The sequence below is a fragment of the Carcharodon carcharias genome, chromosome 31 (assembly GCF_017639515.1).
Source record: "Carcharodon carcharias isolate sCarCar2 chromosome 31, sCarCar2.pri, whole genome shotgun sequence".
Classification (NCBI taxonomy): Eukaryota; Metazoa; Chordata; class Chondrichthyes; order Lamniformes; family Lamnidae; genus Carcharodon; species Carcharodon carcharias.
In genome coordinates, this window is record NC_054497.1 from 15,669,099 (window position 1) to 15,787,824 (window position 118,726).

General features: G+C 43.1%; 1 protein-coding gene across 4 annotated transcripts; it reads right to left on the reverse strand.

Annotated features, from left to right (window-relative positions):
• Positions 1-24,534: 24,534 nt before the first annotated feature.
• Positions 24,535-111,374, reverse strand: cnot3a (CCR4-NOT transcription complex, subunit 3a). 4 transcript variants are annotated; one of them, XM_041177676.1, is made up of 21 exons: positions 111,287-111,343; positions 78,112-78,229; positions 70,156-70,223; positions 68,743-68,810; positions 66,577-66,651; positions 63,747-63,836; positions 62,392-62,520; positions 61,252-61,278; positions 61,056-61,124; positions 58,454-58,673; positions 56,980-57,122; positions 56,120-56,173; positions 55,032-55,204; positions 52,880-53,022; positions 51,553-51,661; positions 50,691-50,847; positions 38,945-39,047; positions 37,498-37,696; positions 36,191-36,323; positions 28,741-28,866; positions 24,535-24,969 (listed from the first exon to the last, which is right to left on the reverse strand). In XM_041177676.1, exons 3-21 carry the CDS (start codon positions 70,178-70,180, stop codon positions 24,850-24,852), a joined length of 2,163 nt encoding a protein of 720 aa, XP_041033610.1. In that variant the 5' UTR covers positions 70,181-70,223; positions 78,112-78,229; positions 111,287-111,343; the 3' UTR covers positions 24,535-24,849. The 4 variants fall into 4 exon arrangements, with proteins under 4 accessions (XP_041033610.1, XP_041033612.1, XP_041033611.1 ...); XM_041177678.1 differs by lacking the exon at positions 78,112-78,229 and having other exon boundaries at positions 55,032-55,132; positions 111,287-111,374; XM_041177677.1 differs by lacking the exon at positions 78,112-78,229 and having other exon boundaries at positions 24,535-24,948; positions 111,287-111,374.
• Positions 111,375-118,726: the final 7,352 nt, after the last annotated feature.

The window sequence follows — 118,726 nt, forward strand, 5'->3', positions numbered from 1 at the left end:
GAGAATCTGCACCTTTAAGAACTGTCTCCCAATGAGAATCAATACCTTCAGTAACTGTCTTCCACCTGGAGTCAGCACCTTCAGGAACTGTCTCTCAGTGAGAGTCAGCATCTTCAGGAACTGTCCCCCAGTGAGTGTTAGCACCTTTAGGAACTGTCCACAACTGGAAGTCAGCACCTTCAGTATCTGTCCCCCACTGAGACTCAGCATCTTCAGGAACTGTCCCCCAGTGAGAGTCAGCACATTCAGGCACTGTCCCCCAGTGAGAGTCTGCACCTTCAAGAACTGTTTCCCAGTCAGAATCAACACCTTCAATAACTGTCTTCCACTGAGAGTCGGCACCTTCAGGAACTGTCCCCCAGTAAGAATCGGCACCTTCAGGAACTGTCCCCCAGTGAGAGTCAGCACCTTTAGGAACTGTCCCCCACTGGGAGTCAGCACCTTCAGGAACTGTCCCCCAGTGAGAGTCAGCACCTTCAGGAACTGTCCCCCAGTGAGAGTCAGCACCTTCAGGAACTGTCCCCCAGTGAGAGTCAGCACCTTCAGGAACTGTCTTCCAGTGAGAGTCAGCCCCTTCAGGGTCTCTCCTCCAGTGTGAATCAGCACCTTCAGGAACTGTGCCCCTCTGAGAGTCAGCACCTTCAGGAACTGTCCCCCTCTGAGAGTCAGCATCTTCAGGAACTGTCTTCCAGTGAGAGTCAGCACCTTCAGGAACTGTCTTCCAGTGAGAGTCAGCACCTTCAGGAACTCTCTCCCAGTGAGCGTCAGCTCCTTCAGGAACTGTCTTCCAGTGAGAGTCAGCACCTTCAAGAACTATCCCTCAGTGATAGTCGTCACTTTCAGGAACTGTCTCCCAATGTGAGTCAGTACTTACCCATAATTTTTATTATGCCACCATGATTGTTGTTTAATTCTTGAAGCCTGCGGGACAATCATGTTTTATCTGGATTCTAGTGCATACTTCAATCATATCAGTAATGAAGCAGTTTAATCTGCGATTGATCTGACAGTGGACGCTATTGTATTTTTCCTGTGTCGCAGGTCTTGAGGAAGGTTTTTGGAAAAGACTTTGTTTTTCACAGTTTGCTGTCAATTGAATGTTAAACAGAGGGAGGAACCGAACAAACAGCACATAGATTAGGAATTATATTGTGTAGAAACCACATGCGGAGTCTTTTGTAACACTTGTATTTCTGTGTTAATCACTTTGCCTGATTACACAACAGTCAAAATAGTTCACCTATTTCCTTGGTATTAACACATCTTTAATTGTACCTGTAAATACTAATTTCCAGGGTAACAAATACTGATGCTAATATATACTGTGCTTTGTCCTGATTAATCTGATCATTAGCTGTTCAGCTCCTGGGGAAGATGCTTGTTTATTTCCAGAGAGGAATAGAAGATTAACCTGGAGCCTAGTCAGTAATTAACAATTAACCAGCCCCCCAGCCCCCCAGACTCCACCATCTCAAAAGGACATTTAACTTAAGAGAATTTACTTTGGGCTGAAGCCAGTCAAAATTCCAGATTGAGTCATGAGCTATAATTTTCTGTGTAATTAAAGAGTTATTGTGTGAGGCTGACACAAGACAGAACAGTATGACATAGGCTGCAGATGGCTGGTAAGAGTAGCTACAAGCAGGACAGGAATGAGTTGTGAGCAAAGGGGTGAAATCGCATTTATGGAAAGAAATCCTGTAGAGTTACAGAAATCTGGAGAATGACTCCAAGCTGAACAGTAATAGGAGGAGAAAGGAACATTTAGAACAAATTTAAGGATATCCCTCTTCACACTGGATTGGGTTCCTGGGTCAGGTATCCCTGACTTCAGCCCTGAGTGGAGTGTAGGAACTTTTTGGATGGAGTATAGGGATGGGAGGAGGCCATTCAGCCCTTTGAGCATGTTCTGTCATTCAATTCCACCATAGCTGATGTGAATCTTAATGTATCCACCTTTAATATTGCTTACCAAACAAAAGTCTCCCAATAATAAAAACAGAAAATGCTGGAAAAACTCAGCAGGTCTGACAGCATCTGTGGAGAGAAAGACAGAGTTAACGTTTCGAGTTCAATGTGACTTCTGAAGAAGAGTCATACAGACTTGAAACGTTAATTTTTTCTCTCTCCACAGATGCTGCCAGACCTGCTGAGCTTTTCCAGCATTTTCTGGTTTTATTTCAGATTTCCAGCATCTGCAGTATTTTTCTTTCATCACAAAAATCTCAGTTTAGAAAATTGAAATTGACTCAGCCTCAACAGCTTTTTGGGGACAGAATTTCATATTTTCCACTACACGTGAAGGTGATCATGACAATTGCCCCCTTGCTCCCTCCCTCCCTCACCTGTGTCTATCCTGTGCTCAGTAATCTTAGTCTCACTGATCACTAATACTTTTACTAGGACTAACCAATGGTTTCACCATTACTAATTAGTGCAGCGTTTTCTCTAATATTGTGAAAAACATGTGATGGAAAAGTTACATAAACTTTCAACCAATGTCTGACTCACCCAGAGCAGGGTTCCAATTTGATTATAGTGTGTGTTGAGTTAACTGGTTTTTGGCTATAAGTTCACTGGAATTTGAGGGAAAGGCAGAAAGAGCAAGAATCCCAGGAAATGATAAATAGTCAGTACAAGGCACACTTGGAGTAGTTGGACATAAACTCGATGTCACCGGTTAGTGATATCACTCCCTGAATCTGAAGGTTGTGATTTCGTCCTTGTGTTCAAATCCCTCTATGCCCTCACCACTCCCTATCTCTGTGACTTCCTCCAGCCTCACAACCCTCTGAGATCTCTGCACTCCACTAATTTTGGCTCCTTCTCATCCTTGCGTTTCACCATTCTGCCACCGGTGGCCAATCCTTTTGGTGCCTGGGTCATAAGATTTATTCTCCTCCTTTAAGACACTTCTCGAAAACCTACCACTTTGACCAAACTTTTGTTCACCTGCACTAATCTCTCGCCGTGAAGCTCAACATTAAATTCTGTCTCACAACACTCCTGTGAAGCTCCCCAGGTTGTTTCACTTGGCTTACATAAATAAAAGTTATTGTAACTCTGACCCTAATAAATAGAAATTATTGGTGGTGATGTTGGGTTTCTGCATGCCCTCGGCATCCAGCTATCTAAACCTTGCAGATTAAATGTTCTAAGGTAAGTTGAGATCCAATTACAAACAATATTTGGTAGGTTGTAATCTGTAGAGATATCTCCACTCCGGTTCTGATTTAAATGTGCTGCTGGGGTTAGTGTAGCTCAGTTTCTGAGTAAAGTTTTAATATCACTCGTTTAATATATTAATTAACTTTTAGGAAATTGTGGTGATTTAGCATTTAATATGCTCCCATCCACTTGGATCAACTATTGGGGAACAAAGGGAAATCTGAAAGAGGTCACTATTGAAAGTTCCGGTGTTCGATTTGGAGCTGGTTTAAACTGGAAGGTCCAGTTTTGTTTATTTCCTGCAAGCCCTGCCACGTGTTAAATCAAGAGTGTGTGTGTGTGTGTAATGTTTAGGAACTGGAGTATTATATTCAATTTCTGATACTTCAGAAAACAGTGGAACAAAATGAAGAAACCAGGATCAGATTGTGGTTGGGAGGGGGGTGGGGGGGGGGGGGGGGGTGGTGCAAAAAAAAAAACTGAATGAACTATTCATGAAACGACATAAGTAAACAAACAGGATTTAGCAGTGGGAATGAAAGATCTAGATCTACTGAGTTACATCCACATATGCTGACATAGATTTATATTTCCATATATTTACATTGCCATCTTTCCCAAAATTTCATATTATATTCCTCATTCAGTTTACGCGACAGTTTTGCAAATTTATACATCCTCATTCTGTTTACAATTTTATACATCTACATGATTTTTCCAAAACTGCAAACCAATAAATAATATCAAAGAACGTAACTTAATCTAGCCCACTCTGTCAATGATTATTGATTGCGTGAATTCCACATAAAATCATCCAGTAACTGTTGCATTTGGTTAAATGTGCATTTCTTCCAGTACATATCCATATACATATGAAAATTGGAGAAGAATGAGAATGTACAATCAGTATCATAATATTCTCCTTTTCGTGTACAATAAACTTGTAATTATAAATACAGAATTTTTATTCATACTAATGCAAAATATTCATTTTCAAATGTTAATGGTGGTGGGGGGTGTGGTTGCAACATGAGATAGAAAGTTTGAAAGGTATCTAATATTCCTGCAACTCTTTCGAGTACAAACATGTTTCCATCTGTTCCTATTCAGATGAAGTTACATTGTTTCATAGTTTGCCATTGTGAGATTTGAACTCTTGATCTTGGGGTTACAAACCCACTACCATAAACACTTGGCTATTTAGGCCAAGCCTAATACTGCTGCACCGGCCCTGAGTGCACTGGTTTAATAATTGGCCTGATCTGGTTACAGCTGCATTACAATGGAGGTTCATTTGATTACGAATTGGCTTTAAATGAGGATGAGGCGTTAGTGCTAATATTAAGTTTAGGATTTGTTCCTTTCATGTAGGAAATTTACTGAAAGGGAAGTAAATATTTAATCATCAAACAACTAAACGATCAGCGTTTAAGTCTGTGTTGTGGAACTGCAGCATTTTAATGGGCAAATGTATTCAGCCTGCCCAGAGTACACTCCAGCCAGGACAGGACCTTTTAACCCATCAGAGTATCAGTTCCCCTCTTTTTTGAAATGGGAAAAATTGCAATGAAATTCCAATTGGATGTTTTAATTTCTTGTTTCTTTGTTTTGTTAAGACAGGGAAGGCCTTTTGCATCTTGGTTGGGGGGGTGGGGGGGGGGGTGCGGGGAGGAGTGTTTTCACTTGAAGGTGCCCTGGGTCCTCTCGGAGTGACCCTACACCTGACAAACCTGGATAATCTGCACTATTTGTCTTTTCAATCGCCTCTCCCAGCTACAAGTGTCCTCTGTTTGAACACAAACACCAGGACAGTGTAAACAAACAGAACAATGAGGGAGAACAGGGTCATGGAAAGAAACCTGATGTCACTCCCTGACTCTCACATGTACCCTCAGTAATCATCAAAACGCCAATACTTCCCAATTTGTACACTGCTCATCTTCTCTTCTTGGGAAAAGGATCCAACAGCATTGGGCCCAAGGTTATTAAATGATTGTAAATCAGACGCTGGCCACTTCAGGAGGCTGAGGACTTACTGGTGCACATGGATGGGGTTGAGAATGCAGGATTCCTGTGACTTCAGACAACAACTTGTGTTTATAGCATCTTAAGGTAGTAAAACGTCCCAAGGGATTTCACAGGAGAAAAATTGTCACTGAGGCACATGACAGGATATTAGAGCAGGTAGCAGATGTAGGTTTTAGGTTTTAACAAGCATTTCACAGGACGATAAAGAGGCAGAGAGGTTTAGGGAGGGAATATCAGATCTTAGGGTCTCAGCAGCTGAAGGTATATCCACCAATGGTGGAGCCATTAACTGGTGATGTGGAAAACTGTTGTGAATCATTCTCTGTGATCAAAACGGAGGCGCAACATCAACAGAAGCTAACGGAAAAGTGCAGTTTTCTTCAGCAGGTCTTCACCTAGGTTTTTTATTTTGTGTTTTATTATTTTTCACCATTTCTTCTTCAGTCACCCACACTCCCCATTAAAAAGAAACACAGCGATCCCACAGTGAGGCTTCCACGCTAGGCAGAGAGTGTGCCTGGGGTGACATTATAGAGACAGCCAGAAAACAGAGTGGATGTAAATGATGTTCACCACCCCCGCGTCTGCCTCTCAGGTGATTGTATCCCATGGCAATATTCTGAAGAAACGCCAGGGAGTGTCAGTGTCTGGCCTCAGTGTCCTGGGGCCAATATTTATCCCTCACTAAAAAACAGATTATCTCATCATTATTACATTGCTGTTTGTGGGATCTTGCCATGCACAAATTGGATGCTGTGTTTCCTAAATCACAACAGTGACTACACTTCAAAAAGTATTTCATTTGCTGTAAAGCACTTTTGGGTGTCCTGAGATAGTGAAAGGCGCTATAAAATGCAAGTTTTTCTTTCCCTGATCTCTGCACCAAATCCTGAATGTTTCTCCTCCCCCCCACCCCACACCAGCCCCTTACACACAGATTCACGCACAGACATAGCACCCCTTTGGGTGACAGACTTTCAGATTCAACCTTCATGCAGGACCATGTCTGACCTTCCTCTAGTGCCCCGAAAATCCAGAGTTTAGAGTTGCTGGTACAGACCCGCATCCTATCATTGGCAGCAGCACAAGCTTTCTACTTAGTAATATCCCCTCCACATTCTCAAACACTTTCAGAATTTGGCAACCTTTATCATTGAAGCAGTGGTTTCCTGGGAAACAAGCAGGTGTTTTTAGTCATTCTGCTATTCAGAATACAGCAACAAAATTCCAAAGGAATCTGAGGACAGGATCAACCCAATCCTTCGCTACTAGTTTCAACAAGTCATAGCTACTTGCCAAAACAGCCCAGTGATTTATTAATTCAATAACTAGTCCATTCCCATCTCCCACTTCCTCGGTTTTCCTTTCTCTGTTTCAGCTGATCAGATCCCGCTGTAGCCGGACTGAAATCCTTGCAAATATTTGTCTCTTCCCATGCGCGTCTATGACTTACTCATTGAGTCAGAGGCTTATCAGTTCAAGCCCCACTCCAGATACTTAACCACACTGGGAGATTTTGTGCTCCTGAGGGAGTCTTGCACTGTCACAGGTGGACGGTGAAAGATCCCAAGGCACTATTTTGAAGAAGAGCAGGGGAGTTGTCCCCCGTGCCCTGACACTATTTACCCCTTGATCAATATCACTAGAATATCTGATCATTAATACTTTGCTGTTTGTGGGAGCTTGCTGTGTGCAAATTGACTGCTGGGTTCCTTGCATTACAACAGTTCAACACTTCAAAAAATACCCAATTGGCTGTAACAGGCTTTGAGAGGCCCCGAGGCTGTGATAGGCACTATAGAGAAAGAAAGTACTTTCATTCCAACAGCAGCATCTTGAGTAACCTCTTGGCCCTCACTGGTGCTGGAAGTCAGAGGTTTCATAAGATGATTGGTGGAGCCTGTATTTTCCCAGTGACCCTAGTCCTTGCTAAACTCCTGGCCCCACAGCACTGATCAGGGTCACTCTCCTCACCTCCAAGTCCCACTTGCAATTTGTGAGACTTACCCCTACAGGTTGATCCAGCCCTTATCATGTGGCTCCATTTTACTGCCCATCCCCCCAATCAGAGGATGTTTGGTGAATGATGACTACAGAAAGTGGTCAGGGCCACGTAGCTTCTCTATGTGGATTATCGCAGGTTGGATTGGAACAGAAAGTGAGGAGAGGAAGAAAGTGCAACATGGGTGTTTTTATTGCAGGGTGAACCCTACTGCTTGGCTGGGTGTTGCTCAGATAGTTCCATACCCTGTTTTTGCACATTCTGCTATCTCAGCTGAGATCAAAACTTTTTGATATAAAGTTGTGAAGGACACTTTGACATTCAGGTAGTTTTTTGAAGCCTGAACTAAGCTTAAAGACATACTGTTAACTGTTCTATTGTTCTCCTCCCAACAAAGGAAAACTGGTGCAGAATATAATGATAATTAACATTGCGGACTACCATATAATTTGTGTTTTCAAAAACAACAAGGGGCATTTGGCAAAGCGACCTGCAAGAGGAATTTAACCAGAGTTCCTGCCCCTGGAGATCACAGTTGTGTGGACAATCGAGAGAACAGGACCAGCCCCCTATTGTTCAAACACACCATCCAGGCCTGACAACGACAGAGGGAGAGGCAGCAGAGGGTGTTTAACAAATATCAGCAGCTTCAAAATCAGAGCAGAAACAACCAGAAACTGAAAAAATAGGATTAATTATTGACTAAACAGAAACTATTTGATTGCTAAATACGTTCTGCCACAGGCTGGAGTCTTAAGTTCAGTAGGTATCATTAACCAAAGACGCAAATCTTCACACTCATAGCTGAGAAAAGGCTTGGCTTAAGGTGAAATAAAGTTTTGGTCCAGTGAATCATTCCAGCGGTGTCACGACTAATTATCAGTTGCCAAACATTCTGTTGCTAAGGATTTTCTTCCTTCATTTGCAAGATGTGGGTGTTGCTGGCAAGGTTATTTATTGCCCATCCCCCGCAGCCCTAAAGTAGTTATAGATCTTCTTGAATCACTGGTAGCAGTTTGATCCCACTTATTAGGCCACTTCAAAGGGCAGGTGGCTGTTGGTGTGCAACTGGAGTCAAAGTCAGGCCAGACTGGGTAAGGACAGCAGATTTCCTTCCTTAAAAGGGACATTAGTGAACTGGATGGGTTTTTACGACAATCTGACAGCTTCACTTTTACTGATCCTAAATCTTCATGTCCAGAGTTTCTAAAAGGACTTTAGACTTTTAAACAGTGGAATTTGAACTCATGTTCTCTGGAATTTTACTAATTAATAGTGAACAAAAAAATAATAGGTGGGAAGGCAAGTGGTGAGGATGCGACAGAGTCTACAGAGGGATATAGACAGGTTAAGTGAGTGGGCAAAAACGTGGCAGATGGAATGTAATGTGGGAAAATGTGAGATTATGCACTTTTGGCAGGAAGAATAGAGGAGCTGAATGTTATTTACATGGGGAAAGAAGAAAGCTGCAGCATAGAGGGATTTGGGGGTCCTTGTACATGAATCCCAAAAAGCTAACATACAATTCAGTAGGTAACAGGGAAGGCAAATGGAATGTTGGCCTTTATTTCAAAGGGAATGGAATATAAAAATAGGGAAGTCTTGCTAAAACTATACAAGGCACTTGTTAGACCACACCTAGAATACTGGGAACAGTTTTGGTCCCCTTATCTAAGGAAAGATATACTGGCACTGGAGGCAGTCCAGAGAAGGTTCACTAGGTTGATCCCAGGTATGGAGGGGTTTTCTTATGAGGAGAGGTTGAGTAGGTTGAGCCTGCACTCATTGGAGTTTAGAAGAATATTGAAGCATATAAGATTCTTAGGGGGCTTGACAGGGTAGATGCTGAGAGATTGTTCCCCCTTGTGGAAGAGTCGAGGGCCAGAGGGCATAATCTCAGAGTGAGGGGGTGGCCACTCTACACAAAGATGAGGAGGAATTTCTTCTCTCAGAGGGTAGTCAATCTATGGAATTTTTTACCGCAGAGGGCTGTAGAGGCTGGGTTGTTAAGTATATTCAAGGCTGAGATAGACCGATTTTTAATCAGTAAGGGGATCAAGGGTTATGGGGAAAAGGCAGGAAAGTGGAGTTGAGGATTATCAGATCAGCCATGATCTCATTGAATGGCAGAGCAGACTCGATGGGCTGAACGGCCTAATCTGCTGCTACGTCTTACGGTCTAAATTAACCACAAAACTAGCATACTTCAAATAATTGTACTCGATATCAACAAAACCCAACCTTGTCAGACAATGAAAATTGTTGTTTCTGCCATACCACAGTCTGTCTTATTCTAACAATACATCTGGGTAACTCTGGGTTACAGCAGAGTGTCATCAACAAAATACAATTTTAAACAGGCCAACAGTTTCTTTTAAAAGGAGGCACAACTAGACTCAGAATTGTAGAGCACAGGAGGCTGTTCAGCCCATCATGTCTGTAATGATTGTTTGAAAACACTATCAAATTCTTTCCCCATAGCCCTGCAAAAAAAAGTGTTTCCTTTACAAGTATTTACTCAATTCCCTTTAAAATGACACTATTGAATCTGCTTCCATCACCTTCCAGGCAGCACATTCCAGAGCAGAACAACTCGCTGTATAAAAAACAAACCTTGCATCTCCCCTTCTGGTTCATAGCCAATACTTTAAATCTGTGTCCTCTGGTTACCAGCCTTCTTGCCATTTGAAACCGTTTCTCTTATCTTTGCTATCAAAAGCCCTGACTGAATAAAAGAACAGAACCATAAAATCATCAAAACAAAATGGAAATTTGTCAAATTAAATTATAATATCGTTTCTGGTGTCCACAACAAAAACAACAACAATGTGCATTTATATAGCACCTTAATGTAGTAAGAGAGGCTGGGCACAGATAGGAGGCAGGTAGAGTGATCCAGCCCACCCACCCTCAGTCTGTCAGTGAGTTACTGGGCTTCCAGCAGGTTTGGCAACTCACCAGGATTGTCCTGCATCTCCTGAAACTAAATATTAATTTCTAAGACACTGCTGGGAGCAATGTGGTAGAAGAATCATGGTGAGGCACCTAACTGTTTTCTTCACTTTCCTTTAAGATTGTCATCTATTATAAAATATGACATACATATTACACAGGATTACATAGGATTTACAGCACAGAAACAGGCCATTTGGCCCAACCAGTCCATGCTGGTATTTATGCTCTTCCCGAGCTTTTGAGATGAGTCTTCACTCATCTAAATCATTGTAACCCCCTAATTCCCTTCTCACTCAAATGTTTTCTAGCTTCCCCCTTAAATACATCTGCACTATTTGCTTCAACCACTCCCTGTGGTAGCAAATTCCACTTTCTCGTCCACTCTAGGGGCAAAAAAGTTTCTTCTGAATTCCTGATCGGAATTCCCGGTAACCATCTTATACTGATGGACTTTAGTTATGCTCATTCCCTCGGGAAGAAACATTCTATTTGTATCCACTCTTTCAAAACTTTTCATAATTTAAAATAACTCTTTTAGGTCTTGGCCTTCTATTTTCAAGTGTAAAGGGAGCCAGTCTATCAATCTTTCCTGATATGTATACCCAACCATTTCTGGTATCATCTTTAAATTTTCTCTGCACCCTCTGCAGTGTCTCCACATCTTTTTTATACCATGCTCATGCAGTGCTCCAAGTTTGATCTAACCAAGGAATTAGAGGTTGGTAAAAGGCTGTTAACCGGACGGTCAAGAACGATCCAATCGACAAGTGAAAAGTCGGCTGCACTTTCTGATTGGCTGTGAGATGGCGTGGGACCATGACGATAGGGGACCCAATGGCAGGGACTTAGGGGCAGGGCATTAGGATCTGGAGGTCATGGTTTTGGAAACATGAGTTCCCAATCCGGAACCAGGAGCTGTTTGCCACAGGGAGCAGTGCAGCTGCTGCCACAGCTCACCAAGGTCTGGTTGTTTTGGAAAGATTGTTATTTCCCTTGGCAGCTATTTCACTATCAACAGCTGCTGATTTAGTCACAATAGAGATAGCATATACCCCCGGCACAGTTTAACAATATCTCTCAATGTATTTCGAACAAGTACACAACATCGCAGCAATCATTTTGAAAATATCGTTCGCCTCTTTTGGGAGGATAGTAGTCTCTTCACTCTGTTCCAATCAGTCTGTCCTACACAGGATGTCCATCAGACACAAAACCAGGTAATATTACCCAGAAAGAACTTTTCCCCTTGGTGTAGACAGGAAGGAATTTTTCCCCTTGGTGGAGGGATCAATAACCAGGGGGCGTAAATTTAAGGTAAGGGGCAGGAGGTTTAGAGGGGATGCGAGGAAGAATTTTTTTCACCCAGAGGGTGGTGGGATTCTGGAACTCACTGCCTGAAAGGGTGGTAGAGGCAGAAATCCTCATAGCATTTAAGTAGTATTTGGATGTGCACTTGCGATGTCATGACGTACAAGGCCTAGTGCTGGAAAATGGGATTAGAATAGTTAGGTACTTGTTTGGCCAGCGCAGACTTGATGGGCCGAAGGGCCTTTTTCTGTGCTGTAGACCTCTATGACTATGACTTTATGACCTTCCCTAATCACAGGTAATTGATCTTAGTTAACCAACAACTACATCCCCTTCTCTGCTCCATCGGGTAAAGGTCAGGCCAGATAGTGAAGGGATAGATCAACCATGACCTAATTGAATAGCAGAGCTGTCTCAGATAGCTGAATAGCCTCCTCCTGTTCCTCTGTTCGCCAGTGTCCGTCTTCAGACACCAGCAATTAGAATCATAGAGTCATGGAATGGTTACAGCACAGGAGGCCATTCAGCCCATCAGGTCTGTCCCAGCTCTCTGCAAGAGGAGCTAAATTAGTCCCACTCCCTGCCCTTTCTCTGCAGCCCAGCAATGTTTTCCTCTTCAGCTGCTTATCCAATTTCCTCTCCTATCTACCTTTCTTAACAGCACTATGTGTGTACCTACACCACACAGACGGCAGCAGTTTAAGGTGGTGGCTCACCACCACCTTCCTGAGGGCAATTAGGGATGGGCAACAAATGCTGGCCTATAGAGCAATGCCCACATTCCATGAAAGAATTAGAAAAAAAATCTTATGTACAAGTGTGCACAACATGCGTCATTTACACAGTGTATTCTGCACGCTCACTGAACATCATGTCTCCATTAATAAATAATTGTGTCTCCATTAACAGATAACAGACAAAGACGAGTGAAGTTAATGTGACCCTGGATCAAGTGGTTCCTATATTTGTGCCCATCTTCCCCAAAATATCACCCTTCAATCTCTCACATCCTATGTGACTGTGACAGTAGTAAACTATCCTTGTCTTGGCCAACATTTATCCCTCAATCAACATCACTAAAACAGATTTGTTTTTTTACTATTGGGGAAGCAGTTACAGTTCAATGTCAAGATTAACAATCCATTCAACGGCTTCAGCTAATGTATTGCGAAAGGCTGTGATGCCACTAGGAATGGATCGCTCAGAGCAGAAGTTCAGTTGGTGGGTGATGGTCTGTTTTGGATGGCCACAGTCACAATGTGGATCAGGGGCTTCACCTTGCCTGGCCTGTCCTCAAGCAGTTGAGGGTTGTCCATAATTTCTGTGGAAGGCTGAAACCAGTGACTTGACTGCTTGAGTCAATTACCAGGTTGCGGTCGATGTTTGCAGTCAACCAGGAGGTGTGCCATTGAGAGGTGGGGCTGTTGTCAGTTTGTAGGTTCCAGTAGGAGCTGCGAGATTTCAGACAAGTGCATGGAGTGTGTTGTAGGTCCCATGTCAACAGGAATGCAAGTCTTTTCTTTGCTTGACCTGTCTGCCGCCTTTGACATGGTTGACCACACCATTTGCCTCCAGCTCAGCTGAGGGGGGCTGCCCTCATCTGATCCCACTCTTATCTGTCTGCAGCATTCAACAGCTCCTCTTCCCAATCTCACACCATTACTTCTGGTGTCCCCTTGGCCCTTCCTATTTTTAATTTGTATTCTGCTCCATAACATTGCTCATCTGTCTTACCTCAGCCAATGGTTGCTGAAAGCCTCCTCCATACCTTTGTCGAGACTCTGCAACTCTAGCCCAACCTCCCAACCCTTTACTCTCCATAAATTTGAGCTCATCAAAAGCTCTGCTGTCCATATTCTAACTCAGACCAGTCTTGTTCACCCATCTGTTTTTGCAGCTCCACATTAGTTCTCAGTTAAATTTAAAATGATCATGCTCAATTTCAAATCCCTCCATAGCTTAGTCTCTCTATATCTATATAACCTCCTTCAGCCCCTACAATGTTCCAGGGTCTGTATGTTTCTCCAATCCTAGCCTCTTTATGGAAATAAAAATTCAGGAGGCCAGAGCATCACCCAAAGTCAGAATCTATCCCAGGGAGTGATCAATGCGTGGAATAAACATCCAGATAAAGCTGTGGAGGTTAAAACCTAGGAAGCATTTAAACAATTTAGCCCACTTGATCAGCGCCTTATCCCTCATCTTAAACATTCACTCCCTCCACCACCGATGGACATTGTCAGCGGTCTGTACCATCTACAAGATGCACTGCAGGGATTCACCAAGGCTCTTTCGACAGCACCTTCCAAACCCACGACTTCCACTGCCTAGAAGGATAAGGGCAGCAGGTAGATGGGAACTCCACCCTCTGGAAGTTCCCTTCCAAGTCACTCACCATCCTGACTTGGAAATATATCACCGTTCCTTCACTGTCGCTGGGTCAAAATCCTGGAACTCCCTCCCTAACAGCACTGCAGGTGTACCTACACCACAAGGACTGCAGCAGTCCAAGAAGGCAGCTCTTCACCATCTTCTTAAGGGTAATAAATTCTAAATTCTGGCTTTGCCAGCAATGCCCCACACCCTGTGAATAAATTTTTTTTAAATGGGTTATGTTAGGCTCATGGATCAAATGGCCCTGCTCACCCACAATTATCCTCTACTCCTGAGCTGGATAAAACTCAGTCTGGAGGCTGAACTCCAGAGAAAACAGAAGATTCCATTGTTACTATGTGGGTAGCGAGCACCACCTACTGGACCAGAATTTAGAATTAGTTTGATCGAGCTCCATACCAATTACTGAGAATCTTTAACAACAGTACTTGGAATAGATTTAAGTATTGGCATAATTCTGCTGTTGGTGCAAATTGGTGTCTGAATATTTTTCACCCAATTCCTCAAAAGTGATGCTAATAACCTCCTGCCCAAATATACAGGGATACATCTAATCTTCTTTCAGCTTTTCCCATTTTACTTGGGGTCTCCACAACGCTGGTTGATCGCCCTTTTCCATGTCCTGTCAGTCACCCATTCTGCATCTAATCCTGCCATGTTTAAATCCTTTCACCACCGCATCTTTCCATCTTCAGTCTTCCTCTTCTCCTTCTTCCTGGCAGTCCCATCTCCATTACTCGCCTAACCATATTTCCTCCCCCTCTCTCTGCAACAGACCATCATGCCAGTTCAATCTCTTCCTGGCTGCTTTCTGCAATCCTCCAACAATCTTCATTGACCCCCTGATGTACTGGTTCCTGATCTTGTCCTTTCCCATCACTCCACACATCCATCTCAGCATTCACATCTCATTAGTATCCAGTCGTTGTTCCCCTCTGCTTGATGTTGTCCCAGTTTCTCCATTAAGACAACTGTCTTGCAGATCCTTTTCCATTACACAACACAACGGTAAATCTAATACCTCCGCCTACTCCACAGCAGTAAATCTAATATCCCCCTACCCAATCGACAAGTGTAAATCTAATGCAATCATAGGGTCATTACAACAAGGAGGAGTATTCGGCCCAGAGTCCATGCTAACTGCACGTACAGCAATCCAGGCAGTCCCATTTCCCTGCAGTCCTGCAAGTTTATTTCCTTCAAGTGCCCATCCAATTTCCTTTTGAAACCATTGATTGTCTCTGCTTTGACAACCCTCATGTGCAGCAAGTTCAGATCATTACCATTTGCTGAATAAAAATGTTCTTCCTCACAACTCCCCTAAATCTCCTGCCCAAAGTCTTAAACCTGTGTCCTTGTCCTGTACAATTAGCTAATGGGAAAAGCTTTCCTTTGTCCAGCTTACTTAAATCTGTCATAATTTTCTTTACTTCTATCAAATCTCCCCCAACCTCCTTTGTTCCATGAAGAACAATCCCAGCTTCTCTGACCTAACCTGGTAGCTAAAATCCCCCACCCCTGGAACCATTCTGGTATATCTACTCTGCACCTTCTCAAGGACCCTCACATCCTGCCTAAAGTATGGCAAACAGAACTCAATATAATATTCTAGTTCCGGCCTCGTATGCTTTGCTAACTAATGTCTGTCACCGAAAACCCCAACCCAATCCACAAGGGCAAATCAGATACCTCCACCTAACCAATTGGGGCAAATCTGTTATTACTAAAGATCTGCTGCAGTTCCACTTTTTCAACACCAGAGTGCCCCAATGAGCAACGTGAATACGGCAAGAAACAATGAACCGTTTAATTTAAAAACAAAAAAACTGCGGATGCTGGAAATCCAAAACAAAAACAGAATTACCTGGAAAAACTCAGCAGGTCTGGCAGCATCGGCGGAGAAGAAAAGAGTTGACGTTTCGAGTCCTCATGACCCTTCGACAGAACTTGAGTTCGAGTCCAGGAAAGAGCTGAAATATAAGCTGGTTTAAGGTGTGTGTGTGGGGGGCGGAGAGATAGAGAGGTGGAGGGGGGGGGTGTGTGGTTGTAGGGACAAACAAGCAGTGATAGAAGCAGATCATCAAAAGATGTCAACGACAATAGTACAATAGAACACATAGGTGTTAAAGTTAAAGTTGGTGATATTATCTAAACGAATGTGCTAATTAAGAATGGATGGTAGGGCACTCAAGGTATAGCTCTAGTGGGGTTTTTTTTTATAATGGAAATAGGTGGGAAAAGGAAAATCTTTATAATTTATTGGAAAAAAAAAGGAAGGGGGAAACAGAAAGGGGGTGGGGATGGGGGAGGGAGCTCACGACCTAAAGTTGTTGAATTCAATATTCAGTCCGGAAGGCTGTAAAGTCCCTAGTCGGAAGATGAGGTGTTGTTCCTCCAGTTTGCGTTGGGCTTCACTGGAACAATGCAGCAAGCCAAGGACAGACATGTGGGCAAGAGAGCAGGGTGGAGTGTTAAAATGGCAAGCGACAGGGAGGTTTGGGTCATTCTTGCGGACAGACCGCAGGTGTTCTGCAAAGCGGTCGCCCAGTTTACGTTTGGTCTCTCCAATGTAGAGGAGACCACATTGGGAGCAACGAATGCAGTAGACTAAGTTGGGGGAAATGCAAGTGAAATGTTGCTTCACTTGAAAGGAGTGTTTGGGTCCTTGGACGGTGAGGAGAGAGGAAGTGAAGGGGCAGGTGTTGCATCTTTTGCGTGGGCATGGGGTTGTGCCATAGGAGGGGGTTGAGGAGTAGGGGGTGATGGAGGAGTGGACCAGGGTGTCCCGGAGGGAGCGATCCCTACGGAATGCCGATAAGGGGGGTGAAGGGAAGATGTGTTTGGTGGTGGCATCATGCTAGAGTTGGCGGAAATGGCGGAGGATGATCCTTTGAATGTGGAGGCTGGTGGGGTGATAAGTGAGGACAAGGGGGACCCTATCATGTTTCTGGGAGGGAGGAGAAGGCGTGAGGGCAGATGCGCAGGAGATGGGCCGGACACGGTTGAGGGCCCTGTCAACGACCGTGGGTGGAAAACCTCGGTTAAGGAAGAAGGAGGACATGTCAGAGGAACTGTTTTTGAATGTAGCATCATCGGAACAGATGCGATGGAGGCGAAGGAACTGAGAGAATGGGATGGAGTCCTTACAGGAAGCGGGGTGTGAGGAGCTGTAGTCGAGATAGCTGTGGGAGTCGGTGGGTTTGTAATGGATATTGGTGGACAGTCTATCACCAGAGATTGAGACAGAGAGGTCAAGGAAGGGAAGGGAAGTGTCAGAGATGGACCACGTGAAAATGATGGAGGGGTGGAGATTGGAAGCAAAATTAATAAATTTTTCCAAGTCCTGACGAGAGCATGAAGCGGCACCGAAGTAATCATCGATGTACCGGAAAAAGAGTTGTGGAAGGGGGCCGGAGTAGGACTGCAACAAGGAATGTTCCACATACCCCATAAAGAGACAGGCATAGCTGGGCCCATCTCCCGCGCATCCGCCCTCACGACTTCTCCTCCCTCCCAGAAACATGATAGGGTCCCCCTTGTCCTCACTTATCACCCCACCAGCCTCCGCATTCAAAGGATCATCCTCCGCCATTTCTGCCAACTCCAGCATGATGCCACCACCAAACACATCTTCCCTTCACCCCCCTTATCGGCATTCCGTAGGGATCGCTCCCTCCGGGACACCCTGGTCCACTCCTCCATCACCCCCTACTCCTCAACCCCCTCCTATGGCACAACCCCATGCCCACGCAAAAGATGCAACACCTGCCCCTTCACTTCCTCTCTCCTCACCGTCCAAGGACCCAAACACTCCTTTCAAGTGAAGCAGCATTTCACTTGCATTTCCCCCAACTTAGTCTACTGCATTCGTTGCTCCCAATGTGGTCTCCTCTACATTGGAGAGACCAAACGTAAACTGGGTGACCGCTTTGCAGAACACCTGCGGTCTGTCCGCAAGAATGACCCAAACCTCCCTGTCGCTTGCCATTTTAACACTCCACCCTGCTCTCTTGCCCACATGTCTGTCCTTGGCTTGCTGCATTGTTCCAGTGAAGCCCAACGCAAATTGGAGGAACGACACCTCATCTTCCGACTAGGGACTTTACAGCCTTCCGGACTGAATATTGAATTCAACAACTTTAGGTCGTGAGCTCCCTCCCCCATCCCCACCCCCTTTCTGTTTCCCCCTTCCTTTTTTTTTTCCAATAAATTATAAAGATTTTCCTTTTCCCACCTATTTCCATTATAAAAAAAAACCCCACTAGAGCTATACCTTGAGTGCCCTACCATCCATTCTTAATTAGCACATTCGCTTAGAACACCTATGTGTTCTATTGTACTATTGTCATTGACATCTTTTGATGATCTGCTTCTATCACTGCTTGTTTGTCCCTACAACCACACACCCCCCACCCCCCCCCCCCCCTCCACCTCTCCGCCCCCCCCACACACACCTTAAACCAGCTTATATTTCAGCTCTTTCCTGGACTCGAACTCAAGTTCTGTCGAAGGGTCATGAGGACTCGAAACGTCGAACCTTTTAATTTACTGCATGACCAGGGTCTTGGAACATTTCCTGTAGGCTCAGTACATCAGGCTGTGGCTTGGCTTAAATAGCCAAGTGGTTATGGTTAAAAGATAAGAACAAAAAAACTGCGGATGCTGGAAATCCAAAACAAAAACATAATTACCTGGAAAAACTCAGCAGGTCTGGCAGCATCGGCGGAGAAGAAGAGTTGACGTTTCGAGTCCTCATGACCCTTCTGTCGAAGGGTCATGAGGACTCGAAACGTCAACTCTTTTCTTCTCCGCGAAGGGTCATGAGGACTCAAAACGTCAACTCTTTTCTTCTCTGCCGATGCTGCCAGACCTGCTGAGTTTTTCCAGGTAATTCTGTTTTTGTTCAAGTGGTTATGGTACTGGGTTTGTAACCCCAAGATCAAGAGTTCAAATCTCACAATGGCAAACTATGAAACAATGTAACTTCATCTGAAACAGATGGAAACGGGTTTGTACTTGAAAGAGTTACATCAGGTTGTGGACGAGTCCACCGCAGTCCCAATCAGCACCATTGTTTTCACAAAAAATTGTAAACTCAAATTGAGCCTAAACAAATTTTTTTTATAAATTATAAAAGAACAGTACAGTACTAAATCTAAAAGCAAAATACTGCGGATGCTGAAAATCTGAAACAAAAACAAAAATAGCTGGAAAAACTCAGCAGGTCTGACAGCATCTGCGGAAAGGAACACAGTTAACGTTTTGAGTCTGTATGACTTCATCAGAACTAAGGAAATAGAGAAATGAGGTGAAATATAAGCTAGTTGAGGGGGGCGGGGGGGGGGGCGGGTGGTGGTGGTGGGACAGGTAGAGCTGGATAGAGGGCCATTGATAGGTGGAAGCAAAGAAGAGATTGCCAAAGATGTCAGACAAAAGGACAAAGAGGTGTTGATGGTGGTATTATCATCTAAGGAATGTGCTAATGTTGACATTAAGGGTAGAAAGCAGGACAAACAAGTGGCAAATGGCCCTAGGGGGTGAGGGGAAGGGATCGAAATGTGCTAAAAGGTGGAGATAAAACAATAGGTCGAAATAGATTTAAAAATAGGTGAGAAAAAATGTTTAAAAAATTATAAATTATTGGAAAATCGGAGATCGGAAAAGGGGTGGGATGGAGGAGAGAGTTCACGATCTGAAATTGTTGAACTCAATATTAAGTCCGGAAGGCTGTAAAGTGCCTAGTCGGAAGATGAGGTGCTGTTCCTCCAGTTTGCGTTGAGCTTCACTGGAACAATGCAGCAGGCCAAGGACGGACATGTGGGCATGAGAACAGGGTGGTGTGTTGAAATGGCAAGTGACAGGGAGGTCCGGGTCACGCTTGCGGACAGACCGAAGGTGTTCTGTACTAAATCTGTTGTGTTCTCAGTTGTAATCTGATTTGTGTTATCAATATACAAATATATGTAGTCACCATTCAGCCCCTCGAGCCTGCTCCACCAATCAATATCATGGCTGATCTGATTTTAACCTCATATTCCTGCCTATCCCCAATAACCTTTCACCCTCTTGCTTATCAAGAATCTATCTAACTCTGCCTTAAAAATATTTAAGGACTGCCTCAACCACCTTATGAGGAATAGAATACCAAAGTCTCAACCCTCAAAAAAAAAATCCTCATCTCTGTCCTAAATGGGTGACCCCTTATAACAGGGAGAATTTCCATTTTGTTACAGGCGGGAGCCCAAGAACTAAAACTAAACCATTTTCTCTAAATCTTAGATGAGAGGCCTAAACAAACTTTGAGTGGACAGTTCAAGTGATGTCCTGTTATGCTTCATATGCTCAGCTTCCACTGACAATTATTTTTTTGTCCATTTAAGTGTGAGACTCCAAATAATTTACCTTTGTCTTTACAAATTGCCATACTTTTAATAATGATTGAAGAGCTCTGTATACCTGGCTAATGACTCTGCACTTCTTCCCTCCTATCCTTCGACATTCATCCTTTTCAATTCTGCATCCCATTCCCTTTTAAATGTTACACAATCGGTTTGTGGTAATGCACTCTGTTCTAATAACTCAAACATTTCTTCAAACCCCACCCCATGATAAATTCCCGTCAACCAGTAGAGCAGCCTTTCATTATTTATCCCCTCAAAATCTTGCAGAATTTTGAAACTTTCAATAGATTCCACTCCTCCCTTAACCTTTTCCAATTAAACAAAACTATTTAAGCCTTTTTCCAATTTATAACTTTGTTTTATTTATTCATTCACAGGATGTGGGCTTCACTGCCTGGGCCAGCATTTATTGCCCATCTCTAGTTGAGGAGGTGGCCTTGCCCTCATATGTGCCTTTGTTACCCCCAGAGTTGATTACTCCAATGCTCTCCTAGCAGCTCCTACCTTCCAGCCTCCATAAACTTTAGTTCACACTAAACTTTGCTGTCGTCCTAACTCTCACCAAGTTCTGTTCACCCATCACTCCTATGTTGGCTGGCATTAGCTTCTAGTTTATTCAATTTAAAATTCTTCACCCTCGTTTTCAAATCTCTCCATGACCTTGCCCCTCCTTATCTCTGTAATCTCCTCCACTCCTACAAACCTCCAAGATCTCTGTGCTCCTTCGATGTTGGTCTCTTGCACCTTTGATTTCCATCACTCTACCATTGGCAGCTGTGCCTTCAGCTGCTTGGGCCTGAAATTTCCTCCCTCAACCTTTTCCCCCCGTTTTAAGACTATTTTTAAAACCTTTCTCTTTTACTAAACCTTTGGTCACCTATCCTTATATCTAATGTGGCTCAGTATCAAATTTTGTTTGCTTACACTCCTGTTGTGTCTTGGAACATCTTACTAAGGTACCATATTAATACAAGCTGCACATTTTGTTTCTGGTGCAGTAATACTGTAATATGTTGAAATGGTTACATTAAAAAAGTAATAGATGTCTGGTGTTTCTATTTCAAACATTTGAAAGGATTTAAAATAGTTAATTAGTTTTTCAACTTCCAGATAAGGTAACAAGAAATAGGGGAAAACAAAAAAAAGTTATTTGAAATCTGTTTCAGACTCTCACCAAGCTTGTGGATCTCTCGGATGTTTTGTTCGATTGGAGTCCCTCGTTCAACATTTTCTGCCTTGCTCCAAAATGAAGATTATGAAAATCTGTACCAGTTTTAGTCAACAGTACGATCACACACATAACACTGTTCTACTCACCCACAGCATTACCTAAAATATATCAAAAATTAAGATGCATTAATTCACACAGGAGGAACACCTTTAATGTAGGCAGCCCCTGCATATCAGCCTGAATGCACTGGTCAGAACTGAATCCCCCACTTCTTGATCTGGTCACGAACTGGTGTTCACAAAGTGGCTCCTGACAGCACCGAATTTGATGCTCAGTACTAACTAGATTTGATTAAACTAGTGTCTCTTACAGACACCAGGTCCAGGAATTGAGAATCCAGAGCGTTATTAACCAGAACAACCTCTGGTAAAGTAATAGATGAAATATGGCAGAGTTAAATAAGCATTCGTGGGGCTATCCTGACACTTAACTCATCATCTCCATAACAGACTATGCCTGCTTGCAACCCCACTGTACAAACACACACCCAGACCCACATACATCCACTTATTAACTGTGCACCCAGGCAGAAAGCACATTGGACATCCCCTACCTCTTGAATTGTCCACTTAATCAGAGTCAGTGCACAGATTACACTGGGAGTGGTGCGGTGAAAAAATACTGACCATCATCAATCCCAATTGAATCAGAACAAAACCTCCGTCACCGTCCGTGCTGGACCTCAACCAGGGGGTTACTTCCAAGATTGAGTTGTTGTGAGTCCTGACAGTGATACAACAAATCATTGCAGCAGCAGTTCTTGTTCAGAAGCACTTTGGATGAAAGATTGCACACACCAATAAACAGCAATCCTTCCTCTTAGGACAGCAGACATTCAAAAACAAAAGCAGTAAAATTCTGGAAATATTCACCTACTCCAATCACACCGGACTTATTTCTGATCCAATACCAGGTGAAATGGGAAATAAGTAGCATCATAAAAGCAAAACATGCTGGAGACACTCAGCGAATCTGGCAGCATCTATGGAAAGAGAAACAGTTAACATTTCAAGTTGATAAAATTTCATCAACCTGAGTATTTTCAATATTTCCTGTTTTATTTCGGATTTCCAGTATTTACGATACTTTGTTTTTGTATTAGAGTAAAAAATTGTTACCTTGCTACCCTCCTGACAATTCAACAATATTTGGCAAACAGAAAAACCATTGTTACAGATTGCGAGCAATTAAACCAACCCTGGGAAGTAAGGAGGGGAAAAAGAACAGATTTAATCACACAGGTCAGCTACCACCATAGAAATGGATCAATATCTATCAAGGGGACTAAGGGCAATAGATATTAACAGTATGTAATTTTTGAAGGAAGCAGCATCTTTAAAGTTAATAGTGGCTGAGTCCACAATAGGCTGTAATTCTGGGTCCATGGATGGAGGTTTGATTAACATCTCTAATCCTGATCGTTTTATCCAGATACTATTTAGATCACGATGGTAAGAGTCAGAAGAGTCTGGTAAATAATTGTTGCTAGGGTTGGAGGTATGCTGCAAGTGACGTACTCCAGGAGTCTGCGCTTTTCTGTTGTGTACACAGATCATTTAAGGTCAGGAAGCACAATCACAAAATTTGCTAACCCCACAAAAGGTGGAGGGTTTGCTAAGGAGGCCTGCACAAGTCAGCTGTATGGGCAGGCAGGTGGCAGATACAATTTAGTGTACTTAAGTTATATATTAATAAGTAATGGACTATACCAGGACAGCATAACTAGACCAACAGCATATTTTGGTTTAATAAGTAGGAAAGCACACGAGTAAAAATATATAATTTATACAAAACATAAGATTGATTGTTAAGCAAGTTGTGCGCAGCTTTGGAAAGAATATTAAAGCCATAGCGCAAACAGATTCACCGGGATGATACAATGGCCTGGGAAAGACAGACAAGACTCGAGATACAATTTACACTGGAGCAGAGAAGTCTGAGATTTAATAAAGGTTTTAAAATTAAGGGCATTGATAAAAAAACCATTTACTTAGGCGAATGGAGTACAGTACTGGACCAATCTTTACCATTTTCAGGTGTAAAGTTTTATAAAAACACCAATAAAACTCAGATGGCAAGGCCAAACTTGTGCTGGGGATCTAAATGAAGTGGGAGTGGGCAGTCATGTTTGCATCACCCTCTGGCTAATTTCCAGGTGACTAGTTTCTACATGAGAACTAAAAAAAGTGGGGAGGTCATACAGTTTTGAGAGCCCTCTCCAACTTTCAATTAGATCACAGCTTATGATCTACCTCAGCTCCACTTTTTCACATTATCCTCAAAACTCTCAATTCCCTTAACGAGCAAAAACGTAAGGATCTCTGCCTTGAATATACTCAACAGCAACTCTCCAAGGACAATACAGACCCAGAAGCCCCTTACAGATAGTTACCTGCTCCAATCCTTGAGTATGGGAATATTTATATAGCTGCTTTCTGCAGCAGGCAGGTTGGTGAGGATCAACACAAGTATGTTTTTTCCTCTTGTTGGTTCCCTCACCACCTACCACAGACCCAGTCTAGCAGCTATGTCCTTTAGGACTCGGCCAGCTCGGTCAGTAGTGGTGCTACCGAGCCAGTCTTGGTGATGGACATTGAAGCCCCCCATCCAGAGTATATTCTACACCCTTGCCAACTACAGTGCTTCCTTCAAGTGATGTTAAACATGGCGGAGCACTGATTTTAATGCAAGTTTTACTGCAGCACAAGGGTGAGAGAAAGCCCAACGGGACTGATACTGATACAGGAAGCTTAGAAATGAGGTGGTGGCAAGGTTGTAAACAGGGAGGGCTTTATTCCAGTACTGCAGCCATGGGGAAGCAGACAGGAATGTGGTGCCTGAGAGGAGAATAAAGAACAATGTACTTGCGAGACATTAGATAGACAGAAGCCCTACAGCTGGTCTTATACATCATATGTTTGTATACTGGTTTAAATGGCCCACAGTGAATGCAATGTTCATCTTGGAGTCTAACAAGTGGACAACTTGGAACAGTTCATAAAAAACAGGAAGGTCCAACCCTGGCACTGAATAAACATCCACAAATATACATGAAAAATGTTTTATTTGTTTCATACAAGCACTAACTGCTTTTTAAACGCAGAACTGTACAGATTCCTGACAAAGTATTTTCCAATACAATATCTTATGCACAGGTTAGAACAAAATACATGATGTACAACATTTCTGATTTCTTTCTCCTTTCTTTTCATCCTCAAAATTGTACAAGGTCTCTAAACGAAAGCTCTCTTCCAAGAACAATTGTGTGTGTTCAGACTGTGAGCCCAACACTGGGTTACTGAAGATCAATCAGCAGCATGGGGAAGAGAACTCCACCCTGACACAGGATGTACATGTCCTGGTTACTGCAGGTCCCTGTCCTCCAGGTATCTGTACTCAAATGTGAAGCCTTCTTTCTTTCTCTGGCCCCATTTCTCGTAGTCAAAGTAAATGTATGTTCCCTGTTGGGTCAGAAAAAAAGCCTAGTAAGATGTAAACATCTGTGCAGGGACATAAGTTTACAGAGATAACACTTTCTGAGAGATACACACAAGGGTCTGAAACTTTATTTGTTCAGTTTGTTGCTCACCCACCCTGATTAGCTATTTCAATATTTAATTGATTTCTAATTCATGGCCTCTGATGAGCCAAAGAGGTTACCTCACTCCCACCCTTGTTGCTCAGACCCGGGTATCAGGAAATGGAATTCAAGTGCCATCTGATGCCCATTTCATTGAAGTCATTGGAAACAAATCCAACACGCACTAACATACCATTGTAGTTCAACCATTAAAACCACAGAAGCCCTCCCCCCACTATATACTCTCACAATCCACAGCATCTCTCCTGTTACTGACTGCCATTTAGTAAGTGGTTTCATACGCTCTTTGCATCATTTACCCATAATGCTAAGAACTGGCAACATCTAACCTCTCATTATACTGTGTAAATGTAAACTCCAGCCCCAAGTACAAAAATGTGCCTTTGTGCAGTGGGAAGAGGAGAGCTGCAGGGAACCTGAGGACTGAGACAGAGAGCTCAACATAAAAAATTACACTCACACTTTACAGTAATGAGGAAATCAATGTGATTGATGTTCAGATAGAAATAATGATAGGGAAACAAGTTTGAGAAAAAGCACAAGAAGCCATCTCAGCCACACCACATACCCATTGTAACCTTGAGGTTACTGCAGTTCTCAGCCCTGAAAGCACAAAAATTGCCTTTTGTTGATTACACTGGGCTGACTATGCAAAGAACTTAACCTCAAACTCTTAAGCAAATTCTCAACATTTGAACCACCAGACCTCAGACTGAAGTCTCCAGGTCTCAGAGGAGCTGATGCCGTTAAGGGAAATAGCACAGGATGTGTGCAAATGAGTGGAATCACACAAACACACAGTACAGGAGGTGCTCATTCAGCCCAGTGTGCTTGCGGCAACCTTTGAAAGAGCCAATGAATTAAACCTGCTGACCCGCTCCTGTAGCACTGTAAATGTTTCAACTTCCAGTATTTATCCAATTCCCCCTTTCCAAAGTCGCCATTGGATCTGCTTTCAACAACTTGTTATTGCCATATATTCCAGATCATGACAACCCACTGTTCAGAAAGAAATTTCCCTTACCTCCCCACCCAGTTCTTCTGGCGGAAATCGGTGCCCTGTGGTCACTGATCATTGACAGTGGAAATATATTCTCCCGATTTGATGCACCAAAATTGCTCAATTTTAAACATGTGTATTCCATCTCTGCTTAACCTTGTTTACTGTAAGATGAACAACCCCCGCTTCTCTAATCTTCCCATATAAGGAGATGGGGGAAGGCAGTGGCGTAGTGATATTATCACTGGACAGGTAATCCAGAGACCCAAGGTAATGCTCTGGGATCCTCCACCCCCGGGTTCAAATCCCACCATGTCAGATGATGGAATTTGAATTCAATAAAAATCTGGAATTAAACCATGAAACTATTGTAAAATCCCATCTGGTTCACTAATGTCCTTTAGGGAAGGAAATCAGCCGTCCTCACCTGATCTGGCCTATATGAGTCTTAAATGTCCTCTGAAGTGGCCTAGCAAGCCACTCAGTTGTATCAAGCTGCTAGAAAGTAATCAAATCAAACGGACCACGTGGCATCGACCTAGGCACCAGAAACAACAGCAGCAAACTGTCCCAGGCGACACCATCCCCAAGTATGTCATGCCCCACAGGCAGAACGGACAGCAGAGGTGGCAGCACAGTGGTACATAGTTGCCCTGGGAGTCCTCAACATTGATTCCAGCCCCCATGAAGTCTCATGGCATCAGATCAAACGTGGGTAAGAAAACCTCCTGATTACCACGTACCGCTGCGTCCCTCCCCCCTGCCCCGGTCAGTTGATGAATCAGTACTCCACAAGTATCCCTACGCTCAGTGCAAAAGATAAAATATTATCCATCTTTGTCTCCTCCGGAGGGCCCCAGCACCACAGATGTCAGTCTTCAGCCGATTCAATTCACACTCTCATATCAAGAAACAGCCAAAGGCATTGGATACTGCAAAGGCTATGGACTCTGACAATATTCCAGCAATAGTACTGAAGATTTGTGCTCCAGAACTTGCTGCGCCCCTAGACAAACTGTTCAGGTACAGCGACAATGCTGGCATTTAATCAGCAATGTGGAAATTTTCCCAGGTATGTCCTGTATACAAAAAGCAGGACAAATCCAATCCAGCCAATTACCACTCCTTCAATCTGCTCTTGATCATCAGTAAAGTGATGGAAGGTGTCACATCAACAGTGCTATCAATCGGCACCTGCTTAGCAATAACTGGTTCACTGATACACATTTTGTCTCCTGCCAGGATCACTTAGCTCCTGGCTTCATTACAGCTTTGCTTCAAACATGGACAAAAGAGCTGATCTCCAGAGGTGAGGCAGGAGTGACTGCCCTTGACATCAAGGCCACACTTGTCTGAGTGTGGCATCAAGGAACCCTAGCCAAACTGGAGTCAATGGAAATTAGGAGAAAGCGATCCGCTGGTTGGAATCATACCTAGCACGAATGAAGATGGTTGTGGTTGTTGGAGGTCAGTCATCCTCAGTTCCAGGACATCACTGCAGGAGTTCCTCAGGGTAGTGTCCTCGGCCTAACCATCTTCAGTTGCTTCATCAATGACCTTCCTTCCATCATAAGGTCAGAAGTGGGGATGTTTGCTGATGATTGCACAATGTTCAGTACCATTCACAACTCCTCAGATACTGAAGCAGTCCATGTCCAAATGCAGCAAGACCTGGACAATATCCAGGCTTGGGCTGACAAGTGGCAAGTAACATTCAGGCCACACAAGTACCAGGCAATGACCATCTCCAACAAGAGAGAATCCAACCATTGCCCCTTAATGTTCAATGGCATTACCATCACTGAATCCCCCACTATCAACATCCTGGGGATTACCATTAACCAGCAACTGACCTGGACTAGCCATATAAATACTGGCTACAAGAGCAAGTCAGAGGCTGGGAATCCTGGGGTGAGTAACTCACCTCCTGACTCCCCAAAGCCTGTTCACCATCTACAAGACACAAGTCAGTTGTGTGATGGAATACTCTCCACTTGCTTGGATGAGCGCAGCTCCCACAACACTCAAGAAGCTCGATACCATCCAGGACAAAGCAACCCATTTGATTGTTTGTGGAAGGGGTGCCACTGACACACAGGGGCAGCAGTGTGTACCATCTACAAGATGCACTGCAGAAACTCACCAAGCCTCCTGAGGCAGCACCTTCCAAACCCACAACCACTACCATCTAGAAGGACAAGGCCAGCAGATACGTGGGAACACCACCACCTGGAAGTTCCCCTCATCTCACCACCCTGATTTATATATCGCCGTTCCTTCACCATCGCTGGGTCGAAATCCTGGAACTCCTTTCCTAACAGCACTGTGGATGTACCTACAGCACATGGACTGCAGTGGGTCAAGGCGGCAGCTCACCACCACCTTCTCACGGAATGGGCAATAAATGCTGGCCCAGCCAGTGACGTTCACATCTCATAAAAGAATTTAAAAAGAGATGAGTAAAGGATGAAACATACTGGATCATTAAAAGCACAATTTTCTGCAGAGAAACCAGCCAGCTTTCTTCACAAAGATTTGTTAGAGGCCAAATAATTTGAAACACTTTCAGGCTTTACCCTGGGACTCCCACACGCCACCGCCAGAAGGATAAGTGGCTTGTTCCATCGACAAGAACCCTGAGAAGATCCATACCTGTTCATATTCATCAGTGATGGTTTTTGGCTCTTCATGTCTCTGGAACCACATCATGTACTTGGTGTGGAATCTCCAGGATTGCTTCTTCAAAGCTTTAGCAGCTAAATACTGGGACTTGGTCCCCTAGTAAAAGAAAACATAAAAAGGTGGCTGAAAACAGAGTTCACAGAAGGAGGCCATTTAGCCTATCATGCCTGTGCCAGCTGTTTTGAAAGAGCAATCCATTAGTCCCACTCTCCACACACTCACCACAGCCTGCAAATTTCTGCTTTATCCAACTCACTTTTGAAAGTTACTATCTTACAGCAGCACATTCCAGGACTCTCAACTCACTGCAAAAAAGATAATTCTCATCTGCCCTCTGGTTCTTTTGCCAATCACCCTGAATCCATGTTCTCTGGTTACTGACCCACCCGCCTAGCACTGAAAACAAAATCTCAAAATACATCATTTTGAAAAGCTCTATTAAATCTCCCCTTAACATCTCCCATTTAAAATCTCCCTGACACAAAAATAGGCAAGAAGTCAAGTGGTGAGGATGACACAGAGTCTACAGAGGGGTATAGACAGGCTACGTGAATGGGCAAAAACTTGGCAAATGGAATATAATGTGACAAAATGTGAGGTTATGCACTTTGGCAGGAAGAATAGAGGAGCTGAATGTTATTTAAATGGAGAAAGACTGGAAAAAATTCTGCAGCACAGAGGGGGTCCTCATGCATGAATCACAAAAAATTCAAGTTCAGCAGGTAATAGGGAAGGCAAAGGAAATGGAGTATAAAAATAGGGAAGTCTTGCTAAAACCATACAAGGTACTAGTTAGGCTACACCTAAAATACTGTGAACAGTTTTGGTCCCCTTATCCAAGGAAAGATATACTGGCATTAGAGGTAGTCCAGAGAAGGGTCACTAGGTTGATCCCAGTAATGGAGGGATTTTATGAGGAGAGTTGAGTGGTTGGGCTTGTACTCATTGGAGTTTAGAAGAATGAAAGGTGACCTTATTGAAACATAAAAGAATCTTAGGGGGCTTGACAGGGTAGATGCTGAGAGGTTGTTTCCCCTTGTGGGAGAGTCTAGGATCAGAGGGCAAAATCTTAGAGTAAGGGGGTGCCCATTTAAGGCAGATGAGGAGGAATTTCTTCCCTCAGAGGGTAGTCAATCTGTGGAATTCTTTACTGCAGAGGGCTGTAGAGGCTGGGCCATTAAGTATATTCAAGGCTGAGACAGACAGATTTTTAATCAGTAAGGAATCAAGGGTTATGGGGAAAAGGCAGGAAAGTGGAGTTGGGGATCATCAGATCAGCCATGATCTCACTGATGGTGGAGCAGACTATGGGCTGAATGGCCTACTTCTGCTCTTAAGTCTTATGGTCTTTAACCTTCTCTGCTTTGAAGAGGACATTGCCAGCCGGTTCTACCTTCTGAAACATTTGGAAACAATTTTTCCATCTCCTGCCTCCCCTCCTGAAGGTACTGAGTCCCTTTAGGGTACAATTCCATTAGTGATGGGCCCTCCCATACCTGACCCAACTATCATTAGGCTATTTAAGCATCATTTTAGCCCCCCAATTGTCTTCATCTGACTTCGACAGACCATTCCCAGTTGGATTATTTATCTGCAGCTGAAGCCCAGTTAATCCCCCAACACTTACAGTACCAATTGTAAGAACATATAAATTAGGAATAGGGCACTTGGTCCTTCAAGTCTGCTCCTACAATGAGATCATTGCCGATCTGATCGTCACCTCAACTTCGCATTCCCACCTACTCCTGATAAACCTTTCACCCCCTTGTTTATCAAGAATCGACCTACCTGTCTTGCGGAAATGCCCTCCATGCTCCTTAGCACAGCGCAAAGTGGTTTCGTGTATGGGCTGCTGTTGCACACCCTTCATTTCCTTGCCCCACCTGGACACGCCCTGGCTTGCCTTGTTGCCATCTGATGCGGAGGTCTCCAGCAGGGGAGGCTCTCTACATGGGAGCCCTCCCCCTTTCCATTGGGGACCTGGGGTGGCAGGTGTTGCATGCAGCAGTTCCATACAACCATAGGCTGTGTCGGATCACGGACTCCCAAGATGCCTGTGTCTTTTGAGGCCTTGAGGAGTCCGTGGACCACGCTTATATCGGCTGTTCTATGCTACGCCCACTTTTTAGTTACTTGAAAAGCCTTCTACTGTTGTTATGTTTGCACTTCAGCCCCATGCTCCTGATCTACGGGCACCTGGTGCAGAGGGGGGCAGGGAGGGAGTAGGACCTCCCTGTGAACCTGCTCTTGGCCAAGTTGGCCATTAACAGGTCCAGGCAGCGGGCGATCAAGGGGGTCGTCCAGCCCGACTGTCTGCTCCTTTTCCGCGGCTACGTTCATGGCTGGGTGTCCCTGGAGAGGTGTCCGCTGACAAGGCTGAGGCCTTCCGTGTTCAATGGGCACCGCAGACACTGGAGTGCTTTATTGACCCCTTTACAAACATGAAGCCAAAATGTGGTTAAAGTTCCCTTGAAATTTTGTCTTTTGTTTTTGCAGTTTCCTTTTAAGGGGTTGCCTTTTAATATGTCCTCTGATTTGTTAATTTATTTGGTTTGACTCAAAAGAGTTACCTCTGCTTCTGCTACCTTTTGAGGAACAGTGTTCCAAATACCCTCAACCCGCAAAAAAATTCTTATCTGTCCTAAATGGGTGACCCGTTAATTTTAAAACAGTGGTCCCTAGTACCAGACTCTCCCACAAGAGGAAACATCCTCTCCACATTGGGCCTGTTAAGATCCCTCAGGACCTTGTGTTTCAATCAAGTTGTCTTTTACTCTTCTAAACTCCAGCCTATCCAATCTTTCCGCATATGGCATCAGCATCTGTCTTAACAGCTAAACTAGGGATTGTACCTGGATCATTCATGCTCTGTAAGGCTCAGTCTTTCCAAAAACCATCAGGGAAGACCTTCACTTTTCATTAAACCTTTGATAAACCAGCAAAGCAAAGCAAACCAAGAATACAGCAGCTCCCATTTCAACAATTAAGGCATTAAAAACATGAAAAACGGATCACTTCCTTCCTTTATTACGGAGCTTCCAAATATATTTATTTAAAAAGTGAGTTAGTGCAACAACTTGAGCGGTACAGTCCAAGTGCAATCCCTTTAGACTTGGCTGATCCTTGGCTGCTACACTTGGCCACAGCCACTGGAATGGTGAGCTGTGGGAAAATCCACCTCCTTACTATCCACCGAAACAAGAAGGTATACAAATGCTGAGTCAGTAGGCCGAACCCAGCTGTGCTGCCTCCATGCTTGAATGGTTTGCCAATGCTCACTGCACAAGAGACGCAGGGTGAAAGGGCATGTGGGTGATGTACGGGACAGACACAGACTGTGGACCTATTCCCAGCAAAGTGCCTTCAGGGTGAAGGTGGGAGAAAGTTTAAACAAAAGTTCAAGCTTTAAAAATGTCTCGGAATGCAAGCTGAATTGTTTGATGAGTTTTTGGTGCAAAGACCTTGTACCATAGAGCACATTCTGCTTTTCATACCTGCTGGATAAGCAATCAGCTGTGCAGGTCAAATTTTAAATTAAGATCATAAAATATTTTAAAACCTGCTTCCAGGTGTGGCTGAGATTTTTTTTTGGGTCATTCAAGTGATGTGGGCTTCGTTGGCTGAGCCAGCATTTATTGCCCATCCCTAACTACCCTTGAGAAGATGGTGCTGAGCTGCCTTCTTGAACTACTACAGTCCATGTGGTGTAGGTACACCCATAATGCTGTTAGGGAGAGATTTCCAGGATTTTGACCCAGCGACAGTGAAGGAATGGTGATATATTTCCAAGTCAGGATCGTGAGTGACTTGGAGGGGAAATTGCAGGTGGTGTTCCCATCTGCTGCCCTTGTCCTTCTAATGGGAGTGGTTGTGGGTTTGGAAGGTGCTGTCTAAGGAGACTTGGTGAATTCCTGCAGTGCATCTTATAGATGGTACACACTGCTGCTACTGTGCGTTGGTGGTGGAGGGAGTGAATATTTGTGGATAGGGTGTCAATCAAGTGGCCGCTTTGTCCTGGATAGTGTCAAGCTTCTTGAGTGTTGTGGGAGCTGCAACCATCCAGGCAAGAGGAGAGTATTCCATCAACTCCTGACTTGTGCCTTGCAACTCTTTCGAGTACAAACACGTTTCCATCTGTTTCCAGATGAAGTTACATTGTTTCATAGTTTGCCATTGTGAGATTTGAACTCTTGATCTTGGGGTTACAAACCCAGTACCATAACCACTTGGCTATTTAGGCCAAGCACTTGTGCCTTGTAGATGGACAGGCTTTGGGGAGTCAGGAGGGGAGTTACTCATTGCAGGATTCCTGGCTTCTGACCTGCTCTTGTAACCACAGTATTTATATGGCAAGACCAGTCCAGTTTCTAGTCAATGGTAACCCCCAGGATGTTGATAGTGAGGGATTCAGTGATGGTAATGCCAATGAACGTCAAGGGGTGATGGAGATAGTCATTGCCTGGCACTTGTGTGGCACAAACGTTACTTGCCACTTGTCAGCTCAAACCTGGATATTGTCCAGGTCTTGCTGCATTTCGACATGGACTGCTTCAGTATGAGACGACCGAATAGTGAACGTTGTACAATCATCAGCGAACATCCCCACTTCTGATTTTATGATGGAAGGTCATTGATGAAGTAGCTGAAGATGGTTGGGCCGAGGACACTACCCTGAGGAACTCCTGCAGTGCTGCCTTGGAGCAAAGATGACTGACCTCCAACAACCATCTTCCTTTGTGCTAGGTATGACTCCAACCAGTGAGGTATTCTCCTCCCGCCTCGATTCCCATTGACTCCAGTTTTGCTAGGGCTCCTTGACGCCATACTCTGTCAAATGCTGCCTTGATGTCAAGGGAAGTCACTCTCACCTCATCACTGGAGTTTAGCTATTTTGTCCATGTTTAAACCAAGGCTGCACTGAAATTAGGAGCTGAGTAGCCATGGTGGAACCCAGGCCGAGCGCCAGTGAGGGTATTCTGCAGCAATTGCTGCTTGATATCACAGGTGATGACCCCTTCTATTACATTACTGATGATGGAGAGCAGACTGATGGGGCAGTAATTGGCTGGGTTGGACTTGCCCTGCTGTGTGTGTACAGGACATACCAGGCAATTTTCCACACAGCCGGGTAGACACCAGTGTTGTAGCTGTATGGAACAGCTTGGCTAGGGGTATGGCAAATTCTGCAGCACAAGTCTTCAGTACTATTGCTGGAATGTCAGGACCCATAGCATTTGCAGTACACAGTGCCTTCAGTCATTTCTTGTTATCAAGTGGACTGAATCGAATTGGCTGAAGACTGGAATCTGTGATGCTGGGGACCTTGGGAGGAGGCCGAGATGGATCATCCACTTGGCACTTCTGGCTGAAGATAGTAGCAAATGCTTCAGCCTTATCTTTTACACTGATGTGCTGGGTTCCCCCATCATTGAGGATGGGGATATTGTGGAGCCTCCTCCTCCAGTAAATTAATTGTCCATCACCATCCATGACTGAATGTGGCAGGACTTAGATCTGATCTGTTGGTTGTGGGATCACTTAGTTCTATCACTTGCTGTTATGATATCTGGCATGAAAGTAGTCTTTATAGCTTCACCAGGTTGACACCTCATTTTTAGATATGCCTGGTGCTGCTCCTAGCATGCTCTCCTGCACGCTTCTTTAAACTAAGGTTGATCCCCTGGCTTAATGGTAATGGTAGAGTGGCAGACATGCTGGGCCACGAGGTTACAGATTGTGTTCTGCTGCTGATGGCCCACAGCGCCTCATGGATGACCAGTCTTGAGTTGCTAGATCTGTTCAAAATCTCTCTCATTTAGCACGGTGATAGTGCCACAAAACACGAGGGACTGTACCCTCAATGTGAAGACGGGACTTCGTCTCCAGGACTGTGCAATGATCACTCCTACCGACACTGTCATGGACAGATGCATCTGCTGCAGGCAGGTTGTTTTGGATGTGGTCAAGTAATGTTTTTCCCTCTTGCTGGTTCCCTCACCATCTACTACAGACCCAGTTTAGCAGCTATGTCCTTTAGGACTTGGCCAGCTTTGTCAGTAGTGGTGCTACCGAGCACTCTTGGTGATGAATGTTGAAGTCCCTCGCCCAGAGTGCATTCTGCGCCCTTGCCACCCTCAGTGCTTCCTCCAAGTGGTGTTCAATATGGAGGAGCACTGATTCATCAGCTGAGGGAGGGTGGTACATGGTAATCAGCAGGTGCCATAAGACTTCATGGAGCTCAGAGTTAAATGCTGGGGACTCCCAGGGCAACTCACTGTATCCCAATGCCACCACCTCTGGATGGTGATATCTGGGGATTATTTGTAAGATATGATTCCGTGAGGTAAGGACAAGGACAATAGGTTTCCTTCCCTAAAGGACATTAGTGAACCTGATGGGTTTTCACAACAATTGACAATGGTTTCATGGTAATCATTTAGACTTTTAATTCCAGGTTTTTATTGAATTCAGACTCCACCATCTGCCATGGCATGTTTCGAACCTGGGTCCCCAGAGGATTACATGGGTCTCTGGATTACTAGTCCATTGACAATACCACTACTCCATCACCTCCCCCTACTTTGTGCAAAATAGCTTCATGTTTACCTACAGAACTAACTGCACTAATTCATTGCACTGGAGGCACTGAATTGTGTTTGAGACGAGTTGTGTTCGAGACATGGGATATGGGGATATATAACACCGAGTCTTCAGTGCAGGCACACCAGATGTTTGCAGCTGAATGACATTAACCGTTAGCACCTTTTGCTAATTTACAGCTCACAGTTTGAATTAGAGAGCCACAAAGAACAGACAAGTCATTGAGATGAGGAATTCCTCCTGGCAGTTTGTGGATGCCTGGAATGCAACAATTGGGGGCAGAGCAGCGAGATGCACATTCCAGAGTTCTCAGTCTTAAGAGATTGGGCCTTACCTTTATTCCCTTTTCCTGAACCTTATTTCTCATCACAAAGGAGAGGACTTGCTGTGAGGTTAATGGGTTATAGGGTTCCTTTGAGCCCCACAAATGCCCAAGCTCCATCTGTAAGGCTGGGCGGTGAGTGCTGGCAGGTTGGTCAACTACAAGGGGCATCACACATCCTGAATTGACCAAACAAATGGGCTCCAATCAGGCTGATTTAATGCCCTAGGCCAGGGCAGAGGTCAAAGGGCTACTGTTAAATCCATGGCAATAGTTTTCCACCCCTTTTGGAGGTGGATAGCACAAGGACAGATGGGTAAGCTGTGGACATGTGAAATCACCAATAAATGGAATCTAGTCAGTCAGAAGTTCCCTCGAGTCAAGTCAATGGGCGTAATTTCTGTTTAACCCAAGCATAAACTCAGTGCATAATTCCAATGGAAAACCTGAGCAATGCTGTTTGACCACTTGTTACAACATAGTCAGACAAATACCCACCTCTAGGTAGTAAAAGATGAAGAAGAGAGTTTCAGTGGACAATCGCTGGTAGAACTCCAGAGTATCTGAATGGACTGGGGGAATCTGATGGTGATAAGGCGGTGTGGGACATGGATTACGAGGGAGGTAGTGTCTGTGGGGGGAAACAGAAAAATTAAAAACACTTTTATTGTGGAAATTTTGGAACTGATTTATTACACTTCCATAGCGAAAGCATTTACAGCAAGTACTTCTTAAAATATTGCATTGGGCAGAAAAATCAATGCATTTCCGATAATACCATAAACTTAATCGGCTATTTACAAGTGACATTGTCAGAATCCTGGGATTGTGGCCACGGTGAAACACGAGCCAAAGTCTATTAATGTTTCACAATGTTAAATAGGGCCTCTCTGGACCCAGCTCTGGCTGTGGCTATATACAAAGACCAACAACAACTGCAGCAAAGGTACTGACTGGAACCTGAGTGTTCAGTACAGGCAAAAGCAAACCAATCCACTGACACTAGAATTCTCCACCTCCCCTCAGTCTCACAATCACACTCATTAAGTTATATGCACATCTAAACAGGCCAGGAAACAAAATAATTTACCGTGGAAACCCGAGAGAAACAACAGGAGGTCTAATGAATTCCAAATCAATATCGCCAACCACAAGAGCAGCTGAAATTCCACAACACGCTTAACTATACTGTAAAACAAACGCTGCCTCCCCCATGTCATCTCCAATAAGCCATATACAGACAAAACTATAGCAGCATAGCCTCACCCCAGCTAACCAAGGGCTCTGAAAATTGGAATCTCATACCTGAGACATGAACTGTGCCAATGGCCTCCATTTATCTAAATTACCAGGGCCACACTTGACTTGGTCAGATCAGCACTCAGCAGGCAAGACTGTTCACTGGGATATTCAGCCACCTTTACCTGTGCATTGTTCCTGCTCATGTATTAACTAATAATCATTTGCTGAACAGAAAGATGATTTTTTTTTTTAAAAAGCAAAGCTACATCATGAAAGTTTGGATTTACAGATCTTTAAAACAGCCATTGGAAATGGAGATATCCAAATTGTAATTTCTCAGTTTATCTACTCAGATTTTACTGTAACACCAAGAATAACTGCAGCAACATCCCTGAAAAATATTACACAGAAATGGATGAAGTTATCATGGTCTACAGTACAAAGTGCAGGAGATTCACCATTCGAAAAAATATTGCTTCAGTTAACTCAAACCCATCATAAGAACTGACGGCTGGCTGACTAACGCATCTTATTGCTTATTCCCAGCGTAAGCTGCTACTGACCGTATCCTCTCAGAGTCTGACGGGTGGGGCATATGAAGCCAGGCCGATTCCACCATGTGCAGCTGGTATTCTTGGTCCTTAGAAAGATGTACCGGGCTCAGTGGGCAAACACCCAGCATAGGCTGAAGGTGAACTTCTGTCGTTTGTGGAACGTTAGACGTCATTGAGTTGCTCTGTGACGATGGGGTGCTGAAGAGATCTGGGGGAAAAAACCCCACCACTTTTAACACAGATTTTGAATAGAACGGACTTTAACCAAAGCCTACATAGTATCTTCACCCTTCCCCTAGGATGACTAACAATGGATGCACCATTGGCCAGGAGTCAGTCTGGTCATGAGTTTAATCAGATATACACTCAAACAGCTCACACAACTGATAATTGAAAGACAGAAGCCATATCATACTCACATCAACCAACTGGTATCTTTACCAACATACATTCACAACCATAACAACATAGAAAACGTATCAAATCTATTCAGTGATGTCCAAGCAGTTAGTACAGAGAATATCTTTTTCTTACACTACACAAGCTGCTCTCCATCTTAGAGGCTCCCAGTTTCTAACTGGACTGCTTTTGAAATGGCTGCATGGAAGGTGCAAATGTGCCTTGGATCTCAGCCTGCCACCCTGTGAAGGGTCAACCACATTGTTCAAACTATTGTCAATTTTGGGGTAACGGGCATTATCTACAAACGTTTTAATGTTTGCCAAAATGTATTTTTGCGGATGTTCCAATTAGAAACAGATTGTAGCAGACGTACGAAGAAGAGCAGGTGATCCCTCAAAACCAGTCACTCCACTGTTTTCTTGCCCAAAACAGTTCCATCCTCTTAATCTCAGTTTCCTGCAATCCTATAGGCTCAAAACGATGCAGGCTGCCTGGGTACACAGTTCAGCTGACAGTTAAAAATAAATATTCATTCTTTAAAATCTAGAGATGCAAGAGATAGAGAAACAGAACGAGTTGAACTTGCAATATCAGAAGGATGGTGGAATCGATGAGTTTCATGCAAGGGTAACCAAACACTGGACTGGGTATGGCAGGGCTGCCCAGGAATTTCTCAGCTGTTTCTTCCCCTCATTTAGACCATGCTAGGTTATATTGGATCCTCTGGTACCTTTGCTTTGATGTGCATTACAGGCAGATGTTACCCCAAACAGCTCCTGTCTAACATACGGACAGTATCTTTGCCTTTGACGAGTGGATGCTTTACACAGGCACTATATGTTCTTTCCCCCCCCGCCACCCCCTGGCCACAGCCAACTAACTCCACTCCCCCCACCCCTACCCCTGGCCATCTAACACTATAGGAACTAAATTCTTGATTGTTTAGATTGAGATGAAAGATGAAAACCTTTGACAACCAGATTATGGTGTGAGACAAGAATGACTGGAGATTTTGCTGCCCCCTTCAGAGAACTGATAATAGGCAGCTACTCACCTCTCTCATTCAAATGCAAAGACTGAACCTGTTCTTCCAATCCTGCACTCACAGCTGCTCGTTCCGCCATGCTTTTTAAGGAGCTGAGTGTCTCTGGAGCCTGCTGTATGTACAGAAATAAATAATGTTGAAACAAATGAAATGCATAAATTTAAAAAGGTCTCAAACATTTCAAAGTGCCTCACATACAATGAATTATGTGACTTTGAAGTGATTTTCTGCATACAGCAACATCCCACCTACAGTAATTAAAATAAATCAATCTGATCTTTGTGACATTAGCCGAGGAAGGAATTATGCGCTTCAAACAGCGTCATGGGATCTTTAACACCTAAATGACTATTTAAAAGACACCATCTCCGACAATGCAGAATCCTCTCAGTACTGCATTGGGAATGTCAGCCTAGAGTTGGCACTCAAGTTCCTCAGTGGATCCTTAACTTACAACTTTCTCACTCATGAAAATATTACCAACTCAGTCAAGCTAAGTGCTGGTGCTAAAAGTCTTTAAATGCATGCCTAACAAAGTAACATTGTCACAGCCAAATATGTTACTGAAATTTGGTAGCCCCAGCTCATGTAGCACTTTGCAAAGTAGCACCCAGGAACACTCACAGGAAAGGAGGGCAGAGAATGAAGTGAGCAAGTTCAGAACGAGAACGAAGAAAACTGAATGGGACGGGGGTTGCAGGGTGGAAAGAGAGGGCGAAGCTAAAATATATATATTCAAATAAAACAGATGTACAAATTTTCTCTCAAAAAAAACATGAAGCAAACCATTTGGAAGAGTAAACCTTTGGTGCAACAAGCTTGCTGCTGGTTATTGGGAGAACACCCACTCTGAATTAGTTGCGAGTTGGTCATGAGCTGGAGTTTACCTTCAAATTGCAACCCTCGTAGAGGCACAGATTGTGACCTAACACACCATAACATTCTAATCAACAGTCCTTACCCTTTCAAACAAAAACCGCTGCCAGGTTTTTTTATTTACAACCCTCTCAAAAACAGCAAAGGGAACCTGTAAAACTACCTTGTTTAAAAGCTCGGCTGTGTTAACAAGAATGGTAACTCCACCCAGCTTGAGAAGGCCCTCAGCTAGAGGGTTATACACCAAGACACATGATGCTGCAGCCCTGATCGATGCTTCGAACAGATTTGTGGTCAGCAAAGAAAACCAACTTTGGGAGCTCAGAAACAAAAACTCAAAACTTTTCTCTTCTAGTGAGGTTGATGGAAGAAGAAAGAATCCAACATGCAAAGATGGAAATGATGCTCATTGTATGGGTTGGTATGAAAAGAAACTTTAAACCAGGAGTTTCTGATGTTGAATTTGAGCGATGTTCTTTGATGCTGCACCACTAAGTAAAGCAACCATAACAATTGCCTGGCTGTTTCAGGGACCATTGTTTACAGAAAAATGGGTAAATTGATGCAGAAACCCTGCGCTTATTATTATATAGCCAGAAATTTAATTCATCTAAAGATTTATTTACACTCATTAGCCAGTATACCATTAAATAATTACTGAACAGTGATTTTTTTTTAAGCGATATCACTTATAAAACATTTGATTTTTTTGGCATTTCAGTACAATCATACGGACACTGAAAATTACAGGTATTCTAGTGCTACTTATCAGAATTATGATATGACGAAATTCTTCCTGATGACTGTTCTCAAATACGTAGACAAGTACTTGTGTACACAGATCAAATTCCTCTCTTGATACATCTGCCAATGTTGTGAATCGATCCAAGATTCTCAGCATTCAAATAGTCAGTGCCAGGCTGGCCAGCCAGCTTCCGAGGGATACTTGTTAGGCTTATTTCCAGCGCTTTTAAAGGTTTTATTAATGACATGCAGTAAACAGATCAGGGCATCCTGTGTATCAGTTACAGTCACGGCCAATTTTTTAAAAAATTCATTCATGGAACGTGGGTATCATTGGCATGGTGAGTATTTATTGCTTATCCCTAACTGCCCTTGAGAAGGTGGTGGCGAGACACCTTCTTGAACCACTACAGTCCACATGGTATTCATGACAACGGTTCCAGGATGAGGAACTTCAGTTACATAGAAAGATTGTAGAAGTTGGAACTGTTCTCCTTGGACAAGAGAAGGCTGAGATTTAATAGAGGTGTGTAAAATCAACCCATCACATTTCTACCTCTCTTCAGTTCCGAAGAAGTCATATTGAACTTGAAACGTTAACTCTGTTTCTCTCTCCACGGATGCTGCCAGACCTGAGTTTTTCCAGCATTTTCTGTTTTTATTCAAAATCGTGAGGGATCTGGACGGAGTAGATAGAGATAAATGGTTCCTATTGGTAGAAGGATCAAGAACAAGAGGGCACAGATTGAAGGTACTGGCAGAAGAAGCAATGACGACATGAGAAAATTTTTTTCACACAGCAAGTGGTTAATGCACTTCCTGAATGTAGGGTGGTATCAGGGCCAACTGAGGCTTTCAAAAGGGAACTGGACCATTATCTGAAAAGGGAAAAAAATTGCAGGGCTACAGAAAAAAAAGGGAGTGGCACTGGGTGAATTGCTCCTTCAGAGGGCCAGCACAGACACAATGGCCAAATAGCCTTCTCCTCCACTGTAACCATTCTACAATTATAGGTACATGCACAGTGTTGTTAGGAAGGGAGCTACATGATTTTAACCCAGTAACAATGAAGCAGATATATAGTTCCAAGTCAGGATGGTGTGTGGCTTGGAAGAAAACTTGCAGGTGGTGACATTCCCATGTCCTTCTAGATGGTAGAGGTCATGGGTTTGGAAACAGCTGTGGAAGGAAACTTGGAGTTGCCGCAGTGCATCTTGTAGATGGTACACTATTTCTACTGTGCACCAATGGTGGAGGAAGTGAATGTTTAAGGGGGTGGATGTGGTGCTGGTCAAGCAGGCTAATGTGTCTTGGGTGGTGTTAAGCTTCATAGAATCAGAAATTTAATGGCACAGGTGGTCATTTGGCCTATGATTTCTGCACCGACTCTCCAAATGAACATTATGTCTGTGCCTTTGCCCTGTCTTTTCCCCGTACCCCTGCACAGCTTCGAGTGTTGCTGGAGCTGCACTCAACACGAGCAACTAGAGAGTATTCCACCATACTCCTGACTTGTAGATGGAGGACAGGCTTTGGGATGTGAGGGGCTGAGTTACTCACCGCAGGAATTCCCAGCCTCAGACCTGTTCTTGTAGCCACAGTATTTATACGGCTGGTCCAGTTCAGTTACTGGCCAATAGTAACTCCCAGGATGTTGATAGTGGGAGATTCAGTGATGGTAATGCCATTGAACGTCAAGGGTAAAAGGTTAGACATACTGTTGTTGGAGGTGGGTCATTGCCTGGCACTTGTGCATCACAAATGTTACCTGCCACCCATCAGCCGAAGCCCAAATGTTGTCCAGGTCATTCTGCTTGTGGGTACAGCCTGCCTCCATATCGGAGGGGTTGAGAAAGGTGCAATCAGCAGCAGACATCCCACTTCAGACCTGGAGGGAGGGAAGATCATTGGTGAAGCAGCTGAAGATGCTGGTCCTGAGGAACTCCTGCAGCAATATCCTGGGGTTACTGGTCTCCAACAAACACAACCATCTTCCTTTGTGCTGGGTACGATTCCAGCCAGCGGAGAGTTCTCCCCAACTCAATTGATTTCCATTTTGCTTGGGCTCCTCGATGCCATACTCTTGTCAAATGCTGCCTTGATGTCAAGGGCAGTCACTCTCAATTTAGCTCTGGAATTCAGCATTTTTGTCCATGTTTGGATCAAAGCTGTAAATGAGGTCGGGAGCCAAGGAGCTCCAAGGGAATCCAAGTAAAAGCGGCAGATTTCATTCATATAGAGCTGCAAATCAAGCCAAGAAGTGTGAATTGCCAGAGTCTCTCGGATTTGGAAACCATACAAGTGCTCAGCAGTGAAAGTCAGCTGCGTATGTTAATTTCTCTTGCCTCATCACAACATCTCAAATTATACATATTCTAAATTTACAATTTTTCAAATCACAATGTAGATGAAAAATTAAATTGGTCATAATTGATTCAAATATTTTATTCATGAAAGAAATAATTAAACAATGATTTTAAATACTAATTTATGGGAATTTCTAAATTGAGTAAACGTAGTTGACGTTCAAGTATATTTACGAGGTGGGTTGGTGGGCTGGGGGCAGGGAGGTTTACTATTTTCAATCTCCACCTTTATACTACGTCATACTTAAGTATCTTGTGAAAATTTTAAAAGTTGAAAGTAGTGTGCTATAGTGAGCCTCACTGGAAAAGGTGGCAAGGTTAGCAGCAATGCTAGGGAACCAAGGGTCTAGTGAGGAGGCGAAATTAAGGAAATTAGTATTAGTAAACCAATAGTGGAGAAATTAATGGGATTGAAAGCCAGGGTCCAATAATCTACATCCCAGGGTACTAACTGGAGGTGGCCATGGAAATAGTGGAGACATCGGTCGTCAGCTTCCAAACTTCTGTAGATTCTGGAACAATCCCGGCAGATTGGAGAGTGGCAAATGTAACCCCACTATTTAAAAAGAGGGAGAAAACAGCAAATTACAACAGATTGGTTAGCCTAACATCAGTAGCAGGGAAAATGCTAAAAGTCTATTACAAAGGATGAGATAACAGGACACACAGATTAGATAAAGTCAACATGGATTTACGAAAGGGAAGTCATGTTTTACAAATCTACTGGACGTTTTTGAGGACGTAACTAGCAGAATAGATAAGGGAGAATTAGTGGCTGTGGTGTATTTGGATTTTCAGGAAACTCTTGATAAAGTCCCACATAAGAGGTTAGTGTGTAAAATTGAAGCACATGGGATTGGGGTAATATATTGACAAGGACTGAGAACTGGTTAGCAGACAGGAAACAGTAGAAATAAACTGGATTTCAGAATGGCAAGCGATGACTTGTGGGGTACTGCAGGGATCAGTGCTTGGGCCCCAGCCATTCACAATATGTATCAATGATTTGGATGAGGGAACCAAATGTAATGTTTCCAAGTTTGTTGATGACATGAAATTTGGTGGTAATGAGAGTGGTGAGGAGGGTGTTAAGAGGCTTCAAGGCGATTTAGACAGGTTGAGTGAGTGGGCAAATACATAGCAGATGCAGTATAACATGGATAAGTGTGAAGTTAGAAAAAACAGAATGGCAGCGTATTATTTAAATGGTAATAGATTGGGAAATGACGTATAAAAGGACCTGGGTGCCCTTGTACACCAAACACAAAGCAAAAATGCAGGTGCAGCAAACAGTTAAGGCAGCAATTGGTATGTTGGCCTTCATTGCAAGGGGAATTGAGTAGAGGAGCAAGGATGTCTTACTGCAGCTGTACAGGGCCTTGGTGAGACCACACCTGGAGTATTGTGTGCAGTTTTTGGTCTCCTCACCTCAGAGAGTATACACTTGCTATAGAGGAAGTGCAGCAAAGGTTCACCAGACTGATTCCTGGGATGGCAGGATTGTCGTATAAGGAGAAATTAGGTTGACTAGGCCTGTATTCACTGGAGTTTAGAAGAATGGGTGGGGGGGGATCTCATTGAAATGTGTAAACCTCTCACAGGGACGAACAAACTGGATACAGGGAGGATGTTTCTTCTGCCTGGGGAGGTCTAGAACAAGGGGTCACAGTCTCAAGATATGGGGTAGGACATTTATGACTGAGATCAGGGGGAACTTCTTCACTCAGAGGGTGGTGAACCTATGGAATTCCCTACCACAGAGGCTGTGGAGGCCAAGCCACTGAATTTAAGAAGGAACTAGATAGATTTCTGGACTCTAAAGGCGACAAGGGGAATGGGGAGAGCATGGGAGTACGGCGTTGAGATAGAGGATCGGCCATGGTCATACTGAATGGTGGAGCAGGCTAGAAGAGCTGAATGACCTACTCCTGCTCCTAGTTCCTATGTTTCTATTTAGACATTGAGAATACTATGACCAGAGGAATTTCAAGCAAATCACTTTTACCTCTGGATCTGGGGTACTTGAAAAGGTTTTTGAAAATCTGTTGGCACTAAGTTCAGGGCATGGTGAGATTGGGAGGGGGTGTCACACGATAGGCTTATGCTTGATATGCAAAGGTGAGAGCTGGGAGAGATTGTAATTGAAGGGCAAGAAGGGGTGTAAACCTGAAATCAATGCAATGGGGGCTGAAAGTCAGTGGTACATCAATAAGGACAGAAGGTGAGCGGGAGTTGGTGCAGGTGGAACTTGTATAAGATATAATGTGGGAGGCCTGGGGGAGAGCGCTGGGGCCAGAAGGTGAAAAAGGTGTGGAGGAGATGGGGAAGGGAATGTAATAAGCCAAAGGATGCAACTCAGCTGCATTAAAATATAACAATTTTTCTCAAAGAAAAAAACCATTATTTCCATAACAAATGGAATCGAATCATCATTCCGTTTCCCATCAGTTAATTCGCATCCAAGCACAATCTTTAAGCACCAAAGTACTCACTTGTAATAGACTAGAGACATTTAATTTTTCTTCTTGTACTTGTTGGAACCACATATAGCACAAGATGCACAGCATGTTACAATATCTGATGCAGATTGATTTTTAAATGGAAAGGTTACATTCGCAGTTGCACCCTGACCAGCCCAAGACAAACTTCACTTTCAAACAAAACATCTGTGTTTCAAGCATTTTCTTCCTTGCAGCAAGGCCTCGGTAGCAGGCCATATGTCTGACCAAATATAAACAACTCTCCGCACCATCGACCAGCACATCTTTGCTGGCCTGTAGATGGCAGGCACAAGCAGCAAATCCATTTTGTGGATTTTCTTCTGATCCAGGGCCAGGTTGCTGTGAATGCGTCACAAAATTAGGCCAAGTACGTACAAAACCATCATGCCACTCAGCTCCAAAACATCAAATCTGACATATCCTATCTTTTCACATGTTTTTAGTGCTCTAACCTTTACTGAAAGCTGTTGGAAAACCAGGTCCAGAACTTTATTCATTAAATCAAACCCGAACGAGTGTCCCTCTTCGGTAACGTTCTGTGATCTATGGTAACGATGACTTTTCATCGGAGCCCCGAGTTCAAATCTTGCCCAGAGAAGGCATACACCTAGCCTTTCAAATGCTCGTTCCAAGTGGATCATGTAGCAAGCAGTCTCAAACTCAAGCCCCAGGATACGAATGTAATCCTGAATCCAGATCAGTCCCTCTCGGAAATGACATTTAGGAGAATAACTCCTAAAATGGAGACAGCTCACTGCACTGCACTTGACCCACTCCAACCCTCCCAATGTGCAAACTTTCTTGATTTCCAAAACCAATTACACCTTTAAGACAAGAGTGTTACATACAACAGTGCCACACCAGGATATGGATGATATATTCTCCAGGTTCTAGAAAAGCCCACTGGATTGGAAAACAGCAAATGTAACACCATCATGCAAGAAAGGACGGAGGCAGAAAGCAGGAAGCTGCAGGCCAGTTTGTTAACATCTCTCATTGGGTTAATACTAGAATCTATTATTAAGGAAGTGTTTAGGAAATCATAATACAACCAGGCAGATTCTATATGGTTTTGCGAAAAGGAAATTATGTTTGACAAATTGCACTTTGAGGATGTAACAAGCAGGGTGGATAAAGGGGAAGGTAATGTCTTTGTATTTCTAAAAGGAATTCAAATAAGATGCCACATAAAAGATTTCTACATAAAAACTTAGTGTTGATGGTAAAGAACACATCTTTCTATTTCTGTTGTACTATGGACTAAAATTACAATGGCTGCAGTTTGAAAGACATGTCTGCTGGAACAGTGTGAGGAATATATATAATGTTGCTGTGCTGGAACAGTGTGCCACAAAAGACAGGATGGTGTCGAGGATGAGTCTTGTCTAATGGGGAACCATGTGGCAGCAATGTTTTAATTGGTTCCTGACCAGGGTTTGAGAGTAACCAGCGAACTAAGACGAAAGTGCTGGAAGACCACCTTGTGTCAAAGAACCAAAAGGAACTTGGAAGACATTGATCAAAATCAACCCACCGAATCTGGTACTCTGGAATTGGTGCAATTGAACTGTTTTATCCCATCTTTAAAAATCCATGTTTTTGTGTCTTGTATGTGTGTATAGGGATTGAAGAAGGGGTAGAGTTTAGGTTATAGAGTTAGAAATTAGCAGTTCATATTTCTTTCTTTTGCTACCAGTTAATGACAGTTTGTTCAATAAACAGTTATTTACTTAAGTTTACAAACTTGATGCTCATATTTTGTTAACCTAAATTAAACAATTAGGAGGATTGATCAAATTTTTTCACATGTCGTGGCTCTGGGAACAGTGGGGCTTGATATTGCAGTGCACTCTCCCCAGCAAGTCATGACAATGGTGATATGTTAACATATGCATTGGTTAACTAATAGGAAACAGGATAAATAGTTAATTTTCAGGTTGACAAACAGTGGAGTGTCACAGGGATCAGTAAATAGTCGAGGCCCCAGCTCTATTGATATTAAGTTGGATGAAGGGGCTGACAGTACTGTAGCCAAATCTGAAGCAAGTTGTGAGGAGGATATAAAGAGTCTGTAAAGGGATACAATAGGTTAAGTGAGTGGGCAGAAAATTGGCAGATGGAGTAAATTATGGGAAAATGTGAGGTTGTCCGCTTGGGCAGGCAGAATAAAAAAGCAGATTATCTAAATGGAGACAGACTGCAGAAATTTTCCCGTACAGGGAGACCTGGGTGTCTTGTTACATGGCTCACAAAAGCATGTTGGTACAACACGTAATTAGGAAGGCAAACGGAATTGAGGCCTTTATTGCTGGGGGGGAAGTGTAAAAGGGAAGTCTTGCTACAACTGTACAGGGCATTGGGTGAGACCGCACCTGGAGGACAGTGTACAGTTTTGGCCTTCCCACTTAAGGGATATACTTGCATTGGAAGCAGTTCAGAGAAGGTTCACTAGGCTGATTCTTGGGATGAAAGGGTTGTCTTATGAAGAAAGGTTGAGCAGATTGCACCTATGCTCACTGGAGTTAAGAATCAGAGGTGATCTTATTGAACCATAAGATTATGAGGGGGCTTGACAGGGTAGATGCTGATGGGGGCAGGGGAGAGAGAGGATGTTTCCTCTCATGGGGGAAATCTAGAACTAGGGGGACACAGTTTAACATTTTAGACAGAGGTGTCACAGGGATCAGTAATAGTTGAGGAATTTCTTTTGAGGGTTATTTATCTGCGGTATTCTCTTCCAAAGAGCTGAGTCATCAAATATGCAGCATGCAATAGACAGAGCTAAGCAATCCCACAAGCAATGGATCGGATCTAGGCCACATCCAGTTGCGAATGGTGGACAACAATTAAACAACTAACAAGAGGAGGTGGCTCCACAAAAACCCCCATCCTTAATGAAGGGGGAGCCCAGCATATCAGTGCAAAAGACAAGCATTTGCAACCACCTTCAGCCAGAAGTGTCAAGTGGATGATCCATCTTGGACTCCAAAGGTCCACAGCAGGGCAGATGCCAGTCTTCAGCCAATCCGATTCACTCCACATGATAATCAAGAAATGGCTGAAATCACTGGATATGGCAAAGGCTACGGGCCCTGACAACATTCCAACACTAGTACTGAAGACTTGTGATCCAGAACTAGCTGCACCCCTAGGCGAGCTGTTCCAGCACAGCCACAACACTGGCATCTACCCCGCTATGTGGAAAATTGCCCAAGTATGCGCTGTACATGAAGAGCAGGTCTAAACTAATAAAGCCAATTACCACCCCGTCAGTTCTCTATCAGCAAGGTGATTCAAGGTGTTGCTGACAGTGCTATCAAGCAGCACTGACTCAGCAATATATAAAAGATAAAAGCAAATACTGCAGATGCTGGAAACCTGAAACAAAAATAAAAATAGCTGGAAAAACTCAGCAAGTCTGACAGCATCTGCAGAGAGGAATACAGTTAATGTTTCGAGTCAGTATGACTCTTCTTCACAACTGAAGAAATATAGAAATGAGGTGAAATATAAGCTGGTTGGGGGGAGGGGGGGGAAAGAAAGAGAGAGAGAGAGAGAGAGAGATAGACAGACACTTACTCAGCAATAATCTGCTCACTGACACTGTTTGGGTTCTGCCAGGACCATTCAGCTCCTGACATCATTACAGCCTTGGTCCAAACATGGACAAAAGAGCTGAACTCAGGTGAGGCGAGAATGACTGCCCTTGACATCAAGGCAGCATTTGACTGGGAGTGGCATCAAGGAGCCACAGCCAAACTGGAATTACTGAGAATCAGGGTGAAACTCTCCACTTTTGGACTCATATCTAATGCAAAGAAACATGACTGTGGTCGGTGGAGGTCTATCTTCTTAGTCCTGGGACATCGCTGCAGGAGCTCCTCAGGGCAGTGTCCTAGACCAAACCATCTTCAGCTGCTTCGTCAATGACCTTCCCTCTATCATAAGGTCAGAATTGGGATGCTTGCAGATGATTGTACCATGTTCAGTGCCATTCACAATTCCTCAGATAATGAAGCAGTCCTCTCCGATATGCAGCAAGACATGGACAACATTCAGGCTTGGGCTGATAAGTGGGAAGTTACATTTGCACACCACAAGTGCCAGGCAATGGTCATCTCCAAGAGAGAATCCAACCATCTCCCATGACATTCTCATTGCTGACTCCCCCACTAACAACATCCTGAGGGTTACCATTGACCAAAAACCGAACTGGACTAGCCATATAAATAATGTGGCTACAACAGCAGATCAGAGGCTGGGAATTCTGAGGTGAGTAACTCACCCCCTCACACCCCAAAGTCTGTCCACCATCTACAAGGCATAAGTCAGGAGTGTGATGGAACACTCTCCACTTGGTTGGATGAATGCAGCTCCAACAACACTCAAGGAGCTTGACACCACCTAGGATAACGCAGCCCACTTGATTAGTGTCCCATCCACACAGTGGCAGGTGTGTACTATATAAAAAATGCATTCAGCAACTCACCAAAGCTCCTTCAACAGCACCTTCAAAACACGTAACCTCTATAACCTAGAAGGACAAGGCACAGGAATGCTACCTCCTGCAAGTTACCCTCCAAGCCATACACCATCCTGACTTGAAACTATATCATCGTTCCTTCACTGTCACTGATCAAAAATCTGGAACTCCCTTTCTAACAGCACTATGGATGTAACTACATCACATGGAATGCAGCGGTCCAAGGTGGTGGCTCACCACCACCTTCAAGGACAATTAGGGATGGTCAATAAATGCTGGCCTAGCTAGTAACATTCACATCCTGTGAAAGAATAAATTAAAGGTAGATTTTTGATTGACAAGGGAGTTAAGGGTTATGGGGGCCAGGCAGGAAAGTGGAGTTAAGGCCACAATCACATCAGCCACAATGTTATCAGATTGCGGAGCAGGCTTGGTGGGCTGAATGGCCAACACCTGCTCCTATTTCTTATGATCAGCGTAAAGTCAGTATGGGGGTTGGGGGGAAATGGGGTAGGTTGTGAATGGGAGCCGGAGGGCAAGATAGGAGATTAAGTTCAGTGAAGTTCAGGACTTGTGGTGCCACATCAACACATCAATAGCTGCAATAAATAAATTTGACGGCAATGCTATCCCTCACAAAACCCAAGTAAAGCAACAAGTGAAGGCCTTTCCCTGCCAGCACTCTGGTAACCTGCAGGTATCTTCTTAAACTTTACAGCTTTTCATTGAAACAAGCCTCTGTGGAACCTCTCCACAAGGCCCATCTTCTCCCATTCTGTACATACCTTTAAATCCTGGGAGACAAATGGTAAGGGTCCATTCATCATGGCTGGTGTTGGTTTAAGATCAGAGAAGTTGGAGGCTTGAGTGTTGACTTGACTAGCTGCAAGCACAGGGATGATGTTCGTCGTGCTGGCTACAGATACACTGACTGGCTCTTTCCTGTACAATAAGCAGTTAGAGCAATCATTCATAAACTAGATCAAAAGACTTTGACAACACACAAAAATGTTACATTAACTCCAATCTACATTAACCGGTCTTCTCATTGTAATAAGCTGGGTGAATCCTGGACAGTTTTATGCCTCATTTGCTTTAACGACACAGACAGCCATGAATTCAGCAGCAAAGCTAAAAGCAGTGTCTCAAGAACAACAACACATATTTTTGTAAATTTGCTCTCAGTATGCAGTCACTACTGCATTTACTATGCCACCCTAACAACTGAACAACTTGCTAGGTAAGTTCATAAAGAATCAGACACTTAAGTGTGTGACTGGGTCACATGGAGGCCAAGAGGGATAAGGGTAGCTTTCCTGAATCATCTGTGTTATTACTAAATCTGGTAATAGATATAGAGCTGTAAATCAAGTTAATAGATGCATTGAATTTGATTTCACAACTTGGTAGGATTGAACCAGTAACCCCACAATGGGGAGTCGGCCCCCCCTGGGCCTCAAAACTTATAAAGCTTATTTCCTTTAGTCCTTTTTTGTCAGGGCTGGCATAATTGGACAGGGATGATGTGGGGAAGATGTTGAGTACAGTATTAAAGGGATTACTGGAACAGCTGTTCACGGTGTCACTGCTGTTTTCCATAGCACCATTGCCAGATCTTACAGAACAAGCTTGTGCTGCGGTACTCACACATTATTCTGTATGGGGGTAGTACCAGTTGGCTGGCTGTTTGTACTGGAAGGAAGACTGTAGCTGTTCTGATGTTCCACACTGTTCTCAGCAACCACTGCACTATAACCTGAAATAACAAGGTGCAATTCAATATAAGCAACACCCCCAGAAAATAGATCCAGTGTCTGTAACAAACCAGATTGTATATATTCAGGAAATGCTGGAAATAACTTAGAAGGTCAGGCATACTGGTGTAGAGAGAAGCAGAGTTAATGTTCCAGGTCTCTGACCTTTCGGGAGGACTGGCTCTGATCGAAGATCCCAGACCTGAAACATGAATTTTTTCTCTCTTCAGAGGCTGCCTAGCCTGCTGAGTATTTCCAGCAGTTGGTGCTTTTATTTCAGATTTCCAGCATCCACTGTATTTTGCCTTTAGCATCTATTCGGGAATAGGTTCAGTAAATGTATCATTCACATATTTTAAAAATACAGCAAAACATGACAGTACAGCTTCAACAGCAACTCCTGAAGGTTTAGCATGAGCCTTGGGATGTGTGTTTGAGGAACTGAAGTTACCACAGTTACTGCGAATAGTTCACTGTTAAGAGGGGCTCACAATTTCTTACTTATGAAAACAGTGCTCAATGATGAATGCCTTACAGAAAGAACTTGCCTTTTCCTTTAGTGTGTTTCATGATCTCAGAATGTTCCCAAGTGCTTTACTGCCAATTAAGCAGTTTTGAAGTGTAGTCACTGTTGTAATGTAGGAAATGCAACAGCCAATACGCACAAAGCAAGTTCCCACAAACAACAAAATAAATGACTAGATAATCTGATTAAGTGACATCAGAATAAATATGGACAACCTGACTTGGGTGAAAATGCTACCAACGAGCCAAGGCACATTTTATTCAGGGAGGTAAGGCACAGTCTCAGCATCACACACTTCAAAGTGAGCTGCAGCATGGGTTAGATAGAGTAATGCTTCCCCTGATTTAATCCAACAACGTGCTGCGGCTCAAACTTCCTATCAAGATCCCTCTCTGAACCAATGTGACATTCCCTTGTGAGGTGGTCAACTTTGTGTCAATTAGAGCTAGTTGTATGTGATGGATTGTGACCATTCTAAATGGATTTGATGTGGGACCCTTATAGTCAGCAGGCAAAAAGAAACTTTCAGCTTGTCAGACCAGGCTGTGTCCCAGAGATGAAAAAGTTAGTGTACAACCCACTTCATTGCACAGCCCCAATCCATTTTACACCACTGATGTTCAGAGGTAAAAACAGTGAAAATGTATGCTTATCATATGAAACAACTGCAGCCAGAGTAGGCACTATTACGTACTTGCAGTTCCGTTTTGCTGCTTGCTGGTGGGAATGGGCACAGCATTGGCAGGTCTTGACTGGAATGAGCTGGTGGTATTGATTGTGGTGGTTCCTGCTGCCACAGCAGCTGCATAGGCAGAAACTGAATTTGTTCCCTGCGTCCTGGAAAACAAACCAGAAAAACAACTTATTCCTCAAGTGGTCCCAGGTTTATTGACTCCACTACCCTAACTACTTAGCTCATTCCAATTTGTGCAATGAATTCCCTGGCAACCGGCTAAATGTGCCTTTCACTGTTTTGAACTATTGCTCCCCTTGCTCCAGTGCCATAGGAACTGAATAAACGTGGCTTCAACTGCCTTCTTCAAAAAAATTCTTACAACCATGTCTACTTCAACAAAGTCTCCTCTCAGTCATCATCTTTCATAGGAACAAAATGAGGCAAATCAACCCCTCTTACCTACTCCACATGAGATTGTGGTTGATCTCTGTCTTTACTCCATCTAACCACCTTGGATTCATAACTTTTATCCAAACAAAAAGCTATATAAGTTTTGAAATTTTCAAATGACCCCCTCCAGCACCGCCTCCCCACCCCACCCTGCCCCTGGATTGGGATCAGAGTGTGAACTATTTTTAGTGAAGAGCTAATGTAATCTTCAAAACCTCTCATACAAAAGGAAGGTCACAAGTTTGGGCTGGAAGAAAGGACATTGAACTGAGGTTACACAAGAACAAATTTGGAGTTCAAACATTACAAAAGAAAAACAATGCATTTGGTCCCACTAATTACTCTAGAGGGCACCATACATCAAACAGCTATCTTATACTCACCATCTCTTAAAACAACAGGGCTTCTGACTATCCCCAAGAAGGATTAACAGCACAAACGATGAGTACATTTTTACAAGTTCATTCCTTTCTCTCTCTTTTTACAGGTGTCTGCTCACATTTCATTGACCAAAGGAGGGAGGGCTGGCAAGTTTTCTGTAAACACCATTCCGTACCAGTCCAATAGAAGGTGAGTTAAAAGATCATGGGTGGCCACACCCTCTGAGGAAAGCACATGGATTTCTCTAGACACTCTGGGACTCACCATGTATAAACCCAGTGCCAACGTCAAAACACTCCCCAACTGAGGTAGACCATAAACAAATCAGGAGCTCCTTTTCAATCAGCCTGGACATCAAAACGTACTCCCAATGCATCAGTGAGTCTTTCCCATCTCAGATATCCTTTTATCATAATTGAAGCTGCCAAGTTAATGCTGACCAGTGGCAGGCTCTGTACTATGGGCCTAGCTATATCTAAAATGCTGGCTGGGATCAGATAGTGGATTCATTTCCACCAGGAACTGCATCAAACACTTAAACTCATCTCACTTAAGACGATTACTGGCAGAGGAAAAGATAGCAATCATTAGTCTAGGGTGGACTCGGAACCAGCGCACCAGAGAATTGAAAGGTTACGAGTTCAAGCCACACTCCAGGATTCACCTGTAATCTAGGCTGGCTGAGGGGATCCTGCACTGTCAGTGGTGTCATCCTTCAGGCCTCATCACAATCTAAAAGAACTCCACACAATGAAATCCTTTGAAGTGCAGTTAATGTTATACAGGTAAATACATCAACTACTTTACATAACAAGATCCCACAAACAGCAAAGAGATGAATGACCACTTTTGGTTGTGTTGCTTTAAGGAGGAAAGTTATTAGAGTACCAGGAGAACATTCTTCTTTAATAATGCTATTGGATCTTTAATGACAATTGAATCACCAGACTAGATAGGGTCTCAGTTTAAATTTTCACATTAAAGGCATAGAGCTCCTCCATTGCACTGGAACATCAGTTTAGATTACTGGCAGAACCTGGAGCAGCGCTCGAACCTAACCCGCAAGAGTGTTATCCACTGATCCAAACTGAACTGAACTGAACTAAAGCCACTATGGACCCAGACCTGTGCACACTTTGTCTTCTTTAATACATTGGAGCACAGATTCTCCAATGGACATCACAAATATTTTTACTGATATTGCGTCCTTTGTATACTTAGTAAGGGCATGTTAAAGTATGAGACATTTTATAATACTGAAACACTAAGGATGACAGAAACAGGGTTAAACTAATTTCTAAAGGCTGATACTGGGACAGGCCAAAACATCTGTACTTACAAAGAATAGCTCTTGTTGGATTGCAGCAGCTTGTTTCCCCCGTTGCTGGATCCATTCGAGGGCAGGGTCGGTGTTTTTGTGCTGTTCAACCCCTGCGCACTCTGGGAAATAGAAATGGATGGAGGGAGATTGTTACCATGGTGAGTCTTGCTGCCTAGAACCTTTGCAGGGGACTGAGGGTAGAAAAGAGAGCAGAGAGGAGGTGTGAATATAAGTTGAATGGGAAGAGAGGACAAGAAATCTTGATCTCAACCCTACCGCCGGTCTTTCTCCATTGTTCTTTCCTTTCCCACTTTTCTCTAGCTCTGTCCTGCTTCAAAATCTATTGATCTCTCACCTCCCAGTTCTGCTGAAAGATCACCAACCTAAAACATGAATTCTCTCTCATCCCACTGATGCTCTTTGACCGGCTGAGCATTTCCAGTAGAATCTATTTTTATTTCAGATTCCCAGCATCCACAATACTTTTAAGCCAGGCTTAATTTCACAATGAGAAAATTGGGAAACATTGAAATTCTCACTCTGCTGTTTATGCCGTGTGACAACAGCAGAATCATGGCAAAGTCTAACAGTCATTGCAGGCCCCTAAAGCAGGAGGAAATTCAGCCTGCATCCAAGGGAGGAGCACTCAGACATTCCAATCTAAAATTCTCCACATTGCAAATTCTGTGCATCAAGCAGCCCATTGGGGGAGACAGCAAATGGAAAAGTGAATGCTTACTCAGGGACGGAGGATGAAAAAAAAACTGCCCCTGGATTGGTGACCTACATTCCCCAGCAGCCATTTAAAGGAGCTGCTATAGGAAAAGTCATAGCCTCCTGCCTGAACCCTCAAATAAGAAATAGTTAAGTGGCTGACAAAATTAAAAACTCTAGTTACCATCAACTCTCGTTTACTAATATCTTTAGTACCTCCAGAAATGGGGGATGGAGTAATCATACTGTGACTAATTCAATCTACAACAAAGTTTGTTTCCCCAAAGCTGCTACTTATACAATACAGTACAAGATGGAACTTAGGTGGATTTGATTGAACACGTTCTTTATAACACAACTGTACAATTTACTCCTTTGAAAAGCAAACTGACCAAGCTCATTTCGCTGTCTGACCTACTCCGCTTCCGTTCATCTTCATGATTTTCCTGCAGATGAAGCATTTCAAAATTAGCACTGAAGGCATTGGTAAAAATTTCATCACAATAATTCCATGGATTAATGCAATGCCTTCTAAAGAACCAAGCTACACAAAACCGGAAACTCCAAATTCAATTCATATTCTGTCCTAAGTTAGATTATCTCAGGAATGGTAGCAGGAGTTGGATAATGGGCTTCAATTTCACTGATTGGGGGCAAGTTTCAAAGATTCCCTCATGTTGGAAAAAAGCCATGACTAGATAAGAGCAGGCTTGCCTGCGATGGACTTGCAATCAAATGATAAAACACTCAATATTCAGCCGCATAGTGTGGCTATTTGGGTGAGGCCAAAGTAGAACACTACCAGTAGATGAACATCCCAGCTAACAGCCATCAACAGAAGAGCTGTGGAAAACACTACTCTAAATGTAGTAGCACAATTCTAAATTAAAATGAAGTAATTCTGGCATCCATCATTACATTGCAAACCCGCGTCTAATCACAATCTTACACAGGGCAATTAATTACAAGGCTGATCACTTCACATCACTCATCACCAGATCAGCTGAAATGAAACAATGTAATTTTAACCCACCACCCAGTGATCCAGTGAGTTAGTGGGGAGGTCTGATGATGCATGCAATGATCTGATCACTGGTACTTGTGATCAGCATTTATACCCATTTCCAACATGGGCACCATCTCATTCTGGTCTGGGGCAGGTGTCAGTGTATTTGTTAAGATGTTTTCTTCTATTGAAGATCTATCCTTTCTGTTTGAATGCCCACATTTATCATAAAGCATCATTACTCACCACAGACTGATTGGCTGGACTAAGTGGTACAGGAGAACTTGACGTTGTAGAGGTGGGAGTGCTATTACATTGGTTAAAAAGCTCATCTTCCACATTGCTGTTACTGTTACTTGCTGGTGATGTGGCCATTATTGATGTTTGTGCTGAAATAATGGAGTGAGGTCCATTAAAAATAGAAGATATAATTGTTCAGTCTCATGTCCATTTACAAAACGTAGTAATCCTACTGAAGCACAGCAGTGAGGGTGTATGTTCCTCCTAACTCAGTATTGGTAGCTGGCTTGCCTACACACCCTTGGTTCCCGGGATAAAATACCATGTGAAGCTTGCTCTAAACTCCACGTCAATTTAGACATTCTAAACTAAACCAGTTGCTCTAATTGTTTGCCCTGATTGTCAGCAAGGCTCAGCTGTAATGAGTAATAATGGCTGGTTTCTCAGTGATCCTCTACACCAGCCAATCACAGTTCTGCACTCAATACTTTTCATAAAACAGCTAAACCATCCAATTTAGGGTCCTGTTATATCATAGGCTATGGTAGTTTAGAAGCTCCTTTCTTCGTTAACATCTCAACTTTAGTCTTAATAGAGTGGAAGACTAATGTAACTCTGTGCTCAACTGCTGACAGGAACCTTTAACTTCTGCTGAAAATTGTTCTAAGCAGCTGCCAGCCATTTACTAACCATATTATTAATGAACACTTGTGTTAACTGCAACACGACTAATGTCCTCAAACTATTAACATGTCCAGTCAACCACTCCATTAGACCCAAGTCATTCAGTAATAAACTCTCCAGTTGTTGCTACTTTTTCAACTGAAGAATTTAATCAGAGGTGACCATACATTTTCAAATAGCAGACTCTGCTTACTCTTCATGTTTAGTTGCTACATCTGTTAATCCATGGAATATCTATTCCTTTGCTCCCTATTCCAAATGCTCTGTCTCTCAGGGAGATGACCAAGGCCACAGAGTATTTTCTAACCTTACCATTACTACTTTTTTGAAAAAAGTTAACTATTTGAATCCATTGCAAGGTAATGAGGTACTAGCCTACAGCTGTGACCAGATCCACTATATTCAGCGGGTTTATAGAAATTAGCTTCTTTAATGAGTAAAAGCCTTGGAACTCACCAATTACCCTTTCTTATTCATCCTAAACCACTTGTTACCAGCTCCACCAACAAGAAGAATGTTTTCTGGTCATTTTACATGGTGTGACGAGTATAAAATATGCCAAATCTCTTTAAAAAAAAAGAAATAAATTCTCTGAAGCAGGGAATTCCAACTCAGACAGTTCCAAACTGAGGTGGTAGAAACTCCTCGATCTCCAGGTCTTCCACTAAAGAGAGCAGCTTAATACACACACACGCCTCTACCAGCAAAAGTTGCCTTCCATTGGTTAATTTAAAGTAGCTTTGCCATTGGTTGTAGGCAAGTCACCTGACACGCAACAAAATGTGAACACTCTTACCTATCTCCTCAAGATCGAGATCATCATATAAAAACTCATTTTCTTTAAAGTCCGGGTCCTGCGAGGAATCAACATAGTATTCGACATCATCTTTGATCTTCTTGATCTGGTCCACTTCTATCGTGCTGTTGTCTAACATGCGCAGCAGAGTTTCCAACATTTTAATGTGGTACCTGTGCCTCTCGATGTGTTGCTTCAATTCTTCTAACCTGTCTTGTTTCTGCAGAAAGATTACCATTCGTTAGATCAAGGGCTAAGTAATCAGTTCAGATTTAGATTAGACTTGAAAAAGGCTCCAAATATAATTTCAAGATTAGTGCATATTTACACACTTTATATCCCTGAGATAGGCTGGGAAAATACAATTAGTCCATGGATTATGATCAATATTGTATAAACAATGTGTTTATTGCACTTTCCATGTACTTTCAGTCAATGTAATTGCTTATGGAGTGCTCTTACTGTGGGTTTTATAGGCAGATATAGCAGCTAATTTGTACAAAGCAAGGTCCCACAAACAGAAGTGAGACAAAATGATTAATTAATCCATTGGGGGCGGGGGGGGAAATCTCTCCTCTTCTTCAAAAAAAGTATGTCTACCTGAATCGGGAAACGTTGAGTCAGTTCAAGGTCTCATCCAGAGTACAGCACATCGAACACTCCAACAATCCCTGGGTACTGCCCTATAGTGTTAGCCTAGATTATGTGCTCAAGGCCTGCAGCAGTGCTTGAACCCACAACCTTCTTGCTCAAAGATTAGGGTGCCACTATTTGTGCCAAGCTGACAGAGCCTCAAATCCACGACATATTCCTGCTTCACAGGGAGTTTCTGACATGGATCTCTGGGCGAGGTCCTACGCACCTCTGTGAACAATCTTCTGTTGCTTGGCTGCCAGGCAGAAAAGTCACGATGCACCTTTTAAACTGGATATGACATACCAAACAGTATGTACAGCAATCACAATGCTGACCTAAAAGCTGTTCGAAAACACATTCATTAAAAGTACTGAAGTAAACAAGTCTTGTAAGGAAAGTTTTAAGGCTCTTTTAACAGTAGTCTTGGTGACTTCATGAACTAATATTATCAACAACTGCATTTATGTAGCATCTTTAGTATGAAAAAAATCTTACAGTGCTTTAGAGGCACTATTAGATAAAAATGAATACCAAGGGACTTGAATAAGCAGCACCTGAAGAGAAAAAAAATTGCAAGGCCATAACGAAAGGGCAGGGGGCTAGCTGAATTGCTTTTACAGAGAGCTGGCACACACATGGCAGGCTGAATGTCTCCTAGGTTGTTATGATTTTATGAAATAAAGGAGGAGATGTTAGGAGTGACGAAAGGCTTCATTAAAGAAGATAGCCTTAAAAAAAGAGAGAAATGGGATGTAAAAAGGTTTAGAGAGGGATGTCCAGAACACAGGACCAAGAAGAATGATGGTACGGTCAGCAACGGGCAGAGGGGAGTAATACACAAAAGGCCAAAATCAAAGAAACAAAAGAGCTTGGGATGGGGGCAGTGGAGATACACTTCAAGGCTGCAGACAGTTACGGAGATAGGGATTTAGGGATAAGTTCCTTAGACCTAAGGATGAGAATTTTAAAAATGAAGCATTGGGGAACTATAAACTATATGGAGCTATAAGCACAGGGTGCAATAGGTGAGCAAGAACTGGTAAGGATAAGATTTGGGCAGCAGAGTTTTGGATCATCTGCATATGGAGAGTGAAGAATGGGAGGCCAATATTGGAATAGGCAAGTCTGGAGATGATAAAGGCCTTCAGTGGCAGATGGGCAACATTACAAAGGTGGAGACAGGCAATCTTTCTGATGGACAGTACGAGGGCAGAAGCTCAGCTTCAGGTTGAATATGATGCCGAGATTGCAAGCAGTCTGGTTAAGTCTAAGATGATGGTCAGAAAGGAGGGTTGAAATCGATAGTGAGGGGACAGAAAATGCAGCGAGGGACCAAAGGCAATGGCTTCAGTCTCCTCAATGCTTAACCGGAGAAAAGTGAAATGAAAACAATACATTCTTGTGGAAACTGTGACTTGCTGCAATCCCCACAAAGAGACAAGGTCAACAAGGTGAAGAAAACTGCATTTGGGAAATAAATATGCAGGAAGCTTGGTGTATTTTTTTAATTATTTGTTAATGGGATGCAGGTGCCAGCATTTATTGCCCAGCCATAATTGCCCTTGTTTAGAGGGCATTTAAGAATCAACCACATTGCCATGTGTCTGGAGTCACATGTAGGCCAGGCCAGGAAAGGATGGCAGATTTCCTTCACTAAAGGACATTAGTGAACCGGATGGGTTTTTACGACAATCGACAATGGTTTTGTGGTCTTCATCCGACTTTTAATTTCAGATTTTTATTGAATTCAGATTTCACCATCTGCCATGGTGTGATTCAAACCCAGATCGCCAGAGCATTACCCTGGGTCTCTGGAATATTGGTCCAGTGACAATACTACTACCTCTCAGAGGTGGCACTTATGCACTAGGTTTTACAGTAGCAGGAACATGAAATGTATTCAGTGTCTGACAGGTACAGTCAGAGCTATACCTGTAGGCTGAGAACTAAAGCATTTAATTCTTACCTCTTTTTCACCTTTCTTTTTCCTCGTCACCGCTGACAAAGTTTCCATTTCACTTTCGAAGAGGTCGACCTGGGAACAGCAATATGATTGATTACCTTCACTGATCTGCATGGCGTTAGCATGAGGCTCAAAAATAAATCAACTGCGATTACTGGGTTTAAAAAAATTCAAGGTAAAATTAGCAAAGATGACTCACCTGCATATTTAATGTGTCTATCGTATTCTGAAATGGAAGACAGATCATGAAAAAAATAGATTTGCATGATTTATTAGAATCTCTTTCTAAATGAATCTCTATTTTACTCACAAGACTGCTTGTCATCAAGGAGCGCCTGTTAGAGGGTGGTGAAGCGTGGCAGAGGCGAGGGGAGCAGATCATGCTGTCAATTTGCCACTTGGTCAACAGTCAGTAGGGACATAATTGCAACACAGTCACAACAAAGCACTAACCCAACATCCCAATACCCCAGCCAGTCTTGGAATCAGTGAATTGCAGGCCAACATCTTTCAGGCTGCCCTCTTTAATACCAAGTTTGTGAGTTTGTGTCTTTAGTCTGACATTTCTTTTGATCTATATTGCTTTTAACAATTCCAGCTATTTGGAAGGTAATATAACAACAATGATGAGATGGACCATTTAACTGTGAGTCATATTGTAGATAGAATTCCTGATAGGCCAGGCTTCAAATCCCAACATATTCCAAAACAGGTTTCAGGCAGCTAATACAGCCAATATCTCCCCCCTGGCCTCTGACTGATAGTCTAACATCACATCTTTCGTGCACACGTTTTGCTGGTCACTGTCCTCTGCAACTGCATTTGCAGGAAAACCAGGTGTGGCTGATTTCAGTGAATAAAGCCATAAGACTTTTTGAGTGACAGCAGCAAAGGCACTGCCCCAAGGCTGACAGTGTTGCTGCAATGCCACCATCAGCAGGGTTTGCAATTGAGGTCTGCGCATAAACAATAACTTGCATTTATGCAGCATTAATGTAGTGAAGCATCCCAGGCAGATGGGAGGCAACAAAGTGAGGCCAAAGAAACTTGTACAAGAAAAAATATTACTTTAACAAAAACCGAAGATAAACAAAACTGAAATGCAAAAAATAACACTGAAAAAATAAAGGAAGCAACCTTAAAAAAAAACAAAAAGAGAAAATGAGAGAATCTAGCAGTATTCCCGACGAGGTGGGAGTTCATGGCTTGCCACGTACTCTCCTCTTTTCGCCTACAGTGTGACGAGTTCTGGGAGCAACAGCAGGAGTTCTTGAACTGGCCTGAGTTGTGTCAGCACTGATCCTCTGAAAAGCATTTGGACTACACTGCCATCACTCACCGTTAGCCACTGACAGATTTCTTCCTTTTCCTTCTGTGCGGGATCCACCTTCGTCGCTGATCCCAGCCCTTCTTTAGAATAGGCTTTGGTCTTTGTTTCTCTCTCCACTATCTTGAACCTTTCCATTTGCTTTATAGAAAAGATTTAAATACTTGAACCTCAAATTTAGATTTAAAAATCGCACTCTGCATTCTCTACACCCTGGCCCTGCTCACTTGCTTCCGATCGGCTGACCAAGACAAGCCACAGACTCCTCTGTGACTGGCTGACGGAGCTACAATTGCAGTGAGGTGATAAGTTTTTCTTCTCTCACTCAATAATCACAAAGCACACAGGACAACTGACCAATAACTGAGGCCAGCAGATTCGAGTGTCATGGTGACCCAGAACTCAAACCTGAATTTTTTGGATAACACAGTAAGTTCAGGCCATGCCTGCACTGGACTAAAACCCTGGGCATCGATTATCATCATGGTAACATATCAAACTAATAATTTCCTTCAATAAAAATCAAGCATTAAAAATACATGCAGAAATGAAAGAAATCCCAGTACTTCAGACCATCAAAGTTCAGCATGTGGCCATGTCATGCACACACTACTATGTAGTCAGTACTCAGCACCCAAGTGTTCCCGGGTATTTTTCATACCTTCAGAGAGATCTACAACAGAACCATTGTCGCCCTGTTTTAGTTTCCATTTTGACTTCTAGAAATTGGCATTGTCTTTTACTAATGCATCTCTTTCATTGTACTTTATATGAAAGTGCAGGAACAAGTCTGTGTGAATCTGCAGAGGACCAGGATGTGGGGCTTTGAACAGAGTGAGCTATGTTAAATAAGACAGTGGGCAAAATGCACAAAATGTTCTCAGTATTTCAGAAAATGAAGCAATCACACAACATGGTCCAATATCAGAGTAGATAGTGGAACTAAAGGGAAGGTATTCTTATGCAACAGCTGAAAAGCGAGGACAGAATTTATAAAGTCCAAAGCAGACAAGAGCAGAAAGAAACAGCAAATTTTTGATTGGTGCTATGCTCATTTGAATACTTTACGCATGCATATTACATTTAGTACGGGTGTTAAAAATGTGCAGAGAGAAGTTTGGTCAAAGTCAACCAACCAGTCTATCCCTTACTGTTTGATGAATACAAAAATCACAGCAAAGCGACAGGAAGACCTGATGGGAATGCCCTGATCATTGGTAGTGGAGTAATGACATGCTGTTGTACAGAACACGTGACATCAGTATGGTACAGAATGGTGTCAGGAGGTACCACAAATGATGTGATAGAGCAAACAGGCATTGTACAGTGCAGTAATGGCACTGCAAGGGTGCAGGGTGGTACATTACCGTTTCAATGAGTTTTCGGTTTTCTTGTAGCTGCCTCTTGTCTTTGATTTCGTTGGAGGCCACCCATGTCTTTATTTGGTCTCGCAACCTCTGCAGATGAAAGAGAACACAATACAACAAATTTAAACCATCAGCAGGAAGACAGAATGACATATAACCTGTTGCTTTTGTATTGGGACCAATACTTACAACAGATTGATCCTGGGCCTGTTCAAGAAATGGGAAGTCCATAAAGGCACTGCATCAGAACTTTAAAACTGAACAAAAAAATCAGATGAAACCGGTTCCAACACTGGGGATTCCTGGGATGACACTTCTGTACTGGCATGACTTCTTAAAAGTTTCCTTATTTGTATTTTTGTTTGAATGCCAATAATTCCCTCTGCATGCTATTTTTAGCAAACGTATTAACACGTTGACAAATATTTCTGCTACACTGTTTCAGTGTTTTGCCAGCATCTCAATTGTTTTAATGCAGACATTGGGAACGCAACTCCAAAATATATCTCCTTGAGTTGTGTTAGACGTTATATATTTTTAAAAATCAGGATTTAATGAAGCAGAACTACTTATGTGATATCAGATTTCTCTCTGCCTTGTGTACAGCATCGACTATTAGAGCCAGCATTCAATAGAAAAGTTTCAAATGGCTTCAACCTTGAAAAAAATTGGCTCCAACTTTACATTTTATTCTTCCCTTTGATGTAGGGGAAGTTATACAAGAAACTGCAATCAGATTAGTAATTTGGTTTGAACTGTAAATTACTCGTTCAATATGTTACCTTTGAAAGATTATCCAGTCATTATCTGACCTGTTTATTATATCCATCTCCAAATCAATTCTAACTCCTCGGAATAATGTGACCTGCCATCTAGTGGTTTCAAGAGGGTGAGTGGGGTCTACAAATCTGCAAGTGTAGCACCTCAGCAAAACGCAATAACATGAAGACAATGAGTCTGAGAGAGAATGACAGAATGGTAGGAGGCTGTTCTGTTGTGTCACAATTCACTAACTCCAACAAAGGTCAAGCGAATGAATGTCAGAGAAGCCTGAATCTCTGCTACACTCTAACCCAGGAATCTCCTTTGTGACATATCCAGCACCATGTATCATTGCTGAGTTCTCCACACTGAGCTTTTTTACTCTTTTTTCATCATTATTATCGTGGCTGACTAGCGTAAAGGTGCATTTGGCATTGGAAGAAAAACAGGAAGACAATGCTAGAAAATGAGATATACTTCACGTGAAAAGTAGACCGTTTAACTATGCCAGCTTGTCACCCTGCCTCACTTCAATTTTTGTTGGAATCTTGTTGTGCCTAAAACAGCTGCTGCATTTACCTAGAAACTTCATTCAACATAATCATTTTATATGAAGAGCAACAATGATTGTGAAAATAAAAAAATGATTGCTTTCAGCTGCAGCATACCTTAACATGCCCCAACATAAAAGTTGGAAGTGAAGGGCGGGGTGGGGGGAGGAAGATGATAGGTGGGAGTGACTGTCCTTGACATCAAGGCAACATTTGACCGAGTGTGGCGTCAAGGAACCCTGGCAAAATTGAAGTCAATGGGAATCGGGGGGAAAACTCTCCAGTGGTTGGAGTCATAGTTAGCACAAAAGAAGATGATTGTGGTTGTTGGAGGTCAATCATTTCAGTCCCAAGACATCATTGCTGGAGTTCCTCAGGATAGTGTTCTAGGCCCAGCAATCTCCAGCTGCTATATCACTGACCTTCCTCCTATCTTAAGGTCTGAACTGGGGGATGCTCGCTGATGACTGCACAATGTTCAATACGATGAGCAACTTTAGATACTGAATCAGTCCATCTCCTTATGCAGCAAGATCAGGACAATATCCAGGCTTGGGCAAAAAGTGGCAATTATCAAGTGCCAGGCAATGACCATCTACAACAAGAGAGAATCTAACCATCCCTCTTTAACATTCCATGGCATTACCATCACTATCAAAATTCTAAAGGCTTACCATTGACCAGAAACTGAACTGGACCAGTCATATAAATACTGTGGCTACAAGAGCAGGTGAGAGATTGGGAATTGTAAACTGAGTAACTCACCGTTTGACTCCACAAGGCCTGCTCACCATCTACAGTGCTCAAGCCAGGGTGTGATGAAAAAATCTCCATGTGCCTGGATGTGTAACTCCGACAACACTCAAGAAGCTCAACCATCAAGGACAAATCAGCCTGCTTGATTGGCATTTCCTCTACCACTTCCACACAGTGGCAGCAGTGTGTGCTATATAATAGATGCACTGCAGCAACTCACCAAGGCTCCTTCAACGGCACCTTGACCCATGACCTCTACGACCTAGAAGGACAAGGGCAGCAGATGTGTGGGAACACCACCTGCAAGTTCCCCTCCAAGCCGCATACAACCCTGACTTGGAACTATATCAGCATTCTTTCAGTGACACTGAATCAAAATCTTGGAACTCCCTCCCTAATATCACCAAGGGAGCACCCGCAGCAGATGGACTGTAGCAGTTCAAGACGGCAGTCACTGTCACCTTCTCACGGGCAATTAGAAATGGAAAACAAGTGTTGGTCTCACCAGCAATGCCCACATCCCATGAAAGAATTTTTTTAATTACCAAATTTGGCGGGGGAGAAGGGGGGTAACAATCTTTGCAGTAACACACAAGCTTTTTCCGAAGATATCAGCTGAGTAAATGCACAGTCCATCTATTCACACTAGTGATCTCCATTCTTAGCCATGGGGTGCTGAACCAAATCCTGTGACCACCAGAGAACAGCCTGCATATTACTCCGGCAAAATAAAAGCATCCACTTTGGGCCCTTTCTCTCACCTGTAGTTTCTTAATTTCCTTCTTCAGGTCAGCTTCATATTTTTCCTTCTGGTTTGCGTTTGCTGCACTGTGAACCTGTTTGCAAGAAGATGCCGTTAAAATGGGCATTGCTGTCATTGCTCACCAAACCCACAATGCCCGTACATCACTAGCTCAATGTTTATTTTGCTCCAGGAAATAGGAACAGCTGAATTCCGATGACAATCCAGGTCAAGAAGGCTCTGCTTCAAAAAGATCACCTACCTTCACTGAGAAAAGCATTGCATTGGTCAATTCCGATTTCTGTGTTTTAGTCAGTGCTATCATTAAACATTATAAAAACCTCAACAATGGTATTTAAGAAATTGGGATTAAAAGAATTCTTCAGAATTATAGTAACAGCTACTGTCCCTTTTAACTAACATTTAGTTCAAAGCTTTCCAGTTGGGCTTCGTCAACTTTCAGCCACTTCTCGAATTATGTATTTCAATCTAGAACTCTCACTTCCTTTAACTGACACTAACTTGTCCAGACCGACAGTTTGGGAGTTTCACTGCACTGATGCTAGCTTGCAGTCTTGAACTGTCAGTACCTAACTGAGTGCTCATTTTGCTGATTGTTTTGCTAACAACGTAAATTGATAATATTCTCTGCACCCAGCAGCTGAATTTGGATTATTTTACTGACCACAATATTTAGAAAGAACATTTCTTCTCATATCCATACTTGATGGTCACCTCTTGCTCCCTTCCAGTTATGGCACTGAACACAGCCCAATAAATGGGGTCCCAGTAGTTATAATCCTAGATGTGGCTTTGCATCCCCGGACTGACTATCACTTGCCTGCCTTTATTTTAGAATTTGTGGAGCATTTTCTGGACAGAAGAAGATAGACTTCTTCCCACACTAGGGAGTAACATCATCTGCAGCTGGGAGGACATAAACCTGGAAGCCATAAAATGGTGAGTATTTGGAAAATTACTCAGGTTGATAAGTGAAATATAATCATGAATTGTCAAAGCAGCAAATTCTATAAGAAATAGTTTTAAAAAGGGGAAAGAACCACAGAATACCATCATACAGTAACATAAAGCTAATAGTCACTGGTAATGGGTGACCACTTAAAATCAGTTAGTTTTACCAGCTAAGCAGTACCCCTGCAGGAACATGATATGAACATTCGTACAGTAATTTCAAGAGAAGATTAAAGAGCTGCAAACAAAATGGCATTTTAGCAATGACAACTATTCTTTCTGCCCTCAGATCTCATAATCTCACTGTCATCGGGTAAGGCCCCACACTGTAATGTCAAGCCCAAGTGAGAGAGAGAGAAAAAGGGTGAAGCAAAAAGAAAGAATGAAAAGAGTAGAGATTTAAGAGAAATAAGAGAGAAAAGGGAGATACAGAGGTCAAGAAAACCTGGACTCGCCAATAACAGTGCCCTTTGCCCTCTAAGCGCAATATTTCATCATCACAGGGCAACTGCAAGATCTAACAGAGATAAAGTACACGCTACAAGCCTGGGGTTATCTCCAGGGATTCTGGTCTGGCTTAGTTTGCCCCATCAAATTAAACATGGCTGAAATCTACATCGGCTTTTGATATCTATATACAATCAAATTTCCTTTTTTCAGCCAAACAAGAGGTTCCTTCAAATGTGGTCACCCTTCCCTATTCTGCCTTTTGCATTCAGTTTAGTTTCTTTAATAAAAAATTTCACAGGTGCAATTTTAATTCCTTATGTTTTGCAACAAACAAAAAATTCATATAAACTTTTACCTTAATGTTATAGGAAAGAAATATCAGAAAATGCTGCAACGGAGCCTGTGATTTGTACAAGTAGTTAACTGTCAAAAACAAATATTAATTAAATTTCAAAATTCATAATCTTTCATGAAGCATTAATTGAGAAGCAGGGACAAAGGTGGCTGGTGATGGACCAAGGTGACTGGTTGGATGGAAGCAAGTGAGATTGCCAAAACAGATTTTGACTTTACTTTTACCAAGAGGTGTCACAGTTGAGGACACACAAGTAAATGAAATAAGTAGTGTGAGATGTAAAACCTTTAATAATTGTTTGCTCCCAGTTTAAAATAGAAATGATCACAGATAAACAGAGAACGAGTACATCAGTCTCTAAGTAACCTAGAGGAACCCAACTCAACTGGAAGCTTTGACCAACTCTACCTTTTGCCAGATGTCTTCGAAGGTTTCCACACCCTCACTGACTTTCTTCAGACAGCGGTCAATTTCCCCTGCAGGACAGCAAATTGAAGGAGTTAATGTTTCCTTTGAATTGCAGTGTTCACTCGTGAGCTCATAATGGCCAATTATTTTAAATTAACTATAAAACTGATGGAAAAAAAACCTCCATCAAATCCTTAAAGGACATATTCAGATAACCAGGTACACACAGCAAAATTACAAGTGTGCCCTTACTCATTTTAATCAAAGGGTGGAAGATGGATTTTCTGGAGGATTACAGACACACAGTAATCCCAGGCAATATGATATAGTATCAGTTGTCACTCTTACACACACAATGCCTCTCTCTATTGGAACCTTATACTTTCTTTACTGCTTCCTCCTCTCAAAACCTTTGCACCCCACTGCTCAGAGTCCTCACAACCCCTGCTCAGAGTCCCCTCGATCTAACTGAAATCTTTGTTTTATATTGACTGCTACATTTGTAAATCAGGATTTAGTGTCTAGTGTGTATTTACAGAGGGAGTCCCAAAAATCTTTTTTTTTATTATTTGTTCATGGGATGTGGGCGTCGCTGGCTGTGGGTCTGGAAAACATGTAGGTTAGACCAGGTAAGGACAGCAAACTTCCTTCCCTAAAGGGTATTAGTGAACCAGATGGGTTTCATGGTCATCATTAGGCTTTTAATTCCAGATCTGCCTTGGTGGGATTCGAACCTGGGTCTCTGAAATACTAGTCCAGTGACAACACTGCTATGCCACCGCCTTACCTGGTACCTACTGTCAATATAAAAATACAGTAGATTATCGCTGAGCTTGCTGAGGCCTGAATACAAACAAGGCAGTACAATAGCTACAGGCCCCGTTGGAGTACAGAATAGCCCACTGGCAAAAAGAGTCATACCACTGCCTAGCAACCAAAGTGGAGCTTGAAATCTAGGTATGCAAATATTAAGATATCAGTCCGAGAATCCCATTATCTACTATTAAGAATCAGTGCTGGTATTTCTTAAAACCAGCCTAAATTAACATTTTATTTGTCAATTACTTTAATTAAAGGGAATAAAATCCAGTCATTACAGAGGGAGCTGGCGAAAGGGGTGGGGAAGAGCTGCAAGAATCCCAAGGGGTACGAATGCTGTGGGAAAGAGGATCAGGCACAGTACAATTATCTTCTAACACTGCCTGTGCTTTCTGAAGCTGAGACTGAACATCCCAGACAAAATCAGAGAGACCAATAAATTGCTCCATTCTCCAACCAATTCAGAAACCTGTTATCACAGCTTTTACACAGTCATATATGCAAGCATCACAAGTCAAATTTCAGATCAGGAAGACAAGAGCCAACACGCTCTTGTTCCAACAAATTACCATTACCTACACGCTGATCTCTTACCTTGTAATTTCCTTTTATCAGCCATGACTGAACGACCAGTCAGTGCCTTAAAACCATGCTCCAGTGCGCTGTAACAGAGAATTTGTAGTCAGTGACTTTTGAGAACATTGTTAAAAAACAAGCATCAGTATTAAGCACAAATCGACACATTGTAACACAGATACTACAGCCTGACACACTGTATTAGACAGCACAATCTTTCAGACTGTAATAGACACCACAGCTCGACAAACTGTAACACAAACATAGCCTAACACACTATAACACAAACATAGCCTAACGCACTATAACACAGACCAAGCCCAACGCACTGTAACACAGACACAGCCCAACGCACTGTAACACAGACACAGCCCAACGCACTGTAACACAGACACAGCCCAACGCACTGTAACACAGACACAGCCCAACGCACTGTAACACAGACACAGCCCAACGCACTGTAACACAGACACAGCCCAACGCACTGTAACACAGACACAGCCCAACGCACTGTAACACAGACACAGCCCAACGCACTGTAACACAGACACAGCCCAACGCACTGTAACACAGACACAGCCCAACGCACTGTAACACAGACACAGCCCAACGCACTGTAACACAGACACAGCCCAACGCACTGTAACACAGACACAGCCCAACGCACTGTAACACAGACACAGCCCAACGCACTGTAACACAGACACAGCCCAACGCACTGTAACACAGACACAGCCCAACGCACTGTAACACACACAGCCCAACGCACTGTAACACAGACACAGCCCAACGCACTGTAACACAGACACAGCCCAACGCACTGTAACACAGACACAGCCCAACGCACTGTAACACAGACACAGCCCAACGCACTGTAACACAGACACAGCCCAACGCACTGTAACACAGACACAGACACAGCCCAACGCACTGTAACACAGACACAGACACAGCCCAACGCACTGTAACGCAGACACAGACACAGCCCAACGCACTGTAACACAGACACAGCCCAACGCACTGTAACACAGGCACAGCCCAAGACAATGTAACACAGGCACAGCCCAACACAATGTAACACAGGCACAGCCCAACACAATGTAACACAGGCACAGCCCAACACAATGTAACACAGGCACAGCCCAACACAATGTAACACAGGCACAGCCCAACACACTGTAACACAGACACAGCCCAACACACTGTAACACAGACACGGCCCAACACACTAATATAGACACCACAACCTGACACACTGTAAAACGAAACAAACTGACACACTGTAACAGACACCACCACCCGACACACTAATACAGATACAATCCAACACACTGTAACAGACACCATCCAACAAATTGCAATGCAGACACAGCCTGACACAGTAACACAGACACAGCCTGACACACTGTAACACAGGCATTACAGCCTGACACACTGTAACATAGAAAACACAGACCTACCCTCTGTAATACAGACACAACCTGATACACTGTAACACAGACACCACAACCCAACACACTGTAATGAAGATACAATCCAACACACTAACACAGACACAGCCCAACACACTGTAACAGACATTACAGCCTGACATGCAGTAACATAGATACCACAGACTAACACATGGTAACAAAGACACAGTCTGACACACTAACACAGACAGCACAACTTGATGTACTGTAACATGGACACCGCAATCCAACACACTGACACAGACATAGCCCAACACACTGTAACACAGACATTACAGCCTGACACACTGTCACACAGATACCACAGACCACCACACTGTAACACAGACACAATCCAACACACTCTAATACAGGCACAACCCAACACACTGTAACACAGTTATTATAGCCCGAAACATTGTAACATAGATACCACAGCCTGACACACTGTAACACAGACATAACCTGACTCACTGTAGCAACAGACATTACAGCTTGTTACACACTGTAACATGAACATTACAGCCCGACACACTGTAACACGAACATTACAGCCCGACACACTGTAATGCAGACATTACAACATGACACACTGTAATGCAGACATTTCAGCCTGACACACTGTAACACAAGCATTACAGCCTGATACACTGTAACACAGTCATTACAGCCTGACACATTAACATAGGCATTACAGCCTGACACATTAACATAGGCATTACAGCCTGACACATTGTCACACAGACATTACAGCTTGACACACTGTAACACATTCATTACAGCCTGACACACACTGTAACACAGACATTACAGCCTAACACACTGTAACACAGACATTACAGCCTAACACACTGTAACACAGACATTACACCCTGACACACATTGTAATACAGACATTACAGCCTGACACACTAACACAGACACAGCTTGACACACTATAAAGCAGACAATACAGCCTGACACACTGTAACCCAGGCATTACAGCCGGACACACACTGCAACACAGACATTAAAGCCTGACACACACTATAACACAGACATTGCAGCCTGACACACCATAACAGACACAGCCCCACACACTACAACACAGGCACAACAGCCAGACACAATGTAACAGGCAGAACGACACTGCAATCTGACACACAACATAGACTTTACATTATTTTTTAAAAATTCTATAGCAATTCATTCCTCTTAGAAACATCTTCAAATACTTCACATCACTTTAAAATAATAACTTTGCCAAGAAAGCAAATACTGCAACAGTTTACAAATCAGACAGATCCTACAAAGACAATGATGTTCATTGACGGAAAAGTTGGTCAAGGCCCCATGAGAGCTCCCTGATCATCTTCAAATTGTTCCTTGGGACTTTTCACATACACCTGAATCACCAGAGCAGGAAGACAGGACCTCAGGACTGCACCAGAATGACAGACCAGGTTATTCACTTGAGTCTTCGAGTAAGGCTTGAACCTACAACCATCAGACTCAGAGGCTCCTACCACAGAAACATGGCGATATTCCATAGGGACTCCTACCACAATTAGATGTAAACATGCCTAGCAGATAGATTACAACTAGGCAAACAGATTACAGACATGAGCACTGAGCAAAAGTGAAATTTCCAATCAGATACATTAGAATAGAGGAAAGATTTAATACATTTAGTACTGATGCACTAATCAGATGCTCTGTAACACTGTTATCTACACCATAAAGCTGTGTGTGAGATGACTTGGAATGGTACGGATGTGGGTTTGAATCCTCAAGCAGAGCAGTGACTGGAAGGGAAGAAAAACAGGAGGAGAGAGAGATACACTGGAGCATTCTCTGCTATCTCCTGGGGTCTGGTAATCAAACCAGGGATTCAAGTGGTATCATAAACCTGTGATATGATACTACCTGAGCCTCAGTTGATTTCCCACTTTTACAATGGCTCTCATCTGAACCCAGAAATGATTGAGAGCCTTTACCTCCTGCCAGGTGACTAATACTTCCGATAACATTCATTCCCTCATGCCTTCCAGTTGGGGTTGTGCTGCAAAGGCTGAGTCAGTCTAGGTTGTGTGGTTCAACCTAAAGTTGTACAGCATCACAATGGATGCTGCAGTATTCCCAGGTTATCTTGGTTAGTTACTGGGTTCTATAGTATTCAAAGAAAGGTTACAGCACAAAAAAAGGCCATTTGGCCTGCTGTGTCATGGCTCTCTGGTAGAACAGCCCACCCATCCAACTCCCCTGCCCTTTCTCTGTAGCCCTGCATTTTTTCTCATCAGATGAGTCAAAATCTCTTTTAAAAGCCTAAAAGCTTTGAATCGGTCTCTACGGCACTCTCAGTGCAGTGCATTCCAGATACTAACCATATACTCTGCATATATTACATATATTATAACCAGATGTTGTGACATAGAGAGAAATTACAATTAGATACGTGTAGGCAGATTATTCCACATGCTATTGTTCCTTTCAAGTGACTCCTTGATCCCAATGAGCAAATTCTGGGTAACTATAATTTTTTTAGTGTCTCACCCACACTTCTTTCCCTTTGGGGAATAATGGGGAGGCGGAGGAAGGATTCCTGTGCTAATTATCAGCCTGTTGAACCACAGCAAGTTAGCTCCTTCCGTGGCCATCAAGTCTTAACATGGGACTTGAACCCAGAGCTTCTAGCCCAGAGGTAGCCACAAGACCTCCATGGTAATTATAATTAGCTCATACAGTAACCCTTCTCATTGTGTTCAATAAAGCTGGATCTAATTCTGTGGGAAGGGTGCCAAAGTCTTGGAGATGCTGCAGAAGAGATATACTACAATGTTATAAGAGATGAGGGCCTTCACTCAAATAGACTGGAGTAACTCAGGTTAGTCTCCTCAGAACAGAGAATTTGATGGAGGAGTTCAAAATCATAGACACTTTTAATGGAGTAAATAAGGAGAAACTGTCTTCAGTGGCAGAAGGGTCAGTAACAAGGGTTACAGATGTAAGGAGATTGACAAATAACCAGAGGCAACATGATGAAACATTTTTTGCATAGTGACTTCTTGCAATTTGAAACACTGGCTAAAAGGAGACTCAAAAGTAACAAGCAAAACAGAATTGAATAATACTTAAGATAAAAATATGACAGGGCTGTGGGGAAAGAACAGGGGGCTAGCTCTATCAGAGAGGCATTATGAACCAAACGGCCTCCACCTAGACTATGTCATTCTATGATTCTAATTTACTCCCATATGATCTCACTCTTTTCTCATTGATTCCCAGTATAAAGATACATTAAAAACATTTACTCTCCAAACAGCAGTCCACCCACTCTCAGACATTTCCTAGCTTGTCTAAGCACTAAATCAAACTTTTTAGCTGCCAGTTAGCCAGATACCTGAGAAAATACAGGCATTAGCAAACCTTTCATTGGACAGAGCAACACGCGCTGTTTAACAGATAAATAAAATACCTTTATGTAGTAGCTTTTCTCATGTCCTACGCACATTCTAAAACAGAGGATTACTTTTGAAGTGCAACCACTATTGTTTTACAGGTAAAAGTGTCAGTCAAAATCCCATAAACAGAAACTAGATAAATGACCAGATAATTAACTTTGCTGACGAAACAAAGCTAGATCAAAAGGTAAGCTGTGAGGAGGACACAGAGAAGCTGCAAAGAGAGACAGGTTAAGTGAGTGGACAACAAGATGGCAAATGGAGTATAATTTAGGGAAGTGTGAAGTTATTCACTTTGGTTGAAAGAATGTGAGAACTGAATTTTTTTTTAAAAGTGAAAACTTGTAAGTCTGGATGTTCAAAGAGACGTGGATGTGCTCTTACAAGGAACACTGAAAGTTAGCATGCAGGGGCAGCAAGCAATTAGGAAGGCAAATGGCCTTTCCTGCAAGGGGATTGGAGTACAAGAATAAAGAAGCCTTGTTGGAGCTGAATAGGGTTTTGATGAGACTGCATCTGGAATACTGTGTGCAGCTTTGGTCTCCACATTTAAGAAAGATATACAGCAAAGGTTCACTAAATTGGTCCCTGGGTGGGGGGTTTGACCAATGATAAGAGGCTGAGTAAACTGGGCTTATATCCTCTGGAGTTTAAAAGAATAAGAGGCGATCTCATTGAACATGCAAGATTCTGAAGGGGCTTGATGGAGTAGATGCTGAGAGATCGTTTCCGTTGGTGAGGAAATCTAAAGCTCGGGGGCAGAGTCTCTGGATAAGGAGCCAATCATTTAGGACTGAGATGAGGAGAAATTTCTTCTCTCAAAGGGTTGTGAATCTTCTCTGCCCCAGAGGGTTGTAGATGCTCCATGGTTGAATACAGTTAAGGCTGGGATAGACAGATTTTTGGTGTCTCAGGGAATCAAGGGATATGGGGAATGGGCAGGGAAGTGGAGTTGAAGCCCAAGATCGTATTGAATGGTGGAGCAGGCTCGAACGGTCATATGGTCTACTCATGCTCCTATTTCACGTGTTCTTGTGGCATAGGATGAGGCAGGAATGTTGGCTGGATACCGAAACAACTCCCCTGTTCATCTTCATATCGTACCAAAGGATCAGTTACAGTCACTGAGCAGAAAAGAATTCAGTTTAATATCTCATCTGAAAGATGAACTCAATGAAGGTCAAGAGGAAACCATTGAGGTGGGCTAATACCTGACACAAAGGGTGTTGAAGGCTAGTCATCATAACTACAGGAGTTGCACTGCATGAGTTCATCAGTGAAGCTTCCTTGGCACAGCCATTTAAAGCTGCTTCATCAATGACCTCAGTATGGGTTATTGGCTAGTGATTCCATTCACAATTCCTCCTATAATGAAGCAGCTTATGCTAGCTTACATCAGGACCTGGATACCATCATCAGTGAATACTGAGACTCATTATGTAATCAATACTGTGGGAGTACCATCAACCTCCACCAAATCCCAAAAACACGCAACACGACGTTAAAATTACCATCTGCGGCACTGTAGCAAACTACCATGAATGGTTCAATGGCACGACTACTGACCAAGCTGGCCAAGTCCTAAAAGACATAGCTGCTAGACTGGGTCTGCGGCAGGCAGTGAGAGAACCAACAGAGGGAAAACCATATTTGACCTCATCCTCGCCAACCTGCCTGCCGTAGATGCATCTGTCCATGACAATATTGGTAGGAGTGACCAATGCACAATCCTTGCGGAGACAAAGTCCCGTCTTCATCTTGAGGATACCCACCATCATGTTGTTTGGCACTACCACCATGCTAAGTGGGATTGATTCCAAACAGATCTAGCAATTCAAGAGCAGGCAACCCTGTGGGCTATCAGCAGCAGCAGAATTGTACTCAACCACAATCTGTAACCTCATGGCCCAGCATATCCTCCCCTCTACCATTAACACTAAGCTAGGGTATCAACCCTGATTCAATGAAGAGTGCACAAGGGCATGACAGTAACAGCACCAGGCACACCAAAAAATTAAGTGTCAACCTGGTGAAGCAACAATGCCTGTGTGCTAAACAGCATAACCAGCAAGACAGAGCTAAGTTATTCCACAACCAACAGATCTAAGGTCTGCAGTCCTGCCACATCCAGCCGTGAATGGTGGTGGACAATTAAACAACTCACACAAGTTGTGGAAGCTCCACAAATATCCCCATCCTCAAATATGGGGGAGCCCAGCACATCAGTGCAAAAGATAAGGCTGAAGCACTTGCAACAATCTTCAGCCTGAAGTGCCAAGTGGATGATCCACCTCAGCCTCCTCCAGAGGTCCCAGCATCACAAATGCCAATTCGATTCATTTCACCTGATATCAAGAAACAGCTGAAGGTACTGGATATTGCAAAGACTATGGACCCTGACAAAATTCCGGATCACATGGACTGCAGCAGTTCAAGAAGGCAGCTCACCACCACTTACTCAAGGAAATTAAGGGTAGGCAATAAATGCTGGCCTAGCCAGCGAAGCCCACATCCCATGAATGAATAAAAAAAACAAAGGCAATGTCTCCATTTTTTAAAATCCTCTAATGTTGTGTACCTGTAACAGGCTACCTACACTGCAGTCAATGATGGATGCTTCTCCAATTAACTCAACATTTATCTTGGTTCTAGACTTAAACAGCTAATTAACTGCAATACGACAGAGGTTTACATTTTCTCCTAAGCATGTAATTGTAGAAGCCGTGGGCTGCTTTCACAGCTGACGGTTCGAAAACAGGAAGTTTTCAAATTAACAGGAAGTTCAGTGATGTCTAATTTTCCACAGCTCAGTGATAATTTTATCTGCCTCACAAAGAGCTTGAACAGCTGGGATTTTTGCATTTCTTACTTTTTACAAATACAGTGAAAGTAAAAACACATCTCTAGTTAACAGAGAAGGCCTCATAGTAGAAAGCCTTTCATCGGTCCTCTGGTCTCTACAACAACTTGAATTTAATTCATATCTTTAATGTTGAAAAATATTCCAATGTGTCTTTACATTCTGATGCTGTTGATAAAGTAATCCATGACATCAGATCAATATATAACCACATTGTACATACACTATGTCTGACTCTCTGCTGGCTTTATTAAGGGGTAAGGTGTCCAGATGCTTCCAGTGTGTGCACTCTAGGTTCTGAATGAGTGGATTACGCCCAGGAATTCGACCCACTACCGTATCTGGAATACAAATCATCAGAGAGGTCCCTGGTTATAGGACTTAAATTCCATAAAATATAATTTTTCTGTGTTCTTTGCCTATTTACCATCCTAAAACTATCATAAAAGGGCTATAACTTAAAAGCACATCATCATCAATGGGATTTTGTTTGACTTATGCCATCATAGGGGAGGTGGTGGCATTGTGGCATTGTCACTGGACTAGTATTCCAGAGGCTCAGGGTAATGTTCTGGGGACCTGCGATTGAATCCCACCACAGCAGATGGTGGAATTTGAGTTCAATTTTGAATTAGGAGTCTAATGGTAACCATGAAAAACATCGTTGATAGTTCTAAAACCCCATCTGGTTCACTGATGTCCTTTAGGGAGGAAATCTGCTGTCCTTACCTGGTCTGGCCTACAAGTGACTCCAGCAAAGTGGTTGACTCTTAAATGCTCTCTGAAATGGTCTAGCAAGGCACTCAGTTGTATCAAACCACTAGAAAGTCAAAAAGAAACATGAAACTGGACAGACCAACCACATCAACCTAGGCACCAGAAACAACAAAGGCAAACTCAGCCCTGCAAGATCCTCCTTACTAACATCTGGGGGCTTGTGCCAAAATTGGGAGAGCTATCTCACAGACTAGTTAAGCAATGGCCTGACATAGTAATATTCACAGAAACATACAGATAATATCATGCCCCACCAGCGCAGTGGGTTACAGTTGGGACAGAGTTAACCCAGGAATTCTCAACATCGACTCCAGCCCCCACGAGGTCTCATGGCATTAGGTCAAACATAAGCAAGGAAACCTCCTGTTGATTACCATGCACTACCCTCCCTCAGCTGATGAATCAGTACTCCTCCATGTTGAACACCACTTGAAGGAAGCACTGAAGATGGCAATGGGCGCATTGGGTGGGGGTTTCAATGTCCATCACCAAGAGTGGCTCAGTAGCATCACTACTCACTGAGCTGGCTGAGACTTAAAGGACATAGCTACTAGACCAGATACGCGGCCGGTAGTGAGGGAACCAACAAAAGGGAAAAACATACTTGACCTCATCCTCACCAACCTGCCTGCCACAGATGCATCTGTCCATGACAGTGTCAGTAGGAGTGGCCAACACACAGTTCTTGTGGAGACAAAGTCCCATCTTCACACTGAAGATACCCTCCATCGTGTTGTGTGGCACTACCACCGTGCTAAATGGGATAGATTTCAAACAGATCTAGCAACTCAAGGCCGAGCAATCATGAGGTGCTGTGGGCCATCAGCAGCAGCAGCAGAATTGTACTCAACCACAGTCTGCAACTTCATGGCCCAGCATATCCTCCTCTCTACCATTACCACCAAGCCAGGGGATCAACGCTGGTTTAATGAAGAGTGCAAGGGGACATGCCAGGAGCAGCACCAGGCATACCCAAAAATGAGGTGTCAACCTAAAGCTGCAACACAGGACGACATGTGTGCCAAACAGCATATGCAGCAAGTGAAAGACAGGGCTAAGCGATTCCACAACCAAGAGATCAGATCTAAGCTCTGCAGTCCCACCACATCCAGTCATGAATGCTGGTAGACAATTAAACAACTCACTGGAGGAGGAGGTTTTACAAATATCCCCATCCTCAATGATGGAGAAGCCCAGCACTTCATTGCAAAAGATAAGGCTGAAGCATTCGATACAATCTTCAGCCAGAAGTGCCAAGTGGATGATCCATCTCGGCCTCCCCTGGAGGTCCCCAGCGTCACAGGCTGCACATCATATCAAGAAACAGCTGAAGACACTGGATACTGCAAAGGATATGGGCCCTGACAATATTCCGGCAACAGTACTGAAAACCTGTGCTCCAGGACTTGCCAAGCCTCTAGTCAAGCTGTTCCAGTCAAGTTACATCACTGGCATCTACCTGCTAATGTGGAAAACTGCGCAGGTATGTCCTGTACACAAAACGCAGGGCAAGTCCAACCCAGCCAATTAATGCCCCATCAGTCAACTCTCGGTCATCAGTAAAGTGATGGAAGGGGTCATCAAGAGTGCTATCAAGTGGCATTTGCTTAGCAATAACCTGCTCAATGACACACAGTTTGGGTTCCATCAGGGTCATTCAGCACCTGACCTAATTACAGCCTTGGTTCAAACATGGGCAAAAGAGCTGAAATCCAGAGGTGAGGTGAGAGTGACTGCCCTTGACAGCAAGGCAGCATTTGACCAAGTGTGGCATCAAGGAGCCTTAGCAAAACTGGAGTCAATGGGAATCAGGGGGAAACTCTCTGCTGGTTGTGGTCATACCTAACACAAAGGAAGATGGTTGTGATTGTTGGAGGTCAGTCATCTGAGTTCCAGGACATCACTGCAGGAGTTCCTCAGGGTAGTAACCTAGACCCAACCATCTTCAGCTGCTTCATCAATGACCTTCCTTCCATCATAAGATCAGAAGTGGGGATGTTCACTGATGATTGCACAATGTTCAGCACCATTCACGACTCCTCAGATACTGAAGCAGTCCATGTCCAAATGCAGCAAGACCTGGACAACATCCAGGCTTGGCTGACAAGTGGCAAGTAACATTCATGTCAGGCAATGACCATCTCCAACAAGAGAGAATTTAACCATTGCGCCTTGACATTCAATGGTGTTACCATCACTGAATGCCCCACTATCAACATCCTGGAGGTTACCATTGACCAAAAACTGAACTAGACTAGCCATATAAATACTGTGGCTACAAGAGCAGGTCAGAGGCTGGGAATCCTGCGGAGAGTAACTCACCTCATGCCTGTCCATCACGTACAAAACACAGGTCAGGAGTGTGATGAAATACTCTCCACTTGTCTGGATGAGTGCAGCTCAAACAACACTCAAGAAGCTTTAGCACCATCCAGGACAAAGCAGCCTGCTTGACTGGCACCCCATCCACAAATATTCAATTGCTCCACCACCGACGCACAGTGACAGCAGCATGTGTACCAACTGCAAGAACTCACCAAGGCTCTTAGACAGCACCTTCCAAACCCATGATCGCTACCACCTAGAAGGACAAGGGCAGCAGATAGATGGGAACACTCACCAACCTGACTTGGAAATATATCTCTGTTCTTTCACTGTCGCTGAGTCAAAATCCTGGAACTCCCTTCCTAACAGCACTGTGGGTGTACCTACAGCACATGGACTGCAGCGGTTTAAGAAGGCAGCTCACCACCACCTTCTCAAGGGCAACTGGGAATGGGCAATAAATGCCGGCCCAGCCAGCGACACCCACATCCCATGAATGAAATTCTTTTTAAATCATCATTATATTCTGGTTAGATGTACATTCGCGATCCTAGAATATTTAAACTTGCCCCATCAATGGAATATGGTTCAGTACATATCAACTCGCTTTGTTAGACACATACCATCATCGATGAATTTGATTGGATACACAAAATCGAATCATAGAACGTTACAACACAAAATGAGTCCACCTAGCTCATCATGTCTCCACCAGCTGTTTGAAAGAACGATCCACTTAGTCCTACAGCTCTGCTCTTTCCTCACAGCCCTGCAAACCTTTCCCTTCAAGTATTTATCCAATTCCATTTTACATGTTACTATTTATTTAATCTGCCTTACCTCCCTTTTAGACAGTTCAATGCAGATCAAAATCTGCTTTCTCTGGTGACTGATCCTCCTGCCAGTGGAAACAATTTCTTCTTACGTACTCTATCAAAATGCATTCATGATTTTGAACACGTCTATCAAATTTCTTAACTTTCTCTGCTCTAAGGAGGACAACCCTGTCTCTGCACATAACTAAAGCCCCTGGTACAATTCTAGCAAATCTCTTCTGCACCCTCTCTATGGCTTTGTAAAGTGTGGTACCCAGAATTGGGCACAATACTGCAGTTGAAGCCGAGCCAGTGATTTATGAAGGTTTAATGCAACTTCTGTGCATTTATATTCTCTGCCTCTATTAACGAAACAAAAGGTCCATGCATTTTTGTTAAACAGCAATTTGTGCTGCCAACATCAAAGATTTGTGTACATACCCAAGTCTCTCTGTTCCTCTTCCCCTTTAAAACTGTAACGTTCAATTTATATTTCCTCTCAGTCTTCCAGCCAAATTATATCATCACATACATATTTACGTTAAGCTCCATCTGCCATATGTCTGTCCATTTCACCCATCTGTCTATGTCCTCTTAGAATCTGTTACTACCATCCTCAATGTTTACTATATTTCCGAGTTTCAGTACCATAAACAAACTTTGAAACAATGCTCTGTAAACCCAAACTAGTCTATCAAAAGTGCAGTGGCTCCTGGGGAACATCACCATATACCCAGTCCAGTTTGAAAAACAATAATTCACCACTAATATGCTTTCCATCACTTAATCAATTTCATTTCCGGACAGTCACTGTCCATTTAATCCCCTGAGATTTACTTCTGCAAACAAGTCTATTATGCAAAATCAAGCCTTTGTCAAATGCCTTTTGAAAGTCCATATGCACAATATTACCCTCATCAAAGCTTTTCATCAAAGAACAATCATCAATGAATCCGGTTAGACATGCACCATCATCAATGAATCAGGTTAGACATGCACCATTATCAATGAATGTAGTTAGACATGCACCATGATCAATGAATCCAGTTAGACATTCACCATTATTAATGAATCCAGTTAGACATGCACCATCATCAATAAATCAGGTTAGGCCTGCACCATCATCAATGAATCTGGTTAGACATGCACCATTATCAAAGAATGCAGTTAGACGTGCACCATTATCAATGACTCTGGTTAGACATGCACCATCATCAATAAATCAGGTTAGACATGCACCATTATCAACGAATCCAGTTAAACATGCAAAATTATCAATGAATCTGATTAGACATGTATCATTATCAATTAATTTTTAAAAATTCATTCACGGATGTGGGTTTTGCTGGATGGGCCAGCATTTCTTGCACATCCCTAGTTGTCCTTGAGAAGGTGGTGGTGAGCCGCCTTCTTGAACCACTGAAGTCCATGTGGTATAGGTACACCCACAGTGCTATTAGGGAGGGAGCTCCAGGATTTTGACCCAGCAACAGTGAAGGAACAGCAATATATTTCCAATTCAGGACGCTGAGTGACTTGGAGGGGAACTTCCAGGTGGTGGTGTTCCCATCTATCTGCTGCCCTTGTTCTTCTAGATGGTAGTGGTCATGGGTTTGGAAGGTGCTGTTGAAGGAGCTTTGGTGAGTTCCTGCAGTGAATCTTGTAGATGGTACACACTGCTGCTACTGTGCATCGGTGGTGCAGGGAGTGAATGTTCATGGATGTGGTGCCAATCAAGCAGGTTGCTTTGCCCTGGACGGTGTCAAGCTTTTGGAGTGTTGTGGAATCCAGTTCGACAAGCACCATTATCAATGAATCCGGTTAGACATGCACCATCATCAACCATTTTGCAGTTTGTATAAATTTCAAGAGGCATGCCTTGAATTCAGTAGTAATAAGACCACCATGTCTTGTAGGTTTTACAAAACTAGATTCAATATTTATTACGAGAAGTGATTTTTAAATACATACATAGATCTTACAAATTACTACTATGATAACTTCTAAATCCCCTAATCAATCCAACTCCCAGTTACACTTGCATTAAGGCAACACTAAGACACATAGATTTTAAAAGACCCAGGCAAAGAAAATGATACTCTGAACAAGTCGAATTCAAAGTGAGTTTTCTTAACATCAGTCCTTTGAAGACAGCAGCTTGAGGCATAGAATCTGAAGGCTTTTCATACTTGTTAGATCTCAAAATACCTTCACTCCTTTATACATAGTTTTCCCTTTGAATGCAAATTCCCATTGTTTCACGAAGTCTTTTGAACTTTACCTCTCTGCTAATAAAAAATCTATCATAGTACCAATTCTGCCAATAATCTTTAGGAAAAACAAACATACTGTTTCTAAACATGTGGCTAGATGACACACTTCACCCCTCCTTTGAATTTAAGCTACTACAGTTTGTTTAAAAATGTAAATCTTCCTTTTACACTTCACATTCTAAAACTTCCCATGTTCACCTAATTAGCATTTCAATCCTAACTTCTCTTATAGCACCCTGACAAGCTGCCTCTAATTCAATTAAGTCTCACATACTGTAAAGAACATATCTTTTTTATTTCTGCTTGGCTGTCGATCAAAATTACAATGGCTGCAGTTTGAAAGACATATCTACTGGAACAGTATGAGGGATATATAGTATGAGGGATATATACAAATTTGCTGTCCTGGAACACAGTGTGCCATGAAAGGCAGGATGGTGCCAAGGAGGAGTCTGGTTTAACAGGGAACTGCCAGGCAACAACATTTTAATTGGTTCCTAACCAGGTGACCAGGGTTTGTGTGAGAGCAGTGCAGCCGAGAAAAAAGCTCCTAGCTTAAAAAGAGAAAAGACCTAAAATCTCTTTCTCCTGTGTGTAAAGTATTCTAGTAATTCTACATTAATGGCCAGCTGTTTTTTTTCCTCATATCTCTATAACCTGCTCTCTCTCTGAAAAACCCCTGTCATGAGGAGAAGGGGGAAATCACCATTACAGATTTTGAAAAGCAAGTGCTCAACTGGTGAACTAAAGACTGAAAGTGCTGGAAAGACCACCATGTGTCATCAACAAAGGACGGAAAGGAATATGGAAGGCATCGATCAAAATCAACCTATCGACTCTTGTACTCCGGAATTGGTGCTATTGAACTGTTATAACCCATCCTTAAAATCCATGTTTTTGTGTATCGTATATGTGTGTGTCTAGGGATTTAAGAAGGGGTAGAGTTTAGGTTATAGAGTTAGAAATTAGCAGTTCATATTTCTTTCTTTTGCCAGTAGTTAAAGACAATTTGTTAAATAAACAGTTATTTACTTATTAAGTTTACAAACCTGGTGCTCATATTCGGTTAATCTAAATTAAACAATTGGGTGGTTTGGTCAAACTTTTCACATTTGTCACAGCTTGGGGAGCAGTGGGGCTTGATATTGTAGCACACTCTCCCCAGCAAGTAGTGACAACGTTTGGGGGCTCGTCCTGGGATATATTGGAACAAAAGATAATGATGATTTGGGTGTAGATTTAGTAAGTAATAAAAGCTAAAAGGAAACACCAGGTTTGTACTATCAAAAAATAAGATGGTACTGGAAACTGCTAAAGTTTTCCTGCAGGTGGAAGAGGTGTCCCTGACAATTTTACAAGGGATCTCAAAAGTCAGGTTAATCGAATTGGCAAGTAAATTAAGAGTAGGATTGCCTGCCAAAGCTAGGAAGGCAAAGATAATCAAAGAGATAGCACAGCTTTTAACACTGGAAGGAATACCTAAGAGATCAAGTTCTCCAAGGGGTGATTCATTGGCATGGGCTTAAATTCAGTTGCAAATAAAAAAAATTGGAACCAGAGGCAGCAGAAAAGGAAAGAGAAAGGGCATTCCAAAAGGAACAGGCAGAAAGGCAGAAGAGAGAAAGAAAACAAGAAATGGAAATGTGAAAACTTGATCTCCAGAGGGAATTAGAAATGGTGAGGTTAGAAAATGAAGAAAGAGAAAGACAGAGAATTCCAGCTTAGAATGCTGGAAGTTAAAAAAGAGACACCAGGAGGTGAGGCAGGACTTATTTCCAGATCAGAACCCAGTGGGGAGATGTTTAAATTTGTACAAGCTCTTCCAAAGTTTGAGGAAAGGGATGCGGAAGCATTCTTTATTTCATTTGAGAAGAAAGCTAAACAGATGAATCGGCAAAAGGAAAACTGGACCTTGCTCATGCAGAGCTAATTGACAGGTAGAGCACAGGAAATTTATGCTTCACTGTCAGAGGAGGTTTCTAAGGATTATGATGTGGTGAAAAAGGCCATTTTGAGTGCATATGAGTTGGTCCCTGAAGCATACAGACAAAAGTCATGAAATTTAAGGAAACGGCCTAGGCAAACTTACATTGAATTTGAAAGGGTTAAGCAAAATAGTTTTGGTAGGTGGATACGAGCATTAGAAGTTAAAACTACCTGTGAAGGTTCTCAGAGAGACCATTCTCTTGGAACAATTTAAAAACTCCCTACCTTCTGTAACAAGAACCCGTGTTGAAGACCAAAGGATTGCAACTGCTAGACAGGCAGCAGTAATGGCTGACGATTATGAGCTGATCCATAAAACTAAACCTTTTTTCCATCACCCCCATAAATTTGAAAAGGATAGAAAGTGGGAGAGTAAAAGGAAGGCAAGGAACCAGGGTAAATAATGGATAGCTGGGAATACCTTGAGACCTCCTCCCCAGATTAGGAAGGAAGGTACTGAGCTTGGAGGTGAAACTCGAAAGCCTAAGTATTTCCATTATAATAAATTGGACACATTTGTTCAGAATGCTGGAAGTTGTGAGGGAAGCCTATGGGACTTATTGGAGTTTGAAAGAGGGAGTCTGAAAAGGGAACTCAGAAAGAAAATGCCATGGATCAAATTGTAATTTTAATTACAAATAAGAGACTGGAGGTAACCACTGCTGTGAATGCAGGTGAAGTGAATAAAGTAGATGAGAGATATAAAAGGTTTTTGTTGAAAGGAAAGATAACCCCCTTTTCATCAAATGATGCAGCTAAACCCATAACTATATTAAGGGGCACAGGAGTTACTCAAACTCTTTTGTTGGAGAAGGACCTAGTTTTCCCTCCAGAGAGTTCAATGAAAGCTAAAGTATTGGTATACAGGATAAGTGTAGAATGTGCTCCGGTTCCATTGTACAAATTGCAATTGGAGTGTGATTTGTTATCTGGGTCGGTGGTTGTAGGAGTGGTTAAGAAATTACTCGTGGACAGAGTTGATTTACTCCTGGGGAATGATTTGGCTGGAGTGAAGGTTATAGTTTCACCCACAATTATGGAAAGTCCAAGCGAGCCCGAAGAGATGGAGCAGTTACAAGAACAAGTTCCTGGTATTTTTCACTCGTGGGTGGTGACCAGAGCAATGGCTAAACAAAGTCCATCACCAGAGGTCAAAGTAATATCACAAGCAGATGTTAGAGTAACCAAAACATTTTTTAAGGATGAGGATGATTCAAAGGAAGTGTTTGGCATGTCTTTATTAATTGAGGCTCAGAAAGCAGATCCAGAGTTAAACAAGTTAGCACAGTCAGCTCACACTGAAGCTGAGGTGGACGAAGTTCCGGAGTGCTATTAAATTAAAAAGAGTTCTGATGAGGAAGTGGAGACACCCTCACAGATCTGCAGATGAGATTTGGATGGTTGTTCGTCAGATAGTGGTACAGCCCAAATATCGTAAGGGGATATTGTGAATAGCACATGAAATTCTTATGGTAGGACATGTAGGAATATGGAAAACCCAAGCATCGATAAACAGGCAATTTACCTGGCCAAGGTTTCAAAAGGGTGTACCATAATTTTGTAAAATGTGTCATACATGTCAGGTAGTAGGTAAACCTCAACACGTAATCAAACCAGCATATTTAATACCCATAACAATTTTGAAGAACCATTCAGTCAGGTATTAGTAGATTGTGTGGGACCATTCCCAAAACGAAAGCAGGACATCAGTATATCCTTACAATCATGGATATAACAACCTGATTTCCAGAAGCTATTCCTTTCCGGACTATTATAGCTAAGGTGGTAGTGGAAAAGTTAACTCAATTTTTCACTCGTTATGGCTACCAATTGAAATACAATCTAATCAAGGTTCTAACTTCATGTCTAAAATTTTCCAGGATATAATCAGCAGTTTGGGCATCAAACAACTAAAGTCTAACGGTTATCACCCACAGATACAGGGAGCTTTACAGAGATACCATCAGGCTCTCAAAACGATGATTAAGACCTATTGCCACGAATACCCAAAGATTAGGACAAAGGATTAGATTTCTGATTATTTGCTACCAGAAATTTTCCAATTGAATCGACTGGATTCAGTCTATTTGAATTGATCTATGGTCATGAAATAAGAGGCCCATTAAAAGCAATTAAGGAAAAGTTTCTAAAACAGAAAGACGATTCCTCCATGTTAGATTACGTGTCCATGTTTCTGGAAAGACTCACAGGAGCATGTCAAGTAGCACGAGAGCATTTAAAAATGGGCAGACAAACATGTTACAACTGGATCGTTCCAAAGAGGAGATGAAGTATCGGTATTATTGACTTTGCAGGGTGAACCCCTGAAAGCGAAATTCAGTGGCCCCTACAAGGTAGTTAGGAGAGTTAGTAAAGTGACTTATCTGATAGACACTCCTGAGCGTAGGAAGAAGAAACAGTATGTCACATAAACATGTTGAAGCAATATCACTGCAGGGAAGATGATAAGAAAGAGCAAGTGTGCCAGGTGTTGGAGTAATGCACAATGACAGAGACAGTAAGAATAAGGTAGAAGAAGAAATAGACAGTGCACAGAGCGAACGTCCTACAATTCGATTAGCCAATAAAACAATACTGGGACAGTTGGACACTGTGTTCTCATATTTAGAGGAAGAAACACAGCAAGATCTAATAAGGTTACTTCGGAAGTATAAGAGATTTGTAGGGATTTACCTGGACATACTACATTAGCTAAACATGATGTAAACGTGGGAGATTCAGTGCCAATAAAACAACATCCTTATCGGCTGAGCCCAGAGAAACAAGCTCAGGTAGATACAGAGATCCAATATATGCTGGAAAATCAGTTGATCGAGCCCAGCCAAAGTAGCTGGAAGTCACCAGTAGTGTTGGCTCCTAAGTCGGATGGATCAACTAGATTTTGTACAGACTACAGGAAAGTGAATGCAGTAACGAGGACAGATTCGTACCTAAGTACTCAGTTAGAAGACGACATCAATAAGGTTGGCAGTGCTTTATTTCTTTGTAAAATTGATCTATTGAAGGGGTACTTGCAAGTGCCATTAACATCAAAGGCTAAAGAAAGATTTGCTTTTGTTACACCAAGTGGATTGTATCAATGTCATAGCATGCCATTTGGATTTAAAAACATCCCAGCTACATCCCAGAGACTTATGAATCAAGTCGTAGTTGAAGTACATAACTGTGTGGTTTATTTAGATGATGTGGTAATAGATAGTAACACATGGGAAGAACATGTAAAGCAATTAGAAGACCTGTTTAAGCAATTGCAGTTGACTGGCTTTGTCATAAATCTGGCCAAAAGCAAATTTACAAAGGCAAGGGTAACTTAGCTAAGTCACATCATAGGACAAGGGCAATTGTTGCCAAGAACAGCAAAAGTGAACGCTCGAATGGAATTTCCCATTCCTAAAACTAAACGAGAAATCAAGAGATTTTTGGGAATGTATGAGTTTTATTGGAAGTTTGTGCATAACTTCAGCACAATAGCTTTACCTCTCACCAATTTGTTAAGAAAACAGGAAAAAGTGGTATGGTCAGCAGAATGCCAAGCAGCCTTTAAAAAGCTGCAGGCAGTCTTAATAAATGAACCTGTGTTGGCCGCCCGGCTTTACCAAACCTTTTAAAATAGCAATTGATACTAGTGATTTGGGGGTAGGTGCAGTCCTATTACAAGGTGATCAATTAGGGATAGAGAGCCGGTGGGGTACTTTTCCAAGAAACTGAATCAATATCAGAGGAAGTACTCTACAGTAGACATAGAAACTCTAGCATTATTATTGTCTCTTCAATGCTTTGAAGTTTATGTCCGACATGATAACAAAGAAACACTAATCTACACTGACCATAATCCACTGGCGGTCATTGAAAAGTTTAAAACTCAAAATGCGAGACTGTTTAGATGGAGTCTATCGTTTCAACCATTCAATGTAAAGATTGTTCACATTGCTGGCAAAGATAATGTGATCACGGATGCATTGTCACGGGCAGAAAATGCTGAAACAAGTTAAAGGGGTAGGAAATGCTGAAGATTGTATTGGGGGAAGAAGGATGAATCGAAGTAAGTCTCGTGTTTTGTTGTCCATGTGTCACATACCTTGTGATGAAACACATTTTTGAGATGGCGTTTCATCTCTTTTAAGGATGGAGGCATGTAAATAACGTATCTTTTTATTTCTGTTGGACTGTGAATTAAAATAATAACTGCAGTTTGAAAGACATGTCTACTGGAACAAAATGAGGGATATATACAATGTTGCTGTCCTGGAGTAGAATGTGCCATGAAAGACAGGATGGTGCCAAGGAAGAGTCCAGTTTAACAGGGAACTGCCTGGCAAGAACATTTTAATTGGCTCCTAACCAGGTGACCAGAGTTTGTGTAAGAGCAGTGCAACAGAAAATAAAGCTCCTAGCCTAAAAAGAGAAAAGACCTAAAACCTCTTTCTCCTGTGTGTGTAATATTCTAGTAATTCTACAATAATGGCTAGCTTTTTATACCCCCCATATCTCTATAGCCTGCTGTCTCTCTGAAAAACCCGTCAAGAGGAAAAGGAGAAAATCACCGTAAAAAACATTGAAAAGCAAGTGCTCAACCAGTGAACTAAATACTGGAAGTGTTGGGAAGACCACCATGTGTCACTAACAAAGAACTGAAAGGAATTTGGAAGACATCGATCAAAATCAACCCATCGAATCCTGTACTCCAGAATTGCTCCTATTGAGCTGTTTTATCCCACCCTTAAAATCCATGTTTTTGTGTGTCTTGTATATGTTTGTATAGGGAATTAAGAAGGGGTAGAGTTTAGGTTATAAAGTTAGAAATTAGCAGTTCATATTTCTTACTTTTGCCACTGGTTAAAGACAATTTGTTCAATGAACAGTTATTTACTTATTAAGTTTACAAACCTGGTGCTCATATTCTGTTAACCTAAACTAAACAATTGGGTGGTTTGATCAAACTTTTCACATTTGTCATGGCTCGGGGAGCAGTGGGACTTGATATTGCAGCGCACTCTCCCCAGCCAAGTCATGACAACACACACACATAAACACATTCCACTATTACTCTATTTTACAATAAATTTCAGTAACATTGTGGAAATTATTATATCTTCCTGTTAACGAACATCAATGAATCCGGTTAGACATGCGCCATCATCAATGAATCCGGTTAGACATGCACCATCATCAATAAATCTGCTTAAGCACACACCATAATCAATCTTGTTAATCACAGATTATATATGGAATCTAGAAAGACACATATTGTGAAAAGAACCCGCTTAAATATTTCCACCTACCAAAGGTGCCAGCCAATTGTCTGTGTTTGCACATATCACCCACAATATCTGTATCAGTCGCTAAAAACTAGCGCATGTTCAAATTTTCTGTGCTCCCCCAGTGTCATCTCCTGAGCTACTGTGCTTAGTTCTTCTAAAACTACTGGGCTACATGATTTTTGAACTTAGTGGGAAAAAAACAGCTGTCTTTGGCAGACAACCTGGTGGAAGGCATAACAGTCAGAGACACAGGCACAGGGCAGTCACAATTGAATTTTGCACTACAGAAATCAATCAATGAAACAAAACCTAATATAGTGCCCAATCCAGTCTGGGTCCACTACAGTGAGGCTGTAAATAATCAGTCATTCATGATGAGTATACAGCTGTGCAAAAAGAAATTTAAATTGCAACAGCTTCCTACAAGATCCTGAGTGTGCTGTAAGGAAATGGATTACGATGTCATTACGATACTGAGTTGCTTTTCACACAAGCTCATTGTCATGAAATTAAATGATGTGTATTGGGTGTATTATCATAAAATAGTTACACGAGTTTCTCTGAATAATAACATTTTGATCCCGAGCAGATTTGTGTGAAATGTTACAGTCAGCTTGCGAGGGATAGCCCAGGTGAAACCTGCTGCATCTTGGAGGGAGGAAGTGATGCTGGCTCCCCCATTGGGCAGATCATTTATCAAATATTTTGTGATTTGTATTTAATAGTGCAAATTGAAAAGCAATATCTTATTCTCTTTGTCAAGCCTCTACCAACTATGTGCCTGTTATATCGGTCATGTGGGGTAGCAGAGCCAATACACTATGCACTGCTTCACTCTCTCTGGACTACCCAACAGCAGAGTCCTGCTTCTCAACCTGGCCCAGGAGCCGCCAAACAAACATGGTAGTTATTCACTTATGGGAAGTCATGAGGTTTATTTCTGGGGGATAGAGACCAACATGGTTCAAGTGGCTTCCTGTACTGGCACACATTGAACATCTTGATATCCAAGGGTAAATATCCTCCTCGAAGAACACCACTGGCTGACAGCTAACAATCACTCCCATTGACATAGGACCTCAAATAAAATCCACACAATCGCCTGAAATCCCATAGCCCTACTGGAACACACACTACAAATGACAGCCCCACTCGCGATGGCACGCCTCCCATTTGACTGGAAATATGACCAACCCCAACCTGTAACTGACCTGAGCAGTGATGTTCCAGCTTTCAACCTTCCACAGAAAATCTGGGCAACCAGCAGCCATTTGAGGATAGGGCAGGGAGGATATGGAACACGAGAAACAGCTCAAATTGTGATTGTGGTCATCCAAGTCAGACCATTGCTCACAAACTGAACTTCTGCCCTGAGAGATCCATTCCTGGTGGCATCACAACCATTCACATTGCAGAAGCTGTTGTATAGATTGTTAACCTCAACATCGAACTACAACTGCTCCCCCAGCCTTACAAAAAAAATCAGTCACCATTCTGTTTCATCCTATCCTCCTCTTCTGGCATTCCCAAAGATGTCCTGCCCATTCCAACCTATCAACTCACTACAGCATGTTTAAATTTAATGTTTTGTTTACTTCTGTTGATTTTTTTCGCCCCTCCAAGGTGGTTCCAGAGAGGTTGTTTTGAAATGACAAGCTTGGAAAGTACATTTAAATGTGCCCTGATAATTTTTTCTCAATCAATGGGGAGACAGTGGTGTAGTGGTAATGTCACTGGACTAGTAATCCAGAGGGTCTAGGGACATGGGTTCAAATTAAAATTGAACTTAAATTCAATTAAAAGAAAATGAAACCACAATGAAATTACCATCAATTGTCATTAAAAACCCATCCAGTTCACAAAAGCCCTTTAGGAAAGGAAATCTGCCGTCCTCACCTGGTCTGGTCTACACGTGACTCCAGTTCCACAATAATGAAGTTGACACTTAACTGCCCTATGAAAGCAAACCATTCAGTTCAAGGGCAATTAGGAATGGGCAATAAATGGTGGCCTTGCCAGCAAAGCCCATATTTCATGAACAAATTTTAAAAAAGCAAGCATGGAAAAATGTGAAATTGTCCATTTTGGCAGGAAGAATAAAAGAGAAGTATATTATCTACAAGATCATAAGACATAGGAGCAGAAATTACGCATTTCGGCCCATTGCGTCTGCCCCACCATTCAATCATGGCTGATAAGTTTCTCAAAACCTTTCTCCCGCCTTCTCCCCATAACCTTTGATCCCCTTACCAATCAAGAACCTATCTACCTCGGTCTTAAATACACTCAATGACCTGGCCTCCACAGCCTTCTGGGGCAATAAATTCCATAGATTCACCACTCTCTGGCTAAAGAAGTTTCTCCTCATCTCTGTTCTAAAAGGTCTTCCCTTTACTCTGAGGCTGTGTCCTCGGGTCCTAGTCTCTCCCACTAATGGAAACATCTTCCCCAAATCCACTCTATCCAGGCCTTTCAGTATTTTGTAAGTTTCAATCAGATCCCCCCTCATCCTTCTAAATTCCATTGAGTACAGACCCAGAGTCCTCAAACGTTCCTCATGTGTTAAACCTTTCATTCCTGGGATCATTCTCGTGAACCTCCTCTGGAACCTCTCCAGGGCCAGAACATCCTTCCTGAGATACGGGGCCAAAAATTGCTCACAATATTCTAAATGTGGTCTGACCAGAGCCTTATAAAGCCTCAGCAGCACATCCCTACTTTTATATTCTAGTCCTCTCGAAATAAATGCCAACATTGCATTTGCATTCCTAACTACCGACTCAACCTACAAGTTAACCTTAAGAGAATCCTGGACTAGGACTCCCAAATCCCTTTGCACTCCAGATTTCTGAATTCTCTCCTCATTTAGAAAATAGTCTATGGCTCTATTCTTGCTACCAAAGTGCATGACCCCACACTTCCCCACGTTGTATTCCATCTGCCACTCCTTTGCCCATTCTCCTAACCTGTCCAAATCCTTCTGCAGCCTCCCTGCCTCCTCAGTACTACACGTCCCTCTTTGTATCATCTGCAAACTTAGCCAGGATGCCCTCACTTACTTAATCTAGATCATTAATGTATAAAGTGAAAAGTTGTGGTCCCAACACTGATCCCTGCGGAACTCCACTAGTCACTGGCCACCATCCTGAGAAGGACCCCCTCATCCCAACTCTCTGCCTCCTGCCAGACACCAAATCTTCTATCCATGCTAGTACCTTGCCTCTAACACCATGGGCTCTTATTTTACTGAGCAGCCTCCTATGTGGCACCTTGTCAAAGGCCTTCTGGAAGTCCAAGTAGATAACATCCATTGGCTCTCCTTTGTCTAACCTACTCGTTACCTCCTCAAAGAATTCTAACAGATTTGTAAGGCATGACCTCCCCTTGGTGAAACCATGCTGACTTTGTCCTATTTTACCAAGCATTTCCAAGTATTCTGAAATCTCATCCTTAATAATGGACTCTAAGATCTTACCAACGACCGAGGTCAGGCTAATCGGCCTGCAATTTCCCATCTTTTGCCTCACTCCCTTCTTAAACAGGGGGGTTACATTAATGATTTTCCAGTCCTCTGGGACCCTCCCTGACTCCAGTGATTCCTGAAAGATCACCGCTAACACCTCCACTATCTCTTCAGCTATCTCCTTCAGAACTCTGGGGTGTAATCCATCTGGTCCAGGTGATTTATCTACCTTCAGACCTTTCAGTTTTCCTAGCACCTTCTCCTTGGTAATGGCCACCATACTCACCTCTGCCCCTCGACTCTCTTGAACTTTGGGGATGTTACTCGTGTCTTCCACCGTGAAGACTGACACAAAGTACCTATTCAGTTCCTCTGCCATTTCTTTGTTCCCCACTATTACTTCTCCAGTGTCATTTTCCAGCAGCCCAATGTCTACTTTTGCCTCTCTCTTAACCCTTTATATATCTAAAAAAAACTTTTGCAATCTTCTTTTAGATTACTGGCTAGTTTACCCCTATATTTAAATTTCTCCCTCCTTATTTCTTTTTTAGTTGTCCTCTGTTGGTCTTTGTAGGCTTCCCAATCCCCTGGTTTCCTACTGCTCTTCGCCGCATTGTATGCTTTCTCTTTAGCTTTTATGCTGTCCCTGACTTCCCTTGTCAGCCATGGTTGCCTCGTCCTCCCTTTAGTATGCTTCTTCTTCCTAGGGATGAATTTTTGCTGTGTCTCCCAAATTACTCCCAGAAACTCCTGCCATTGCTGTTCCACTGTCTTTCCTGCTAGGCTCATCTCCAAGTCAATTTTGGCCAGCTCCTCCCTCATGCCTCTGTAGTTGCCTTTACTTAACTGTCCAATACCGTTACATCTGATTCCAGCTTTTTCCTCTCAAATTGCAGGGTAAATTCTATCATATTATGGTCACTTCCTCCTAAAGTTTCCTTCACCTTATGCTCCCTTATCAAATCTGCCTTATTACACATCACTAAATCTAGAATTGTCTGTTCCCTAGTGGGGTCCACCACAAGTTGCTCCAAAAAGCCATCTTGTAGACATTCCACAAATTCCTTTTCTTGGGATCCACTACCAACCTGATTTTCCCAGTCTACATGCATATTGAAATCCCCCATGATCACTGTAACCTTGCCTTTCTTACATGCCTTTTCTATCTCCTGGTGTATATTGTGCCCCACATCCTGACTACTGTTCGGAGGCCTGTACGTAACTCCCATTATGGTTTTTTTGACCTTTGCAATTCCTCAACTCTACCCACACAGATTCTACATCATCTCTCCCTACGCCGTTTCTTGCTATCGATTTAATTTAATTTCTTACTAACAAAGCAAACCCACCCCCTTTGCCAACCTGCCTATCTTTTCGATAGGATGTATATCCTTGGATATTTAGCTCCCAGTCCTGATCCCCTTTCAGCCATGTCTCCGTGATGCCCACATCATACCTGCCAATTTCAATCTGCACCACAAGCTCATTTACCTTATTTCGTATACTGCGTGCATTCAGATACAACACCTTCAGTTCTGTATTTCCCGTCCCCTTTCTCATTGTTGTCCCTTTATCTGATGTGCTTGAAGTTAGATTCCTAGCCCTTTCCAAACACTCTGTCCTATTTTGTGTTCTGGAGACTTTAATAACCTCTTCTGGGCTCTTTCTTTTCAGTTTTTTCATAATTTTCCATGAAGTTGAATCCACACACACCCCCCCCCCCCCAGTTTAAAGTCCTGTTGACCATTCTATTTACCCTTTTCGCTAGAACATTGGTCCCAGATCAGTTCAGGTGGAGACCATCCCAATGGTACAGATCTCTCCTGTTCCAATACTGATGCCAGTGCCCCACGAAATGAAACCCCTCTTTCCCGCACCACTCCTTTAGCCACGTGTTTACTTCCCTTATTCTCGCGTCCCTATGCCAATTTGCACGTCCTGAAATGGTGAGAGATTGCAGAGCTCTGAGGGGCAGAGGGATCTGGGTGTCTTAGTGCATGAATCACAAAAGGCTAGTGTGCAAGTACAGCAAGTAATTAGGAAAGCTAATAGAACGTTTTCATTTATTGCAAGGGAAATTGAATACAAAAGTAGAGACATTACACTTCAGTTGTACAGTGAACTACTGAGGCCACATTTTGGTCTCCTTATTTAAGGAAGGATGTAAACACGTTGGAAGCAGTTCAGAGAAGGTTTATCAGACTAATACCTGGAATAGGTGGGTTGTCTCATGAGGAAAGGTTGGACAGACTAGGCTTGTATCCCTTGGAGTTTAGAAGAGTAAGAGGCAACTTGATTGAAACATATAAGATCCTGAGGGGTCTTGACAGGATGGATGTGGAGAGGATGTTTCCTCTCATGGAAGAATCTAGAACTAGGGGTGACCCATTTAAAACAGACACAAGGTGAAATTTTTTTTCACTCAGAGGGTTGTCAGTCTTTGGAACTCTCTTCCTGAAAAGGTGATGGAAGCAAAGTCTTTGAATATTTTTAAGGCAGGGGTAGATAAATTCTTGGTGAGCAAGGGGGTCATAGGTTATTGGGGATAGGCAGGATGCAGATTTCAGGTTACTATCAGATCAGCCATGATCGTATTAAATGGCACAGCAGGCTTGAGTGGCTGAATGGCCTACTCCTGCTCCTTGTTCATATATAATAAAAACTGGGTTTGAATGGCAATTCTCTATGACATATAGACACCCACCATATGGGTTACATTCCCAATAGAAGTAACTGGGTCCTGTAATGTTGTATTGGATGTTCAGGCAAATAATCTGACTTTAAAAATATCTTAATCCTTTCAGTGTAAAGGCAGAATTCTGCAAGGGTGCACTGAGGTTCCATAAAACCGACCAACAACAAATTGCTTTTGTTTCAGGTTTAAAGCAATGATTTACACTGCCTCTTTATTTCCTGGTATTTAAGTCAGTATTACTCCTCACGATGTCATTGCACTTCTTGTCCTTGATTGAAGTAGAGCAAAAATTGTTCAATTATTAAAACAAGATTCTCTGCCTTTATTCCAAAATGTGCATTGGTATGGCAGCGAGTTAACACAACATATGTTGGCATGTGTATCACAGCACATATACACCCCAACTACAAGCCTGCACTTTCAATTCCTCTGTTAACCAAGTAGTCTGGCCTGTGGTTTGGATGTGAAATCCCCAGTTAGTTGATGGATGGTTTGAGCTCACTGTTCCTGTGTAATTGGGAGTAAGATTGTGCAGAAATTTCCCTGTTGCAAACCAGTTTTAGTAAACTCTGCTTGCTCTAATGTTAAAGTGTGTGTGTGTGTGTGTGTGTGTGTGTGTGTGTGTGTGAGTAGACCTGAAAGTGCTGCAATTGCATCAACAGAAATATTTTCTGGGGTTGGTGGGGGAGGGGGGAAGTGAATCTGGAGGAAAACCAGCAACTGAGAAATCTAATTTCTTCAACACTCATGCTGACTGTCTGAAATTTCTAGATCTCGGACTGTATATGATGGGTAACTAGCTTTTCTTTCTTGCATTAAGGTCGAGGGGGTCATTGATTATGTCTGCAGTTTAAGCAGAAAGCTCTGTCTGTATTTACATGCCACTTTCTTTTTGCAACCTCCAGAACACCTGTAAAGCCCCCACATAATATAAATGGAGCGTGAGTTATTCAGCTGCAAATCAGTTGTCTTTATCACAAGCCTATATTTCTAGCTGCCTTTGCACTGTTAGCTGTTTTGCAGTCAGCGGCTTTTCTTGGAGCTGTATGAGTTATTAGGCTGGTGTGGAGTCCGGCTAACAGATCACTGGTATTGCCACTAACATCAGCATCTAATTAAACACAGATTGTAGCTGAGATCCAGTTACACACATCATACAATAAATGAATGTTACAACACAGGAAAAGGCCATTTGTTCATGAAGGATATGCCAAACGAACCATCTGGTCTAATGCCCCTTAAAAAAACCTGCATTAATTCTCTTCAAAAAAATACGCTGGACTCTGTTTCAACAACAGTTTGTAACAGACAGCTCCACGTTCTAATCACTGTCTATACATTTTCTTTTCTAATATCCTTTAATTATTTAATGATAGCCACTAGAATCTGATTAAACACACAGCATTGTCTCTACAAACTGGCCCATTGCAAGCTTATGTACATCACTGCTTCCCCATTTCCTCCTCCCTCGCTCTCCCAAAGCTGACTCGGTTCCATGGCTGCTGCCAATCACCCAGGAACTAATCAGTCTCCGCTGTTTATCAAAAAGTTATCTGGATATTTAACTGCTATTTAACCACGGAAACAACACAAGAATAACTCATTCCTGTCCTCACCTGACTTACATATATCCCTTAAAACTTTACAGTAATTCTAGCCTCCTGAAAAATTTCTAATTAAAAAGCAAATGATAAACTGCTGAATGTTTATGTAGCAGGCTTTGCTAATACAATCTTTCTCACAGATGAAGCAGCTGCTTTGTTGCTCGAGGTGATTCTCTGCTCTGATTACAGTGTAAAAAAGTGTACATCTATTCCAAAGCTAAAATCTCACGAGTACAATGCTACAACTATCGATCTCCATCAACAAAACAGTCTCTTGCTGGAAGTCAGGTTAAACTGCACAGTTGATCACAGATTGGCTTTTCCTCTATTGCACAGCAGGGTAATGAGAGTTCATGGCTCCAGCACAGCTCTAGAGAGAACCTTTCTGTAACAAACATATTCTTCCTGTATTCTTCCTGCCTGCAACTTCTTACAACAAAGACTTGTGGTCTGTAAAAAAACAGAAAAATGGGCCTACCCATAACCATACCACTCTCCCCATAACCAGACCCTCTCCCCACAACCAGACACCCTCCAACAACCAATCCCGCACTTCCCACAACAAAACCTCCCCTCCCCATAACCAGACTCTCAGCCATAGATCCAGAAGCCCTCCCCACAACCAAAACCCCTTCCCACAACCAGACCCCTATCCCAACCAAAACACCTCTCCACAACCAGATCCCCCTCCCCACAACCAGCCCCCATCCCCACAACCAAAACCCTCCTCATGACAGACCATTCCCCCTCCACTCACAACCAGCAACCTCCCCATATGTGTATGCGTTTTGTATACTTGGATCGGCAGCATGTGTGTACGTGGTGTACATGGATTGACAGTGTGTGTGTGTGTGTATGGGGTATTCTGGGATTGGATGTGGGGGAGGGGTGTGTGCGTGTGGTATACCTGGATTGACAGTATGTGTGTGTGCATGCATGCATGTGGGGCTGGTATACCTGTTTGGCCGTGTGTGTATGTGGTATACCTGGATGGCAGTGGTTGTGGGTATGGGAGGAGTGGGGGGGGGGGGGGGGGGTGTCTGGATTGACAGCGGTTGTGGGTATGGGGGAGGGGAGTCTGGTTCGTTTGTGTGTGTGTGTGTGTGGGGTATACCTGGCTTGACAGCATGTGTGTGTAGTATACCTGGATTGGCAGCGTCTGTGTGCGTGTGGTATATCTGGCTTGACAGCATGTGTCTGCGTGTGTGTGTGCGTGGTATACCTGGATTGACAGTGTTGTGTGTGTGTGGTACAGCTGAATTGACTGAGTGAGTAAGTGTGTGTGTGTGTGTGTGTGTGTGTGTGTGTGTGTGTGTACATCTGGATTGACTGTATGCGTGCGTGGGTGGGGGTGTGTGTGTATGGTATACCTGGATTGGCAGCACGTGTGGGGTATACCTGGATTGGCAGCACGTGTGGGGTATACCTGGATTGACAGCATGTTGTGTGTGGCATATACCTGGATTGACAGCACATGTGTGGGGTATACCTGGATTGACAGCACATGTGTGGGGTATACCTGGATTGACAGCCTGTGCGATCACATCCCACTCCCCATACTGAGGTCCCCCTTGCCCTGGAGATTCCTGCTTCAGTTCAACAGTGTTACAATGAGCAGTGTTTAGAACAAACTGACAAACATACAAAGCAACTTTCAAGTTCTCAATAAACTCATCCCCTAACCACATTAAAAGCATTCTTCAAACAGTCAAACATGTAAGAGGAGTGTGGAAAAATAGTTCATTTGTATTTCTCGTGATTTTAGAGTTGTTTGCTTCTAAAAGTTTCAAATATCCCCCATCCTCACTGTCCCAAAAACACACAGAGGGCTTCACAAACTTCTAACGTATGGGACATTCACTGATGTAAGCTCCTGTGTCCATCTTCAGATGTCTCTGTGGGTCGCCTGATATATTTTCTTATCTCCCTCCATTATCAGACTCTACAGCTGTCACTGTACACTGAAATATGAGGCTTTTGTAGAGTAAAGAATCGATTAGAATGAAATCTCTTCCTGCCAATCACATTCCTAATGTTGTCTTGATTAAGCACGCGCACACACACCATACACACACCCGACCCCCACACCCCCCCAATTCAGGTATACCACACAATCATGCTGTCAATGCCAGTACATCACAAAACTCTGTCAATTCAGGTGTATCTCGGTCAAACCGGGTATACCACACACATTCCCATTCACTCCCATGACTGCTTTTAATTCCAGTTGGTCCAAGTTCAGAATTACCACAGAACTTTTGTGTTCTTATATCCTCAAATTCTATCATGTGCTGATCAAAACATTTTCAAAAGAAACAAATATTTAGCTGATTTTGAATGGACCAATCTATTTCCCATTCATTCATCCACACTGCACAGAATCCCCTTTCCCATTGCTTGGAGTTTAAAGTATGGACTATTATATAGCATTAAATCAAGTGCTCCCCATTCTGAACTGGATAAATGCCTCTATCCTGCACAGAGAGTTGATTCAAAGAAATAGGAATATAATTGGAAAATATTTCTGACTGTAGTGAAACTTGCCATGTATTTACAAGTGAAATGGAACAGTTTCACATTTATGCAGCGATCTCTCGGTAGGACTGAACTTATTCTTGGCTTCCTACCCAAATGATCTGCAGAGTAAGTCATATAATGTTACTTGGAAGCTCATCCAGTGTTCAGCTTCCCAGCTAAAGTAAAACATTAGCAACTGAGCACATTCTACCCAGACACAGTGAACATGAAACCCTTGCCAATAAAAAATCATCACTTGTCTGCTCTGAGTCACAGAGATGCTGGGTGAGATGGGTCACAGAGACACTGGATGACATGGGTTAGAGAGACACGGGTCACAGAGATGCTGGATAACACGGATTAGAGAGACACTGGGTGACATAGGTTAGAGAGAGCCACTGGATGACACGGGTTAGAGAGAGACACTGGGTGACACGGGTTAGAGAGAGACACGGGGTGACACGGGTTAGAGAGAGACACTGGGTGACACGGGTTAGAGAGAGACACTGGGTGACACGGGTTAGAGAGAGACACTGGGTGACACGGGTTAGAGAGAGACACTGGGTGACACGGGTTAGAGACACTGGGTGACACAGGTTAGAGAGAGACACTGGGTGACACGGGTTAGAAAGAGACACTGGGTGACACAGGTTAGAGAGAGACACTGGGTGACATAGGTTAGAGAGAGAGACACTGGGTGACACGGGTTAGAGAGAGAGACACTGGGTGACACAGGTTAGAGAGAGAGACACTGGGTGACACAGGTTAGAGAGACATTGGGTGACACAGGTTAGAGGGAGACACTGGGTGATATGGGTTAGAGAGAGACACTGGGTGATACAGGTTAGAAAGAGACACTGGGTGATATGGGTTAGAGGGAGACACTGGGTGATACAGGTTATGAACACACAAACATACAAAATAGGAGTAGACCATTCAGCCCATTGAGCTTGCTTGGCCATTCAATAAGGTCATGGCTAATCTGTTAGTATTACTAATTCCACATTCCAATCCACCCCCGATATCCTTTGATTCCCTTGCCTAAAAACTTATCTACCTCTGCCTTAAAAATATTCAATGACCCCGCCTCCACCGCCTTCTGAGGCAGAGTTCCAGAGTTGCACAACTCCCTGACAGGAAAAATTTCTTACCTCTGTCCTAAAAGGGTGACCCCTAATTTTATAACAGTGCCCCCATAACAAGCCCAGTCTGTCCAATCTTTCCTCATAAGACAACCCACTCGTTCCAGGTATCAATCTAGTAAACCTCTTCTGAACTGCCTCCAATGCATTTAGATCCTTCCTTAAATAAGGAGACCAAAACTACACGCAGTATTTGAGATCTGGTCTCACCAATGCCCTGTATAACAGAAGCCTAATATTCAATTCCTCTCATAATGAAGGATTCCATTAGCTTTCTTAATTACTTGTTGTACCTGCATAATAATTTTTTGTGACTCATGCACAAGAACACCTAGATCTCTCTGCACCTCGGAATTCTGCAGTTGTTCTCCATTTAAGTAATACTCTGCTTTTCTATTCTTCCTGCCAAAGTGAACAACTTCACATTTTCCCACATTGTACTCCATCTGCCAGATTTTTACCCACTCGCTCAACCTATCTATATAGGTCTGCAACCTCATGTCCTCTTCACAACATACTTTCCTACCTATCTTTGTGCCATCTGCAAATTTAGCTACCATGCCTTCGCTCAACTCATCTAAGTCATTGGTATAAATTGTAAAAATTTGAGGCCCCAGCACAGTATCCTGCAGGACTCTGCACATTACATCCTGCCAATCAGAAAATGACCCATTTATGCATAATCCATTTTCTCCCAGGTAGCCAATCTTCTATTCATGCTAATTTGTTACCCCCCCACACCATGAGCTTATATTTTCTGCAATAACCTTTGATGTGGCACCTTATCAAATGCCATCTAGAAATCCAAGTACAGTACTTCTACAGGCTCCCCTTTATCCATGGTGCAAGTTAATCCTTCAAAGAACCCCAATAAATTGGTTAATCACGATTTCCCTTTCACAAAATGATGCTGACTCTTCCCTTGAGTTTTTTTAAGTGCCCAGTTATAACCTCCTTAATGATCGATTCCAGCATCATCCCCACAACAGGCGCCAGGCTAACTGGCCTATAGTTTCCTGTTTTCTGCCTCCCTCCCGTCTTGAATAGAGGGGTTATATTTGCTACATTCCAGTCTGATGGGACCTTTCCAGAATCTAGCGACTTTTGGAAAATTAACCCCAACGCATCCACTATCTCATTAGCCACCTCTTTTAAGGTCCTAGGATGAAGTCCACCAGGACCTGGAGACTTGTCAGCCCACAGCTCCTTCAGTTTGCTCAGAAAGGCTTTCCCAGTGATTGTAATTTTACCAAGTTCCCCTCTCCCATCCACCTCCTGATTTAGATATTACTGGAATGTTTTTTCAATCCTCTACAGTGAAGACAGAAGCAAAATATTTGTTCATTTCATCCATTTCCTTATTATCTATTAACTCCCCAATCTTACTCTCTAGGCGCTCAACACTCACTTTACTTACTTTTCCTGTTTAAATACCCGAAGAAGCTCTTGCGATCCATTTTTACATTTCTAGCTAGCTTCCTCTCATACTCTAATTTCTTTCTCCTGATTAACCTTTTAGTCATTCTCTGCCATTCTTTATATTCTGGCCAATCATCTGACCGGCCACTCACCTTTGCGCAGTTATACACTTTTTCCTTAGGTTTGATGTTTTCCTTAACTTCTTTAGTTCACCATGGATGGTGGGTCCTCCCCTTTGAATATTTCTTTACAGAAGTAATATACTTATTCTGAATATTCTGAAATATCCACTTAAATGTCTGCCACTGCTCCTCTATTGATCTATCCTCTAGCTTGGAATCCCAGTTCCCTTCAGCTAGCTCAGCTCTCATGCCCACACAGTTGCCCTTATTTAAGTTTAAAATACTAGTCTTAGACCCACACTTTTCTCTTTCAAGCTGGTTGTAAAATTCAATCATATTGTGGTCGTCACTACCTAGGGGCACTTTTACTCTGAGGTCATGAATTAATCCTGTCATATTACACAATACCAAGTCTAATAGAACCTGCTCTCTGGTTGGTTCCAGAGTGTGCAGCTCTAAAAAACTGTCTTGAAAACATTCAGTGGGACTACCCTCAGGTGATTCCATTCTTCTCAATCTGATTGTAACCAGAGAATGTCTAGCAAAGTCCACCTCCAATGTTTTGCCAGCCTATGTTGCAGCTTCAGCTCAGCAATCAGTGGAAACCTCATCCACACTTTTAACATGTCCACACTCAATTATTTCGATGTTCTCCACCTCCAATCCTGAACCTTCCAATAACTTCAGCTCATCAAAAACTCTGCTGCTTTTATCTTATTCCACACCAAGTCCCACTCACACATCACCTCTGTCTCTGCTAACTGATAATGGCTATCAAGATCCCAAAGCCTTAAAATTCTCATCCTCATATTTAAATCCCTTCACAGCCTCGCCCCTTTGCCATCTTTGTAATCTCCAGAACTCTCTGATCCTTTGTCACTGTCCTTCAGATGCTTTATGTCACACATTGTGACTCTCTTTCAAAGCCCTCGCTTACTCCACCACCCCATAAACCCCATTTTTTCATTCAGCTTTTGTCCATCTCTCCTAATATCTAATATCGATCTCCTCTGCTTCGCCGTCCAGTTTTGTCTGAATCTGCCTTGCTGAAGCAGGCCTGTGCTACATGAATGCAAACTGTTGTTGGTAGAAAGGCAGAAATATTGGCTGCCACATTTCAGGGCAATATAATCCAATTCACAAATCTACACTGTAATCCACACTCTTCTTCCCCTCTGTATCCTCACTGAGCTGGAGTGAAGAGTTAGTTTCTTTCTATTTCTTCATTTACCCTGTCAGGGTGGTATAAAGTTAGGCTTCCAAGCAGCAGAGGGTTGTTTTACCAATTCCTAGTTTGATCAAAATCAGCGTTTTTTTTAGTGTTTCAGTATCTTTCAAATTGAAATTGTTAAAATTTGAATAAAATTGAAGCTAGCGTGATGAATGTTTTGGTCATACGATCTACATACAAGAGACACGCACACAATCATTAGCAAGAATATTACAAGGGCTCTTCTGAGAGTTTTGGTATCTTCAACAAAAATATCAACCTACAAATTTGAGGGATCAGAGACATTTGGTATAGGGTGTTTGCAAAGTAATTAAACGGGGATCCCGGGATATAGTGTATTTGTAAAGAATGTAATCTCTGGGTATGATGTATTTGTACAGAATATAAACAGACATCCCTGAAAATAATGCATTTCAAAGAACTACAGACATGCATTTCTATAGCACCTTTCACGACCACTAGACACCTTCAAAGTGCTTTACAGCCAATTAAATATTTTTGAAGTGTAGTCACTGTTGTAATGTAGGAAATGCAACAGCCGAATTGTGCATAGCAAGATCCCACAAACAACAATGTGATATAGCCCAAATGAACAGTTTTTTTGTGATGTTGCTTGAGGGATAAATATTGGTCTCCCCTGCTCTTCTTCTAAATAGTATCATGGGATCATTTGCATTAACCCAAGCCGGCAGATGGAGCTTCGGTTTAACGTTTCATCTCAGACAGCACCTCTGACAGTGCAGCATTCCCTCAGTGCAACACTGGAGCACCAGAGTAAACTTATGATCAAGTCCTGGAATCTTGTGACTCAGAGATGAGACTGCCACCAACTTAGCCAAGGGTGAGAATTGTAAAGAATGTAAACAGAGATCTTTGGGTGTAACATTTTTGGGCATTATGGCGGAGTGGAAGCTTCTACCTAATCCATCACAGCACACCTCTGTGTATCGTAAGTGTACGTAGCTTTATTCTGTATTATGAGCAGTGTCTAAGGCACACTGGTGCTGTAAAATAACCAGTCATTTTTAAGTGAACAATGAGCTGCTCTGCTGATGGTGTAGGAATGTGCCGAGGGAAGGGTGAGCCAATATCTCCAGACATAACTCTTTCACTTTCCAATTCAGCATCAAAATCTTCCCAGCATAGACAAAAGAGTCCCTTCTTGGTTTATTTTGGGTTGAAGTGAGGGGATTTTCAAATAATTCAGGATATTTCTTTCTTTTGTTCAGGGTCAATATGAAGTATTCCCACAGCAGTAATACCTCAGCACATTTCAGTGGAATTGAGAACTCCCCTTCTAAGTAACTAGTGTGATGTACGGTTTCCAGTCACTGTTCGAACAGTACTCGTTTTGTGATGGTGCTCATGTGCAATTGGATCCTGGTGAAACTTCTGCACAAATTAATTCAGGGACAAAATAGCCCACAGCACCCAACCTCCCTGGAAAACTTGATAGTTGCAAAGACTCCTTCAGTGACTCACATAGTCACACAGCAGTAAACTACACCCAAACATGTGAAATAGGGGCAGGAGTAGGCCATTCAGTCCCTCCAGCCTGCTCTGCCATTCAATAAGATCATGGCTGATCAAGATGCTGGATATGAAACAAGTCTTCCTGTCTCATTCACTCAGCCATCAGTCTTTCCATTCCCACTTTCTCCTTCACTTCTAATCTGTTTGTCTTTCATTTTTCATATCACTGCTTTTAATCTTCCTCATTCTCACCTCCTATCTTTTCCTTTAATTTTTTTTTGTATGTTTGGAATGTTGGCATCACTGTGGCTAGGCCAGCATTTAATGCTCATCACTAATTGCCCTTGAGGAGGTGGTGAGCCACTCTCTTGAACTACTGCAGTCCATGTGGTGTGGGTACACCCACAGTGCTGTTAGGGAAATCCAGCATTTAAACCCAGTGACAGTGAAGAAACGAAAGACAATATAGTTCCAAGTCAGGATGGAGAGTGGCTAGGAGGGAAACTTGCAGATGGTGGTGTTCCCATGTGCCTGTTGCCCTTGTCCTTCTAGGTAGTGGAGATTGAAGGTTTGGAAGATGCTGTTGAAGGACCCTTGGCAAGTTGATGCAGTGCATCTTGTAGACGGTACACACTAAAGCCAATGTGGAGGCAGTGAATGTTTAAGGTGTTGGATGGAGTGGCAATTGTCAATTCCCCTCGATAAATGTGCCCAGTAAAAACATCTCCAATCACCAAATGTCACTATTCATCACAGCTCCCATCACAAGTTACCATCGATTTGAGGATGATGTCCACTCAGGGTTTTGAGGTTCTGCCATCGGTCTTCGTGCGACTGAACAGGCTAATTCCCAACCCACAGATCTTGGGGCACATGGGACATGCCCATGGGATAGTGGGATCCAGAGTGCAGGATTTTCTTCCTATTCTTTCCTTCGCCACCACTGCTCTGCCTCATTGTTATGGTGCTGGGACCCAAAGTGTGTTGCAGCTCGATAAGACAGGTTTTAACACTTGAGCGATTGATAGCAAGCTCCTCCCAATCATTAAGGTCAATGCTGCAATTCTTCAAGGAGAGTTTCAGATAGTCTTTGATGTGTTTTCTTTGTCCTCCCCTAGAGTGTTGGTCATTGGAGGGCTGAGAGAACAGGATCTGGAGGGGGAGACAGTTTTTGACCATCCGGACAGCGTCCAGTCCATCGCATCTGATTTGGTTGGAGTTTTGCCTGAATGCTCATAGGGGTGGCTTCAAGAAGGGCACTAACATTTGTTCAACAGTCCTCCTATTGAGTCCAGAGAATGCGGCAGAGGCACTGGGGGTGGAATTTCTCTAGAACTCTTATGTGTCTTGGCCAATCTTGGCCTTTTGAAAGAGATAGCTGCCAAAGTATGGGAAGTGCTCAACATATTCCAGAATCTCTCCTTCAACATATATGGGGGAGGTGGAATATTTGGCTGACCAGGTGTGGGTTGATAGTTTTGTTTTAGCAACATTCAAGGACAGGCCGAGTTTCTTGTATGCAGAATTGAAAAGATCAAGAGTGGCTTGCACATCCACCAGGAGAGGGCAACAACATTGCAATCATCCGCAAATTGTGGGTCATGTATGCCTATGATGGTCAGTTTAGTTTTGGCATGAAGACAACCAAGATGAGAGTTTTCCATCTAGACGGTATTTACTACTGACAGAAGAGGGTAGTTGATCTTTGACAAGGTGAATGGTCACTGTTCAGTAATTGTAAACAGGATGGAGGCTATCACACAGCCTTGCTTGACCCCAGTCTGTATTCTAGAGGCGTCTGTTTCAGATTTCCCACTCAAGACAGTTTCAGTCACATCGTCATGAAGCAATTGCAGAATTGTGATGAAGTTTCTTGGACAACTAAATTTTGGGGGCACAATCCACAGAGCCTTGCAATTTACTGAGTCAAATGCTTTGGTCAGGTCGATGAATGCAATGAAGAGTTCCTAGTGTTGTTCTCGACATCTTTCTTGGATACCACCAGTAAACACACCTCAAGTTTTCTTAATGTTTCTAGTAAACAAAGTTTACTAGTCCTTTTCACTACTCCAGAAAACAGTCACTTTACCGACTACCTCGAGATAAACACAACTCACTTTATGGGATATTACCAATTAAACTCAGCTACCATGTCAAATAGAAAGAATGAATTTGTTTGCATAGTGCTTCAGGAAGTCCGCCTGCTGCCAATGAAATGCTATTGCTTTGAAGGGCACTCACTATTGTAACGTACAAAAAGCAGCAGTCAATTTGTGCAGAGCAAAATCCCATAAACAGTGTTGAAATAAATTAACAGTTCATTTGTAAGTTTTTGATCTTTGAATAGTACTATGGAATCTTTTATGGTATGTGAGGAAACCATTGAAAATCACTGCTCTGGTTGCTATATTCCACAAGTAATCACAGGTCCATTCACTAGACTGTTGTTCATTTCAGTTCCCAATAACCCTGCATCTTCACCCCTTTCTTCCCCTGAAAACAGGCATGTATTTTTCTCAAAGCAGAAACACTGAAGGACAGGCACTTTGGGTCTTACTCTGGAGAATTCTTCGACAAATGAGACATCTGAAGCACATCCAATAAAACAATGACAGATTGGTGCTAAGAGGTTCACAATGTCAAATAGGATGCTGGACACTAAACATGATGCCACAGGTTAGCACTGTGTTTCATTCCACCCCCCACTCCCCATCAGCAAGATATCTGAAGGAACCATGAGTCGATTCTGAATACTCTTTCTCATTACTCGCCCATGCAAGTCACCATTTGTACGTTTATTGGTATGAAATCAAACTGGTGTCAGTTTCTGTGGAGAGTCTCAGACTCCCCCCACCTCCCCAGGCTGTGATCCTAATCAATCAAATCCAAACCTTTGCTCCTTACAGATAGGATAATGCCGCAGAGCTAACCGCTGTATGCCGAAGTATTATTACAAAACCCTGAGCAAAACACCGATTTTACTTCACAAGAAAAGCCTTGATGCTAAGATGTTGGCAAAAGTTGTTGCACAGAAGCAGAGGTTCATCTTTAAACGTCATGAGCCTCTACCCAGTGAGTGTTACAGGGGCAGGACGCCTTCTGTATACTGTAAAACAAAGAGTAGGAATGAAGAATAAGCAGTACTGAGCAACACAGTTCACTGTCGCTGATGGGTGCCTGTCCTGTGCGGTAGGAGCCTTTAGCAAACTTTCATAAGTGGACATTTCAATTTTACTGAACCAAATCATATTGAGGGAGAAAAATTCTGATTCCAAACCACACGGTAAACAATCAGAATGCGTATTACTGTTCCATGCTGTTCATTACACTTGGCAAGAAAGGGCATGCTTACGAATCACTCGCTGAAAATGGTGAATTATTGCGAATGTAGTGCTAGCTCATTGGTGACTTGCCAATGCACAGAATGGATTTTGTCAGCTTTGGTTTCCCTAGCAGCAGCTGCATTATAGAAAGTGACTAATTTTACATGAAATATTTTGAGATCTCTCCAGGCAACAAGATGCGATATGAATGCACAGGCTGCCAGGATTTCTCTTTTCTTTCTTATTGTTCCCGGCTTCACTCAAACAATCAGCACACATGCAGAAACTGCACAAAGACCTTCAGACTCCCAGTGCAGAGCCCGTGCACTCTCTACTTTCTCCAGTTCCTATCCCTCAGACTGAGCGTCTGTCCCTCACCGGGATAAAGTAAAACTAAGTGCCTAAGTTACCCGATGCTGAAGCTGGATTCCAAAGGACCCAGGACGTTAAGAAATGGCCAAGATTGACTAATTTCCTTTAAGGGCCGAACCCCTCCTTTTGTCCCTGTGTTTATCCCGCACGGATTCCTTGTCGTTACCGTATCGCAACAGAGGCGGTGGCGAGACGGTGGCGGTAAGACCCCCATCGCTGTTGCCCACGGTAACAATAGCCCCCAGATTCAGAGGCACCGTTGCCAAGGCGACAGCGTGTTGGCATACGGGGTGAATCTTGGTGCCCACACTCAGGGTGCAGAATTGTGGTCAATCCCAGGCCCAGGGCTTGGCCTTTCTCCTCCTCACTCCCCCTCTTCCCCAAATTGGCCAAGGCTCGGGCCCAGGCCACAAAGCCTCGGGCTCTCCCACTCCCTCATCCCGGGAACCCAAAATGAGCCGCCCAGAGCTACAACCAAGCGGCCAATGAGCCTGGCCCGGGTACAATGGGACAATCAGGGTGCAGAGAATATTGGGGCTGTGGAGAGGCGAGGCCCTGGAAGGTGGTGGCGGGACTTACCGAGCGAAAGAAGCCGGATCCGGGGCCACGGCGGAGACACGGTCACAAAATGGCGGCGAGTCCGCGGAGAGTGGGAAAGCGCGACACCCGCGGCCACTCCAGGAACTGCAGCCAGGCTCAGGTCCGCCACCAGCGGCCATTCCGGGAACTGCAGCCAGGCTCTGTCCCGCCACCCGCGGCCACCCCGGGAACTGCAGCCCGGCTCAGGTCCGCCACAAGTGGCCACCCCGGGAACTGCAGCCTGGCTCTGTCCCGCCACCCGCGGCCACACCTAGAACTGCGGTCCGACTCAAGCCCGCAATCAGCGGCCATTATGGGAAATGACGCCTGGCTCAAGCCCGCCACCCGCGGCTACCCCGGGAATTGCAGCCCCGACTCAGCCCTGCCTCCAGCGGTCACCCCGGAAAATGCAGCCCGGTTCAGGCCCACCACCCGAGGCCATCCCTGGAACTGCAGCCCGGCCCAAGCCCGCCTCCAGCGGCCATCCCTGGAACTGCAGCCCGGCCCAAGCCCGCCTCCAGCGGCCATCCCTGGAACTGCAGCCCAGCTCAAACGCGCCTGCAGCGGCTATCTCGAGAACCGCAGAGCTGCTGAGCATCGCCACCGAGTGGACAGTCAGGGAACTGTAGCCTGGCCCAAGCCCGCCTGCAGCGGCCACCACGGAAACGGCAGCCCAGCTCAAGCCCGCCACCAGCGGCCAGCCCGGGAATTGCAGAGCTGCTGAACCCTGCCGCCGAGTGGACAGTCGGGGAATTGCAGCCTGACATCTTTGTGGGCTCTTAGCAGGGCTGTTAAATGAACAAAGGAAAAGATGCCCATCAGGTCATTCAGACTGTCAGACGGTGCTGCCTCGAATCCGTTCCGCGAAATTGCGACAAAAACCTTTGAAAATCCCTCCCAATTCGAATAGGCGACAAATACCTGTGTCCCTGGGCCAAGAAGGGGCAAATCAGCCTACCCCTGCTACCAGTTATATATCAAGGAGTTGAAAGAACTAGGTCAATTGGTATGGGCTGAACTAAATTTTAATTTTAATTTTCCATAACTCCCTAGATTCGGGGAAGGTCCCATTAGACTAGAAGATAGCAAATGTAACTCCACTATTCAAAATGAGAAGGAGACAGAAAACCGGAAACTACAGGCCAGTTAGCTTAACATCTGTCATAGGGAAAATGTTAGAAACTATTATTAAAGAAGCTATAGCTGGGCACTTGGATAAGTTCAAGGTCATCAGGCAGATTCAACATGGTTTAGTGAAAGGGAAATCATGTTTATCCAATTTATTGGAGTTCTTTGAGGAAATAACATGTGCTGTGGATCAAGGGGAACCAGTGGATGTGCTGTACTTTGATTTCCAGAAGGCATTTGATAAAGTACCACATCAAAGGGTATTACAGAAAATAAAAGCTCATGGTGTAGGGGGTAACATATTGACATGGATAGAAGATTGTCTGGCTAACAGGAAGCAGAGAGTTGGCATAAATGGGTCTTTTTCCGGTTGGCAAGATGTGATGAATGGTGTGCCACAGGAATCAGTGCTGGGACCTCAACTGTTTACAATTTATATAAATAACTTGGATGAAGGGATGGATGGGATGGTTGCCAAATTTGCTGATGACACAAAGATAGGTAGGAAAGTAAGTTGTGAAGAGCACATAAGGAGGCTACAAAAATATATAAATAGGTTAAGTGAGTGGGCAAAGATCTGGCAAATAAAAAAACAAACATGGAAAAAAATGGAAATTGTCCATTTTGGCAGGAAGAATAAAAGAGAAGCATATTATCTTAATAGTGAGAAATTGCAGAACTTTGAGATGCAGAGAGATCTGGGTGTCTTAGTGCATGAACAACAAAAGGCTAATGTGCAAGAACAAGTAACTAGGAAAGCTAATAGAATGTTATCATTTATTATGAGGGGAATTGATTACTAAAGTAGGGAGGTTCTGCTTCAGTTGTTCAGGGCACTAGTGAGACCACTTCTGGAGTACTGTGTACAATATTGGTCTCCTTATTTAAGGAAGGTTGTAAACGTGTTGGAAGCAGTTCAGAGAAGATTTATCAGACTAATACCGGGAATGGGTTGGTTGTCTTATGAGGAAAAGCTGGACAGGCTAGGCTTGTATCCACTGGAGTTTAGAAGAGTAACAGGTGACTTGATTGAAACATATAAGGTTCTGAGGTGTCTTAACAGGATGGATGTGGAGAGGGTGTTTCCACCTGTGGAAGAATCTATAACTAGGGGTCACTGTTTAAAAATAAGGGGTTGCCCATTTAAAACAGAGATGAGGTGAAATTTTTTTCTCTCAGAGGGTCATGAGCCTTTGGAATTCTCTTCCTGAAAAGGTGGTAGAAACAGAGTCTTTGAATATTTTTGAGGCAGATGTGGATAGATTCTTGGTAAGGGGGTGATAGGTTATTGGGGATAGGCAGGATGCAGATTTGAGGTTACTATCAGATCAGCCATGATCGTATTAAATGGCACAACAGGCTTGAGGGGCTGAATGGCCTACTTCTTGTTCGTATATATATTTATATAATTATACCCAATAATGTTATTATTTAGACTTAGTTCCTCTGGTCCCATGTGGGACAATGGGCAGCAAGACTCTGCCACCGGCCCTAGCCCATCACAATCCCGTTCTCTCCAGCCCAGGTGTTGGTGTCCTGCTTTTGGAGGTTCACCTTAAGTGTACTTTGCCAGCTCTTCTTTGGTCGCTCCCATCTTCTCCTTCTTCTCCTGCCTGCTGGTGTCCATTCTACTGCCACTCTGGCAAGGTGTACATCCAGGAGACTAAGGATATGGCCTGCTATCCTCAGTTGTCTATCCATCACGATGTCCCTCAGGAACCTCTAACCAGTCCTCTGAAGTACCTCCTCATGGGTGATGCTGTCTCTCCATGTGATGCCCAAGATCTTATGAAGGCAGCGCTAGTGAAAGACATCCAACTTCTGTGATTTGCTGTTCTCCTCCATGTCAGGCTGGCATAGATTGCGATTGGTACTACTATGGACAAGTAGAGTCAGAGCTTCATGGTCGTGTTGATGCTGTTTGATGCACACATGTTATATATGATAATGTTATATGTTATAATAAATGACTGATACACCCCAAGGGTGTGAAGCGTGTGTGGAAAGAAAAACACAATGTCACCAGTCTGAAAGGTTAACTTTGTTTCCACAGGTGTTTCCAGATCCGCTGTCTGTTTCCAGCATTTTATACTTTTATTCCAGATTTTCAGCATCTGCAGTATTTTGCTTCTGTTTAAATTTAGATTAAATCTGCTGTGAAATTGATTCTTCCTATATCTGGCCGTGCAGGTTTCACTTTGTAAAAGTTACCTTTGACATTAGAAAGAAGTTCCAAAACAATTACCTTTATATGTCTGCTGTCCTGGGGAAGCTGCAGGCACCCGCTGTTTACAGTCACCAAATTCAGACTCCTCCCACACAAACTTTGCCAAAGACCACCAGATAATCTCAACCGAGAAATTAAAACAGAAAATGTGGCAATATTCAGAAGGTTAGGCAGCATCTCTGGAGATAGAAAAACAAATCTAACTTGCATTTATATAGTGACTTTAATATCCCAAAGCGCTTCCAGACTCAACCAGTCAAAGGACATTGAGACAGGAAGATGCTAGGACAGGTAGCCAATAATTTGGTGGAAGAGTTTGTTTTTAATGAGCACCTGGAAGGGAGAGGTTTTATGAGGGCGGACAGACTTAGAGAGGAAATTCCAGAGTGTGGGAGGCACCAATGAAGAAGCAAAGGGATGCACAAGAGGACAGAGTCAGTGAAACGCAGAGATCTCAGAGGGTTGTAGTTCTGGAGATAGGGAAGGCGGAGGCCATGTTAGGATTTGAAAACAAGATAATAATTTTAAAATTGAAGGGTTAACTCACCAGGAGCCATTGCGGATCAGCGAGCATAGGGATGATGGATGAACAGAACGTGGTGTCAGTTAGGATAGTTTTTGATGAGATGAAGTTTACAGAGGGTAGAATGAAGCTGACTGGCCGGCAGAGAGTGGGACAGTTAGATCTGGAAGTAATAAAGGGTTTCAGCAGCAGATGAGCTGAGACAGGAGTGGAGTCAGTTGATGTTGTTGAAATGGAAACAGGGGGTCTTTGTGATTGAGCGGAGATGAGCTTGGAGGCTCAGCTGGGGGTAAGATTGTGAGGAGTCTGCTTCAATCTGAGACAGTAGCCCAGGAGGGGATGGAGTCCTCTCAGCAATCCAGGTATTGGCTCTTCCTCATCACTGATGAACAGCATTTAAAAAGAAACAGTGGGAAGCGAGAGGGGAAACACAGCAACCACAGAAAGGTAGTGAACAGGCAATGGTTAAAAGGAGGAAAATATATTCACATGAGCCAAAAGGAGAAATAATGAGTCAGCTCAAAAGTTTATAGGATACATATGTCTCGGTCTGTGTCTATATCTGTATCAATGTCTGTGTCTATGTCTGTATCATTGTCTGCATCTATGTCTGTGTCTCTGTATCATTGTCTGTGTCTCTGCCTGTGGCCGGATGGTTAACAGTGAGTGTCTTGGGCTACAGGAAGATATAGATGGGATGGTCAAATGGGCAGATAACTGGCAGTTGGAATTTAACCCTGAAAAGTGTGAGGTGATACACATTGGAAGGAGTAATTTGACAAGGAAGTATTCAATGAATGGCATGGCACCAGGCAGTTCTGAGGAACAAAGGGACCTTGACATGTGTGCCCATAGACCTCTGAAGGCAGAGGGGCATGTTAGTGGGGTGAGGAAAAAGACATATGGGACACTTGCCTTTATCAATCGAGGCATAGATTACAAAAGTAGGGAGGTCATGCTGGAGTTGTATAAAACCTTAATGAGGCCACAGCTGGAGTACTGTGTGCAGTTCTGGTCACCACATTATAGGAAGGATGTGATTGCACTGGAGGGGGTGCAGAGGAGATTCACCAGGATGTTGCCTGGGATGAAACATTTAAGTTAAGAAGAGAGGTTGGATAGACTTGGGTTGTTTTCGTTGGAGCAGAGAAGACTGAGGGGCGACCTGATCGAGGTGTACAAGATTATGAGGAGCATGGACAGGTTGGATAGGGAGCAGCTGTTCCCCTTTGTTGAAGGGTCAGTCACAAGGGGGCATAAGTTCAAGGTGAGGGGCAGGAGGTTATGGGGGATGTGAGGAAAAACTTTTTTACCCAGAGGGTGGTGACGGTCTGGAATGCGCTGCCTGGGAGGGTGGTGGAGGCGGGTTGCCTCACATCCTTTAAAAAGTACCTGGATGAGCACTTGGCAAGTCATAACATTCAAGGCTATGGACCAAGTGCTGGTAAATGGGGTTAGGTAGGTAGGTCAGGTGTTTCTCATGTGTCGGTGCAGACTCGATGGGCCAAAGGGCCTCTTCTGCACTGTAATTCTGTGTGATTCTAACATTGTCTGTGTCTCTGTATCATTATCTGTGTTGCTGTCTGTGTCTCTGTCTGTGACTCTGTATCACTGTTTGTGTCTCCGTCTGTGTCTCTGTCTGTGACTCTGTATCATTGTGTCTCTGTTTGTATCCTTGTCTGTGTCTCTCTCTGTGTCTCTGTCTGTAACATTGTCTGTGTCTGCCCGCATCACTATCCTTGTCTATGTCTGCATCTTTGCCTGTGCCACTGCCTGTGTCTCCATCTTTATATTATTACTGCTGCTTGTTTCAGGGCCTGTATTTCCTTAAGTTTCCATTTCTATCCTATATTTATACTCTCCTGTGAGCTGCTGTTATTTGCATTAATCCAGACAGATTTCCTGAATTTAGGGATGTTCTTGGCAAACATCAGAATTAAACAGTTGAAATACTGCACAGTTCCTTCCTGAGACAGATGGCCATCAATGTGAATCCCGCTGCAGGACTGAGCACTTAGTCTAAGATGACACTTTAGTCCAGCAGTGGGAGAATGCTGTACTGTCAGAGGTGCTGCCCCTCAGATAAGCCTTAAACCTCCTGCCAGGTCTTGTGTTTCTGATAAACAGTAAGGTCCTACAGCAAAGAGCAGAGTTTCCTGGCCAGTCTCCATTAGTTATTCATCTCTTTACAGGAATGTTGCTGCTCTTGTATTTAGTGAGACTGAGTCCACTAGACAAAATGATTCAGGATTTAGTATCAATTCATTACCAGAGTGACTTGTTCACATCTTCCACTATCTGGCCTCACTGAAGGTGGCCCTACAGTTACAGCCATTATCTGGAGATTTTCTGTTTCTTAGACCAGTTATTTCCTCTCCTGAGCTGCTGAGAGTGCAGCCCAAACTAATCACCAGCAGCTTCACATCCCTAATCTTCCTGAACTATAAAGTGATCATCTCAGCAATAATCCTCTGTAAACGGACTAAGAGATACTATCAGAACCTCCGTCACAATATTAATCCCAATATAAAGTCAATATAACACAATGCACAGAATACAGTTAAACCTTATTAAAGGCACATGGACCATTTATATTGTACCACATGCACCAGTGCACAGATCTTATGAGGTAAATGGTCCAGTGTGTTTCCTCGCCCAATCTCCTTCCATTAAGAAGCATGAATAGGAGGCATCACACTGTCAGTTCATTAGTGTCACAATCACTAGCATCGCACTGTCACACTCATTAGTGTTACAATCACTAGTGTCACACTGTCACCCTCATTAATGTCACAATCACTAGTGTCACATGGTCACACTCATTAGTGTCACAATCACTAGTATCACACATCACACTCATTAGTGTCACATGGTCACACTCAGTGTCACTAGTGTCACATGGTCACACTCATTAGTGTCACAATCACTAGTGTCACGCTGTCACACTCATTAATGTCACAATCACAAGTGTCACATGATCACACTCAGTGTCACAATCACTAATGTCACATGGTCACACTCATTAATGTCACAATCACTAGTGTCACACGGTCACACTCATTAGTGTCACAATCACTAGTGTCACACATCAAACGCATTAGTCTCACAATCACTAGTGTCACATGGTCACACTCATTAGTGTCACAATCACTAGTGTCACACGGTCCCACTCATTAATGTCACAATCACTAGTGTCACGCTGTCACACTCATTAATGTCACAATCACTAGTGTCACGCTGTCACACTCATTAATGTCACAATCACTAGTGTCACATGATCACACTCATTAGTTTTACAATCACTAGTGTCACACAGTCACACTCATTAGTGTCACAATCACTAGTGTCACATGATCACACTCATTAATGTCACAATCACTAGTGTCACATGATCACACTCATTAGTGTCACAATCACTAGTGTCACGCCGTCACACTCATTAGAGTCAGTCACTAGTGTCACTCCTGCTATAGTATCGAATGTGTTATATAGCGGAGAGACACCCACAATAGTATCACACAGTTAGTATGACACACACTGTTGTGAGGGAATGCCTGAAATC

What these genes read in the sequence shown, in the direction of transcription:
- cnot3a (XM_041177675.1), bottom strand. Translation starts at nt 70,180, where the DNA reads ATGGCTGATAAAAGGAAATTACAAG. An exon ending in TTTGCATTTGAATGAGAGAG is followed by an intron (nt 37,697 to 38,944) that starts GTGAGTAGCTGC and finishes TTTTTCCCCCAG; the next exon opens with ATCTCTTCAGCACCCCATCG. An exon ending in TCAGACTCTGAGAGGATACG is followed by an intron (nt 36,324 to 37,497) that starts GTCAGTAGCAGC and finishes TTCCCCCCACAG; the next exon opens with ACACTACCTCCCTCGTAATC.